The following is a 120,111-nucleotide window of genomic DNA, read 5'->3' as shown; positions in this document are numbered from 1 at the left end:
GAAAAACCAAGGTCCTGGACCCTGATAGAATGATGCAGTGACCAAATTTGGTAATGGATAGAGTTGGGACCTTCCATGTTCTTAACCACCACTGAGGGCAGGTCTGAAGGTTATAAGGGGTTCTGATGAAGCAACCTCTTTAAACTATTACAGTCATTGTAAGTTAGAGAAGCTTTCTGCCTTAAATTACTTACAAGATTCTACTGTCTTCTACTGGCCCTGAAAATGAAAAGAATAGAGCAGTTTTATGCAGTCATTTCTGCTTTTTCCTCTTGGCTCATAGGCAAGTCTTGGAGAAGGATGCCAGCATCAAACACATTTGCAGAGACAAAGGTGCTCTGAAACTCAGCCTTACAGCACCAAGCCTTTCAGGGCCCCCTGCTATGTTCAGGAGCCACAGCCCTGAATTAGGTGTGCAGCAGGGACACTCTGTAGCACCTGGAGAGAGCTGGGCACCTCAGCTGGGGTTCACCAATGTCTACAGCATGAGGAGAAACACACAAGGGCATTCCCAGGCTTCTAGTCTTGGTGGCAAGTCTTTGGCAACAAAACACCCACCTGAGATTACCCTCAGGGTGTCTACTGGTTCTGGCGGGCATTTAATGTATTCAGATATTCTGCAGCTCAGCCTGCAGCTGCAGAGTGGTTTTACGACTCTGGGCTTTTAGGAGCTTATAGCAGCACAGGGCAGCACTTGGGTGCCCAGATCCCTTTGCTGCCCTAACCCATAGTGCCTGTGCCCAGTTCCCTGGGCTGTCAGACACCCACAGTCGGGTGCTGGCTGCAGCTTTGATTTACAAATTGTAAAAAAATTGTAAAAAGTCCCTCTCCAGCCTTCTCGTAGACCCTCTTTAGGTACTGAAAGCTGCTTTAAGGTCCATCCTGAGTCTTCTCTCCAAGCTGAACAAGCTCAGTTCTCTCAGCCTGTCTTCACAGGAGAGGTGCTCCGGTTCCTCTGTACTCGCAGAAACAGCTCCACGTCCCTCTTTTATTGGGGGCCCCAGAGCTGAAAGCAGTGGCATCTCACAGGAGAGGAATAGAGGGCGAGGATCACCTCCCTCGCCTTGCTGCTCACACTCCTTTTGCTGCAGCCCAGGCTCCTTTATCGCAACGCCGCCTTCCTGCTCACAGGCTCCCCCGATACGTGACGGGGATCCTGCGTCCCCTTTACCTCCGAGGGCTGCCCTGGGCCGCTCACCACCCAGCGACCAGCGCTCCCCGCGGCCCGGCTCGGGCACTGCTGCCCCGCACAGCCCGACCCAAGATCCCGCGAGCGGCTGCTGCCACCCGCAGGTCACTCGTGCAGGAAACCTCCTGAATCCGGGCTGAAACAAACCACTAAAGCAAATGCAGACAAGCTGCCGGGAGACAGAATTCCTGCGCCTGATGGCACGCTAGCATTGCTTGCCCTAGGTGAGTCAAGGTCTTTGATCTATGATGCTCTATGCCAGAGCAGGGGACGTGTCAAGGATGCAGGACCGTGAGGATGATGACTAGGTTGCGAGTCCTGTCACACGGCTGGCTCTAGGGTCCAGGAATGAGGCTGCAGCGCAGTGCTGCACCCAGAGAGTAGCACACGGTGCCTCTCTGCCACCCAAAATCCACTTCGGCAACCAGCCAGGCAGCAGCACCCTGCCTGCAGGAGCACAGCTCAAAACAAGCTGCACCTGCCTCGAAGCGCATTACCTGCACGGACTGGAACTGCAAGAGGGAAACAGGAAACCAGAGCAAAAGAAGGAGGTGGGCTGAAGTCACCCTAATTCCCCACTCCCAAACCCCCAGGAAATCCCCGGCCGGATTTAGACACTCACATCCTCACACTCCTCTTTCCCAGCAATAACAGCACATTTGCAGCTAGACCCACAGCTGTGGCCAACGCTGGGAAAGTGTTGCTTCAAGCAGACTTAATTGTTATTTAACAAGTGTTCTGCTTCTATTTACACCACCACACAGCACCTACAGCAGCTTGTACCAGCTGAGGGGCATAGGTCTTGCACAGATGAGATAGCAATGAAGAAAAGGCTTCCAGTGCTGTGAGGCAGGATGTTGCTCTGAAGGCAGTGTCCTTGCTCCCCTCCAGGGCTGCTGCAGGAGAAGGGATGAGCTCAGTGGAGCAAACTTGGCTTCTTCCAGCCCTTTGTAGTCAGGGAGTTGGCTTTTACTGCCCAGCTACTCAAACAAAACCAGATTTGAAGGTGGGCAAAGTCTTCATTTTTATTGTTTTCCTGTTATACCTGTGATCTTTTCACCCCTGCGATACTTGCGTAATTCTCCTAGTGAAAGGAAAAGAAAGTAATTGTCTGGATACCACTTTTATTGGCACATACAAGTGCAGAACTAAATTAGCCACGTTCTGGAGAAATCATCTGTCCTTTCAATAATGTACACTTAAAACTACTGCTGGTGATAAGGACCTTTCTTGGAAGCTTTTTCTGAAGGTGGCTTGCATGCAGAAGTGGGGAGCAAGCAGAAGTAATTTTCTTAATAAGTTTTGTTCAAAAGAGTGTCAAGATCAGCAATATTTTCATCTCCAGCATGTTCTTCCCTCCTAGTATTTTATCTGTTGGAGTCTGAGACCATCATAGCTGCTAGGGAAGAAAAGCTCTAGCAAAGTAATCTCTGGGTTGTCTTTAGCTTTCAAATCAAAGTTGAGATTTCAGAACTTGCAACACTCCAGCAGTTTCTTGAAGAGCTTTTCAGGCCATTAAATCTTGCAACACCTTTGGGTGGGGAGATACAGATTACTATTGCTTTTGAGTTATGTTTTTCTTCATGTACAGCTATGCAAAACAACACACAGAGAGACTCAGTGACTAGGCTGAGTCAAGTCATTGCTAATAGCGGCTTGAGGAAAGCTGGTGCTACAATTCCAAGTGGTTCTCAGGTTTAGGCAACCTTCTACTGTTCATCTACATGGTACAGGCTCCTTGGTTAACACTGGCTTCTGGGAGCTGCCAGCACAGTCAGTAAAAGACCTCTCACAACTCTTTCCAGGCTGCTGATTTCATACTAGTGGTAACAAGTTTCCCTCCATAAAGGTGGATTCCTAGATTCTTTCATCATATCAGATTTCAAAATCTCATTATTTCTCAGCAAATTCTGTTGTTCTACATTCATCACAGACTGTAGATCCCAAGGAGCTTTTGAACATAGCCAGTGACTGTTAGTCACAGTACTTACAGACCTGTACTTTCTCCATACTCCTAACACAGTCCAGGAGATCAGTTTCATTGGAAGAAGCCTTTGGAGGTATCTAGTCCAACCATCTACTCAGAGCCAACTTCAACATTAGATCAGGTTACTCAGGCTTTTGTTCAGTCCAGTTTTGAAAACTGCGAAGAACGGAGCTTCCACAGGCACCTGTGGGAGGGGGAGAGGGGCTTTTTCAGTGTCAGTCTCTTTTGCTGTGTGTTTTTTCCCCATCTTTTCTTTATATCCAGTCAAAGTTGTTCCTGTGCATTTCATAACTATCACCTCTTATCCTTTAGCTGTGCACCTCTGCGAAGAGTTCAGATCCATCTTCTCTCTAAACCCCAGGTCAGATTTCTAATCTTCCCCTTACACATCCAAGTGCAGTACACAATTTGGTTGATTTATCTTCACACCACCGCTATCAGATGAAGAGTTATTAATTGCACTTAATAGCTGCATGGATACTAAAGACAAGAGCTAAAAGTCAGACACATCTGTTAATTTAGAATGCACCATTAAGATAAATGGTACCAGATTTTCATATATGTAAGAAAGCACAAATTCTATTCACATCAGCTGCAACTCAGCTTACCCGCAAATCACTGTCCATCCTCTTAGCTGAATGAAGCAAGGAAAGAGAATAGATGTTGACACAAGACTTCACTCTGATGGATATGTACAAGGCCATTAAATGTCCACAAGACAACGTTAATCCTGATAGCCTGCAGCTTGCAAAACTGTATCTGTATCCTTCAAGAGGTCATGCTGCAGTGAAGGTTGCATTTTCATTTCATTTGGATTATACTTGCAAATTTCCAGTGATTCACAAATCAATAGAAAAGGGAGTTCAGTGACTAAAAGCTTACAGACGTGAGCTGAGAGGAAACAATCACTTTTACCGCTGACTTCATGGGTGTATTTGGTTTGTGTGGCAAGGTTTTGGCAGCAGGGGTGCTGCAGGGGAAGCACAGGGCTTCTGTGAGAAGGTGCTAGGAGATTCCTCTACTGGAAGAATGCCAGACCATGATGGACCTGCTGCTGGCCAAGGCTATGTCAATCAGCAATGGTGGTAGTGCCTCTATGGTCACATATGTAAGAAGGATTAAAAAACTGCTAGACAACAGCAGCTGGAAGACAGGAGTGAGAATATGTGAGAGCAACAGCTCTCCAGACACCAAGGTCAGTGAGCAAGGAGTGGGAGGTGCTTCAAGAGCCAGAGCAGACATTCCCCTGCAGCCTGTGGTGCAGACCATGGTGAGGCAGGCTGTGCTCTGCAGCCCATAGAGGTCCATGGTGGAGCAGATATCCACCCACAGTCCCACACAGGAGCAGGGGGATGCCCGAAGGAGGCTGTGACCCTATGAGAAGCCTGTGCTGGAGCAGGCTCCTAGTAGTACCTGTGGTCCTGTGAAGAGAGGAGCCCATGCTGGAGCAGGTTTGGTGGCAGGACTTGTGTTTCTATGGAAGAGACCCATGCTGGAGCAGTCTGTTCCTGAAGGATGTACCCCGTGGAAGGAACCCAAGCTGCAGCAGTTCATGAAGAATTGTAGCCTGTGGGAAGCACTCACACTGAAGTGTTTTTATGGAGGACTGTTTCCTGTAGGAGGGACCCCACACTGGAGCAGAGGAAGAAAACGAGGAGGAAGAAGTGGCAGAAACAACATCTGATGAACTGACCACAATCCCCATTCCTCATCCCCCTGCACTGCTGGCAGGGAGGAGATAGAGAAGTCAGGAGTGAAGTTGAGCCCAGGAAGGAGGGAGGGATGGAGGGAAGGTGGGTTTAGAATTGGCTTTATTTCTGATTCTCCTACTCTGATTTTTATTGGCAATAAATTAATTTTCCCACATTGAGTCTGTTTTACCTGTAACAGCGATGGTGAGAGAGCTTTTCCTGTCCTTATCTCAACCCATGAGCTTTTAGTTTTATTTTCTCTCCCTTGTCCTGCTGAGGAAGAAGAGTGGTTTGATGGCAGCCAGCAAAGGTCAACCCACCACAACGAGCACTTGCCAAGAGCAGAATGGTGAGATCTGGGAATCACAGGGTCCGTTACAGGATCTGGAGGAAATTGTTCTCCCTCCTTTCACCAACCTCAATGTTTCTTTCTTTCTAGTAGCGGTATCTGGTTCCAACCTTGGTACTTTCACCATCTCATCCCCACACATTCTGCTCACTCAGCAGGACCCCAGCCTTTGTCTACCCTGCCCCCCCTCCTACCTCTCCATCTCTTTGCTCCCCTAGGTCCCTTCCACTTCCTCTTCTTTCTCTGTGACAACCCTGACCTCACTGGTTTCTTTATTCTATACCAGCTTAGGTCTAGTTTTACTGCTCTGACCTGGTGGTTCTTCCTCCTTGAGGTGGATGGGATGTTGATCGGCTGATTTAGCACACAGGGGGTTGGAACTAGATGATCTTAAGGTCCTTTCCAACCCTAACTATTCTATGATTCTATGAGACAGTTCCTTGCTGTCAGCTGCTGCATTTCTGCCCTGCCCAGCAGAGAGCACTTGGAAGGAAGAATCCCTTGAAACAACTAAGGTTGGACTGCATTTAGTCACCCTGTGGAATGTGGTGTACTCAGAGCCTGATCACAGGTAAAAGCTCTGAGGGGATGCAGCTTGGTGAATCTGGTAAAACTTAGCAGTTCTGAGTCTCATACAAGCCTGTGTGGAAGAAATCAGGAGACATTTTAGCTGCTCAGAAGACAGAAGTCTCTAGCATACATATTCCTGCTGCCTTTTTCTTGCAAATGTTTATAAACTGGTGCAGATTCTAAGGGGAATGGTGGAAAACATGCTAATGAAGAAGTCATGTCTTTTCCTCCCATCTCCTCCCACCTCTATTTTAAGTCCTAATCCAAAATATGAAGGCAAGAAGGCATTTCAGCAGAAGGGTTTCCAGTTCTGGAGTAAGGACAGAACAAATTGTTTTCTCCTACCCACCATCTTAGGAATACATCAGCCGTTTTTGCTGAATCGTTTGTCCCAGCACAAATATAAGTCAGCCTGGCAGCAGAAAACTGATGGGGGAAAAAATTAGTCCAAATGGGAGAAGTTTCAAAGTAACAAATGAAGGAGAAAAGTGCTGTGTAGCAGGAAGTGCTGGCCAGCTTTACTGGAAGGAAGCACTGATAAACTCCTCTACATTTGTAGTACATATATCAAATATATTAGCATAAGCAGCCCACAAAGGTTCATCTGCTTAACTAACTCAATGATTTGGGCAGCTAATCCAGATCCCAGGTCTGTAAGGTTTTGGATAAACCTTGATTCCTGCACAGAACTCCGTTGCCTCAATGAAGCTGTGGAGACCTGTGTGTCCAAACCAGCTACAGGACACGACAAAACCCCATCAAAGGCAACACCCTCCAACTGGAGCCAGGAAATTTCAGGCTGAACTTTTATTGTTGAACAAACTCCATCCCCCAGAGGAACCTTGAAAATTCAAGGGTCATGAGGGGACTCACTGTTACATGACATAACTCACACTCTAGAAAACTAAAACCTGGACCAAGGCTGTCATAATGAAGAGAGGGCTAATTGACAGAAAGCACCGAAAAAGCTAGCTTGCAGGGACGCAGGTTTTTGGTTTTGACTCACATTTTATCCATTTGGAAGGAAATTAATTAGAGGAGGATGAAGAGCATGTGTTGTCAAGTGGGTGTAAATCAAACTAAACGAACAAAGCAGCACAGGGAGAATCAAGGCTGAGAGAGAAAAGGCTGCAAGTAGCAACAACCTTAAATGGCTTTAGCTTTAGACAGACGTATTTCCTTCACATCAGCTTAGATGTCCAGCTGTTGTTGAAAAGTCAGGTGAAAGGTAGCAGCAATGAAGGTACCTAACCAGGGAAGTTTCCAGCAGAATACCTGCAAGCTGGCTGCAGTGTTCAGTGTTACTTATCCAGGTCCTGACTCGCAATGCTTGTGCAAACCATGTATTGCCCCTCAAGCGTGGAATGCTGCATCATACGTTATAACTCCTGTAAGTACCTACGTCTACAAAAGAAGTCTCATTTTTGTACTAAGTAATAGCACACAAGGTCTTGTTAAAAACAGATTTTAATTCAGCTTATTCTTCAGTTACTCTATAAAGCCAAAAGTGGTTTTCCTCATTGTTCTTTATAGCCTTCTTGGATCTTCTAGCCACAAACACATCATTTATTTAAGCCACACATAAACAACCATGATTTACGTCACCTTTTCATTCAGCAGAAAGCACATGAAAGAACTACTTTCCTTCTGTGTGTTACTTGCCTGCAAGGGCTGGAGTCTCTCTTTGTAAATTCCTGGTGGTAACCGCAAGCAGTTGTCAAAGCTTGTTCCATACTTGGCATTTTAAGAAATTCCATTACAGAATCATTCAGTCACCATTTGGCATCTGTTTTGCACCAGATAATGAGTCAAAGAACTTTATGATCTCTGAAAGAGGCAGACCTTTAACCGGACCTGATGTCAACCTCCTGTCAGAATGCAAGATATCTCTACTGCAGTTGCCATACAAACTTGTCTGACAATCCCTTGTCTGACAGTAAGTGAATAGAGTTATAATTCATATTTTTATTCTGCAAGTGAATGATAATATAGGGTCACCATCTCAATCACAAGAAAACCTGAGCTAAGATGGTTAAAAGCTGAATCAATAAAAAATAGTCATATGAAACCAGTTTTAAAAAGCCCTTGCTGAAATATACAGAAATAAATAAAACACCACCCCTTCTGCTTTTTAAAATCAGGGTTGGTCTCAGTTGAGAACATGAAGTACGCTTGTCTCTCTGGCAGTATGCCCTACACCAGAAGTAACAGAATTGCTCCAAATCCCCTCCTTCCAGCTAAGAGCTGGCAAGGAACACAATACTGACTGCTGAATCTGAGGACTGGCTGACAACCCTCCCTGCCTAAGTGTGATTCTAAGACCCACAATAACCATTCCAAGATGAGCAGACTAATCCCTAAGAGCATGTGACTTCATGATCTCTCTTCTGGCAGAGTGAGCACACCTCTCTGGGCCCACTGGTGCAAACCAGCTCCAACTAGTGTCATTCAAGGGAGTGCCTTACAACATGCTTCAGCTCAGATGGAGTACACCCCTACTTGATAACCCTCAGCATCTCATACCAGGATGTTTAGCTGGCACTGCACTTTATGCTGGCTGCCTCATGTATACCTCTGTGCTGACATTAGCTGTAGCACTGATGTCAAATACTGGCAACCTTTGCTCAGCATTTGTTGATAAAAATATATGCTTCTTGCCATTGTGCTTACACCTGTAGTTTCTGCTGCTCTTCATGCTGCACTGAAGAAGCCACCATTTGAGACCTACTATTAGGCAGACTTGCCTTATTCTTTAGTGTGGGTCCATGAGAACTACCACTTGATGGATGAACGCTTGCATCCTTCAAAAAGTGGAAAAGACAGCCAAGTACAGTCATCAACACCTTGTATTTCAAGCCTTGCACTAGAACACAGCCATGGTTTCAACAGCCCTTGCCTCCCCCTTTCTGCAGAACAAGTCTTAGATCTAGGAGACTAGGACTGATTGGCTGGACCGCTCAACATAAACTACATTGTGCTTTACAGCTCGCATCACTGGCATTGAATCCAGAAGCCACATCTGAGACCATCTGCTGGGAACTGATACTTGCCTTTCAGCACCAGCCACCTTCCCCATCCTCTAGGGTTTCACAATTGTTAAAAGAAGGGGCAAAGTGACCTTGTAATTCCTTGACATTCCCAATATACTTTATCAGTCAATAGTCATGTTTGATAACATGACACAGGATAAATTCACCACCAGGACTTTTCCTAGTAGATATTTCTTACCTACGGGTGAAGAAATTCACACATCCACATGCTGCACTCTATGAAAATACCGATTATTATACTATGATTATGTGAGCAGCATGGGCTAGTCTCATTTTTCAGGCTGCTGTAGACTACTGAATCACAGATGGCATAATAAATTAGAGACTGTATTCATGCTTCCTATATTTTCCACAACCCATTCTTCCAGTGAGAAATGTGATTTTCCAGGACACATCAAATATCAGAAACAGACTTTCAATCTTCATCATGTGTAATGCCATGTGCAACCCATTATTTGGGTGGTATTTTCTTACCCAAACAACCCAGAAGCACACACACACTTCTCTCATGCTTTGAAGTCATGAAGGGTGTCCTGGGTTCAGCAGCAGCAGTCATTTTTCTCATTCTTGGTAGCTGGTGCAGTACTGTGTTTTGACTTTCGGCCTGGGAACAGAACTGATAACACTCATGTTTTGGTTTGGCCAAGGACTTTGTGAGCCTCATGCTCTGCCAGGGAGGAGGGGAAGCCGGGAGGAAACAGAGACAGGACACCTGACCCAAACTGACCAAAGAGGTATTCCATACCACAGCACGTCATGCCCAGGAGGTAACTGGGAGTGAGCCGGAAGGGCTGGGAGACTGCAGGGTTGGAGGAGGTATCGGTCGGTGCTTGGTCGGGCTGGGGGGGGAGTTATCGGTTGGCTGGCGGTGAGGTGATGTATTCTCTTCCCTTGTTATTTCCTTTATCATTGTTATTATTGGTGGTAGCAGTAGTGATTTGTGTTATACTTTAGTTACTAAACTGTTCTTATCTCAACCTGTGGGAGTTGAATTCTTTTTGATTCTCCTCTCCATGCCTCTGGGAGTAGGGGGAGAGAAAGAAAGGGGGGGGGGGGGGGGGGGAGTGAGTGAACGAGCTGTCTGGCTGGGTTTGAACCACGACAGAGGGTAATGAGGGACATCATTTGGCTGATCAGGTGTACGCTGGAGAAGCTTTCCACTGAGTATCACCACACAGCTGTATAGGCTGCTTTGGGATTCCTAACCTTGATGAACATTACTTGGTGTGACAGCCCATCTGCCAGAAATCCCTCCCAGAACAATGGCCTGAGCCTCGATCACCTTCACACATGCAGCAGTATGTGTCTGGGGGCTCATCTCCTCTGTCCTCCCAAGAGCTCCATGGCGGTCCAGCATCAGCTTTCATTTTATTTATTTAAAATCTGCCAAAATAAAAATACCCTGGAGGCTAAACAATAAAAGGGCTTCTCTGCCAGGCCTGTATTCTGAGAGCATGTGGCTACAGCTGTACTGTGCAGAGTGGTGCATGACAGCAAGTAGGACTATCTGAGGCAGGACTTAACAAGTGAGGCGGCGAGGCAGCTTGCTGAGATACCCTTGAGGGGCTGCCTTAGGCAGAGAAGGTGAAACTTGGCATGGTGTAGATCCTGAAGCAAACTCCTTTCTCTTATATGTCCAGGTTTCCTCAACAGCACTGCCAGTTGGTTTGCTCTAAACCAGAGTGGGCTCATGCGTGTTCAGTGGAGATGACCAGGGTCCCACAAACAAACCAACAACAGAACCAAACTGTGGCAGGGGTTGGAACTGGATGATCTTTAAGGTCCTTTCCAACCCAAACCATTCTGTGATTCTATGATTCTGTTCTTCTGGGCCTTTCAAAGGCTTGCTTAAATCTTACTTAAAAGCTGCAAACTGTTTTCAAATTTTTGTGCCTTCAAAGAAGAAGGAAAATATAGTTACAAAATATATATATATATACTATGAAATATACTCAGAACATCAGAGTCTGGCAAACTGTGTCCTTAAAAGGAGTTAGCTAAATGTAGATAAGCCTGTAGTCTGTACGTCTGAGACATAAAGTTTATTTATTTTCCCAAGTAAAAGCAATAGAAGAATTTGAGAATATTGATTCAGAATATCAAGCTGTGGTCTCGGAATTTTGGACCTCAGTGGCTGTTTGAGTTTCATTAAATTGTAAATTCAAGGGAACAAACACCTACCTTGTTACAAAGCCTCCGTTATACATATACATAACCACTGTCAAAACAAAAATCCAACCAGAGTCTTTTTAACAGCATATACATCTATAAAATCTTATAAAATTTGGCTGGAAAGCCGCCAGCTTTATAAGCAATAAATCATTATGATCAAACAAAAACTATAAAACAAAGTAGACATACACAGGAATGTGCATAAACCCAATCTTACTAATTATTATATCAAAGGAACCGAAGACTGGAAAGCAAAGCTAACTTTAAAAAAAATCTGTGCTATAATTATAGTACGTATTATTAAATTAGTAATAATTGTAACTTTGTATAAACAGCAGGAATCACACTTACCCAGAATCCTTCTCAGAAATACACAAAACAGAACTTGGCAAAAAGAACAACACAATCATGCAATTGCACGTCAGTTGTTTACCTATGAGGAGGAGGATGCCAGTGGTCAGGAAAGACACTTCAGTTTTATTAGGTGGGGGAAGTTGGACTGGTTACGTTCTGGAAAATGAAAGAAACATTCTCTTTTATCCTTTCAAGGAAAGGATCAGCAAGAGTCTGATGTTGCCCAGAGAAATGTTTCCATTGCATCAGTTGTGACATGGAGAGTGGTTTCTTTGAATTAGGCTTCCCATGGTTTTGTCCAAGCTGACAACTTCTGGATACGGAAGGATTTTCTGAGGAAGGATCTGAAAAAAAAAACGAACATAAAGAATGAAAAAAAAAGATGCAGTAAGAAGATGCAGTAGACTAATCAGAAGAAACTAAGAAAATTACAGTCTGAATCAATAAGCCCAATAAGGCAGTTGGTGATAACAGCTGAGAGAAAATAAAACAGTGTATATAATCCTTCTATGTCCACTAAACCCAAACATATGTATCCACAGTAAGAGGGGAAAGGCTGTTTCTTGCTCATTGATTGAGTTTATCAAAATCACCATATGCTAGCATAAAGACAAATCCTTTTACACATGAATGGGAAAGGAAATATCTTATCTGGCAATTTCCTTTATTTCGTCTTTCTAATTCTGCGACAGTTGAGCTGCTCCCATTCTTCAAGTAAATATGAACCTAGAAGTATGTTGCAGCAAAATTCATGCTAGCTTCTATTTCCTCCCAGAGGAGTCATTCCAACCAGCTAAGAACAGTACGAATCGCTATTTCATTGACTCAGCACAATAGAGCTGTGTACTGTGTACATCCAGATTATGCCACGCTGTTCAATACACACAATATCATATACTGTAGATCACAGTAAGGAAAAGACTTGCCGTGAAGCACAAAGAGAGGAATTCACTTTCAACAAAGGATCCTAAAGCCCTAAACAGTACCTGGTCATTGCAGAGTATGCCACATGCTGCTGGCTTCATGATGCATCCGATGCATGTGATAAATGAAGAAATCATTTTGGATGGAAAAAATTGCATCACTGCTGTTATTGGTTTAAAACTTGTCATCAAGTATTTTCATAGCAGTGTCACATACTCCTTAGGAAAGACCAATGATTTAAGCAGCATGAGGACTCGGAGTATTCTTGAGGTTTTTAATATTTGGAGAGCCCATAAAGACTCATACATGCAAGACTTTCCTTTTTGCACATTTGCACTAGACTTGAAACATATTCTTTTTTACTGGCCAGAAGAAAACTTAGAATAGATACATTTCTCAAGTCCTTACAGATTCAGTGCTCCATAAATTACACCATGATCAGGTAAAACGATAGGCTTACAGCTTACAGCTGATCTGAAAGCCAGTAGATTAGCAAGCAACCATCTACATGATCCATGCACAGTTAATTTCTTCCTTTCAAGACTCCTATGGTTCCTAAGGATGGTCCTAGTGTGAATCACAGAATCATAGAATAGTTAGGGTTGGAAAGGACCTTAAGATCATCTAGTTCCAACCCCCCTGCCATGGGCAGGGACACCTCACACTAAACCATGTCGCCCAAGGCTCTGTCCAGCCTGCCCTTGAACACCACCAGGGATGGAACATTTACAACTTCCTTGGGCAGCCCATTCCAGTGCCTCACCACCCTCACAGTAAAGAACTTCCTCCTTATATCCAACCTAAACTTCCCCTGTTTAAGTTTTAACCCATTACCCCTTGTCCTATCACTACAGTCCCTAATGAAGATTCCATCCCCAGCACCCTTATATGCCCCCTTCAGATACTGGAAGGCTGCTATGAGATCTCCACGCAGCCTTCTTCAGGCTGAACAGCCCCAACTTTCTCAGTGGAGTATTGTGTACTCACTTGGAGTATTGTGTACAGTTCTGGTGTCCTCAACATAAAAAGGACATGGAACTGTTGGAACAAGTCCAGAGGAGGGCCATGAGGATTATCAGGGGACTGGAGCACCTCCCGTATGAAGACAGGCTGAGAAAGTTGGGGCTGTTCAGCCTGGAGAAGAGAAGGCTGCATGGAGACCTCATAGCAGCCTTCCAGTATCTGAAGGGGGCCTATAAGGGTGCTGGGGATGGACTATTCATTAGGGACTGTAGTGACAGGACAAGGAGTAATGGGTTAAAACTTAAACAGGGTAAGTTTAGATAGGATATAAGGAGGAAGTTTTTACTGTGAGGGTGGTGAGGCACTGGAATGGGTTGCCCAAGGAAGTTGTGAATGCCCATCCCTGGCGATGTTCAAGGCCAGGATGGACAGAGCCTTGGGTGACAAGGTTTACTGTGAGCTGTCCCTGCCCATGGCAGGGGGGTTGGAACTTCATGATCTTAAGGTCCTTTCCAACCCTAACTATTCTATGATTCTGGGTGATTAAACTGAAGACTATAACTTACAACAATTTGGCTAGGGAACGGATGAACCAGTTTGTCCTCCACTCTTTAGGAAATCAAACCGTCCCCTCACTTTATCATTTCTACCACTTAAGTCTAAGAATGACCTTCAGGTTTTTCCTTAATTTACTGCAAAATGTTCAGTTCACCTGGTCCAAGATATAATTGAGGAAGTTGTCATTACAGGATCCAAGACACCAATACTGTGGTTGAACCAATATGTGTTCAAAGCACAAGATAAGCAGTCAAGAGTGTTAAGACAATTACAAAATGCTAAATAAAATCATATGCACCAGTGTCCATCACAGGAACAATATTAAGCTTTCTCTGGATTTCTGCAGGAGCTTTTCTAGGAGCACTACCTGCCTTACTGCACACAAATGAGAAAATCTGGCTAACATTTAACATTAAAGGTGCCTTTTCCACACAGATCCTGTAATAGTACCTAAGTGGAGGCTGGTCTATTTTAGAACATCACTGACTCATGTGAAAACAGAAGGTCTATTTTTTCGATCGTTAAAGAAATATACAAAAACAGTGACATCAGTATGTGGAGCAAAAATAAAGGAGAAAGTTAAATTCTTGTGGCTACAGAAGCACTGTGCTTTCATCAGCCGAGTCTGCCCCATTCTGGGTAAAATGAGATGAGAAAGGAACACAGCTGGAGATATGCAAACCATCAAGCAAAAGAGTCTCATTGGATTTGTGGCTGATACATCTGAAGACTGTGCTACCATTCAGCAGGACCTTGATAGGAGAAGGAGAATTAGGTGAAGAGAAACCTAATGAGGTTCAACAAGGGCAAGTGTAGAGTACTGCACCTGGGGAGGAAGAATCCAAAGTACCAGTACAGGCTGGTGGCTGACCTACTAGAGAACAATTCAGCTGAGAAGGTCCTGGGAGTATTGGTAGATGGTAAATTGACCATAAGCCAGCAGCATGCCCTTGTGGCCAGGAGTGCCAGTGGTATTCCGGGGTGCACTGGGAAGAGTGTGGCCAGCAGGTCAAGGGAGGTGACCTGGCTCCTTAGTACAAGACAGACAATGAGCTACTGGAGAGGGTCCAGTGAAGAGTGACAAGATGATTAGGGGTCTGGAGCATCTCTCTTATGAGGAGAGATTGTAGGAGCTGGGCCTGTTTAGTCTAGAGAAGAGAAGACTGAGAGGGGATCTCATTAATACGTATAAGTATCTCAAAGGCAGGCACCAAGAAGATGGTGCCAGACTCCTTTCAGTGGTGGCCGGTGTCAGTATGAGGAGCAAACTAAAACACAAGAGGTTTCATGTCAACATGAGGAAGAGCTTCTCTACGTTGAGGGTGGCAGAGGACTGGAACAGGCTGCCCAGGGAGGTTGTGGAGTCTCCATCTCTGGAGACATTCAAAACCCACCTGGATGTGTTCCTGTGTAACCTGCTCTAGGTAACCCTGCCTTGGCAAAGGTCACTTCCAAACCTAATGACTCTGTGAATTACTTAATTTCTTGCCCATGTCTGTTGAGAACAGTCTTGTGCTCATTTGTTTGCTCCTTTTTATTATGGTATCTGTGTGCATTTATAAGATATCAATATTGGTACCTCGCTATCACACCTGTAAATAGTGTACATGAATATTTCATGCCTAAAAGAAAGAAACATACCAAGGCAACAGATATTCTTTCTTTTATGAATTAGATGGGCTATAAAAATTAAAATGGGTAAGATAGAAACATAACTTATGACATTTTTTTTTAATCCTGCTCCTAACTTGCACCTATATACCTGTATGCAGCAAGGTGTTAAAACAATTTTGATATGCCAAAAGAACAAGAGACAGATTCCTATAGAAAGAATAGGTATGAATATATGCAACTTGGCTTTACAACTGTCAGAGGATCTTCTAGTACTTCTCAAACAACTACTTCGATAATCCTGCATCAGCTTTAGTTACTAACTGTGAAACAAAGGCTTATATTCAGAGATCTGGAATACATATTTATCTGGTATAGCTGTCCTGAGATAAACAGCTTTTGAACTAGCCCTTTCCAACTTTTGAACTAGCCCTTTTCCAACTCATTAATGTCCTTGAACATTTAGAAACAAAACACCATATAGAGTTATTTGGTTGTAATGAATCACTATTTGAGCTGTCCATAGCTAATTCAAGAAATTAAGAGGCATGATACATGAATTGGTTTTTAGTGCAAGGAATAAGCCCTTTCTCCTCTTCACCTCGTGAAGGGCTCCTATGGATTAGAAAAATCGGCCAATATCTGGAAGATCTTATAATGAACCTCATTACTTCAATCCCATTTCACTAAGCATGGGAATATTCTCCAGTGGCAGACTATATACCCAGAATAGACAATAGATGTATTTCCTCAGCAATGGCCAGAGATGATGAAAAAGAAACTCACTTTGATGGTCTTTCTTTCCCATACAGTCACACTCAAGCAAGTCATGGGTAACACAGCTGGAATCTTCATGAAGAGTAAAGAGATTTCTAAGCTCCTCAATGGAAAAATGGATGTGTTCAGATGTCTTGGAAAGGTCTACAACTGCTCCAGAAAGGTCTTGTTTGCTGATCTGTCTTTGATAAATCTTTTCTTCTATTGAGCCTGTATTTAAAAAAAATAATAAAATAGATACACTGGGGTGATTTTTGGCCACTACTTGTCGTGAAGAAAAGTAAAATTCCATTTCTAAATATTCATAGGAATATGACTGGTTTAAGTTCCTCAAGCAAAGCCAAATGAATCAACGTAATGCCTCTATTTTAACTGAATTCAGAACAAATATATTTTTAAAGAACTAATGATTTACAAAACCACTCCCTCCCTTTCCTTTAAGGGACAAAATTTCAACAGCTGTCTCAATCTAGGGTATGTTTGAGCACCATCTCTGACCTGTGGTTAGCAGTCTGTAGATATGTACAGTATGTTTCTGACCATCTCTCCACACTCTAGCCATTGCCTGAAGAAACAAAAAGAAGACCATTAACAGAAATATAATTTCCTTACTGCCATTTATACCCCCTTTTCTTTCTGTGTACTATAGTAGGAAAGTAGGGGCTTCAACTCTTTCCTGCTGTAAGTGTCCGTCCCCCCCTCATATCTGTTTTCCAAGCATTAGCAACTGTTTAATATTTCAGGAATACTCATAATTCTCCCCCATCTCCAAAATAGGGTTTTGCCATGATACATCTTTAAAAATTACTTACCCATTTCTATTAAAATGGTACAATTAGAGTTTCACACCCCCTTTAATTCTTAAACAAACAAAATGTAACTGAGTACTGCTATGAGTTTTTTCAAAAATGTAAGGGTTACACCTAAATGTAAGGGTACGAGGACCCACAACACGGTCTGTGGTCTTTGGCAACCCATAGCAATTTTAACTGATTTAGCAGACTGTTTCAACGCAACAAGACAAGCGACCACATGAGGGTACTAGCCCACACTTGGAACAGGAGCAGAGCCAAAAATCAGAGCTTATTTCAGGTATTGAGCACAAGAAGTTTCTCACTGCTTTATAAAAAGGGTTTTTTTTTGTTATTGTTAAGGACTATTTTAACTGAACACTCTTATATCAACTAAATACTCATTCTTTTAATTCTGATCAGAAACTCTCCCTTCTTCTTAGATACTGCAAATCGACAGCAACATTTGCTATGCAGTCTAATCATGTTTTTCTTTTCAGATACACAGCAGCTTTCCAGTTTGAAAGAGGTCATGACCCACTCCTCCAAAGAAACCAGCATTTAATCTTTTCATTTTTTACTGCAAGAGGGCTTCTAATGATCCCAATATATATATAATGGGACAGAGAAATATTTCTTCTTTTCTTCTCAGAAAGGTTTTTCCTTCATTATTGTACTTGTCCAGATGCAGTATGATGATTGGGTAGATAATAAGACATGTAAAGCCAAGTATTTCAAAATCAATCAAGAAATCATTCAATGGCTATTCCAACCCACATGAACAGTTATTATCAGACCTGAATATCTGTAGCTGGATTCCAGTCGATATCATAAAGGATCAAATGAGATGCTCCGACCAGATTCAGTCCTACTCCGCCAGCCTTTGAACTCAGCAAAAAGATAAAAGCTGGACTGAATTTACTATTGAAAGCATCAACAATTTGTTGTCTCTGGGAGACAGGAGTGTGTCCATCAAGTCTAGTATAAGAGTATCCATAATGTTTGCATGTCTCTTGTAATATGTTTAATGTCTGAGTGTAATTGGATACCAGTACGACCCTGTTAAACAATAAAACAAATTTATTTTATCATCTTAGACCTCTGTAAAGCTAAAGTCCAATAATAAATTATTGAAGACATCTAAGGAAGTAAAATTACAAGTCAAGAAAACATTACACATCAACCTGAGTTTCCCCATTTTTCCTCAGAAGTACTTCCTATTAATCTGAAGCACGTACTAGATTTGGATGCATTACACCTACTGTCAAGCATTCAAATGTTAAATAATAGTAGTTTTCCTCTGCCACAGATTTTGGCTTACTGCACAGACTGCACTACTCTATGTATACAAAATAGCTATTGTTAAGGCAGCATTTGCAGAGGGTGTTGTAGCAGCTAATAAATAATATATACATATGACTATTTACTGAAAAAGCTACTGTGAACTTCTATAGACAACCCTGAAAAATTCTAACAAATAAAATCATGGAAGCCAAATACGAAAGCAGTGACTCTCCTGCATTCTGTGACTGAAAAGAATTGGGATGAAGGATAGTGAAAGAATCACAAACAATAGAGTCTGGATTTTTGCTGTTATATTTTTAAGCAAAAACAGTCTGATCCCTTATACTAATGGCCCATAATATGTTAGTGGCTTTTTCTCTGAAATTTTAACTAAATAAGTTTCTGAGATCTGCACATGTAGAATTTCCATCCTCTCAGATATTGAGGCTTATTCTTCTGACTGGACAAATTTTTTTAATTTAAGCCATAACTAAAATAATAAGGACAACTGGAATATTTTCTGATGGATCTTGTTTCAAGGTCTTTTACAAACTAAACTAGTGTAACAAATTCCATCAAAGGCACTCCATTTTTAAAAATAATTTTGATTAAAAAGAAGTACTGAAGAAATAGACAAATAATTTCACAGAAAACCTGATAAATTAACATTTTAAAATTGTTCTAAAGTATTTTTATTATTGCACTTTACAATTGAACTACATTCAAGACTTTTTTACAAAGATTTTGCAGGACTGATTTTTTTTTTTTGTCAAGCAACACCAAATTCACACCTTTGTTTTCACTCAAAAATAGAATATAAACTTCAGAGGAGCATTGGAATTGTGTCTGTATATTGCAAGATCTATTTAGTGCTAATGAGAGCACTGAATTAAAGCAACAAAATTTATAAAGGTATAAAATAATGCCTCAACACCAGATGTAACTCAGCAGCTCCTATAGCACTGATACAGGGGGAAATGTTTTTTCCTGATACCCTTGCTAATTTTGACCTGCAAGGAATAAGGCCACTACCTTAAGATACTTAGCCATCATTGCTTTCAATGGATGCTAGGCATGTAGACTCCAACAAGCTTAGCTTTCTAATTTGTAAAAATTTGTAAAAAGAGAGCACCTTCAAATTCCATTACATCAGGGCTAAGACATCTGCTCTTACTTCCCACTTCTGAATTACAGCATGCCCTATTTAAGCATCAATTTAAATAAAAGTTAAAAGCTAAATACTTTTGGAAAAGCTGGGCTTTTAAGGCATGAGTCCATAAAAAAAGTTATCCTGGGGCTACTTGGCTATGTGAGATTTTTCATGAATAAGCAATTGCCCAGTAACTAACCATGTGCATCCTAGTACCCCATGATAACAGAGGTTTTCATACACGCCAGTGGCATTTACTAGAGAAGATATAAGCAGTTGCTGTGCAAGTATGTTTGTTGAGACTGGCTACCCTGAACAGAAAAGGCAGCAAGCACTGAGCAGTTAAATGTGACTAAAGAGGAAATAAGTTATAATCTAGCAATTAAAAATATTTTAGTGCAAATTAAAATATTTAAGACATTAATACATCTCCTCAAGGAGATACAAAGCATTGGAAAGTCTCTGCAAGTAATGATCACAGAATCATAGAATAGTTAGGGTTGGAAAGGACCTTAAGATCATCTAGTTCCAACCCTCCTGATAATATGTCATAGTACAGGGGCTGTAGCAAACTATTTTACTTGCTGGAACCCAGTATGAAAAATACAAGTATCTTTATCTGGAAAAAATATAATGAGTATCTTTGAAAATAATGTCAGCTGCAAATCCTAGTTTAATAATTTAACAAGGAACAGCCAGGAGTACAATGCATAAATATGCTTGGCACCTCTGCAAACAGTTTCATGCCTTAGTTTTGAATATTATGTGTTCATGCATTTCAAAAGCAGAACAATATCCAGAAGGTCACTTCCACTACCTCCCTTTACCTTTCCTTCACACTTGCCTTTCCGAAGAGTTGAGCTCACGGATTGCTTCCAACAGCTTCACCAGCACCTGTAATTTTCCTGAATCTGTTTCAGAGGGAGTGTCTGAAGTATAATCTTGTGGAAAGACATCTATCACACCTTTGTAGAGGCTGGACTCATCGTGTTCATCAGCCATGGGATCACAGCCCTTTTCCTATAGAAAAAAAAGGGATTCAATTCCATATCCCCTCTAACATGTTTTGGGATTTTTAAAACTTGCTATATTCATATTACAAAGACAAAAGGAGGCACCAAAAGATGCCACAAAGCAGTGCATCATGTGAGCACAACTTCCCAATACTGGATTGAAAGCACATCTTTAAAACACTGGTAGTGTTTATTGTGTTTACATCCTCTAATCTAAGATGATGTTTGCAGCTGAGTAGAAAGTTGAAATACTTAAAACTGAAAAATATGTTTTACTTCTACCTCTCTACTTAAACAACCACGCAGATGTATACCCACAGCAAAGCCCTATCTAAAACTTGGAGGGGTGGTGTATGGTGAAACCAGTACTCTGCTTATTCTTTCTATTGTAGTGACATGGTTTACTGATGGACTTGCCAGTCCTGTGGTAAAGGACTTAAAACTTAAACAGGGGAAGTTTAGACTGGATATAAGGAAGAAGTTCTTTACTGTAAGGGTGGTGAGGTGCTGGAATGGGCTGCCCAGGGAAGTCGTGAATGCTCCATTCCCAGCGGTGTTCAAGGCTAGGCTGAACAGAGCCTTGGGTAACATGGTTTAGTGTGAGGTGTCCCTGCCCATGGCAGGGGGGCTGGAACTAGATGATCCTAAGGTCCTTTCCAACCCTAACTATTCTATGAGTCTATAATCTTAAAGGTCTTTTCAACCTCATTGATTCTACGATTCTACAAGAACAAGGAAATATTCATAAAGCAATAGGAAACTGGTGAGATAGCTTCCCAAAGTACATTCAGATTTCTTAACATTTATGTTTTTGAAAGCAGATCTTCTAAAGCAAGTTATATCTGAGAAGAGAGTATGGAAATGACCTGAAGTAACATGCACATTGACCATAACCTAGTTTTAGTGACCTTTGCCTGCTGAAATGACTAATTGCAGGCACCCATCCCCAAGCAAATAGATACCTTTATAGCTTTAAACAGAAGACACGGATGATTGCAAAGTTTTTTCAAAGCTCCTATACATATTAGATGAGGACTGTTTTCCAGCCTGCCTTGCAGACAGGACCTAATAACTCGAGAACTAAGCAGCTTCCGATACAATTCAAGTTGCAGCGCTGCTGGTCGGCAGAAGATTATGTTTTCCTTTTTGGGGGGCAGAAATTTGTTTATTATCTCCTGTGTTCTCCTTAGAATAAAGAGTCCAGTAAGGCGTGTGAGTTCAGCTGCTCTTTTTTCTCCTAATTTTTTTTCCTCCTAAAAGAAAAAAGCACAAAATTAATGACAATCTTGCTTTTTATCACACTAATTTTTGCTATAATTTTCATTAGGTATTTAAATAATGTTTTAAAAGTAAGACACCACTTTCTTACATGGGTCTGTAATGAGAAATTCTTCTCCAATGAGCACTACTGCATCAGCTTAGTTCTAGGTCTGGTTTCTAAAGTCTTAAAGGAAGATAATGTCTCAGAAGACATTCAAGTCTTGAATTATGTTCTACAATTTCTCATGCAATAAAATCATGCTGATTTTTCAGTACTGTGGAGAAACTAAGAAGGAATAAAGCATCATCACATGGTAATGCACATGGCATTTTTGGGAATGTCAAGTGTTGGAATGACAATTTTTTCTTGCTAATTAACAGGTGATGTTAAATTAAGTGATCTCAACATGCATGTATTCCTCCTGCTCCCTTTGAAGAACAAGTGAATTTGTTTCAAATAGGAAGGTAAAAAGGTTTTGCTACTATTAGTAGTCTTGAGTTTCATTTTATTCCATATAAAGCAAGTTTCACAGTGCTGTCTATGAGTTTTCTTCTACAACTGCATTTTTTTAAATAATTACGTTTGTTGCTGAAGGCTCTCTAGATCTGACAATTGGTTCCTCATATATCTTCCTATATGTGGATAAAGAACCAAGGATTCCTGGATTCACAAACTCTATTAATGCATAAAATTCTTGCAAATCATTTTGGATTGGAGTACCTGGAAAGAGAAGAAAAGAAAAAATTTAGCATTTGGTGACATTTTCTTGAAACTGATGTAGGTACAATTGTTGAATGCAGGGTTTAATGCTCAGAATGCATCTTGAAAACAGACGTCTTGTTTCAATGTGACCTTCTCAGAGTTCTGAATTAATCTCAAACTTTATCATGATTAATAAGCTATTGTCCTCCTAACTAAAGAGACTGCACGTCTAATTGTTTTGACAAAGGGATTAAAAAGTCACGTTCTAAATCAATTTTATTATGTAACTATAAAGGAAAGCAATGAGTGTATGCAAACAGAGTCCCAATTCCCTTGCAGAAGTTTTCAGGCTCCTTTCCTGTTCCTGAAGATAGGCAAATTTTTCATTTATTTAAAAAAAATTGGAAATAACTTGTGTTTACAAGACTCGAGACTTCTACATTTAATATCCATTGCCAAAAATTATACCATGCCTCTGTCATACTTACAGTATTGTTTTCCTTTACACCAACCTAGCAGTATCAACATTGTGAAATATTAAAAGTAAGCAGAGATACAAACCAGTGAGGATAATTCTCCTTTCACAAGACAGACTTGTGAGGACTGTAGTTGTTTTAATAGAGCTATTTTTCAGACGATGTCCTTCATCACAGATTAGGAGGTTAAATTCTATAGCCTGAATTTGATCCAAAGATCGCAGCAGCATCTCATAACTGATTATCATAACTGAATAAAGTGGAGAAGCAATGAATTCTTCTACTTTGTGGTCCTGCAGGCATAAAAGAAAATATACCATAGAACTATTTCTTTGGAGATCACTCATTATATTCCTTAATCATCCAGTGTCTACAGATTTTTTTCTAGCATGACACAAGACATTTACTGTCTCCTTCATGAGTTTGGATTATTGATTCTTCCCTAATTTGCAAAGGAAATATGGGATCTGTTACAGCAGTTTAGCATTTTACCACCTCGTTAAAAGAAAATTTATTATTCTTTTAGGCCTTCAAATCCTCTGAGACAAGTTACTGTGATGGTGAAAAGCACAGGCTCCTTGTAACAGCTTCCCAATCCTGGCATTTACGTAAGCTTCAAATGAGTAATTAAAGCCAAGATAACAAAGAGGCATAAGTAGTTACCTTACACTCATGCTGGGATCTCAATCTGCAAGTTGCAGTGATGTGGTCCATTAGGAAGCTACTACATTCTACCAAAATTCCCCTTGTAGCTTTGAACAGAATGTTTTTGAATATGATACTAATATTATTGAACCTGATGAATAGGTTTTAAGTTTTAAATTTTAGAAAAGCAAACTTCAGCTTGCTCAGAGCTCAGGTGGGAAAGACTCCATGGGGAACTTCCATGGAGGACAAAGGAACTAGCAAGTGCTGGGAGTTTTTGAAGAATGCTCTCCTGGAAGCACAAAACCAATTCATCGCTTTTAAAGGTAAGGGAAGTAGGAAGAGCAAGAGACCCCCTTGCCTTAATTAGGAGCTTCTAAGTTGGCTCAGAGAAGAAAATCAGAGATGGGAAAAGAGACAAAGAGCCATTGAGAACTACAAGGGCTTTGCCAGGGTGCGCAGAGATGCAGTTAGAAAAGCAAAAGCTCAACTGATATGGACCAGATACATCAAAAACTACAAGGAAGGGTTCTTCAGGTATGTAAACAACAAGCAGAAACAGAAGGAAAATACTCGCCTGCTGTTAAACAGGAGAGGGGAGTTAGTCACCAGCAGTGCTGAAAAGGCAGAGGTTCTCAATGCTTTTTTCACCTCTGTCCTTACCCGCACTGTTGGGCCCCAGGCCTTGGGAACAAAAGCTCAGGTTAATGCAAACACAGACCCACTGTCAGTGAAGGAAGAGTTGGTACGTGATCCGCTACAGGAGCATTGCCTCTGCAAATTGATGGGCCCTGATGTCATCCACCTGAGGGTGCTCAGAGAGCTGCTGGCCTTGCTGTGAGGGCACTCTGCACAATCTTTGAGAAGTCCTGGAGATCAGGGGATGTCCCAGAAGACTGGAAGAAGGCTCATGTCATCCCCATTCACAAGAAGATCTTAAAAGGAGGATCCAGGAAATTACAGGCCCATCAGTCTTACTTCAGTCCCTGGGAAGGTCGTGGAACAAATCCTGCTGGGGGCCATCTATCACAGGTCAAAGGAAGCATGTGACTGCAAAAAGCCAGCATGGATTCACCAGGGGCAAATTGTGCTTGACCAACCTGATCACCTTCTGTGACACAGTAACCTGCCACGTTGACGTAGGGTGAGCATTGGACATTGTCTACCTGGATTTCTCCAAGGCTTTCCATACAGTTTCTCACAGCCTCCTCAAGAGAGTGCTCTGTTACGATCCAGTGATCCAGACAATTGGTCTGAGTGGTGCGTGGGGAACTGGCTGACTAGCAGCACCCAGAGGGTGCTAGTGAATAGCTCCTGTTCAAACTGGTGACCTGTCACCAGTGGGGTCCTCAGAGGACCGATGCTGGCCGCAGCACAGTTCAATGTCTTTGTAAATGATCTGGATGATGGGATCAAGTATACCCTGATGAAGTTTCCTGATGATACTAAACTGCGTAGGGAAGTAGACACTTTGGAAAGGAGAGCTACCCCACAGGAATATTTGCATCGGCTAGAAGAGTCATCTAACAAAAACCTTATGAAGTTCAAAAAAGAAAAGTGTCTTGAACCTGGGGAAACATAAATCCAGGAGTACAGCACAGGCTGGGATCTACCGAGCTGTGGCGCAGCTCTGTGGAAAGAGACGTGGGAGTCCTGGTGGAGAACAAGCTCAATATGTGTGAGCAGTGTGCTGCTGTAGCAAACAAAGCCAACAGGATGTTGGGTTACATTAACAAGGGCATCACCAGCAGAGATAAAGAAGTCATTATCCAGCTCTACTGAGCACTTGCCAGACCACACCTGGAACACTGTGTTCAGTTTTGGTCCCCACTATGCAAAAAAGATGGGGACAAGCTGGAGAGGGTGCAGAGGAGGGCCACAAAAGTGATCAAAGGACTGGGAAGCCTGCATATGAGGAAAGGCCAAGAGAAAGAACTGTGTTTGTTCTGCCTTAAAAAAAAGAAGGCTCAGGGGAAATCTTATCACCATGATCCAGTAGTTAAAGAGTGGCTACGAAGAAGATGGAGACTCCTTTTACAAGGAGACACACGGAAAAGATGAAGAATAATGAGCACAAATTACTGCTGGGGAGATTCCAGTGGGACATGGGGACAATTTTTCACAATGAGAACAATCACCCACTGGAAGAATCTCCCCACGGAAGTGGTGGATTCCCCAATATTTTAAGATTCAGCTGGCCAGGGTGCTGAGCCACCTTGTCTAGACTGTGCTTTTGCCAAGAAAGGTTGGACCAGACGATCCTTGAGGTCCCTTCCAACCTGGCATTCTATGATGATTCTAAGATCAACTTTGTTACAAGCCCTTAATACTGATGGGTTGGCCAACAGGTAAGGGCAGCCTGGGACTCAGAAAATAGAGCCCATAACCAGCCCCAGAAAACATGTCTATCTACCGGTAAAGAAATGCAATTGATTTCTAAACCCTGTATTACTCGTCAGAAAATGTCTGTGAGCCCCTCCACTCTTATATAACCTTCAAACCCTTTTCCTTTAACAGTTATCAAGACTTCTGATACCTATTAAAGGAAATAAACACACTGAATAAAAAGACACTGTAATGTGACAAGGAACTTCTTCAAAAAAGGTTTCTTAGTAATAACTACATTTCTGTGCAGACTTGTGAAGGTACCAGGATTGCTATTATGCATAAATCCTGAAAAATCTACTCCAGGCATGTCCCTCACCTTGGTCCCAGACATTAATTCCCTGCATACTCCTATTTCCTAACAGTGTTCACTAACAAAGCAGGTTGTAAGTGCAGTTGACAAGCTGAAGGACCACTTTAATTGTGAAAGCAAATCAACCTAGAGCCTTGGAAGGTATTTTTATTTCCAAACAAGATCAGTTACCAAACACAGACAACTAAGTCTGGAGCAGATGGTGTAATACACTGTAAAAGCAGCACCACTTAATTATCACAACCCTTAGAGCCTCCTAGTAAGTGATTCAGATGAATCTATGGGCCAAATCTGGCACATTAATCTCACAAAGTACCTTGTGGTAGATCAGTCCCCACATGTTCATGAAGAGGCCCAGCAGACGTCAGAGGAAGCAAGGAGTAGTGAGAAACCAAGTAACAAGGGCATGCACCTATTTCCCCAGGTGTCTGGACTGGGGCTGAGCATTCCTGTTGCTTCCCAGACTGTAGTTAAGTGCCTGTTTTCTGGCCATATTTTTTACTGCTGTTTTCAAAATAGGAGCTGGGAATTTCCCGACACAGGAACACAGATACAGAGGAGCGCTGTAGGCAACATCCAGTGTTGTCCCTGCCAGTATTCAGGCTCCACATTGCAGTCTTGAAGACAGAGGCAATGCCTTTCTGACCTTCTCTTGGGATGGTTAAGCAACACAAGCTGCTCAGAAATTATTTTGTCTTCCTACACTTTTGGGCTGTGAGATGAGACTATAGGGAAAGTACCGAGGCACTGGGGAACTGCCTCCAACATCCCTCCTCTGGTAAATCACCAACTCTTCTGGACTGTTTGAACCTGATTAAAAAAATCAGGAGAGTCCTGGTGTATTATAAGCTTCTTGCAGCTAAACATAATATATGCCCTGCTGTATATAACAACAGCAGAGGATGATGGACTAAAAATTAAAATAAATTTACAAGCTAATTTCAAGTAATTAATTCATCCTCTTAGCTTGCTGCAAGATATGTATGTATTATAGCTTCCATTTTCACTATTACCCAAAGTGACTTGACAGGTTTAAGTGAGCTGCCCAGAGCCACATATGGAGCAATTGTCAATCAGTATTAGAGCTCTATAACATCCCAGACTTACTCTTCAAACAGACCTTTCTTTGCGCTAGTCCAAATCCAGTGTAGCTGGTGAAGTGTAAATTAGAGAAAAAAAAAGAGAAGCTGAATCATGAAGCAATGTAAATAATTAATTAATTCTCCAGATATCTTGACTTGGAAACCCAACCAAAACAACCTTGGTAGAAGTGATACTCTGCAAATAGAGAAGTTATTCTCTCAAACACATCTCAAATGCTGATAACATGGATTAACAAGACCTAAATGCAGCCTTTGTGGGGACACCTTCATTTTAAAAGTAATGCCATCTGTGTGACATTTGCGTTTTAACAGAAGTAAACTGTAATCACATTTCAAAAGCAGGTAATGTCCTGTTTTTTCAAAGAGTCCATTACTGAAGGGTTAGGATCAGTTCATGGTGTTTCAGTGTGAAAGTGAGGAAAACATGCCTCACACATTTTTAAAAGTCTGACAGTTCTTTGAATGTATTCCTTACAGCCAAGAATAGAAAAAGCCTTTGAGACAACCTCTTCCTTTTAAGTTATACTGGAGAAATAACAGTATGGTAATTGCTGTTTTTCCAGAGAAGATAGACAGTAAATTATTTTGATATACCTCATTATACCCCAGGCAAGTCATATTGTGTCTCCCTTTTGCATGACAATGTATTCCTTGCTATTTGGGAACACAATCTTAAAAGCTGCTGAGTGTCCTCAATCTAAATGACTCCAACAAGATGAGCAAGAATATTAAAGTTATCTAACTTACAAGAAAATGAAAGCCACTGTCATTTTGGGCATAGCAACTGTCACCAAAATCAGATTTTCCCCTTCCAACACTGTTTGTTAAAACTGCAAGAAAACATTCAATTATTTCTAACTACCTCTTCAGGTAAAAATGTTGCCCTATTATATTTTGCCTTGTATCCATTTCTTTTAGAAATTTCCATATTTCTCATCCTAACCTGATGAGCAACAGCTCCACTACAGGATGGGACAGGGATCAGCATTATCCCACTTCTTTATTAAGATTTACACTTGTCTGCATTCTTCTAGAGATGAGAGATATTTACATATCTAACACTAAGACTCTAGGCTTGTGTCCTGGGTTCAGCAGTAGCAGTCATTTTTCCCCTTCTTGGTAGCTGGTGCAGTGCAGTGTTTTGACTTTCGGCCTGGGAACAGAACTGATAGTAATGTTTTGGTTTGGCCAAGGACTTTGTGAGCCTCATGCTCTGCCAGGGAGGAGGGGAAGCCGGGAGGAAGCAGAGACAGGACACCTGACCCAAACCGACCAAAGAGCTATTCCATACCACAGCACGTCATGCCCAGGAGGTAACTGGGACTCAGCTGGAAGGGCTGGGGGACTGCAGGGTTGGAGGAGGTATCGGTCAGTGCTTGGTCGGGGCTGGGGGGGCAAGTTATCTGTCGGCTGGTGGTGAGGTGTTGTATTCTCTTCCCATGTTATTTCCTTTATCATTATTATTATTGGTGGTAGCAGTAGTGATTTGTGTTATACCTTAGTTACTAAACTGTTCTTATCTCAACCCATGGGAGTTGCATTCTTTTTTGATTCTCCTCTCCGTCCCTCCGGGAGTAGGGGGAGGGAAAGAAGGGGGGGAGTGAGTGAACGAGTTACCTGACTGGTTTTAAACCACGACAATTCTTTTTGGCGCCCAACGTGGGGCTCGAAACCACGACCCTGGCATTATCTCAACCCTTCGTGCGCCACGTTGGATGCCAAAAAGAACTGTCGTGGTTTAAACCCAGTCAGGTAACTCGTTCACTCACTCCCCCTGCTTCTTTTCCTCCCCCTACTCCCAGAGGGACGGAGAGGAGAATCAAAAAAGAATGCAACTCCCACGGGTTGAGATAAGAACAGTTTAGTAACTAAGGTATAACACAAATCACTACTGCTACTACCAATAATAACAATGATAAAGGAAAGAACAAGGGAAGAGAATACAACACCTCACCACCAGCCGACAGATAACTTGCCCCCCCAGCCCTGACCAAGCACCAACCGATACCTCCTCCAACCCTGCAGTCCCCCAGCCGTTCCAGCTGAGTCCCAGTTACCTCCTGGGCATGACGTGCTGTGGTATGGAATAGCTCTTTGGTCGGTTTGGGTCAGGTGTCCTGTCTCTGCTTCCTCTCGGCTTCCCCTCCTCCCTGGCAGAGCATGAGGCTCACAAAGTCCTTGGCCAAACCAAAACATTACTATCAGTTCTGTTCCCAGGCCGAAAGTCAAAACACTGCACTGCACCAGCTACCAAGAAGGGGAAAAATGACTGCTACTGCTGAACCCAGGACAGCTTGGTAACTCATGAGACTTTAAATCATCCCTAGAGAAACCTGATTCTTGACAGGGACAGTAAGGGGAATAACCTTCCAAAGTAACCTGAAACAGACAGCCAAAACAAAGAGGAACAATTTTCAGTACAGAAGAAAAGTGACTACCATAGAAACGGAGTACATGTCAGCCAGGGTAGATGTTCTGGTACAGATAGCAGGGAAGTTGTGCACTTTGATAGTCAACAGAAAGCTCCTTAAACCAAAAAGGCACATCTTTTGTCAATGACACCAAGCTGTGTGGTTCGGTTGATACCCTGGAGGACCATTGCCATCCAGAGGGACCTTGACACACTTGTGAGGTGGGCTAACCATGCCAAGTGCAAGGTCCTACACCTGGGTCGGAGCAATCCCAGGCACAGCTACAGGTTGGGCAGAGAAGAGATTCAGAGCAGCCCTGGGGAGAAGGACTTGGGGATGTTGGTCAATGAGAAAATGAACATGAGCCGGCAGTGTGCGTTCGAAGCCCAGAAAGCCAACTGTATCCTGGGCTGCATCAAAAGGAGCGTGACCAGCAGGTCGAAGGAGGTGATCCTGCCCCTCTACTCTGCTCTCATGAGACCTCACTTGGAGTATTGTGTGCAGTTCTGGTGTCCTCAACATAAAAAGGACATGGAACTGTTGGAACAAGTCCAGAGGAGGGCCATGAGGATGATCAGGGGACTGGAGCACCTCCCGTATGAAGACAGGCTGAGAAAGTTGGGGTTGTTCAGCCTGGAGAAGAGAAGGCTGCGTGGAGACCTCATAGCAGCCTTCCAGTATCTGAAGGGGGCCTATAGGGATGCCGGGGAGGGACTCTTCACTAGGGACTGTAGTGATAGGACAAGGGGTAATGGGTTAAAACTTAAACAGAGGAAGCTTAGATTGGATATAAGGAAGAAGTTCTTTACTGGTGGTGAGGCACTGGAATGGGTTGCCCAAGGAAGTTGTGAATGCTCCATCCCTGACAGTGTCCAAGGCCAGGTTGGACAGAGCCTTGGGTAACATGGTTTAGTGTGAGGTGTCCCTGCCCATGGCAGGGGGATTGGAACTAGATGATCTTAAGGTCCTTTCCAACCCTAACTATTCTATGATCTTCAAACGGGAAGCCTGAGGAAAGGTAAAACAGACATTTGCTACACAGGCAGGTGAGTTTAGATCTGGTTACTGACAGCTAAATGCCCATATGGGTGATAACCTAAACGAGAAATAAAGTATTACAAATAAATATTAATCATGTATTACTAGTTTTGGGCTCTGGCTAAAAGAAAATAACATGGAGGATAAAAAAATCACAAGTCCTGTATTCTAAGCCAAATCTGACCTAAAACCCTTTTGGAAATAAATCTTACCTGATCAACTGTAAAGACTTTGATCCTTTCACTTCCCAACCATTTCTGAAATTCTTTTTTCCAGTTTTTTACCAGACTCCCAGGGGTGACAATTAGCACTCGCTTTAGTACAGGTTTGCATCCATAGACTCCTTGACGCAGAAGAGTCCAGGCAAGCGCAATGCATTGCAATGTTTTTCCTAGGCCCATTTCATCAGCAAGAATAGCTCCAAATCTTCCACTAACTCTGTAAGGTATAATTGAGTGGTGGTAACATTTTAAAAGACATAGCTATAATTATTTACAACTGGTTTAAGGAACTGCTTCTTGTGGTTGTCTTCTGAAGTATAAAGAATCTATTTATACTTAATATGCCTTACTGTAGGTCTTAATTTAGTTATACTGGAAAATCTTAGAGTGAAACTCCTCACTTTCTAGATCAATGCATTAGTACTCCACAACCAGATAGCCCAAATCCGCTTTTAGAATTAAAATTATTATCTAATATTTTTAAAACTTTTTATAACTTCAGGAATCTATGACTTGAGAAAACACTAAATAGTACTTCATTTTTTTCAACAGGTTGGTATAACAGCTTTTTTATTCTAAATACCTGGATTATAAATTATATTAATAATTATGAACTATATGAATTATAAATCCCAGAAAGCAGTGCTCTTTAACATGGGTTAGACTATAACCATGTTTACAAGACTTGGTATTTGCAGTAGACCCGACAGATCTTCTGGTGCACTAGTTTCTCATCACATCTGGGAAAGCTATAGTAAGCAGGATATTACATACAAGTCAGAAAAAACTTGTGCAACCTTTGCTGGGGGGGAGGAATTAGCAAAATTAATTAATTAATTAAACGAATGCTCAAATCTTCCCATTCAAATTGTCTAATTTTGAACACAGGCATGAAAATATTACAGGTATTGAAAGCCAAAAGGATAATTATTGTCTTACCTCATTCCCATTACACATTCATATAGGAATATAATTCCTTCTTTCTGATGTGGTCGGAGATTATTTGCAATGTAAGGATCTACAACTACATCCACCATGGGTAAACCAGCATTATTGAACATCCACTGATGACTTGCATTTGGTCTCGGCATAACTAGAGCATCTTGAAGTTCAAAACATATGCAAGTATTGCCAAAAATGTTATTTTTAGTCTGTTAGCAAAGGGTATTATTTCTCTAACTTAGATACAGAATAAAGTCAATGATCTAATGACTGTTGCAAATACCATTTAATAAACTGACCATTCCCAGGCAGAAAATGTATTTACCAACAAAGCATTTAGCAAAGACTTCTAAACAAAAAATCCTTTTACAGAATTTTTCCAGTTAGTTTGTACTTTTCTCAAAGGAAAGGTGACCAACTGAGAAATCTGGGTTTTTTTATGATTATGTGAAACTACCTACCTAATAAATGTTGCATGATGACTTTGAATGCACAGAGTCAAATGAGAAGTTCTAAAAGGCTTCTGAATTGAAAGTTTAAGAAAAAACATGCAACAATGACCTACATAAATTCTAGACAGTACATTTCAAGAGGATATTCTTGCAGCTGCCCAGAAAAACTTCTCTGCCTGAGAAACAGAGACAAAAAGACAACAATTTGTTTAGAAAAAATAGGAAAGGACTGAGAGTAAGCTGACAAAGGCTGCCACAGCACAGCATTATATTGCATGCATAAATGAAGTTGACAGGTTTGAAGACATACAGAGGCAAAGAGAGCTTGAAGTACTGGGCTACAACTGAATAACAGTTTTGCTTGCTATAATTTGTTTACAAACTAACATCATCATTTTGCTAGACAATGTCAGTCCTGGGTTGCTTATATTGATGCCACACATCTCCACTGAAAATTTGTATTGCCAGAGGACAGAATGAGAAAGAAATTTGTAACTGCTGATATTTTCATGTTACTAGAGTAGATCTATACTGATAATTTACTCATGGGAATAAGTTGGTTGAAGGGCTGTATCATTCAGGGGATTTGGTTTCCTACTGATGAAGGGCTGACTTCTGATGGATTACATCAAATCACACGTATGTGTAGAGATATATACATATATATATATATATGTGTATATATATATATATATATATATAAAAAAGCCAGTGGTGACAGAAAGATAACTTTCCTGACATATTTTCCAGCTATGTCAGAGATGGGGAAGAAATATGGCTTGGATGAGCAATAGACCAAAATCTTAGAAATCATATTTCAAAGATGTGGCTTTACATCTTTGTAATTGTGCTCTGTTCTGCTGAGCACAGGGATAAATGGCTTTCCATGTTGAAGAAGCTGCATTTTATTCAACTATAGTCATAGACCTTAACATAAAAACTTCTGACAGTTCAAATACCAAGATCCTGGTCTTGTAAAATATCTCCATGGCTTCTGAAAGAGGTTACACAAAGAAGCTGTTAAATAAACTATGTGCTTCCCCTGTGTAAGCAACTCAGACTGAGAGTCCAACCTACTGATGTGTTGAGGGCTCTCAATCTCACAGGAAGTATGCAAATTCCCCAGAAGTCAAGACACAGGAGACAGCTAGAACAAAATGTAGCTCTTTAACAGAGAAACAGCAAAGAAGCTAATTTGAGTGTTGAACATATCAGCTTTTTGACAGGTTTCAGGTTAGAAAGCTGATGCAGTACCATCTTGCAATAGCAGGAAGGATGATTCTTTGATACAAAATAATCAGGTTGAATCCAGACCAGAAGCTGCTGTTAATAAAGCTGCTCTACAAAAGGGCCAGTGATATCAGTAATTACCACTTGCTTAAGATTTCACTGTTTATTTACATAGTAGCCAGTTAGCAACTTTGAAAAGTCCCAGTACCCAGTCCTTGTATCCAGATACAAGGTAAGAAGTATGATGGAGGTATAAGTTTAACAATGTAGAACATACTTGTATTCTTTTTAAATATGCATAGTTCAGCTTTGTAACATTTCTTTAAACTCATTTTTACCTTACACCTGAAAGGTAAAGCCACCAGCGGAATATAGTTCCTAAATGGTTTGTAACTGATAGACAAGAGTATTTCTTGTTTACATAAGCAAAGCTACTTCCTGCAGCTATCAAATGTTTACAGGACCCCACTTCTACTACTTAACCAGCCTTTTCTACACAAGTTGTGAACTCTCATAGCTCTTCAGCACATGGTACATCAGCATCATTAACCAAAATGTTTCACGCTGAGATTGGGCAGTGTAGTTACACTCTCTGGCTGTGAAGGATCAGGCACTGTCAGGAGTTCTTTGAATCTGGCTTAACTTCTATAATAAGTTTGAGAGAGAGTTGTGGTGGTTCAGCCTGGAGGAGAAGGCTCCAGGGAGAGTTTATAGTAACCTTCCAGTGCCTAAAGGGGATCTACAAGAAAGCTGGAGAAGGGCTTCTTACAAGAGCATGTAGGGATAGGACAAGAGGGAATGGCCTTAAACTGAGAGGATATATTTTGATTTATTAGATTAGATATTAGAAAGAAATTCTTCACTGAGAGTGGTGAGACACTAGCACAGGTTTCCCAGAGAAACTGTGGATGCCTCAACCCTGGAAGTGTTCAAGGCCAGGCTGGATGGGGTTTTGAGCAACCTGGTCTAGTGAAGATGTCCCTGTCCATGGCAGGGGGTTGGAACCGGATGATCTCTAAGGTCCCTTTCAACCCAAACCATTCTGTGATTCTACGATTATTGATCCTCCACTGTAATTACTTTGTTTTCAGAATATGTCAGTGCTTCACTGACCCCAGTAGGAAGCTGGAACTCATCTAGAACTTCTAGCATGTGTCAGACTATTTCTCTGATCAATAAACTAATTTTTCTTGGCAAAACTCTCAGAAACTACTCTAACTTGCATCTACAGCCATCTGTAAAACTATGAGAAACTTTATGCAGTGCAGAGTATTTAACTTGTTAGAAACACACATGGTAAAATCCTAACATGGTATTGATAGAAACACTAATACTTTCATGTCAGAAACACAATGACTTTCATGTCAGAAATACTTCAGTAGTTCATTGGGGAACATGAAAATTTTGGTTGAGAGCCAGAGGATGCTTAAAGAAACCTAAAAACCTGAATCTTACTTGGAGCATTTGGATCATGGCGAGGTCTGCAGCTTTGAGAATCTTTGAGCGTATTTTCTTTTGTATTGGGTTGACAGACACTTTTGAATGGTTTACAGAATGGTTTCATGCTAGTTTGAGATAAAGCAGTTGGGACTACATCACGAGTTCCTATTCCAGCCTGAAAACATCTGCCGCTGCTGAAATCATCTGCTGAAATAGCACCCATCACTTCAATTTCTTTTCCTCCAACCATCAGTGTTTGACCTTCATCAAGACTGTCTAGGTCTTTAGACTTATATCCAGTACCTAAAAGAACATAAAAACGTATCAATTAGGACAACACTAAGTAAGCCATTACTACTTCCATAACACCAGTACTCATGCACAGGAAGGAGAATCAAAACTATGAACAGGTATTTGATTCTTTAGCATTTGAATTATTACACATACAAACTCACAAAGTCTTTCCCTCCTTCACAGAAGGAAAGCTACATTTGAGTAGATAGCAGAATATATCAGTAAATATTCAGTCATCCTTATCCACAATCAGTTCTACTGAATGTCAAATACCTATTGAAGAGAATTTATAAAACACAGACTCATATCATAAAATCTGGCAGCTCACCTTAGTTTTAAACTGGCTCAAAACTAATGACCATTCTAGGTCCCTTTTGCTCTTTTCATGTCCTAACAAGAACACCACTAGCCCCTCTTGCTATTGACCTACACAGAATATTCTACTTTTAAAATAATTCTGACTTAGCTTTTTATAACTAAGTATTCATATGTAGCTGAAATCTTTATTTCTACACATACTCTGAAACATACACGCTCTGATTATTACCAATCGGCTCAACAGTTTGTTCGTTTGAAAACCTACCAGGGAGGTGATGCATTTTAATATGTCCCCTGAGGGACTCCGTCAGGTGGGCATTCTCAGAGCAATGGAAAAGGAGGTATTTTTCTTCCCCTTCTCTAAATGTATTCAAAAAGCACACAGCAAACCTTGTTTGGTACTTGAAAGAAAAACACTTGCTCTCAGGAAAGAGTTAAAGATGCCCGAACACAAAGGAATGCACATGCCTTTAACCAAAGTGCCTGGAGAGGGTATTTATGACCTCTACTTTGCATTTTTGTTTTCTGTTATTACCTCCACATAGCTTCAGGCTGCACATACTGAATACAGGTATATCCCTGTGCAGGATCTTTCAGATTCTGGTCTGAAGAGTCTAATGGGCTTTAAGAGTAGATGGGAAGTTAAGACAGTTGAAAAGCAAACCTACAAGCTCAAATGTGTTTATGCAGCCACCAGAAATAACTGTTTCTATAACATACAGCAAATTAAAAGAGAGCACTTCCTAAATTTTTGTAATACATTATTAGGGAATTAGGACATTTACAGGAGAGAAAAGCAAGATGTTCTGCTGCCTCAGAAACAAGCTACAGCCTGTGCTTGCTTCAGGTTCCCATGCCCCTCCTTAGATCCAGCCCTGGTATGCCTAAGGGAAAAAAAAAAACAAACTAAAAATCTTCCTTTGCCCTTTCCTTCCCATTTAGAAATAATAATCCCAGATGCTCATTCACATTCACTGTAAACTTCCTGGTATTTAATACAATTTTGGAGGTAAGTACCACTACCAGACTTTCCTTCTCACTCAATGGTCTTGTAGAATAACTGCAGAAATTGAAAACTTACGCTGCTTAAAATGGTCAATTTACAATTTTCTTAGAATCAATGAGTATTGAAAGCAGCTCTGAATGAGCATGTTAGCCCCAATGACATTGGTATCACTGTGCTCCTCGAATACCATCAAACACAGCAAAAGACTTTCATTACTGAAAATCAGAATATTTATTTTTCTATTGTGTTTTGTGCTAATTCAAGAAGACAGGACTTGAAAAAAACACAGGAACAACAGGGTGGTGGCTGATGCATTCCAAGCATTACTCTCTTTCTCTCTGCCTTTTTCAAAAACAAGCAAGTCTGTACATATATTGCTTTGCTATAAATAAATTCAAATTAAGTTCTAAGTCACAGACTCGTTTGCAAATCAAAACTGCCTGGTCCTAACAAGGCCCACAATGTCATGATTGTAATAAAGAGCAAAGAAGCCATTTCAGCCCTAAAATTAATCAAAGTGTGTTTTGCAGCAACATTGTCCAATCCTACTCCCTTACAAAATATCTTTGGCTCAGTTAGCAAAGTTAATTCTTGCTTTGTTTTCAGAAAAAATTACTGCTTCAAGTTCATTGCAGCCTATAGTTTGCAAGTCTTATTTTTAACTCTGATATCAACCCAAACTGTGTCTTACAGCAGCAGCTGCTGCTAAAACTACAAGACTAAAAATTGCTGCACAGTTGACTTCAGCTGGGACAGAAAATGTTGCTGTTTGCTTGTATTTCTGACAAAGATAATATTTTTAGCTATTTGACTGGCTGAAAAGTACAGATCCAACCTCTGACATATCCAGTTGCCATACTACTGACTGACTGGAATATCTACAATGAACATACCTGTGTATTTCCCCCCTAATTTTAACACCTTCTCCAATGCATTATGTGAGCAACCGAAATGAACTACTCAGCCCTCATTTGGCATCCTCACTGAATTAGTACAGCCACTCATTTCCAGATTCTCTCCTTGGACTAGCACTTGGTGTTTCTGTGAATAATGTTATTCAGCCTGCCCCAGCCTCCCCCACGCATCTGCCTTGTATGTAAGAAATACATTTTTTTTGCCATCTTACCCCAAAAAAAACCCTTGCTGTTTTTATATCCTCTGGTCAACAGTGGTATGGAGAACTCTTAAATTATCTAGAGAGCTGTGTCTCTGTTATTCAAAGCACAGTAATTTTAAGCCAGTTGTTCACTTACACAAGTATGCAAATCTACAGTACCTCTTCCAATGTCTTTGCCTTCCATATCTTTCAATATTACTGACTTTCCTTTTGTAATAAGAACAGCATCGCCTTCCCACTTCTTGTGCTTTTTCTTTGATGCCTTACACCACACAACACTGAAATATTTCACAAGGCAGTCAGGTTCTTCCTGAGCTGCTTCTTCCTTTGCTGTCCCTGCTGTTGGCACATAGACTGCATCTAAAAGGGAAATAAAATAACAAAGAGTATCTCAGGTTCTCTTGACAAAGCATACAGTCATTTGCATTTCAAACAAATCAAGGACAATCTATGCATTTCATCTTATATAAACAACCTGGTGTATTTCCCAACCTGGTGTATTTCCTGTCCTGGGCCGCTTGCGGTAGGTTTGGACTGAGACAGAACAGCACATAAGGACTCATCCTGAAATAGGAGCCATTAAATTGTTTTGGAAAGTATGAACTTCCAGGAAAAGCATGTTACTTGGTACATTAGTAAGCAAGCTCCTTACCTGACATAGTACAAGATGATGAGAGTGGAGAAAGAATAAAAGGAAAGGCTGGAAAAAAAACACAAAAGGGCAAAGACCATAGCAGAAAATGAAAACAGTGTCCTGGTGAGACAGTACTGGGCAATGCTCTCGAAGCAAGGCCAGGAACAGAGAACTCAGGAAAGGGAGCAAAGAAGACCAGTAACCAGATCTGGAGCTGAAGCCATTAGTACAAAGTGGCAGAACAACCATAACTGTAATAATGCAAAAGATTATTTTAACTCCTTTCCTCATAGCCTTTAAAAATACGTAATTGTTCAAATCTTGACACAATCTCTTGAGTTTGCAGCAATTCAAATGTTATTACTAGTTTAGATTGATTTAGATTTGTCAGCACTTACCTAATTATAAGTGCCACAAATGTAAATATTAATAGGAAATATTTCTGCTAATAAGGTTAAGAAATCACAACAGGACAGCAGCTGATTAAAGCATTGATTAAAAATAACCACGTACTTCTGAGAGTTAGAAATCTGACATAAGTAATGGTAGATAAGTTCCCAGCATTACCTAAAGGAGTATCTGTAGCATTCCTTTACAGCACATGCACAGCTTCAAAGGGAGAATTGCACTAATTTTCATCAAAATACCCTTGCATGCTGGTTAAAGGCTTAAATCAGCTTGCTCCTTTGATTCCATCTGGGATTCAATGCTATACTAATCAGTTACAAAAGTGTTTATGCCACAGAATAACCTTTCCAAAATTTCCAAGTGCTTGTATTTAAAGTGTCAAGAGAAAACTTTTATTCACAATAACGGTCCAATAAAGAGGCAACTTTATCACTTCTACATCAAGTCTACATATTCTTAAAACTGCAAAACCCTCATAACTGACATGCCTAAAACGAGTGCAGTTTTGCAGACTAGCACTTACTAAAAAGGTATTATCTAAATGAAAAATGATGCATTTATTGAACAGTTTTCTTCCCAAAGCTCTTTGGAAGTTTTCTTGTCTGTATAGAACTCTGTGCTAACACACTACCTAACACAGACAAGATTTTCCATAAGTGGGTGCTTCTTCAGGGCATTAGCCATCATCTGTAGTGTTACATGCAACAGATGCCCCCATCTCTAAGGAGTAACAGAGCAGCTACTGCTGCACTGGCACACTGCAGAAGGATGAGAAAACAGAACAGAGCAGCTCTCTCAGAAATGTAGGGGATTCTTTGTAGCTGAAACCTGGGAAATGAGCCAGAGAACAAGAATAAATCCTTGCAGTTTCGCAAAAAGGTACAAGGGCTCTATTGGATCTTCAGTAATCACAATCACAAGTAATAAGATTTATAGGAGCAAAGGCGATGGGGGGAGAGAAAATACAAACACTGCTAAAAAATACAAAAGACTAATCTGATTCTATACTGAGTTTCTAATTGTAAACAAGATAAATACAGTGTTTTCTCTTTGCTGATTCTCTTCATTTAGCCAGCTATTTCTTTCCTCCTATTAAGATTATAAGTAACTGTTACTGCAAGAACTGGAGGTTTCATTGCAGCACTTTCTTCTTCTCTCCTGAAGGATGGTCATTCCTAAATAAATGACTATCTCCTGATCTCTTCCACTGACCTCCCACATGAGTTTGGTGACCCCTGAGATCTATCCGTTTTATGGTCATTGCTCTTTTACTCGGCTAGTCCTGTGTGGTATCACCGAATCACCAGTAGATTAACTTTCAGGTCAGTAACAATTTTTCCAACTCTTATCCCTACTTCATTTGAAATAATAAAAGAAACAGAGCTGAAAACTGTTAGCATTTTGTAACAGTGACTTTCGCCAAAAAGGATTTCCAAAGCAACCTGCCCCCAGTGAGAAGCGAGCTGGGCACCAGTGGTCCACATAATACTAAAAAATATCTGCAATGCTCAGATTTCTTCCTTCAATTTGCGTTCTGAATTACCATCATTTCTGTTTATAAAAATATCCAAGAATGATTTGTTTCTCTGCTAAAGTATTATCCTTCTAGCTATAATCACAGTGTAGTCTCAGATAAAAGTGCTATTTTTCTTTTTTTTTAATTAGACATTTTTATGCAAAAATAATTACCTCAACATTATCTTCCATAGAATTTCTTTGAATAGAAAACCTAAACCTGTTCACCAATAGTGCTGATTAGGTACTTGCATTCAACCTTCTTTTTATCTTACCAGTTTCGTCTGCATTCAGCATCACACTTGTGTCATTTCAAAGACTCATTTCATTGCAATAGCAAAATATCCAAACTCAATAAATAGAGTTTCAGGAACTTTTCCGGAATTTAAATGAGACTGGAATTTAAATTACACATGGGAACTAAGTTCAGTGTTTGATACAGGGGAACAGAGAGCAACAGTTTCAACAGTAAACCCCCCTTGCTGCTCACTGACTGTAGACAGTATCTTAAATAGAGCTGGGTTTGCCTGAAAGATAAACTGTGTAAATTCTGAGCTCTGCAGTTAATCAGTTGGGACTGAAAATAATAAGTAACAGAAACCTCAAGTACCCCACATATGAGAAAGATCAGGAAATCATGCCTGCTCATTTCTCTCCCAAACAGCAAACTGCCCAGCCTGAGAGTGCAGTTTTCTTAACCATGAAGGAACTCCAGCAAGTGACATGTGGCCAGAATGAAGGGCTTGGGAAATTTAGAGACATGGATAAAAAGGGTTTGAAAAGCTTCCACAAATAAAAAAGCTTTCTCTCTCTGGTTGAGAAAGCAAAGATTTAAGTTTCAAGCTATAAACCATAGCCTAGCTGGTATGAGGAAAAGTTTCAGCAGCCTCAGGAAGGTGATGATTTACAGAAAGTGGGACAGGATCCAGGAGAGGGAACAGGAGCGGGGGGAGAGTGTTCCAAAGGCAAACTAGTTTAACCAGTTTCTGATGAGCAGGATTTAGAGTAAATGCATCGATTAAGTGCATTAGGTTACTCCCAGTGCACTGAGAAAGCAGCTGCATTATGAAAAACTACAAAAGGTAACTCAAACATGCATTTTTAGTAGACTATACACTCCAGCTTGCAGTACTGTAAGTACGCGTTCCAGCAAGGAGTGCAGCACACTCCAGTGAGCAGGGCACTAGACACTGCAGCTTGAGGTATGGTTTAATGGATGGCTTAACCCCATCTGACTGCGGGCTGCTGCCAAAGCCCACGAACTCACCCTTCCTTCCTCCTGCCCCTCTGCTTCTCCTCCACCAGCTGTGGCTAAACCAGCTCAAGGATTCCCATCAGCAACTACAGTCAATAAGAGAAAGGGATATGTGCAGTTTGGAACAAGGAGACCAGAAGGCTGCGCCTTTTTTGTGATAGCTACTGTTAGATTGGGGGGATTCTGAAACCCGGGGACCGGCTGAGTTACCAAGCACCTGCATACCTGAACTTCCATGCTATAAACATACATGGAACAGTGGGGAGTTTCCCGTTAACTGCTCTGAATCTTCTAAATAAAAAGCACTGTCACAATGCAAAACCTACAAATTAAAGAAGAGAACTTTGATTCAAGTTGCATTCTATAGTGATAAGGAATAATTTAAAAAGAGAGGGAGGCAGAGCAACAAATGTAGACTTAGGTAAGAGATTTGGGCTCTCAATGAATCACAGCCATAACCTGATGGAGTGCTCTTCTGCAGCATCTGCAGTCCTCTGTATGGGTGCCATTGATCCATCATTATCTCTGTCTTCTGGGCAGAGGAAGTTCCTAATCAAATTAATTCATAACGCTTAGAGAACAGATGTTTACATAGTAGTTAAATGTCTTGCTCCAAATGAAAGATCTGTATGTTAAACACTCCTAAGATATCCCAGGAATATTTAAAGAAGTATGAGACAGAGATAGCATCATCCTTCATTTACAAAGCAATTTCAGTCTAATGATAAACTTAATATTAAACTAACATATAAATTAATATTAGTGTGCCTCGAAGATGGTAAAATATGTAATAACTCTTCTCACAGCACTTCTGTGAGACTTTTATGAGGAGTGTAACCAGCAAGAGTTGATCTGACTTACCATAAAACCATAGGAATCAATGACAGCTGGGATTACATCTGAGTAGCTGGATCACAACCCACTGCTTTGTACTCCTCTTTCAAACATAAAATGTGTATGTATTCATCTCACACATACGAGCATCATGTCACCTAAAGATTGATATTTCAAGCAGGAATATTTTCTTTGAAAAACACATCATCATTTTACACCCAAAATTAATTAAAAAAAAAAATGCAAATTATCAAAATTTTAAAGTATTTTTAAACATCTGGTTCAAAGTCACTTTATGGGCTTATCTTTCATCTGAAACTCCAATCAAACTAGCCTCTACACTGCTGAATGTGCATTTCGATGAGGATCTCCATTAGTGGATCTTATTTCAAATAGCTAACAACTTTGCCAGGCCTTCACCAATCCATACAACATCTTCCACACTAGCTGTCTCAGTTTCAGTGCACATATTCATACACACGCACCACATCCATAAAAACTTTTAGTGAAAGAAAAACTACTGTTTATGAGAATAAAAGCCACAGATTACTGCAGGTTTAGCCACTATGAACTATGATTCCTTGTAAAAGCTCTAACAACTCAATACTCTGGAGAAGAATCTAAAAATCTGGGGAAAAGATAAAACTGTTTTGTTGGTTTTTTCTTTTGGCTGGGGTAAAACTTTTTTCATTCCTGAAAGCTAAAAGCTCTTGGAAATAAATGTAGCTTGCACATTCTCCACAGCTTAATTTCCTGGGGATTACACACTGGACAACTAAGGCCGAGAATAGCTTTCTCTGTAGTCACAGCTCTCATTGCTCAGACCAAAGCTGGGTCTCTTCCAAGCACAGCAGGAAAGAACTTTTCTTTGTCCCTCTCCTTCAGGGACACCATCTCCCCTCCAGATACCAAACAGGGAAAGATGGCAGAGGAGACAAGGACCAGCTCCAAGAAACAGCAATTTGGGAGAAAAAACCTTAAAAGGAAGACTACTGCTAGAAAAGAAAGCTGATGTTAAACCAGTGGAAAATTGACAACTGGGTAAAAGACTGTTAGCCTGATCTGGAAGCAGGGCACACAAGGAAAGGCTAGAAACCAGGCAAGGGGAAGAAGAGTAGGAAGCAACAGATTGTGTTAGGAAAAGGGATGGGGAGAAGCACTGGGGCACACTGGGACCAGAGTAAAGTATAAGAGTCAAGGAGCAGAGAGAAAGAGTTGGCATTTCTGAGCAGGGGCAAGAAAAAGTTACTGCCCATCTCTAACCCCTAAAATTCAAGGTTTACTAAAAAAAATATGGCTGAAAGCCATCAAGGGAAATCAAGGGAAGACTTGGGAGGAAAAAATGAGCCGATTAGGCAGTGACATGGACAATAAAGTGAAGAAACCAGCTAAGGACAACATGGCATTGCAACATAAAACACGGCCAGCATGTGAGCCTGAAAGGGCACTTGGCTGCACAAAGACATGAAGGGCACTTGGAGCAACTCAACCTCCTGCTAATCAGGACCCACTCCTCTTCCTCCAGCCTTGTAGTTTAACTTTTTCCCTAATGCAATTAGTCTTAAAGGTAGTCAAAACTCCTGTATTGTTACACTGTTCTGTATCATCTTACAGAACCAGATTCAGCTGCTCTCCATTCAGGTAGGGATGCAAGGCAAAATGTAGGTGCCACATAAGAGATGGAAGCAATTAAGCTTTTGAACTGGATCCATTTGACTGATCACACCCTGCAAGACTAACCTAAATCAATTCTGAGCTCATGACTGGTACAGAGCCCAGAATCAAATAAATAATTTCTAGTGGACAAAGTGGCGAAGGCAAAGCAGGAGCTAAAGCTTGGATCATTGTTACATTCTGCTCTTCAACATGAAAAAATTTCAGTCTTTCAGTATTACTGTCAGCAAACACATGCAAAACGCACGGGGAAAAACACTGCAAGTCACTGTATTAATGGTCTACACTGAATTAGGTGACCTCCTAATGCAGTAATTCACTTTATTACCCCAAAAGGGTAAAGTTAAGACTTTCAACCTTGTCTGTCTTATGCAGATGAAAACATAAAATTATATGGAATAATCTGTTTAGAAATGTTAATTTACTCTAAAAGCCAGAAGATTTACATCTACAACCTTGTGGTACAAAACTATGTACTCACCTCCCACACACTTCCCCAAAACCCAGCTTCCATTAAGTGAATAGTTTTAAGGTTGTGAAGTTGAGCTGGAGATGTCAAAAAGATGACTGTTCCAGTGACCTGATCTGCCCCATAGTGCATATGCATTCATGATAGTCTTTACAGAAAACATGCTGTACTACATTGCCATGTGACCTCTTGCTGAGTCAGTGCAGAGAACTGAACTGCTTGGCAGTGGCAAAAGAGGCTGCTGCTGCTTACACGACCCCTGAGCTACAAATGGTGTGTGATGAAGAAGGCCAAGACTGCAAGGACAGAAAGACCACTCTTGTAGTTAGATAAGCTGAATCATAGAATGGTTTAAGTTGGAAGGGACCTGAAAGATCATCTAGTTCGAACCTTCCACTAGGGATGCTGGGTATGGACACTTCATTAGGGACTGTAGTGATAGGACAAGGGGTAATGGGTTAAAACTTAAACAAGGGCAGTTTAGATTGGATATAAGGAAGAAGTTCTTTACTGTGAGGGCGGTGAGGCACTGGAACAGATTGCCCGGAGAGGCTGTGAATGCTCCATCCCTGGTGGTGCTCATGGCCAGCCTGGACAAAGCCTTGGGTGGCATGGTTTAGCTTGAGGTGTCCCTGGCCATGGCAGGGGGGTTGGAACTTGATCTTATGGTCCTTTCCAACCTCAACTATTCTACGATTCTATGACATCTTCCACTAGACCAGGTTACTCCAAGCCCCATCCAACCTGGCCCTGAACACTGCCAGGGATGGGGCAGCCACAGCGTCTCTGGGCAACCTGTGCCAGTGTCTCACCACTCTCACAGCAAAGAATTTTTTCCTAATGTCTAATTTAAATCTCTCCTAGTGCCTTATAAAACCGGATTTTACTTGCATGTCTTCTACAGTTCCTCTGTGGAGTAAGGAAAGTCATTTAACCTCAACTTTCAGCAGTAAACATTTGTCTGAGCACCTGATGTCCGATCCAGTCTCATTTGTAGTAATAGTGAACACTAACAGGTGCAACTGGAAGTTGTGGTTTGGAAAGATTAACTGTACTGAGATAACGCAGTCCTGGTTGATTCAGTCTGCACCTTCTGTAATAACAGGGCTTTTGGGTTTTATTTTCTCTGTGCCTCAACTCCCACTTAAAAGTGAAGATTATACCAACCTCTTACCTCACAAGGATGTTGTGAAACTTAATTACATCTGTGAAGCACTCAGATACTATCATGATGGGCACCAGAGGAAAAAACATTAGCTAATTAATTCAAAATAGTTTGAACAGTGTGCTGAAAACAAAGCATCACTCTATAACTGAACAAGGAGGTAGAAAGAAAATACTGAACAGTGCCTTGCTAAGCAAGCGAAGTCCATTCTGTGGCCTGAGACTGGCAAGGAAGCCTGCAGAAATAAAATCCATGTAATTAATGACTATACGCAAGAGCACAAGAAGGCTGGATTCAGGTTGTGCGTATTTGCAAGGTTTTGGGTACTTGAGTTTGTAACCTCAATTTTCTTTTCAAATAGAAACCTTCTGTATGTAATAATAGAGGGGAGATGTACTTAATTTGAACAAGTAGGAACAATCCTCTCACTGCCATTTAATGAAATTTACCTCTTAAGGGTATCAATGCAGAGAAGGAAGGATGGAGAGCATACTACTTCCAAAATTATAGCTCCATGGTAGAAAACTACTCTTCTTAAACCTCTCAACTGTCTAAAAATCCAACTGACTCCAGCTTCCACAATAAAAATTTAATGAACTAAACTGAAAGCTTCTGTCAAGTCCATAGAAATAGATGTACAAGGCCTATTATCAAAGGGAAAAGCAGCATCATCGAGAATTCTGAAAAGCTGCAGGCATCATTCAGTGCAGTGAGCCAGATCAGCTCAGTAAAACATGGGAACCAGTCCAGTGTCATCCAAGTTGACTGTTTACTACACATCTTCATGTTGCCACCCACAATAGAAGTTGTTTGGATTAATTTGTCAAATAAAGGCACTTTAAAAATAAATGCAAAGTGATGTCAAAAAGCAATATTTATACTTTGGCTCTGTAAATCTTGAATGTTATGCAATAAATGATAGTCTAAATAGGATATAAGTGGGAAAATTCCAAACATTTAAACTATAAAACAATCCAAATTACTAAGAAATAGTTATTAGACTATCAAACAATCAGGTTAATTGTAGCCATCTCAAAATTTTTGAAGCAGCCTGCAGAAATCTAAGTGTGCACCCTTTTGTGTGGAAAGTACGTGGCTAAATCCACATGTGGTGCTTCAAAAATATGTAGTTTGACATTCTCTTAAGCATCTGCCATTAATTTCACTGGTTTTCGTTTATTAAAAATAAAACTATTTTGATGCTGTACAAAACCTCTGTTCCTAAAATGCAAAGACTTTGAGATCTGTAACAAGAAGCAAGCAGGGAGAAAGGGATTTTATTAAGATTACGTATTCATCGTATTAACATCTAGTTTAGCACATATTGGAAGGAAAAACATTTTTAATGTTCTGTTTGTGTTTGTTAATGGCCATCTTTGATTTCCCTGGATTATAATAGAGTCCTTAAAATAAAAATAATCAATAAAACTTATGCCTGCTGTCACAAGCGTGAAACACAATATATTCCTGTCCTAAATTATTTAAACAGGACTGTTTAAAATTTATGACATTACCCTGGAAAGAGGCACACAAAGGATGAGTCATATTTTTGAGAATTTTCATGTGTTCTGCAGCAATGATTACTTGCAGAGTGGCTGACGAAATATTTGGAAAGGGAAAGAGTAATCTTTCCAAACCAAGTTATGTAACTTTGATTTACATAAATGTAATCCATTCAGTAGTCCAAGTAGAAAAGTAGTATTTATGGCCCAAGCACTAAACCTAGAGCTCTAGCTGTAATTCTTACTAGGAAAGCAAAACTAGAACTGGGAAGATGAGGAAGGAAGGAAGAGGAGAAATTCATCCTTGTGGAGGCAAGCAGTGCTTATTGTGCTGCATTTGCTGGCTCTGGATGTAAGAAAATTGAATACAACTTAACCTGCACAGAAATTTCAACGTATATTATTAAGATGATTCCATGCAGAGAGCCATAAATTCAGGATGCCTTTAAACAGAGCTTACTTTGTGTCAACCCTGCCTATTTTTGGTCCTGAGCAGACCACTTACATAAGGAAATGCTAGAAGACATGGAGATGTGGCAGCTTTCCATCAGCAGGCTGGCTCCACTTGCTGTTCCCAAGGGACTGCTTTGACCCTGCATGCTGCCTGAAAGCCTCTGCAGCGTATGCACCTCCTCTTACCAACATACCGTACGTATATCTCATTGTGCGTGTGTGTATGTATGTATGTATCCTCATCAGAGGAGGATAATTAAAAAAAAAGATAAATTTACTTCTGTATTTCATCTGAAATGTCTTGCCAGATGCCCACTGCAGCTTCAGAGCAAAATGATTTGAAACTCAAAATATATTTAACTTCTGGACTGTTGAAAAACATCTATGGTATCACCCTGCAAGTTCACTTAGGGAACAGGGTATTTTCAAAACTGAACTGTACAAATTAGCACAGTTATATAACAAAAACTCTCCTGAAAGGAACAGATTTTATCTAGCAGAAATAATTATAACAAACAACAATGGCTAAATTCCCTAAGCAAGCTTAGCTCAGTCCTTTTCTGCACACTCACTATGCAGCACTCAATCACAGAGCTACAAATTGTATTTTCCAGGCTATTGCTGGTCTTTTTGCAGGAGAGCTGGGCCATTACCTATCCAGCTGTATAGTCCAACAGCTTTGCAACCCTTACTGCCCTCCAGCACTTGCGCTCAAGATCCTTTCTGTCATCTGTCACTCTCTCTGGATCTACACAAAGTGGCTTCCTCACTGAGGCTGTCTGGCCTGTTAGTGGCAAAACTAGGAACACATTTTCTTTCTTTCATTCAAGGCATTCACAGCTGAGAAATCCCTGTTCTGCTTTCAACAGTGCAATATGCCCAGGCTGGGCAGGGTTCCCTATGAATTCAGTTATTAGGGACTACATCCAAAACGTAACAAAACTGTAGTGAAAATGACCAAATTCTGTGTTTGTCAATGACTTATGAATTAGACAAACTTGAACAAGGTTTCATAGGAATGGCCAAAGACCAACCTGATGCCAAATTTCAAGTACTTTTTCAAAAGCACAGGGAAACCAGAACACTGTGAAGGACAGATGATCAAAATCTCTCAGTTTTTGTCAGAGAAAACCTGAGACATAAACAAAAACAAATGCATTTATAGAACACACACATTATAGCCTGAGGTAACCCAGCATAAAGTAGCTTTGCCAAACTGACAACTGATGCTACCAATGTCACCTGGAAGTCCACCATGATGTACAACCTACTGCCAAAGCTTCCTTATAATGCAAAACAATGCACCCCAAAGTGAATTCCATATTACAATGAGGAATGTATCAATAGTAACAGTAATGTTACACAATTTTACCTGTATTTCTGGTACCCGCCACACATAAATGTTTTGACTCCACAAAATAGTATTCTTAATAGTATGACAAGTGGGCTAAATAAAATTTACCTGCAAACTGTAACTGAGTTACGACAAATTACTTTCTTTCACATGACATCTTCAGTGATTAATAATGGATACAGCTCAAGACTACTGCAGTAGTTTTTATCTGGTAACAATAGAGAAGACAAATCATGCTGTAGTGACTTAACCACAGGCAATCCAAAATCCTCCCTCCCCATCTGCAAACTAGATAAACATCTTGTCCTGTTTCACTGCTAAATTAAAGCTAAAAAAGAAAATAATAAAAATCAGCAATTTATAAATTGATTTACTTATTTCAAGCCTGCAGAATGTTTCTGTTTGGAAACTGCATTATTTCGAGAAAGCATTTAGCAATACAGACAAGGATCATATAAAGACATAAAAAGTAAGCAAGTGGCAATACACAGAATACGGTGAACAAAATGACTGAGTCTTAACCAGACTGGGTCCTGACATCAACTGAATATGGAGGGGCACCATCATCAGTGGAATTACTTGTTAAGTTACATTTATGTTAAATTATGCTAATGATGGTGATTATGCCAACTGTAGATGAAAATCAAGAGCCAGGAAGAAATGGCCAGGAAACAGTGACTTCTTTTTTAACAAATTCTATTTGCATACATAAAACACAAAAAAATTAGGTATGATTTTTCAAGTCTGCAGTTTTGCTAAACAACAAATAGAAACCATAAATCATGTGGAGTAACTGCTGATTAAGTATTCAATGAAAATTACAGCATATTCTTCTTGCATGAATAATACCAAGCCAAACAAGGTGGTGTGTTCACTCAGAGATGTTTGGATACCTCAACAAATCATTCCGCATAATCACTAGGATAAAATAGCGTCAAAATCCCACGGCACGGAAGGAAGGCACAAGCAGTGGGGAATGACAACGTCTGCAGACAGCTGAGCCTTCCTTGGCTTCTCTGACCCTCATCCACCTCCCCTCACACATGCATCACAAACAAGGTTTTCAACTACATTAGCAGGGAACTGTAGATTTTACATGGAAAAATTCACACAGACTAATTTTATTAGCTCATGTTCAATAAAACTTCAGGAAATTGTATCTTTCTATGGAGGAAGCTTTGCCCAGACAAACTGGATGCCATTTAAGAGCAACCAACACTACACAGCCAACTCAGGCGACATCAAGGCAAACGCTTTCATTTTCAGCAGTGGTAAAACACAGAAACATAGGTCACAGAACGACTGAAATTTCACCATGTGTTACACACCCAGCTAACAGACTATTATTTTAACTGCTGTAAATGACATCTTAGCCAGCCAGCCTGGGTATCACAATTCCTCATTTGTTCCTCATTTTTTCCTCCCACTTGGAAATAATTCTCTTTTAATTATAAGCAACTTAATGGCTTTGCTTACTGGAAAGCCAGAGGACGCAAAGACTTCCCAAAGAAGATAGTATGCAAGCTCTGTGTATTTTCATTGTATACGGGGAAAAATCCAAGCTGAAAAATGTGAGAAATATATATGAAAGGACGGAATTGAAGATAGTGAGGTGGAAGATATTAGAAAACAGGAGTATGACAAGCAAGAGTAGGTCTAAGTATTCTCTCCTGGTCTTGGAGTACTTCTCTCTCCCACCATTTTTACCCGTTAAGAATTCTGACCAAAGGCAAGCACATCAACTGAGATGATTCCACAGATGTCAAAAGCTTACAGGAGGAAGCAGGGAGGAACAAGAAAAGACAGATAATTAGGGAGCAACTGACAAAATTACAGACTCATCATTACACAATTACTCAGACAGATGAAGTTACACAAGATGCTACAACAATTATCACAGAGTTATCATAGTTACAGTTTTTTAATCCTAGGTATAAGTCTATTAGTTGTTGGGAACTAAATTCCTCCTGAAGCCTGCTTATTTCAGTTATCCTAGTAGAAGGACATGAACATATGGCAGAAATTTGTCCTTGCCTAAAATTACTCTGCTTGTACTATGTACATTATAAATATGCAGATAAGGAATGGCACTGCCAGATGTAGTGAAGGGAATAAGAGGATAAGAACAGGGTGAAAGGAGAGCAGGGCTTCCTACCATCACTTTCACATAGGCTAACAGACTATCATTTGCTGGAACAGTAAAAATTTATAGCACTTTGAGGTCCAGAAAGCCTAGCCACAACTGTGGTGCATGCATCCACATTAAGAATACATGGAAAATAAAAACAGGAACAGGCACTTAGAAGTGAGAAGTCTGACTCAGACAGATAACCTGATACTGTAAAGCAGATGTGGAGCGAGAAAGAAATCCAGATCCACCAGCATGTAAAGGTAGAATATATAGTTAGCACCATATTACACTCATGGAGGAACAGAATGTCACTAAGGCAGAAATATTTCTGTAGTGAAAGGAAATAAACGTCATGTCACTGGTAAAGAAGCAAGCTTCATAGGGACTCAAGAGATGTCTCCCCTTACCCCAAGCTCCCCTAAACCCAAAGGAAACACATGGAGAACAAAGCAAATGAGAAGCATGAACTAGCTCAGATCTCTGAACTAGAGATGCTGCCTGCAGGTTAAGAATGAAAGGCCTTCCACCAACAAGTGAGAAAAAGCCAGAATAAGCAGCTACAGAAGAAAGCCGATTATAAGGAGATATCTCTCACCAGGCTGGTGCATTTTACTTCTTTACTCATTTGCATCCTTCTCCTACCAATATCAAGAATACAAGGGAGACTTTGCTCTAGCCAGAGTCCTATTTTTGCTTCTACTTTCCTGCTAGTTCAGAAAGGACTACAAGCTTTCACAGACTGGGAATTCCTCTGGTTCTAGTCCTCAAAATAAAAATACTATGCCAACAGAAATCCTGGAGGTCACCTCTTCCTCTAGCTCAAGGAGAATTGAGCAGGAAATATTCTAAAGTCTTTAGAGGATTTTGGCAGCCAACAGAAGAGTAGCTATAATACAAAACCACTGCAAGACAATGAGCTACATGGGAATTATTTTCTGAACTATTCAAAACTTGTTCATTTGCTTAATATGTAAGGACAGAAACAATAAATAGCAATTAATTCCTTACCACTGGAGAGCAGAATTCTGGTTTGCAACTGAAAGGATAAGATCAAGCATTTCCCAAATTATAAGACGAGTGCAGAGAATTTAGGTCTGTTTCCCATTTCTGAGAAGTAGAACAAATAAATTCTTATTTATTTATTAAAGCAAATATTTGACTCTCATATACTCAGGGAAGTGAGTATCTCATTGAAGTACTTCCAACTACACAAAAACAGGTCGATGTCTTTGAACTGAAAAATACAGCACAAAGCCAAGGACTGTACAGAAAGAGAGGCCACTTATTCAGTCATCACTCTCAGCACACACAAAAATTTCCCAACAGAACAAACAGCACACTCTTCTCTAGAAAACAACTGTAAATGTACTGCAGAACTCCATACTGACAACATCCATTTTCACTGTCTGTATTTTACTCAGTTTGCAGACAAAAGACTTGCTTTCCTCTACTCTTCCTACCTGGAACCTGTCAAACCTGAGCACCGACAGTCAAGATTATTTCTCTAGTATCACTATCATAAATTTTTAACTACAGTTCTTTAAGCTCCTCTAGCCTCAAACATACACACTTCCAACTTTCAGTTTTTAATAAGCATTTGTCCCTGTGGCTACAAAGTAACCTGATTCAGTCAGAAGACCAACAAGGAGGCTCGAGGCTTGCCCCATTCACAGTCTACTGATGCAGTGTCCCACACTCGCAGGCTGAGGTTCTATGAGAATGGAGAAAGAAGGAAATTTGGGAAAATAGTGATTACAGAAGTGACAGTTACAAGCAGCCACAGGAAGAAATATTCTCCTCCCTATTGCTTTTGCTCTTGCTGCTGTTGGGGCCCTCAAAGATGAAAGGCACAGGAGGAACTACATCTCCTTTGTTCTCTCCTTTTCCCTGTTGCTGTGCTTATTTTCTTGTGCTAAAGGTTAGAGGAAGGAGAAAGCACTTTACAGGGAATAAGGAGACAGAGATCTAACGCAGTTCTGGATCCATTCACAACAGGCAGGAGACTAAGAATTATGAAGAACTCAATCATCTGAGATTTATGCTTTCCAGGTATTTTTCTTACGGTTATCAACGTTGATTGTAACTGCAGAGGAAAAGGCTGCTACTAGGACAGACAAAAGAATCAATATCTTTTTCATTTGGGGCTTTTTATTTGAAACTAATTGAAAGACCAGAACAACAGCATTTCTAAAAGGTACCCAGAATAACACAGAATCCTCTGTTGCTTTCAAGTCACATGTTACTTACATACAGACACTATTTCATTTCAGTAGCTTATAGTCATAGTGATATTGATCAAAGGCACCTGCAATTGTCTTGGTTGCACATGCACTCTAGTAATTATGCATGCAAATGAAGAGATTAGACATATCTGTGGTTGATCACCAGTATAATTACTATAACTGAATATATGATCATGGTAACTGTACACACAAATTACACATGCATGCAGTTAAAAACCAAGCATTGCATTCACTGTCTCTATTCCGATAACATCCTATGGAAACACTCCTCCACTGGAAACAATAAAAAGTAGCAACTTTTAAAAAGATGTGCATTTACTCAACTGTCTACTGAACATTAAAAAAATATAACAATCCAGTAACTTTGTTTTCCAAGCTGATATATCAACAAAAACTCATCACTGTCGAAAGATTTACCAACTTGAAAGGAATAAGACATTTAAGCCTCTTATTCCTCCTTTTTGTATGTATTAACCTGTAACTTCATCGAGTTTGAAAAAATAATGCATATGATCAGAATTTTTAAAAATACCTGAGCTAAATTTGCATTAGCTCATCACAACCCTAATAGAAAGAAGTGGAAAGATTTTTGAAGTCTGGATTTTTATCAACCAAAACACTTAACTGTACAAGATTTAGTTATACTTCAGACCAGAAGAGTTGGTGCATTCAAACCCATATGAGGTATTTTGTAAGGTAATAAACAACAACATGGAAAATATGCTTTTGTCTCTCAAGCCCAGATTTTGATCCATCCATATTAACATCAGGAACAATTCTGCTGGGGCAAAAGCGTTTATTATTAAGTATTTCAAAGAATATGACAGAAGTAATAAAATATTTAGATATTGCTGTATTCTGGCAGATCACGGCGTAGTCGTATTGCCTTCAGCTTCTCTACTTTGATTTTTGTTCGCAAAAGTTCTTCTTCCAGTTGCTGCTTTCTTTTCAAACCATCCCTTTTTTCTTGGACATAAAGACCAATTTTTCTTTGATTTTCTAAAATTATTTGATGCTCTTCTTTCAGCATTTGTAACATCTGTGGGTCATAACCACACATTGGTCTAAAACGTTCCCCAACCTCAAGCCTAAAAAACTCATCTCTTCTTGGTACAGGAGAGGGAGACATCATCACTCTCATATCAACTGAAGATACTGATGTTGAAGGAGACCTTTCCATTATATGCACCAGCTGGTGTTCTTCCCCTTGTTCCAAGTTCTCATTTTGCTGTGAGTCTATAAGCAAAGAAGGAGGAGGTTTGACATCCTCTTCTGATTGCAATTCCATCATGACTGTTGCAGGATGGTGATCCAACATTGCCTGGGGTGAACTGGTACCAGCAATTGTTTCTTTATCGATACTAGCACTAGAACACACAAAATCATATTTAAATAATCCATTAAAAACTATTTTTAAAAGGCCGTAAGTAAGCAACACTTCATTTGAAATACTACTCTGCTATCTATGCTTATGACTATACTTCATTACATGACCATCACCTGTAGCCCTCCTTTTCACTGCACATACACAGCCCTGTCTTATCTGGATTCTATTGCTCTAAAAGCAGTATAGCCAATAAAGTACGCCCTTCTTTCGACACTGGAGAAGCAAAAAGGGCTATTAGTGACAAGTAAGTATAAAAACAAAGCAGCAGCAAATCATGCAAGTGACAGAGAAAAGAGCTAATAACATGTAATGTGATTTTAAAAGGGCATTAATTGAGATTGAGTGAACTTTGGCAGAAACATTTCTATCTCCCAAACTTATTCATCTCCTGTCATAATGTGTTCCCTGTTTCTGATTCACACACCCAAGTACTTATTTGTTGTTTTTTTTTTAATGTAAAACAATCACTGAATAAAATCACACAAAGAGCCCTGGGAGAAGAAACCAGAACCCAAATGACAGTCCTGCCAGTAGATTAGGGAATCAAGCTAATCCTTGCTCCTTCTCCTTGAATCAGTGATGTCAGTGTTCTGAAGCTTCACGAGAAGACACAGAAACGTTTCCATTAAGAACAGCCTACAGTTCTGTGCGTTTCTTTTAGAAAGTACAACACCCACTTGACTCATCTGTCTTTGAGTAAAGCCCTGAGTCAGCAGCACCTCGAATCATGATTTAACATTACATTAGCTTTGATGATAATGATGGCTCAAGCTGCTCCTGCCACTTCTCAGTTCTGTTTGAAAACCTACACTTCTACACATCACTCCTTTATTCGGGTTATGCTTTTTCAAACCAGATCAGCTTCTTGCTCCATGTTACAGCACATACCTACAAAGAATGCTTTCAGCATAACTGAAAAGGCAGTATAGTGTAACATGGGAACAGAAACATGTTGACTTTGTACAGTGCATCATCATGGCCTTGAGAGAGTAACAGAGGCTCTAACTGGTGGTTGAAGATAAAGACACACATTCCCCAGCCACTGAAGAATGAGCTCCTGTGAACAGCTAAAGGCAGCAGGGGGATCCATGATTAATGTAACATTCACTGATGCTTCCAAATCCTGCAGTTGCTTTCTATTCAATTGGGGGGTGGGAGGTTTTTGCTTACGTTTTTTAAACTCATTGTGAGTCCCACTATCCACAAATTGAGAAACACTATCTGATTATTAAAACACTGGTCTGGGTAGCAATAGATGTGGGTTCAAATTCCCAGAAGCAAAGAGAAACTGAAGTTGTACATCCTACTTCTCATTTAAATGCACTAACTCCTTAATCAAAAGGTGGCATGATCATCTCTTCTGCATCTTCCATGGTCTTCAAAACTCTTGGTTTAAAAAAGAAATAAGCAGTCACGGTTGCAGTTTCTGAAGGACCCAGATCTACTCTGCCATTCATTAACATGAAAGTGCATTTTCTAGACTAAAAGTATGAAGGATTCTGAATACTCAACTGCAAAAGCGTTCAACAGGGTCAGAGCAATGTGTTTGCCAAAAATTAACTCTGTCAACCACCCAAACCATTTTAACTGAAGATTAAAAACAAACAACAAAAAAAAAAACACACAACAAAAAAAAAAACACATCACCACAACAACAAAACAAAAAAAAAAGAACAAACCAAAAACAACCCAGAAGTCTATCTGAAGCAAATGTTGAAAGTAGACTTTTCATCTATTCTCCAAAGAAAGTGCTAGGATAATCTTAATTCTGTTGACTGTTACCTGAGCTGCCTATAGAGAATCAATTATATCACCTTACTCCCTCCTCCTGCCACAAAGCTTCACCTTTTCCAATATATTTTTTTCTCACATTCCTTTTACTCCTCTCACTGAGCATCGGAAGTATTAACCTGCACACAAATTTTCACTTGTTCTCTCCAGTGCTGACTGGAATTCTGGTCTAAAACAGCTTCCCTCCTCCTTATTTGCTGGCTCCTGGCCAGCTTCTAGCCTGAGAAAAGTGGAAACAACCAGCAGGAGAAGCAGGTCATTCTGACAAAGGGAAACAGAGAGCAAAAAGAGAAAGTGAGAGAGGTTAAAGAGAAGAAAGATAGGTAAGATTTAGTTGAACATAGACCAGAACCTCCAAACAGTGAAAAATTCATCCCTTAAGGAATAACCCTCACAGAACTAGAAAATTACCAAATCTTCAGGTAACTCTGAGGAAGCTGCCCCCCCCCCCAGTCAGTCTCTTAAGATGAAAACAATTAGACAGCAAAGAGAAAATGAAGGAATTGAGAAACAAAAGAGCCGCCTGTATGGTGGTTACTAATGTTGTTTCTGACAACTTGTCTGAAAGAAAGGCAAACAACAGTTACCACAACTGGGGGATGGTGTTTATAACCCTGCAGGCACTGGTGATTCACCAGGTTTTGTTTAATCACAGGGAGCTAGAAATTGCTTAAAGGTGCGATTAAGAATTTGGATTCAATGTTGTTCAAGTTGTATTCCCCTCCTACAAAACCTGAGCCATATCCTGGTGAGTTAAAACCCAATACAGGGTCTGGAAAATTTAGGTAAAATGCCACTCAGATTTAAAATTAGAACTATCAAACAATGATGCATTTGGGCAAAGAAAAACACAATCTTTTAAATGCTATTCTTTTCCTCAGTGCACAGTGTATTGGCTGTTCCTAGGAAAAAACATTTTGGGTAGGCAGTAATCAAGTCAATGTTCCCAGACCCGTAAGGGACTGCAAAAAATGTTTAAATTATAGGAGACAAACTATGGAGATCATTAGCTCTTAATCATTCACGAAAAGCGTCAGTGCTTTTTATAAGCTGATCCACAAACCAAAGTTCTCACACTGTGGTTTTTTTTCCTCCTTACAAAAGTTGGTAGTCAAGACACTGCAACCTTTATTAGCGCAATTAAAAGCCTCATTTTGTTCCAGAGAATTCTTTGGAACGGTTCCTCCAGGGGCATTCACCAGGAGCTGCAGCACAGCCCAGTTGCTTCAGACTTCTTTACGCAAAGGACGCACAACAGCATATTTTTAGAGCATCTGGTATGTTGGGATTTAGACAATTGTTACCATTCAGTTCAACCAGTGGCACCGTGAATTCAATTCAGCCTGTGTGCGCATGCCAGCTTTTCTTAGAGCATTACACTGCTGCACTGATTATCACTATATCTGGTTAAAATACGGAAAGTTTGCTTCCCATTAATCTGCTTGGGAAAATAAGAAAAATCAAAGCTTTCTTAAGGTTGCTGGGGAGTTATCTGTCTTCCTCTTTTCCTCTTCCCCAGCTTAGTTTTGTATCTGGAGGAATCAAAACCTGACCCAGGCATTTTTTGATCCCTCAAGGACCAATACAGAACCAGCAGAGTGTTGCAAGTCAGATATGAGGGGTATTAGCCAGCTGTGCGAGAAAGCCTGCATGCTGCCTGCCTGTATTATGTCTGGCTCAAATCTAGACAGTGTGTCTCACTTTACTGAGCAGCAGGGAAAAAAACACCTACAAAAAAAGAAAACTTCTAGTACTGCACCTCTCAGTTGCTTTCTGTATTTACCTATCCAACGATACAGAACTGTTTGGAGTTTAGACTGCAGTTAGCTTTGCTCCAGTTCCAGGAAACCACCGTCCATGCAAGAAAAGTATAATGTAAAAAAACCAAAACATTTGTACTCACAAAGGCACTAGTGGTGTGGGGAGGGAATTTTATTGTTTTTTAAAAAGGAATGGGATTAGTTAAAACATAACATGCAAACATAGTAAATGAGAGACAAAAGGTGTAAAGCCAAGGTTTCTTAGCCCTGTGAACTAACTTTATTAACAATTCTCTATAAACTGGTAAGTTTCATATGTTGCAAAATGACTGCAGTATTACCTTAAATGGAGGAGAACTGCCATCACTTTGCCCATGTTTGAATAATCTGCCTATTAAAAGGTAGGGGAGGGGTCGAGGTTGGAACTACTATTTCTCTTTGCTTCTCTCTTAACCCTCACTTCCCAGAGTATGACAAAGACTCTGAAACAGGCTTTGAAAGAGAGCTGAAAAAAAAATGAATGCAGTGCTAAGTCACCATAAAGCTTCCCATAAAACAAAAGCACTATTATTTTGTCATTGTTCCCCACTGGGGGCTTTTCTCAGCTACACACTGCCTTTAGGAGCCTGACCACAAGCAAAGAGTTACAGAGTAGATAGGAGGCGCCATACTTTTCATTCAGTAACAAAATAAAAAGAATCATCTCACCTTTGAACACCGCTCCTGTCTCTTAAACACACATTGGAAATCTGTGGAATCATCTCCACAACTTTCTTGGTTGGCTCGGAAATGCTGCTTTTACAATCTGAGTGAGTCTCCTTTTGCTGCAATAGCTCCTGTTTGGCATATTCTTTGAGCCTCTTGTACAGCGTGCGCAGGCCCTGTGCGGTGCGAGGAGGGCGATCTACTCCGATGGCATTGTAGTTATCAGCTATGATATCCCAGCATTTGTTTTTTTCCACTATTACAGAATGCTTATTAGTATGTTCCTCGAGAATTTTAACGTACGGCTTCACGAGTTTTAGCAAATCAAGCTTTTCAGATAAGGTAAAATTAGAAGATCTGGCCTTCCCAACCATTGTTATCTTTGAATTAAGGAAGCCGTTTCTGAAGCCACCATGCAGTCCCTAGCTCTGCTCAGCTCTTTTTCACAAACAGAAAAAGATCAGGCTTAACTAGGCTAGTCTCATTTAGGCCCACGCCTACAAGGGAGGGTTTATTAAAATTCCTTCAGCTTAAGCTGACGCAGGTTCAGGAAATCTGCTTAAGCCAAGCCTGACCTACATAAGGCTTCAGACTGAAGACGACGAGAAGAAACAAGCAAAATACACTTTTGTATGAAGAGACCAGGCATACGCAGGATTTAGAAACATAAAGGTTTAAAGATTAGCACATTACCCAGCTAAAAATTACCTAATTTACCCTGAGAAACAAGCTCTGACACATCTCCCTAGCTCTCTCGCACGTATCTCAAACTGAAACCGCGCTCGAGATGATTTTACATGTAACGACATCCCCAAAAAAGCAACAATTGCTTTGTGGAACGCGGAGCGCGTTCCGGGGCGCGGGGGTACCGAGCTCGGCGGGAGAGCCCCCGGCCGCGCCGCCGCCATTTGCATAGCTCTGGTCCCGCTGTCAATCAGGGCGCGGAGCCTGCAGCCGGGTTGGTTACACTCGGGCGCGGGCTCCGCTGTAAAGCTGAGCTTCTCCGGCACTCGGCGCCCGCCGCCGACACGGCACGGGGGCTTCTTAAAGAGCCCGCTCCCTCCGCGGCGGGGGAGAGCCACAGAACACCGGGCAGTGAGCGGCGGGCGCTCCGAACCGCCGTGTTATCGCTACTTGGGCCCGCGGCCGTGACGCCGCTCTCGGGCGCGCCGCGGCCGGGAACGAAGCAGCAGACCCGGGTTGCAGGCGGCACAGGCCACCTGCGGTCAGTCGCGACAGATTTACTGGAGGCATTACAGCGTGTGGATGGTGGGATTTTCATTACATCCACCTACATTAAACAACCTACTATTATAGAACGCCTGGAAGTGTGGTTATCGGGATAAACCCTTGATCCTCATTAACACGCTGTGCATGCTGTGTGCGTGCATGCCTAATGTCTGCTCGAAAACACTGCACCTTAAGCCAAGTCTTCACGTAAAAATGGACGCAAGGCTTTCCTGTAGTCTAAACTACATTAGCAAATGGGAGAAAGAAAAACCTGCAGCTGTAAGGAAAGGTGCTCTCAAACACAGAAACCAAAAACTAAGTTTTAAAAACGACATAGGCGACTGCAGGAGTCGGGTGAGAGCAAACACCATCTGAGATAGTGGCAACGCTTCCCAAGCTTAACATGTTCAGCCTTGAAAACAAGGGAGCCAAGGAGGGGGGTGAAGAGGAGTAATTACAGTTTGAAATATCTTAAGGCTATAAAGATCTAGGTATAAACTTGTTTGCTCTGAGGGAAAAAAACCCAAAGCAGGCACAAGCCGTATTCAAAACAACAAACTCAAACTAAACAAAGGGACACTTTTAACTGTTAAAAAATCAATTAGCATTTAGAGTAACAAGCCCATTTGAAACCATTTCTGAGACACAGCTTGTCAGTACCACCTAACCAAATTGTGAGCAGTCCACTTTGCTGGAATTGCTTTCAAGACAAATTTAAATAAAGCATTTTATAGTCTGAAGCCCATCACGCTCGTATTTAAGAAACAAAATACTCATGTAGTGAGAAGCACTGTATGAAAGCCATCCCTCTTAAACACCTAACCCTTCCCTATTTCACCACACTTAACTCTGAACTAATATTAAGAGGCTGTAACCCTCGGCTGTTGAAGCAGTTGCGCAGTGCCCAGTCTCTTGACTTTTTAGTGGCAAAAAGAAAGTAGTGAGCATTACATTGTGTGATTAAAGACTCCTCCCCACAGACACAAAGAGCACAGATGAACAGCATTAGGCAGAGGAATCCCAATAACCCAAATAAGAAACTGAGCCCTCGGCCCAGCTGCTCCCAGGGCTGTCCGAATACGGCAGCCCAGCATGCCAGGGCGATTCCCAGGCAGTGGGGGAGCCCAGAGGAGAGGCTCTCTCTAGATCACCCTCCAGACTGAAGGAGGCGGTTACAGGGTATAGGGCTCATTATGACATGGCAGGAACATTCTGGGATTGCAGAAGGCATAAAATACATTTAGAGGAAAAACCTAATGCAAGAAAAGGGAGGGATGCTGCATGGGTACCTGTGTCAGTGGGTGATCTCTGGCAAACACCAAGCTGCACTAGCTGGCAAGTAGAGATGAGGCTTGGGAGCCAAGGAACCATGAGTCCAGGCCAGCTTTGGAGAGACCAGAAGGTCTGAGATTTGGCTACTGGAGGGACCAATACACCTGGGGACTGGGCACTGGTAAGGACAAATCCAGACCAGGTGCCAGAGAGACCCAGTACAGTCTGTGGGACACCTGGAAGACCAGGGAATTGAGGGACCAGCTATAGAGCAGAATAAGAGACTAAGGCCACTTGCTGAAAAGATCAATCCTGTGTATGTGTGTATTTTCCATAAACAGGCCTTCATCCCAGTCAGCCAGTGAAGGGAAAAGATGAGGCCATTGATGCTGGTTGTGTTTGCCTGCATGCTGCATTTTCTACATGGCCAGCTACAGCAGTCTCCTCTATACTGTGCTACCAGATGTAGCAACTCCTAATATGGACCTATCTAAACTTGTATTACTCTATCACCTTACTACTTAATGTTGCTGGAGAGACCAAGTTTCCACACTAATGCAATTAGAGCAAAACACCGTTACAAAGATTTCTTTTGAGCAACTGCCTGAAGGAATCAGTCTGAATTACACATTATTCTGCAAGAGTGTAAAATAACCCTCATAAAAATGAACCTGGCTGCCAACCAAATTTTTGCCTTCTTTTTTTTTTTTCCCCTTTTTAAAATAGCTCTGCTCATCAACCTAAGGTCACATCAGTACTTGGATGAGAAATCACAGAAGGTGAGAAGCCAGGATATTAATGTTAAATACAGACTTCTTTGAGCTAAAACAATAGGTGTAGTTCCAAGGCAATTACAAAAGAAGGAATGGTGCTGCAGTCTGTCCTTCATCCTGCACCTTCCACCAACATTTGCACTTATGCAACACAGTGCACAAACAGTTCAGGGAGATGATCCAGCTACAAACTAATAAATTCCTTTGTTTTGGCAAGCATAGAGTTTAATAACTGGTTTAAGTCAACCTGTGTGGGACATTGCCAAAATAGGAATTTCTGCCTCCTCCCGAGCCCTGTCATGTTCCTGACCCTCCACTGTGCTGATATTGAGTGCTCAGAACTCTTTGGAGCAAATCAGATCAGGGAACTGATTTGTCTGCAAATTAATCATTTTTTTCTGATCTAGGTCAGTTCTAACCAGCAGCAGTTCCTGATCCAGAGGATTAAAGTAGCCAAATGACTATGAATTGCTTAAAAACTCAATAGGCCCAAGTTTTACAAGTGACAGATTTGTATCACAGCCACTAACTGCATCAAGTGGCCCATGTAAATTTAGGCATATTATGAGACAGAATACTCTGAGAAGGGAAATGCCTTAAAATCAGGGAGCATCTTGGAGGGAGAGGAAGGACCCTGTGTCACACAGAACAAAAGAAGAATATCTCCATGACAGAGGGGGGAAAAAAAAAAAAAAATCAATATAAGGTACATGATTCAAATACAAAATCATCTGGGAGAATTAAGGATGACATAAGAATGAACATATCTTGAAAGATGTGGTTTGGATCAGACAGCAAACTTGAATGTTGAAGAGAATGACACAGGCTTAAATGATTCAGGCTGGGACCTTCTAGTGAAAAAAAAATAATAAAAAAATCAAATCACCGAATAAAGGATTGCTGAACTCTGAAGGTGCTCTGACCGTAAAGTCAGCCCCAGAATGAGACTGAAGGACATCTGTTCTTATTAAATAACGTGCAAGCAAACTGGCTCTGCAGAGACCTGGGTTTAGCATCTGCCGTCACCCAGGAGCCTGAAAAGCTTAAGAACAACAGAGCAACTGCAAGATTTGAATTAAAGCTGAAGTGAAACCCTGGTGCCCCTGTGCTTATGAGAAACTGTAAAAAGATTCAGCAGCTAGGATGGGGTACGTTACACATCACTGAATAGACTGGCAGCAGAAACATTTGGCAAGTACTGAGGCAGTTGCTCACTCTTGCAAATGGATTTGGCAGCTGCATAAGATGACTTGAGAGCGTCTATAGGTAGTAATGGCAGCAAAAGTTCCATTAGGTCATCATATAGTCCTCTTTACTGACATGACAGCAAGACAGTGCCAAGTCATTTGATCTGCCTGTCTTAAGAGCCTGCTGAGGCAAAGAGTGAGTGAGAAAGTTTTAAACTCCAAAGGTCTCTCATAGGGACGCTTGTTTCATGGGTAATTCCCAAAACTAAGAGTTGCAGGCATTATTAATTAAGGAGAGGATTGAAGATGACAAAGTTTCATGAGCCAAAAGCTGCAAGACAATTTCACCTGGAAGTTACAGGGATTATACCTGTTCTCAGCAGAGTATAATATATACAAAGTATATAATACTCAAAGTATTTTTAGAAATACTTTTAGATAATTTGTTTCAAATGGCTTTCTCATTTCACTTGATTTTTTTTTTTCCCCTCATCTTCATCAACACTTTCACCATCAATTTTACACTTTCTTGCTTTTATCCTTGCTGTACCCAAATCTCAGACCCCTCCTTTCCTTTGTCCTGCACAATCATTTCTAAACATTCCTAAACCTCTGTCCTGCTTTGGGGGCGGGGAGGACAAGGGAAAGCTGAGACAAAGAGGCACAAAAGCACAAAATGTAATCAGTTCTAAGTAACGTTAATGTTTGATGGCTTTGTAATGGAAAATAAATGAGGTGCTTGAAGGTAGCTGACATAGTTTAAGTCCTTAGGACCTTAGTACAAAAAGTGTAAGAAAAACAAAACAGAAAAACGGGACCTGGGGATGGGGAGTATCTGGGACTACCATATGTCCAGGATGGGCACAGTTAAACTAAGTAAGTAGAAGGACAGGAGGATTGCTATGTTTGTGGTGTTAATGAACCCATTAAGCTGGTGTAAACATCTACTGGGGAGTATCGGGGACTAGCAAATGTCCAGGATGGGAGCAGTTAAACTAACTGGTAAATCGAAGGACAGGATGATTGCTATGTCTGTAATGTTAATTAAGCCGGTGCTTCAAAGACTGCCAGAAGTGAGGAAGATTCTTGGAAGAAGTAAACGACCCTTGAAGACCACCATCACATTTTTGTATGCATGCGGGAAACTTTCTGGAAAATTATGTAATTCATGCATAGCTCCATGAATATGCATGTATGCCCAGTGACTATATAAGGACGGCTTGTGTAGCAGTACGGGGATACACGTTAGGAGGAGCAATCTGCGTGTCCCGGAGCCACAATAGAGAATACCTGCTTGTCAACTTGAAAACTGCTGGCGAGTTTGTTCCAGGAGTTTTCTCCGAATCTATTCCCTGCATTTGACAGAGGAGCAGCTATCTCCATTCTTCTAATTTTGCTCAGTGGATATGTGAAGACAGTGAGATAACCATCTTATCATTATCGTGTTGATTTTAGGAAAGTCATATAGTAACAGAGCTTCTGTTTCAGGGGAAAACTTGAGGCCCAAGGCCAAAAGCTGGGACTGAAGTCTAGTTGTGCTGTCATGATGTGAGAGCCTGGAAATTGAACTTCTCTCAGATAACATTTGCATTCGAGCACGGGAGGCCTTGCAGGAATTACCGCAAACGAAATGAACAAGGATGTTGGCTCTTGACACTGTATGCAGGATCACTCAGGCCCCTTGTTCAAAGCTGATAAGCCTCCCCAGAACTGTGAAAAATGCTGACTCAAAGGCTGGGGCACAATATGAGGGACAGCCACCACCCAAAGGACCCTCTCAGAACCCCAACTGTGGAACTGCACATGTGCTCACTAAAACACATCCCTCATTATCATGGTAACACCTCTTTATGCTTCACATGCAAATTATGGATAACACCCCAAAGAACATGGACACAAAAGGTCAGGACTCAGGGCAGAGCATGAGCTCCCACCACAGGCAATAAGCTGTGTGAAAAGGGTCAACCAGACGTCACTGAATGTTTTACATCTAATATAACTCTGGTTTTCTTTCTTTTCTGACCACGTAATAACCTTCTGATTTCTGGTTTCCTTCCCCTTTCCTTCATTACCTCATTAGTTCAAATACATGTATCAGAGCACACTGAACTAGGAAAAATGGAAGGTATATCTCACTGTCAATTCACTGCACTTTTCTCAAGCGTGTGAATAACCTGGTTATATTATCTGTCATTACATAAAGCCTGGTTATTCACATGACAGTGAGATATGATCATATCAAATTATAAATTCTGTTGTACTAACTGTGGAAATACCACACCAGAACTACACAAGTCTGGATTTGCTTTACAACAGCCTATTATACTGCATTGCAGATGGCTACACTATCCAAGAAAGCAGCATTGCAGTCATGGCACATTACACCATATGTTGCCTTTGGTGGTGAAGCTGGTTTAAGTTCCTTCTTCTCATCTCACTCTTGATTGCTAATTCTACTACCACAAGGTATCTTACTGCTCAGCTGGTGGGCAGCCCAAATTGAAGACAACCAATACTCATTAGAGATAGGAACTTCTCCAACAGGCTGGTGTGTCACTTTTGCTTGCTTTCAGTCTATGAAAACTGACTGCACATCTGACTATTGCTACAAGCCAATAATGGCTTTTCCACTGATAGACTTTAAAGCTAAAGAACTAGGGAATTCATGGCTGCTGCATTTGGTGCTTTTGAGCACAGAAGATCCTGAGCACAGTGTTCTGCTTGGTACGTAGTTCTGGTCATCACTACAGAGAAAGTGATGAATCTATAGGAAGAGGAAGGCAAAAACCAACTCAACCAACCCCCAAACCCCTGAGGAGTCAAGAGAACAAGCAATGTCAGACTAAAGAGCCTCTCATTTTGTTTTGGTTTTTTAAAGTCCTGAGAGCTTTGAACACTTTAAGATTACAGTAGTAAAGTTACTTCACTGAAATGCTGTTCCCTGCTTTGCTATCTTACCATCTCCATCTATAACTGTAAACAATGCATGAGCACAGCTGAGGGAACCTCTGAGTGTGTATAACCAGCTGAGGAAAGGCTAGGGAAGGTCTTATGCCAGCAGCAGAGTAGAAGACATCATCTCGCATCCCAAGAAAGAGCAAGCAAAGGTGTTGTCCTCAGGAGATGTCAAAAAGTCCTAAAGCTGCAGAGCAGAAAACACAAGCCATCTAGAACTAAATAACCACATAAGTCTAAGTGAGAAGACTACTCACAGCACATTGACTGCTGGGCAGGGAGAAGGAGGTCACTTTAAATCACAGAGGTAGCAAAGGAATTTTTGAGTAGTTTGAGTAAGTATAACAAAATTTACAAACTTAAAACAATGCAGTAATAAATTACTTGCACTAAGGCATCCAATAACACCACAGTCATACTAAGGTGCACTTCGTAATTAAGAGCCACAGATGGTAACATTTACTCAAAGACTCAACTGCTTTACCAACTGTTTCCAAAAACATTTTAAGGGCCCACTGACCTGCAGCTATACATGCAGCTCCACCACTACAATAGACAGGTAGTATAATACACCTGATTGGAATATCTTACACAGGTCCATCTGTGAAGTGCAATAATAGAAATGCCTGCAATAACAAAAATTACAACAAATACTTCTACTTTTACACATGTCCAATTCTAGCAGTAATCCGTTTCATTATGAGATGTCAGGCCTGAATGTTTTCAACTGTGTTATCTAGAAACCAAAAGTAGGCAGTTAGACTAAAATTGGACAGTGGCAAATTCTGAAAACAACATTTTTTACTCCTATGATTAAAAGTGATGGGCAATTGGTTGCAACTGTCATAACTGAATGAAAAGTGGTTTTCCTCTTACAATAAATTAATTGATTAAGAGAGGTTTTATTCATATTGAGTGACAAGAGGTATCAGACTAACAGGCAACAATGTTCTAGAGAGCTAAAGCAGCCAACAAACATTCCTATTATGAAAATGAAGTTGACTTAAATGAGCATAATCTAAACCTTATAGACCAATGAATTCAGTAAACATTAACATTCTGGAGAAGTTGGAGAAAATATATTCAAATAATAAATACAGTTAGTAATACGGGCATGGAAAACATCAAAAACATATGGTGAAAAGCATAGGGTGAACACACAAACCCTGCTGTGAAATACAATCTGTCTTGATTGTTAGCTCAAAGATAGTGTTTAACTTCTGAACAAAGATCTTCTTGGAAGATGCATTAACAGGTATTAGTGACGAATGAAAGCCAGAGTACTCCTGAACCAAAAAGCAGGTGAGCTTAAACATAGTAAAACTCTATATCCGGCATTTCTGTTCACCTACATTAGATTCAAACAATGAAATCTCAGTCCAACTAGAATACTGTGTCTAAGTATGCAGGTGAAAAAGCTATTCATTTCCACACAGAATATGTGTAGAAACCCTCACATTAAAGAGCTTCTTCCTTACATCTAACCTGAACTTCCTCTGTTTCAGTTTTAACCCATTACCCCTTGTCCTAGCACTACAGTCCCTAATGAAGAGTCCCTCTCTGGCATCCTTGTAGGCCCCCTTCAAATACTGGAAGGCTGCTATGAGGTCACCAAGCAGCCTTCTCTTCTCCAGGCAGAACAGCCCAAACTTTCTCATACAGGAGGTGCTCCAGACCCCTTATCTTCCTTGTGGCCCTCCTCTGGACTTGATCCAACAGTTCCATGTCCTCTTTATGTTGAGGACACCAGAACTGTACACAATACTCCAAGTGAGGTCTCACGAGAGCAGAGGGGCAGGATCACCTCCCTCAAGCTGCTGGTCATGCTCCTTTTGATGCAGCCCAGGATACAGTTGGCTTTCTGGGCTGCGAGCGCACACTGCCAGCTCATGTTAAGTTTCTTATCAACCAGTCGTTGGGAACTTCACCTGACTGCCATGATTTTTCAAATATGATGGACAGTGGCTTAGCTACTTCATTCACCAGCTCCTTCAAGACCCACAGATGAATTTCATCAGGTCCTGTGGACTTGTGCATATTCAAGTTCATAAGATGATCGCAAACCTGATCCTCTCCTACATTGGGCCTAAGGTCTTCATCCTCCCAGTCTATAACCTTCCATTCCAACACTTCAGTCATAGAAGCCATCCCACCATGTTTCTCTGATGCCAAGATACTAAGTATAGTTCAGTGATCTGCCTGTCCACTGTTTCTTCAAATTCAAATCATTTGTAATTTTTTGTTATTGCTTATAGGTCTTCAGAATGTAATGAGGTAAAATAGAAACCAAGCACTTTGAAAAGCTGCAATAATATCCTTCCAAACACATTTATAATTCTGTTTTCAGTTACTGTTAAATAGTTTTGAAATGTTAAAGTAACTTTCATTTTTAAAGAGCATACAGACTTACCTGATAGAATTCTCTGGAAGCATGTGAGAAAAAGTACTAATGACAATGTCAAGTAGATTACCTCCCCTCCATACATCTGTAGTCAGCGTCAACAGCTACTGTATTCTGAATACAAAACAAAGATAGCAAAGAGACTTCTGTGCTCTTTGCCCCTTAGGTTCAAAAAGCAGTCGTAAAGTTAATTTTCCTACAAAGATGTGTATTTATGGAAAAACATCATTTTCCAGTATTAACAACTTAGAATCATGATTAGCAAATTGCCTGTGGAACAGTGTGTTCAGTATCTTACAGTTCAAAATGTCTTAAAATTACAACACATAGGTAAGTTTCATTTAACAACTCAACTCTTGTAGAATTTCAGTCCCTCACACTGTACTGTTATTAATGACATTTTAGAAAAGTTTATTTTGAAAAGAAGCCTGGAAAAGCAAGTATTTTTGTTGAGATACACTATAACTTTTAGATTGATGCTATCTGATCAAAACTTTACTTGTCTGTTCCAGGAAATGGACACTGTGTGTCAGATAACAAGGTTTTTTTGAAAGAATGCACAGCATTTGCAGGGCTGGGTTTCAGAAAGATTAGCTCTGGGAACAGTGCAGTTGTCCAATGGTCCACAGGTGTTTCACAAGAATATCAATGGAAACAGGGGGATTTATTTACACATTCCACTGCTGCACTGGAAATCCAAACACAGCAGCTTTGAGAATGGTATAAAGCTAACAGTTTATCATCTGCATTAAATGATATTGATACAATAAACCATAATAATGTGTACACACAGACTTTTTCGATCTTTATTTTAATGCCCTTTATTTTAATGCCCCTTTAACACAGAAGTCTTCTTTGGCTGCAGAGTCTGGCAGTCAGATATAATTCCATTACAGTATTAATAATTATTAAAAAACCCCAAACTGACTCTGGCTTTCATAACTGGTTTCCATTACTTCTGAATTTTATACCAAAACCAGCTCTGACAAAACAATTTCATTTCACACTACAAAGAAGGTTATGCTTTACACAATGTACGTAATTGCTACTTTAGCTGTAATGAATAGCAGACAAACATGACGTAAAGGGCAGAAGTTGTCTTGGAAAATTTCAGTTATTAAGAAATTACTTAAGATGCAGCAGAGCCTGATGGACAGTTGCATTACCCGTGAACCTGATGACCATACTAACATTGACATTAGATACCCTTATTTTATACCACATTTCATCGCAGCTTTCAAAGATTTGCAGGGTTAGCCCCATTCTACAACATAGAAAGGCTTTGCACAAAATGGCTTGCTCAGTCACTCAGAAAGGCAGCAGCACATCAATAGAAACACCAAGTCTCACTCCATAACTTTTTGGTTATTTTTCTAAAGCAATCACAGAAAGCCCATACCAGCTGCACCCAGAATTCATGAGACTGAAAAAGCATTTAGTATCTTTTCCACTTCACAATGTTTTTTGTTGCAAAAAAAAAGCCCGTTTCCCAGATTATTTTGGAAATTACTCCTCTAGTTATCTTTCAAGTTCACTGTTAAGACAGAACCATCAGGCACAAATTTTTCAGATGTACCTATAGGGAAGCAGGACCACTCAAACAACTTATCCTATATACACAGAAAATTTTCTGTAAGTATGAGCTTCAATCAGAACTGGAAGTTACAGCATGCAGCAGATAAACAGACACCCTTAAGACAGACAATTCCAACCATTATGGAATCAAGGTGATAAGTAGTCATGAAATGCTCTGTTAAAACTCCATACTTACACAAAGTATTACCAATTAAGTGAACCCTAAACCAAAGAGAAGGATCGTTTTCTATGTAATTAATTACAAGGAAACAACAGTGAATTAACTGTAAAGACTGATGTTGAAATGCCTGAGCTGGCTCCAAGAGGAATGATTTTCATCCAGCATGGTTAGCAACTCAGTTCAAGTGCAACACTTTCAAGATGCACTAAGTTCCTGAGGTCATACACCTGCACTCACACAACACAGAACATCCCTGCACTGTTATCTGTGGTCAGGGCACGTGAAAAGTGAGAAATGAAGACACTTAACCCCCCAGAGTCACTCAGGTCCATCAACACCAAGACAGACAAGGAGGCTGAATTTTCTAGATCTACAAACAGCGCATAAACTCTGGGTCACAACATGATAACGTCAGCCTCCTCTCACAGGATGAGCAGGGGACCAATAAGCCCATTTTCTGGGGGTGAAACCCAAAAGAAGAGTCAATGCGAAGGACTCTCCAGAGAACCTTACAGAATGAAGGGAGTTGCTGCCTAGTGGAGCCTGGAACTCATAAGATGCTAGAAAGGGCATCTGGAGATTGCACAAAGCTTCTAATGAGATTTTTGAAGGAAAAAGAACAAGGAAAAGGGACAGACAGAAGGTGGTTCAGGGAGAAACAAACATAGGAAAATAAAAGGAAAAAAGCAGACACCTTTTAACAGGTGACTGGTCAATATGCTTGTCCGGCAATGCACTGCACTCTACTGCCATAAGCTGTTCCATCTTCTTATAAAACTACATTTCTAAATATTTTGCTGGATGAAGGGACTCTATTCTGTGCATCTAAGTGTATTCTGTGCATGGAAGTGTAATGTCAGCAGCTAGAACTGGACCACCACACAGGACCTAGGTACCTGATGTGCCAGTAAGTGGAGAGGTTGGAGCCCATGTATACTGCCTGGGTCCATCAAAATGCATTTGCTAGTTTAGAAACTTCAGTATTTTTGTAGTGCTTACTACCTAGCTTTTTAGAGTAATGCTTATTACTGGGAGTAACAAATGAGTAAGTGCACACACATGAAGAGACAGACCCCTTTCTGCTCTGATGCTAGACTAGAGTTAGCAGCCTATGCTTGGAACCTCAAGTGTCCACTGAAGACACTGAAGAAAATAGCTCAGACTTTGCGCTGAAGAGAAACCCTAATGAATTCTGAAAAACCCCATGAATGCACTCTGAATGGTAAGCATCCTCTGTGTGAGGCCAGCAAAGTCTCCAAATTACACTTTTCCACTACTTAAGGTATCCCGACTCTCCTCTCAATAATACTGTAAATTACAGCGAAATGGCCATAGCATTCTTCTGGAAGACGCACACCTGAATACCACTGCAACCAGCTGGCTTCTAAAACATCAACATTTTTCCTTTTCTATTAAAAAAAAATAATAATTTATTTCTTTCACTCTCTACCCAGTAGAACACCAAATAATTTCACCATTGCAAAACCCTTATATTAGCAGTTCGTAAAAGCTTACTAAGTAGTGTAGCATTCATCAGCTTTAAAATTCTCTCACAATAGATGGCAGTAAATAAGAAAGAGCATCTTACCAGCTTTGGGCGTATTTGGTGTTTTCATTTCAACCATGCTACTCTTATTAACAATGAAACATGCTTTGGTAGTCGTTCCTTTTCCAGCTGACTCCACAGACTGTATAAAATTTACATTTTGATTCTGGTCCTCATTTCTCTTCTGCAGATAGATAAGAAAAAGTTCACAATAGCATTTTCTTCATGCAGTTGAAGAGAAATGAAGAAAAATGAGAAGGGATGTCAATAGATACTAATCCTCCTTATCAAACTATTGACATACATACATAACAATACTACATAAATATATGCGTTCCAGTGCTCACAACAAAAATCACTTGCACACGATACCAAACAGCATTTGTATATGTAGTTTATGAACTGAATTTAATAGAAGTCTTCTGTAGATTAAATCAATAAGAATTGTGATGGGTTTTTTTTGGGTCATTTTAAAGGTTTTAAGAGAAACTTCCTTGCAGCAAACTGCAACTTCATGTACTGAAATTTCATTACTGAGTATCTTTGGTTTTTAACTGCTTTTGCCAAAGCATTTCAAACATTTGATACCAACAAAGGCCAGGCCAAGATGCAATCCCTACCCCAGCTACACTGAGAACTGCATTTGTGCTCATTACTGATTATTTTAATTTACTTGAAAAACATTCTACATCCACTTTACGGAGTGACAGAAATCTACCCAAGAAGCAAGATCAAATATAGTAAAAGCAAAGGTATCAAAATCTACTCCAAACAGACTCATTTAAACAGAGATTATTCATAATGAACTTGAATGCTGTCTTTTAGTAAAAACACTGTACAAACAAATACACTTTTCAGTGCACTGTTCAGTTTACCTCCTTCAATTTAATTTCTTGGTCCATCTCCTTAGTTTCATTCTTGAGACAAACTGTGCTATTTTTTCCTGGTGGTATGAACCTTGGCTTTTTGGATAAATTTCCTAGCACTTGACTTGGAGCTGCTGATCGCCTCATATTTAGTTGTATTGCTCTAGAGGGTGGAGAGGAAGGAAGGAAGCAGATAAAGACAACTGTAGTCAGAATAGGCTTTACATAAAAATGCATCCATAGATAACAATATAAGCACTATTTTAAAACAAAATAAAAGACAGCATAAAAGATTTTCAAATAATCTTAACTCATAAGCATAGTACAACTTTATATAAAGTAGCATTATTGCAATGAATTGTTTTAGTACTAGGAGAGATTGACTACAGCAAATTCTGCAGTTGAACATTTCCCTTTTAATTTGAAAAACCAATAATGAGGTTTGCAATAGCAAGAAATCCTCTGGAGATGTGTAACATAGGACTGCTTAACAAAGTTACACCAGGTTATAAAAAGGACTGGTGTACTTGAAACATAACTGATCACCTAAACACTTAAAATGCAAATTTGAAAAGCCCATTATTAGCACACAATGAACAACAAATTCATGCATGAAGCAGTCAGGGTGCTCCTGCACTTTTTTGACGCTACCCCGCACTCCAGTGGCTTACTGGGGCACAGCAACCTTTCTTTCCAAGATGTGCACAGTAGTGGTACTGTCAAGATGCTTTGCGAACAGGCAGACACTAGCGTGAGTACTGCTATCTCCTTCATATCCGAACAATTAGCATATATATGATGCTGTTACTAGACATAAACCACGGCAAAATGGCCTGAACTGTTGTCACTTCCATCGTGGCTGTTATTAAAAAAACAACGAAAGAGGTCTTTGTCTGTGTCAACAGCAATTCACATAAATGAGGACTACATGACAGCAGTGTTAGCATATGAACTTTAGTTAACCCTATTCAATAAGGGAGTAGCTTGGCTGTTATAATAGGAGCAGACCTGTAGTATAAGCAACAGATAGTCACTGTGAAAGCTACAAAGTTGTCAAGAGCCATCCAGAGGAGCAGACTGCAAGTGCCGGGGCTGATCACAGCCAGCTTCAGAAGCTATACGAATTTGAACAAGTTCTTTATCCCACCCAATCCTGTAATGCATGGTGACACTTGGGAAGACAACCCAGGTGTCACCCCACAACTCCACATGAGGACTGCTTAGCGTGCCTGAAGAGCTACACTAACACTACCCCCTTAACTTCTAAAGCTTGTCACATCTCCGTTGGAACAGTGGAGTTGTGCAACTCAAAAACTGCATGTATCTGTCATTAAAGTGTTTTTGTTTCCGAATCCAGTTGGACTTTGAACTGTCATTTGGTCTTAAACCACAAAAATAGACACACTAGGTGGTTTGCAAATCAGTAAGAAATTTAAAGCTATGACCCTAGAGAATTCAGCAACTTCACTCCCATTAAATTTAAAAAGAATATTACCAGTATTACCTAACTGCAACTACAAAAAGCCATTAAGGTTTTGTGGTTTTTAAAACGTAATATTACTTCCAGCCATACATTGCTCTTTGACCTCAAAATATAAGCTTTTAAAAAAATAAAAAAAATAAAGGCTTATTTTTTTTGTATCTTTACAGTACTATACAGGAAAGGGGCCATTATAGATGTGCAACAAATGATTGACAATAGGTCTTTTAGATAGGATCAGAGTAGGTGTAGGAAGGGCAAGGAGTGCCTCCACATTACAAGTAGATCAGCTGACAAGCAAATACACCTTTTCCAGACACTGATCTGTTGAATCACCCTGTACTCGCAGTACCATTAGGTATGGTTGCAGGAAAGCAGCTGAAAGTATCATGAGAAAAGTGCTGTTCCTGCCTTTATTAGCAACCTGGCTTGCCTAAATTAAGTGTACCATGAAACCACAGCCTACAACATCTCATGAATGCATCTGCTTTTGCAAGCGTTGCATTCGGCAGTATTTTTCTCCTTAAAGGCATCTGAACAGCTGCATCAAAATGAAATACATATACAAAGAGCTTTAAAAAGTTTTATACACTGGATTCAATACTGCATGCACCGAGTCCTGTTAAAGGCAGTTATGCGACCTATCTTGGCGCACATTTAACATATATTTAAGAATGCTCTCTTAGACACTTGAAGAGACATTCTCGGCACAGATTATAAGGCTAGATGGAGTTTTTGTAAGCAACTACAAAGATGCGACACAAGGTTAACTGCAGTTAAACTGCAGACGGTGAGCGCATCGCTTTGAATATCAGTATTAGCGAAAAATCTCTTTAAATTAGTAGTAATCGTAAAGATTTGGAGCAGGGTGCAAATGCAAAAGCTATTCAAATTGCTGTTATCCCCACAGCGCGCCTCAACCAACCGGTAACAGCCGGGAAGTGTCAGGAAGGAATAGTCTCCCTGAGAGCAAGCACAGGGACTGGGGGCGCCCAGCCGGCTTTTCCGCCCGCCGGCCCTGCCAGGAGAAGCCGAGGGCCCCTCCATCCGGTCTCCCACCCTCTGCCGTACCTCAGCCACCAGCCCCGCCGCAACCTCAGCACTCAATTGTCCCGCCGTCGGCTCCCGTCAGCCGCTGCCCACCCCGCGCATGCGCTGTGAGCAACGCCGTGCTCCCGTGGCCGGCCGCGAGGATTACTTCAGCGGCGCACGCCCTGCAGCTCCCATCGGGAAGATGTCGCGGTGCGCATGCGCGGGGTTGACCTGTGGGGCGGGGTTGGGCTTTCGTGCCGCACACAGCATGGCGCGAGGCTGCCCTCTGCGGTGGGCTGTGCGGCCGTCAAGCGGGAGCGGCCGCAAAACGAACCTCGATTTTGCGACAGCGAACGGCGGCGGCGGCAGCAGCGGCGGCAGGAGTGAGTGTGGAGAGCTGGTGACTGCGGCCGAGAAAATCAGCCGCGGGCCGTCGTGGTGAGCGGCTGTCCCGGGGCGGACTGCGGGCAGAGGCATTGCGCGGGGACCTTGTCAGGGGTCGTGGTGGCTTTGCCATCCTGCTGAGAAGATGGTGGTAAGTGTGCGTTAGTTGTTTGAGCCCCATTAGGCGCGGCCGCTTGTCGCTACGTTGCTGCTCCTATGGTTTCCAGGCCAGTTTTGTTCTCTGTGCCCAAGAGCGTTGGCCATTCCCGAGGAGTCTTCCTTCGACCTCTGCACAGTCCTTCACGAGAGCTTCTGAGCAGAGCTGTCCTGCCTCCTGTCTTGTCTCTGCGGCAGAGTCCAGCCCTTTAAAACCCGAAAGGGAACTGTGAAGCGTGTATCTTGAACTGTCTTGAAGTACCTATTTCGAGTAGGTTTTGTAGCGGGAAGGCAAGTGGAAGCGTTGTGTAAAAATGGTCTTTGTCAAAGTATCTCCAGTTTCTTAAGTAGTTCCTGGGAGAGGCCTTAAATTAATTTTGTATCTTGTACTGGTTATTATAGACGCTTTTGTTGCTTAAGTCAGTTTTTTACATCAGTGTAAGCTGGTATTGCTGTACGTTTGTTCTTATCCCTTCTGGTCCCTTTCTCTTAACAGATGTTTGTGAGACTCCACAATGTAGCAGCTTGAGGAGCTGTGCTGAGGGAGGAGCTGTCTGGCAGACTCGGTAACAAATGCAGCTGCTGTCTGTCTTTCAGCCCTGGCTGGGGTCCCTCATCTCCTCTTTTGCCTCTCTTCGACAGTCAATAGAGCTTTTTCTGAGCCGTTTACAAGAAAATCTGGCCTAGCAAATCAGTGAGTAGGTGTCTGAGCCAGTTCAGGAAAGAGCCAAATTAAATATTCAAACTGATTCGGGGGAGGCTATGAATTGGCAGATAGGTTGGCTTGGGCTGCTGCAGGACAGCTGCCAATGTTAAACCTTTTCTTTTTTTTTTTTTTTTGCCCCAGTTCAGCCTGAAAACAGGCCAGTTACCCAGTGTGATAAATCAAGTGACTGTAGAAACAGCTTGTACTGTCACAGCTGAAGGGGTGAGTCTGCATCTATGGGCATTAATAGTGGCCTGAAGCAGCTTACATTGCTTGTGGCAGAGTGCTACAAGACACCTTAAAACGTTGCTTCTCTACAGAAGGATTTAAAGCACAGTATATCTTTGTGAAATGGAAGCTCAAGCAATATGATGTTTTAATGTCACCTCATCCCTAAGCCCTGCAAAGATTGTCTGTTCTTCCAGTCACACATACTTCTGAAAAAGCAGTCTTAGTGTTGCACATCTGTAGTTCTGTCATGATTCACTCCGGCTCTTTGAACAGTTTGGTTTTGTGTTGTCACAGAGAAAAAAAACAGGTTTTAAAAATCAGAAGCTACTGTAGATAAAAAGTGCAAGTTATTAATCCCATCTCAGTGTCCTGCTTTTTACAAAGATTAGTGCTAAACAGCAGGCTATGTGATTGTGTTCCTGGGAACTACACCATATCTGTATTCTCCCTATTATTTTATCCACACAAAATCACTGTTTGAAGGTGTAGTTCAAAGCTATAGGTGCACATCTGCCTGGAAAACTGCATGGGATGAGAGCTACTAAAAATGAATATCTGTGAAGTCTGGAGGATATTTTTGCTTGTCAAAAAATATTGGAGGAAATAATAATAAAAGTGAAACAATAGAAATTTAAATAGCATGTAGTAGTTCTTGGGCTTTCTGCCTTCCAGACTGGGCACCTTCAAATTCCAGGTATCCTCATGGGCAGTGTCACTGGTAATGGCCAGGTGATGTGTAAAATTCTGGACCAGAGAAATCAAAGGCTGAGGAAGGTTTGGAAATATTAGTGGAGTGTGGGAAGGCAGTGATAAATAATGCAGTTTATAGGTGCAGACAAAAAAGGAGTATGACAACTGGTGAATTGTAGTGGAAATAGAAGAGGAGGTTTTGAGGCAAAGTCAAGAAAAGGGAAGTTTCTGAGGAAGAGTAGAAGTACAGAGTAGAGTCATCTGCACTGGTAGAACACATGCCATTCATTTGGTGCTCTCCCTCTGCTTATCTGTTGACTAAAGTGCTTCTCTTTAAGTTAGCAGAAGATAAAATATCTCTGGTTCTCAGGAAATTTCTACTGGAAGAAATTTGGGACAGTGACAGCTGTTGTCGTAGGTCTCAGACTCAAAGCCACAAGGATTCTGGCATTGTGTGGGATGGTGCCGGTCCAACATCAGTCTTGAAAACGTACTGAAATTCTTCTCTTTAGAACCCCTTTTGATTGTAGTTTTTGCCTCAGAGTTCTCATCCACTCTCCATTTGAACTCCGGTTTTGGCTGGGGCTTTATATATGTATTTGTTGTGCTTTATTTTTTGTCAGGCACAAAGGTGGTTTTCCCCCACTTACAAAAATTCTCTTTCCTGCATTCTGATAGACTTCAAACGTGATAAAATATGCCAAAGAGTGTCTTGAAGACTTAGTACTCAGGGGTCAGCATCGTATATGCAAAATGTAGCTTGCAGTAGAACCGAAACACTGGGACAGCAAAAATACAGTTTTGTTGACATATTATATACCCCTATGAAAGTTTTCTAAAAGCTGAATCCTCTGGGATCCTCTAAGTCAAATCAAAGTTTTTAGGCTCACAGTTCAAGTTACAGAATGCATATATGCTGTTTACAGTCCTCCAGCATAAACATACTAAATGTTTCAATGCCTTTCATTAATATTAGAAACTAGTATTTGACTTCACATTCTGCTACTGATAATGAATGTTGGTTTCTGCTTTTTAAGCTTTCCAGTGTGGTCCTTGCTGTCCTTACAGTCCCAGCTTTGTGCTGACACAGTGCTTGTTTTGTTCATGCAGCACTAGTGAAGTCCTGAATTTCCTGTCTTTGCAGAACTGTAAAAACTTATAAGGGAACAACAGCATTAAAAAGAATTGTTTTCTTGAGCAAACTGCTGTAAGTCATAAATTGTCCTTGCTGTGACTGAAGGAATAGCATATCCTAGACACCTGTAAATTTAGTTTACCTGCAGTGTTGTAGCCACAGCAGCAAAGAGCCAGATGCAGTCTGTGAAATCTGCCTGGGACCTTGTCAGGAGTCCATGTGGATTGCTCTCCCTGCTGCTGTGGCAGTGCTGTCACTAGGTCAGTGAACTAGTACGTGTCCCAACTAATCTAAATCTGGCTGAAGCATGTCTGCAGGCCCTGGCATTGGCTGTGGGATAAACATGCCGGGAGAAAACTAAACAATATGTAAACTGTGTAGCAGGTAATGTTTTGGTACCCAACAAAATGATCACACACTAGCCCTAGAACATGCTCTTTATTAAACAAGTACAATAAAGCAAACAAGCACACAAAGCTCAGTCAGGTATATAGCTATATATGTAGTAAACAAGCACAATAAAGGGAATAAGGTGTATATATATGTATATGTATAGCACAGAGGAAAATTAGCAGTGCATCAGATCATTAGAGAGAATAGTGATTAAGAAGAAATGCATCACCAGTTACCACCTAATCGTCATCATCTGGGCCACACTTCAAGCTGGGACGCCCTGTTGCAGCCAATGCTGGGAGTCCCAGGTAACTTGGAAAATTCCTGTGTGGTGCATCCACCCATAGGTGAGGCTTCACATTCGGCTACAGGAGGGTCCTGCTTTTATACCCTTAGAAACACAGCTGGCTTTATGCCATTCCTGTAATTGTTTATTGGTGTGGCCATGCAGTTTCTCATGATCTCACTGCTGGCTATGCCAAGAATGGGGCCAGGTGCCCCAGTGTGGCCAAATACGAAGATCATAGAACAGCTGCACGCTTATGTTTTCCTACTTCTTTCCAACAAATAGTAATAATGAATATAAATATATATACTTCATGTAATACACTTTGTCAAAAACATACTTTGATATGTCTCTCACAGTCGTGAGCGAGGATCACGGCTCTTAGTTAAGTTTCCATCCGTTACACATTCCACAATTGCAGAACATTTCATGACGGGGAATTGCAAAGTTCTTTTCTCCCTTCAGAGCAAAATTTGTCATTAGTCCTTAGAGATCCTTAAGATTGTTACATGGTTCTAATTCAGATTGAGATTCTCTTTGAATGTCACATTGCAATTGCTAGATTGCAGGGATTCAAGTGATGACGTCCTTTGTGTTTTGTTTTTTTTTTGTTGTAAGTGAACAGTCTTAATTCTGCTGCACATTGGAGCAGTATCATTTGTCAATACAATGTACTTGACTGTGATACTTCTGTTTCAAAAATGAACTGCCTAACACGCCCAGATAAAACTGGGTTAGATAAGAAACTTTCATCTTTCTAAGGAGTATAGTTTTACTATATTTCAAGTTGCTACTTTCCAATAATACTGAATTGTGTTGTCTTCAGTCTTACAAACAAAACCGTAAGGCTTCAAAATTAAATGGCAGCACATGCTCAGTTTTGTCGTAAGTATTTGCGTCATTAATAACTGAAAGACTGATTATTGTTTTTCTCCCCCAGTCTAGTCAGATCTCTTGTCTTACTTGTTTTTTTTACAGTGGCTTGTTTTGGAAAGCTTTGTTTCAGTGGGCTGTCAGGACGGGGTCTATTCAGCAGCTGGCTGGTTGGACATAGGACTTGGTAACTTAGGAAACGGTACTGAGCCTTTCTCATTTTTCTCATAGGCATAATAAAGCAGTGAAGAGGAACTGGGGGAAGTGTTACATGTCTTACTAATCAGAAAACTGCCTCTGAAATATTTGGACAAACTACATATATATGTAGTTAAATCTGAAAAGGTAGGATATCTTCCTTTTCTGTTTTATTCAGAAAACCTCATAACTAATAAAAACCTCTCTCGCAAGTCTCAGTGGGGTTACAAAAGTAATTTTATATGTGAAGTAGGAATGTGAAGCCTAAAACATACTCTTTTATGTGACTTCTTTGGGATCTTACTGAACTATAGGCTTTTCATGATGGGATTCTGATGAATGCAGGTTGCTGGTTAGTTCTTTACAAAGCTTTCAAATCCATTTAATCTACTCAGTTTTATAAAATAGACTATGTGAGAGAAGACAGTAGCTCTTCACGATTTCAGAATAAGCTGCAGTTTTGGCTTCTTTTTCTTCCTGTATATTAAGTACTACTCTAGGCATGTGGAGATTTCATGCTGTTCTCTCTGGAATAGAAGGCTACAATGAATAGAGAATCTTAGCCTTTTCAGTATGAAAGCAACATGTTAAGTGACGTGCAGTTCATAAATACAAATTCTGCTAGCTGGAAGTGCCCAGCTATTGTCTGTAAGGATACTTTTTTCTAAGTTGGTTAGGCATGATACAGAAGGCTTTAAAATGGAAAGCAAACATTTGCATTTGAGCTTCTACGATGTTTCTGCTTCAGGTAGAATTCAAGTAAGTAGAAAATCCATGTTTCACAGTGGCTGCTAGAACTGTGTTCTGTAACAGAATTCTGAGCAAGCATGGCTCAATTGCCTGTCTTTGCTTTCAGAATTCGGAGGAATGGGGATTCTGACATCCAGCAGTACAATCCTCAAATTCTTATTTAAATCTTAAAGTCTCTGAAGTATGTAAGTTTTTGCATTCTCACTGTGAAGTTCTTTATTCACATTAAGTTCTCAGTGTTTCTAGGGTTGCTTCCAGGCCTTTTGGTGGATCTGGCCATACAGATTCAGGACAAAGACTGCTTTATTTTTCTGTGTTTTAATAGGCTGAAAGTGTGCGGAGAGCATGGGTTATGATATTGAGCGTTTTGTTGGCTACGTCAATGAAGGGCTATTATGCTCCATCTGCCGTGATGTGCTAGAAGATCCGTTACAGGCTCCTTGTGAACATGCTTTCTGTACTGCTTGTATACATGGGTGGCTTGTTCACCACAGTAACTGCCCTGAAGACAGACAGATGATTGACGTGTCTTTGCTACGGCCTCTCTACAGGTATACAGTAATATTGCTGTATGTTGAAATCACATGAATTTAGGATTTCTCAGTTCCGCTTGCACAGCTTTATCTCTTGTCGTTTGCTGTCACTCATATTGTCTTTATCCAGTGTGACTGTGGCAGAAACTGATCACTTGCATGAAAGCATTAGCATTTTCTATTTATTATAACTAACTTTCAAGGTATTAAGATTTCAAACACTTATTTTGTTTTCCACTTTTTTAAATCTTTAATCCTGTTTCTAGACATCTCTCTGAATATTATTCTGAATGTCTTCTACAGCACCAAAGCGTTCAAATACTTTTTTAGAGAAATCAGGCAAAGCAACTGTTGACAACAGTCACTAAACACTGTATATCTTTTTTCTTTTCAGCCTTACTTAGATACTGTAGTTGGGTTTATAATGAATAATTTCTGTAGATATAAATCCAACTTCTCACCTTTAAATCCTTTTTTAAAAATGTCTTTATCCATAAGAATATCTGTCTTGAACCACTTTGTCATGTAAAGCAGGCTGATTTCACAAGTGTCTTCCATAACTGGTCAGGCAGTTGGGCTAAATGATTGTTGTAGGTCCATTCCAAGTGAACTATGCTATTCCCAGCGCACAGAGTTTCATCAGTAGACAGCGCTTGCTGATTAACCCATGCATTGTCTAATCTGCTCAGATTAACAGTTACATTGTGTTTAAAACCTTCAGCCACAGATGATAAATTTACTCCATTTGTATTCTCAGTACTTTTGTCAATAATGAGATTTTCTGCCTGGAAAGTTGACATACAGTGTAGACAGAACCCTTGAGTTTAATTTACAGGTTGTTTGGTGTGTACTCACTGTGGTCAGTTTGGTTTGGCATGTTTAGAAACACAAAATTTAAAATGATGACTGAGTAGCCCTTTTGATTGTTATCGGTAACATCTACTGAGCAGTGAAATAAAATTAAAATAAAGATTTCATTTGCACATTTAATTTTGGAGACTGAATTTTCCATTTACGCTGTTTCTTTTAAGCCTGTTCTTTTGCAATATGGAAAACAAAATATTGAACTGATTACTCACACTTTTTCGTAATGGAGATTAGAGTTTTGCTTTCTTTCCCCGAAGTTGAAAATACAAATTTCTCAGTAATGTTCCCAGATATTAGAACTCTTTTTTTTTTTTTTTTTTTTAATGTAGATACATGAGAAATGATTTAAACCGTCTTCAGCTACATTGCAAAAACAGGGAGTATGGCTGTCAAATGGTTTGTTCTCTGGAGTCTATAGACAGGCATGAAAGGGAGTGTGAATACAGTCAGATACCTTGCTCCAATGCCGGTGAGTAACATTTAAATAAATTGAATCCTTTATATTCAGAAAACATGTTTTCGTCATCTTTCTGTCAACATAATGGCAGTAATGGCCATTATTTCCAAACAGAAATTCAAAGCTTTGGCATAATTTGCTGTTTACAGCAGTGGTTTGGGACAAAATGTATTACTGATCTATGGCAGGCGTGATGGTTAGCAACAGTTTCTTACCCAAGAGCTGACCAAAATGAATGAGTATGATGGACTTCAAATTTACAAAGATATAGTAGTGCATTCGCTTTGCTTTCTGTCTTTCAGTGAGGTTGTCTTTCAATTTTGACTGCTTGTTCTGATGTCTGAATGAAGGTAACAGCACCTACACAATGTTTACGAATCACAATTTACTTATAAAGCATTTGGTTGCCTGGTGCATGTGCAGCTGCTCACTGTCTCCTGATTTTAACAGAAACCTATCATGGAAATAAGAATTGGTTTAATCTAAATTCTGTCTAGAATTGTTGAGATCATGGTAAGGTTTTTATTTAAAACAACCTACACCTCTCGAGGAAGAAACATACTGCTAAAAAGGATCATAGTGTTAAAATTTTATTCAAAATGTCATATATTTCTAGACAAAATTAATATCTAATTCCTGATGCTAAAAGAACAGCTAAGTCAGTTGTTGTAATTAATTATAAGAAGATTGCTCCACTGGAAGTTATAATTTCTCTCAGCAGTGACTCCTGCAGACGCTTCAGATTCACCTGGTTTACTTTCTACAGAAACAGTAGCATTTATAAAGTTCCCACAACTTATCTTTGGTGTCTGGTGTTCAGGACATGAGAGCTTTTGCATCTCTTGAACTCTTACTGTAGAATACAGTGGACTGTATTTTGAGTACCTCAATTACAAATCATTTATCAGTAAAGCTCCTCTAGAGGGCTGATGTTCATAGTTTTCTGGGGTTTTTGTTGACAAGTTTCATTGGTTCTGTTTTCTTACATGGATTTTACCTTAAAATTAAATGCAAGTGTGTATTACAGCAAACAGTCCTCTAAATATTAAGACTGCAAACTTCAAATTTAGTGTTACATGCAGCAATAATTTATATAGTGTTCGTTTTCAGTTCTCTACATTTTAGTTTTTAATCACTACAGGTTTGTAAAGTTTGTACCCTAGCATTTCTGTGGAAACTTTCCTATTTTTGAATAATTTATTAAATGTTCATAAATAAATGTTGTTGTTTATTTATGTTGTCTGGTATGTTATACACAAGACCAACCACCTGTGAGAAAAACAAGGTTACATCCCATCTCACCCACGTTTCTCTGACTAGGTCTTTGAACTTTTTTCCTAGATTTGATAAGGTAAGGGTTTTTTTTTTTAACTCATGGGCATTCTTCAATTTTAGTCAGTGTAATCTGGTGAAGCACAAGCCAGCTGCCACTGCCTTAGCTTGGCATCAGCACTGTCATTACTGAATTTGCTTTAATGCCAGACAAGCAGTAGAAGACTTCATAAAAAACAGGATCATAGAATGGTTTGGGTTAGAAAGGACCTTAAGATCATCACGTTCCAATTCCCTGCCATGGGCAAAGATGACTTGCGCTAGACCATGTCACCCAAGGCTCTGTCCAACCTGGCCTTGAACACTGCCAGGGATGGAGCATTTACCACTTCTTCAGGCAACTTGTTCCAGTTTTTCACCACTCTCACAGTAAAGAACTTCTTCCTTATATCTAACCTGAACTTCCCTTGTTTAAATTTAAACCTACTGCCCCTTGTCCTATCACTACAGTCCCTGACAGTCTGTCTCCAGCATCCTTGTAGGCGCTACTATCAGTTTTCCAGTGTTTTCAGCTAATGAAGTATCTTACTTAAAGAGTGTTTTATTACAAGTTATGTGTGTTATAACCATCATATTCACATTCTAAAGAAATTACTTTTTTCATTGCTTTAACAGAGTGACAGTTGTTTAGCTCAGGACATTGCAGCTTGCTTGCGCTTTTGTTAGTTGTTAACAACTGGCTTGTTTTACTGTTCCCTGTTCAGGCTGTACAGTTCAAGTTGAACGTCGTAACTTAGACAGTCACCTGGCAGTGTGTGAATATCGGAGCCGTGAATGCCCCAATGGCTGTGGCTACACCATTCTCAGTGTGGAAGACACACAGCACAATTGTGTGGCAGAGCTAAGAACCGAGCTAGAACTACTTCGGTACAAAACTTCTCTTCCTTTAATGTTTGCATTAGCTTGGGTTTAAAATCACTGCCCAAAGCATGTCAAATACTAACTCTGGATTCTGGTATGCATTATGCAGTCTATTAATTGCTTGATACTTATGGGCCAGCATATTGTTATGGGTCAGCATAGACTTGAAATTCTTACTCTTTTGATTATTTTGTTGTTACTTTGTTTTTGTCCAAGTTATTATAAATCCCAAAATGTCATTGCTTGCAGTGGAATAAGGCTGTGAGCTGACAATATACAATTACAAAATACCTAAGAAAGCTGGACAAAAGTTGGCAATTTCATTTTTCCATTAGACTATTACAGACCCAAAGTCACATTATTTAATAATTACATTTAGTTTATATTTGTACAGATCCAGAAAATAAAAACCTGTAATTATTTTGGCAGGTACGGACTGGTAGATTAAACCTCTGAGGATCTAATTTTCAATTTTTATTAAAACCCTGGCAGATTAATAACAAGTCAGTGAATGTGACTCTTCTTACCAGCATCCTTACAGATGTTTCTGTAGCTTTCCCTTTCCATGATATTCCAGTTTGATTTGTTTTTTTCCTATGCTCCTTCCCATTTCTGTCTTTCAACTCGCTAAGTCTTGTGCTCATTATCATTGCTGTGAAGTCAGGCTCAGATCTGATACAAAAGCATTGAGACACAAGGGATTCCACTGCCTGGTTTCTGAACTCAAAAGGTTAATGTAGTAACAGCTAGTTTGGGGCTGTGAAGCTGTGTGAATGATAAGTTTATAATAGTTTACTTCATATTATTGTTTAACGTCCACCATAAAAGTAACAAGATATTTAACAATACTATATTATTCAGACTTTTTATCTTGACTGCATGTGTTTAGTAATACTAAGCAAGCAGATACTCTAGGTAAAAGGCAGTAAATCATTTAAAATCAGTAAATCATTTAAAAACTCGTAGAATTACTTCAGGAATATGATACAGTTGTCCCCTATGTAGACTCTGTGAATGGTCACATAGTGCCCCCTTGCTAGTTTTATTTCAATTACAAAGCAGTACTGTCATGCCTCTGGAGGTGTGTCCTGCAGAATGTGATAGGAATCACATTGGGTTGTTTGGCTTCCAGAAGGCTTTCTGGAATTTGAAAATCACTGTCTTCCATGCCTACAACACTTAACAAGGTGAAATAAACTTTTTAGGTCAGAAATGATCTGCAGAGTGGAGGAGGCAAAGCATGAGATGGAGTCAAGGTTAGATTCACAGAGGAGGCATATGGTCCAAAAAGAGAGTATTCTGCAAAATGAAATTGAAGAACTGAAGGTAAATAGGATCATTTTATTTTCTGTTTTCCCCCTCTCCTAACAGTCCAATGCTTTGTTTTTCCCAATAATAGTCTCTTACTCTGTAAATGTAGTCTCATACAGATGAGAATTCCATTAAGTATGGGAAGCAAAACAGGTGTTAGCACAATGCTTTGCAAGTTAATCTTCTCTGGGGAGAAGCAGACTGAGTGCTCTATTTGTGTGGTTTATCTACTTCAAATTCATTTGGCGCTAACCTTGGTACCTCTGTACAAGGACAGCATTGTTCTGTATGTAAGATGCTGGCAAATCAGACTGAAACTCATTTTCAGTGTCTAAACACATGTGTGTCTACATCACAAATCAGATGTAATTAAATATCCAGCTCCTTTATTAGTGCTATGCAAAGTGACTTAATCCAGGGCTGGCTGACACGGAGCCCTGCTGCAGACAGTGGTATTTATGCTTTGGTTCAGCTGTGCTCAGAGGGTCGGAAAGTTGAACTGTAAACCTAATCAAGTAATGAGCAAGGCCATCTTACCTTTTCATTCATCCAGTTCTTATTATATCACAAAGTAATAACTTTTTAAAGCCCAGAGCAAGTACTTTATAGTTTACATTTTTATTTTTATTGGCTGTAATGTTAAATCCTTGAAGAATATACCTGAACATAACCAAACCCTTACTTTGGTCAGGGTCTTGAAATAGAAAATGTAAGCAGCAGCTGGGTAAATCCACTGTGTCTTATTACGTTTTGTAAGAAACCTTTTGCACTTTAAGGAAAACTGTTTTGGAATCTTAGAAATGAGATTATCTGAGAGAGTGAATGCAGGACTGTGTCTCAAGTTGTTTACATTTATTCTGCTATCAAAAAGTTATTTCAGTGTTGCTTATTCTTTATAATCCCTCACCGTACATGCGTGGGAAATTCAACTTCATACCACCATCACTAGAACAGAGTTTGTTTCTTGCGGTAAATCCAAGTTGCATTTCAGAGTCAGATGTCACGAATGATGTCAGATGTTCGCTCCCTGATGTCTGCAGAGAGGCAGCACCGTCAGGAGCTGGAGCAGGCAGAGCTGGAAAAACGGGAATTAATGGAGCTGCTGAGGGGGCTGCAGAAGGACTGTCGGTTAACCACTGCAGAAGGAAGCAGGAAGCCGACAAACTTCCGCCCTCTAACACGACTAGAAAGCGTGAAACGAAAACCTAGGGAAGTTACAGTTATCTAAACAGAAGTAAGCTCAAAAAGCACTTTCTTCTATTTTCCCATCCAGCTAACTTTTCTACTTTGGATGAATGACTGGTAAACTTTACTTGGTGTCTTTTAAGATCTATATTACTCTATTTTCTCTTGGGGCATATAAACAAATGGAAGAATTTTCTCTTAGGGAACATTGGGCATTAAAGCCACTAGCTAACAAATACATTTTTAGCTAATGTTTTTATAAAAAGGGAGAAAGAGACTTGATTTAGCATCTCTTCAGTGTGTCATTTGCAGGAGTCTTTCAAGCCCTTGAAAGTCAAAGATAAATAAAGGTTGTTACCTTCCTGGTCCATTGTAGTTTGCCTAAGTAGTTTATGCTTATGCTTGAAACGGAAAGAAAATGTAATCATCACTAATGACATTTGGGATGTCCTTCATTGTGGGAAAAGTCAGTAATAGAATTAGTAAGTCAGTAATAGAAATTAATAGATCTTTGTTTATAGTCTGTAGAAGGTGGAAAGAAAGCACTTTAGATTGTAATTCTCCTGCTATGTAATAGCTTCAGGTAAGGTTGACTTTTACTTTAGAGCTTCTCTAATTTCCCAGGCTGATACACACTGAAGAGACTAATACCAAAGCCTGAAGTAATAAAGTCACCCAGAACCTTTTAAATACTTGTGTAAGTAACTTGGAGTTTGTGGGAGGAGGTCTGTGTTTGATTTCAAAATTTGAAGTTTTTGTATGTGCAAGTATCAGCTATTTCTACAGGGTCCTTAAAGCTGAAGACCAGCCTGTTTGGTACTCAGTATCTTTAAAGCCTGTATAAATAGGAGTATCCTTAATTTTCTTCTAGCAGGTTTAAGGCTACTTGAACATTAGTGTCCACAACAGACAAACATTTGTACAGTCACTTGGACTTCAGGTGTCTTTATTAGTACTCAAGTTTGCAGTTGTGTAAGACCCATGAATACTGAATCACAGGGGCATTTATCTGTAAGGACTGCATGAGAAATCTGTATAGTTCATTGACTTTTCTCTAAACTTCTCACCCAACCTGTTCACATGGGTTTCACTGATATAACTAAGCCGTAGTCTGTCCGTTGCAGCTCTCCAGTGGAGTCACTAGGGAAGAACCTGGCTGCTGTTTACTGAATGTGTGAAATTAGCTTTGAACTGTCAGGATAATGTGTGCAGGTGCAGCAATCTGAATAAGCTGATTTTATGGTTTAGAAAGCAAATAAACAACTGTTCATGCCTTGCTGTCACTCAGAGCAATGCTTTTATGGCTAACAGCATACCCAAAGAGAGAGGCAACAGTCTTCTGTAGCACATACGCTACATTATGAAGACTTGCGGTCACAGCTGTCTGATTTCAGGCATCAATAAATCCTTCTAACTTGCTGTCTCTTTAGTACCACTGAAGCAGATGTGCACATGTTCAGATCTTGTGCATTTAAAAACTGACAGAAATAACTCTTCTGTAAATGTTTTGGGTTTCTTCTTCTGAAAGAGAACATTCATAGCAAGAGTTATGTCCAAATATTTACTTGTTTTCAGTCCTTATATTGTAGATGAAATTACATTCATTGCCAGTATTTAGATCACTATAGCAGTCTCACTAACTCGTGACATGGCACATCTCTTAAGCAACCATATTAACAATCTGAACCAGTAAAACAATAGCTGTAATTTCGGAAGACTTACATTCACACTAAACATTCAGTGGTCATTTCATTCACATCAGTGTGCATATTAAAGCTGTAGGGGGAAAGTAAGAATGAGTTTATTACCTTGTGTTCTAAATAAGTTAGCTGTTGGTGTCTGGTGTCTATGTGGCTCTATTTCAGCATTCACTCTTAATTTTGAAGCTTCTTGGCAACACCAGATTTCAATGCTGTTAGAATCAGTGCTTTTTTTTTTTTTCTGTAACTGTGTGGTTCTATCATGTGAATTTATCTCCTTTGCTTAACATAAAAGAAAAAAAAATACTTCAAAATCCTGTAGAATTCAGATTAACTGGATCATCTTTCCCAAGTTTGAGGGCAGTAACCCAATCTTTCTGTTCTGACCACACGAAAAAGCAAGTTATTAGCTCTGCGCTTTCTCCATAACTAGATCTCTGCATTTGTCTGTTTTAGGTGTTTCACCCACTTCTTAGTGTGAGGTGTCCCTGCCCATGGCAGGGGGGTTGGAACTAGATGATTTAAGGTCCTTTCCAACCCTAACTATTCTGTGATTCTGTGATTCTATCACTAAACTCCTCCTAGTACAGGAAATAGGGTTTATTTAATATTTACTTAGCATATGGTGTGCTGTCTGTCCCCTACATGACAGATGAAACTGCATGAGAAAACACAGCCTAGGTGGTAAGGAAGGACTTTAATCTGCACAGTCTGTTTAGCTTCTAGATGCCAGTTCTGAACTTCCAGTGCTCAAATGTGGCAATACTTTGGACCCACCTGCTGCTGGAATGACCCATCAGCTTAGGTTCCCTTTAGCAGCAAAGAAGCACTTGCAGAGATATGTTAAATAGTTGTGCTAGTAGTTGATAGCATCAGATCCCTCCAGTTACTTTAAGCTTAATCCCATTCCTCTGTGTTGGTAACTGTTCTGCACTTAAGACTTTCCTCTGCTGATGAACTACACACAGGATGGAATGTGCTGAAGTGTGGTCATCATTTTACCTGTTCTGTAATTGCCTAGGCTGAAATTAAATAGCCCATTGTATTTTCTCTACTTTTAGCTTTCCCAGTCTCATGTATTACACAGCTCTCCACAGCAGCTGGCAGAAGCAAGGGATTTTTTTCTTTCAAATAGTCTGTTAATTCTTTTCATAAAAACTAAGGGTCTAAATTTAGACTAATAAATTCTTCACTGTGAGGGTGGTGAGGCATTGGCACAGGATTACAGGAGAGACATTGCTGAAAGTGCATTACAGGAGGGCTGCAGCACTGAGTTAGTGGTTGTAGTATTCTCATGCTAAATCACGGAGAGAGAGCAGACTGTGGAGCCAGGTGAGTGGAGGGAAAGAGTATATGCACTCCAGCTGTCTTCCCTGAGCCCGAGGGCAATGATGTGGCTGCCTGTGCCACCAGGTTTCTCACCAGGGTAGACTGCTAGCCTGTGGCATTACAAATAACCTAGCATTAGAATTAAAAGGAGATTAAATCTTTATCCCCAGGTAAGTGGGTACAAAATATCACAGTACCAAACCTGGGAGTTTCACAAACAAAACTCATAGAGCATGCTGTTTAATAAAGTATGTGAGACTACAGGGTATTACAAGGAGGATTGGCTGAGGGAACTGGGGTTGTTTAGCCTGGAGAAGGCTCAGGGGGGGACCTTACCATTCTCTACAACTACCTGAAAAGAGATTATAGTGAGGAGGTGGTTGGTCTCTTCTCAAAAGTAACAAGAAGTAACCCCAGCTGTAAGGTAATGGTTAGACTTAAATGATTTTAAAGGTCTTTTCCTACTTAGTTGGTTATGATTAAACTGGGTGAGAAAGAGGATGCATTCAACGAAATGAGTATTTTAAAGAAAGTGGTTATCTTTGACAGGAAATCAACATTTACATCATCATTCTGAGGACCCAAGAGGACAGTTACAAATATAGGTCAACTGTTTCCCTTCAACTGACTTCTCCCCTAGAGAGGTCAAATTACAGACAAAATATAGTTTCCTCAGTTTCCTTCAGCGTTAAAGCTGTGTTCCCTGTTCTGCTGTGCTCCTCCCAGGCAAAAACTGCTGGGATTACTTGAGCTGGAGTGGGAACAGTGATTTTGGGGAGGCTTAGCTGAGTTTCAACAAAAGGCCTGGAACTGAGAACCGCACATTGGAGGGCCGAGGAAGAATTTTGCTCACCTCCCAGTTAGGGTGGCAGTTTGTGCTTAGTACGATTCTAGTACTACATCAACAGTCTCATGTGAGAGAAACTCATTTAAGTAGCAAGCAAGAGTTTGTTGTTTTTTGTCAGCACAGAAAGGAATGGAATTACACATATAACATACCTAATAGAGTGAAGTATTTTTAACTGGACAAGTGATTTTATATCAAATGCTGTTAGTGTTTTTAAGAAGTCTGATCAATCCCATGTGACAAACAGTTCCTAAGACATACAGAATTTGTAGCCTTGCAAGTTAACTTTTCCACGTGTTGTCCTCTTGGACGTTTCTGGCATGGTGCTTTTCTACAGCCATTTCACCTAGGAGTGGGGGGTGGCATTCAAAAGGAGCAGTACAAGCCTTGCCTTTCTCCATGCCGTTTGTCAGGTGAAGGATGGTCAGTCAGGGAGATTTTACCACATAGGTAGATGCCTTTATAAAGACCTACAATTCTATGCAACTTTCTATTAACAGATAAATACTGAACTGTCTTCCAGCATTATGGTTCACTGCCAGTCTATGTACATTTTCTACCTTTATATACACAAGAATAAAATGGTGCTTAACAGATCTTAATCTCTAGTCTGTATGAGACAGTAAACACTCTTTGTATCGCTTTGAAGTATGCTTTGCATAAAAGTTGAACTAATAAAGGCTCTACACCATGATTACTGCAGTTTGGTTTGCTTCTTTCTGCTGCACAAGTTTGAGTATTCTTTATCAAGTGAAGCAGCATGTAATTCAGGTGTGCTGGCTGCACAGCACAGGGTCAGTGCACTGGAATGGATGAGGTTATGTTTTGCCAAGAGAGGCAGTATATAGCAATAAACAAGGTTGTGTCCCTTTTCAAGGACTTCTTTCCTGCCTCACTGGTGGGAGTTTTGCATGGGATGAGCAGCTGCTTTGAAGGTGAAGAGCTACCCAAAGTTGAAAACTCCAGGACTACACAAGTGTGACACTCCAATTCTGAACAGAGGAGGAAACACTGACAAGAAGAGGAGAATTAATTCCCTCAACTGAAGGGATCTTGTTCCCAATGTAGGTTTTTCACAGCCACTACAGACACATCACATGGAGGATATGAACATGTAGGAACAGGAAAACAAGTTGTTCACAAGGTGTGATCTAGGGATGCATCTGCTTAAACACGAACAGTCAGCACAGAGCACTGTAGAGCATTTGCTGTGTGCAGTGCTCTGCATTAACTGCCTTGAGCATATTCTCCTGCCTGAGAGTAGGAGTTACTCAGTGGTTTAAAAAAGGCTGAAAGCTTGCACAGCACAGCTATAGCGTGCAGATAACCTGGTACCTGCTTACACCTATCCATCCATCCACCCACTTCCAGTGTTCTGGGGCTCCAGTCAGGACACAAAACTTGAACATTTCTTTTTGGGCAGAGTATAAAAAGCAAAATTTAATACTTAAACTGTTAATCACTCATGGTAGGAATCCAGTTTAAAAGAAGAAACCAAGTACCTCTAAGTTTTAAACAGCATTATTTCAAGTTGAATTTATCCAAGAAAGTAACTGCTTTGCATTGAAGGGTCACAGATCTAAATTCATTTTAAAAAACCCCAAACAAAACATGATACATGTATACTTCAAGTCTAGCTAAATTTACAGAGCTTGCATACATCAAACAATTCAACCAACCCTTTTATTTCCTCCTAGACTGAAAATGACTGGTAGACATGCCATGTGTTTTGAACGTTCAATAACCAAGACTGAGTATTTACATATTTATTCCATGCTTGACACTTTTCATTTCAAATCCCCTGACAGAAAACAAGTGCTCGGTGTCCCTGTGAGCTTCCAACACCCAGAAGGCTCAAAAAAAAATAAAACCACCTTAAACACATGGTGTAAAGGAACTACTCAGCTTTGAAAATACCCGCGCAGCACTCCTTAAAAAAATAGCATCAATGCCTTGGTGAGAGCTCCACCCATTGTAGTCATTGCAATTGCATTATTAGTAACATTACAGCTTCCTGTTATTTCACCATTCAGTAAATTGCCTGGCTGCCAATCCAGATCGTTGTGTTATTTCAAACCTTTGCGACCTGACAAAACCCCGCTGAACTGCACCCAGCCAGTGGACAGGAGTTTGTGTCAATTGACTTTGTACCAACCAATCACCTCTCAAAGAGTGGGATGCTGTCCCAGCCTCCTCACAGCAAAAGGACACATAACAGGGGCCTTCTGTGGTTCAGATAAAACCCCACTTCATTTAGCTGTGTAGCATACAGCCAAAATCGATTTGAAGTACTATCAAACTTTAGAAACACTTAAAATTGGGTGGTAAAACTCACAAGTCTGGTCAGACAAGCTGCCCAATGTAAGCTTACATAGAACAAGAACATTACAACTGGGCCTTACTTAAGTAGATGAAGACCCCTTTAGAGCACTTTTCGTAATGCCAGGAGACCAAAAATGGACAGAAAAATCAGGCTCAGCCAAGTCTGAGAGCGGAGCTCATCTGTCAAATGATACATGTACCTCATCCCACCCAAAAATGCAATAAAAGACTACCAAGAACCAGTTAATTCTATGGAATCCCATGAAGCCCAAAGGAATGCAAACACGTACAAAGCTTACTTCGACCACCGAGTTAAATACAAAATAAATTTAGGGTAGAATCCAGTGGTAACATTTCTTTACCAGTTCCTACTTCTCAAAGTTTCTTTTTGCACTACGTCTCAGCCGAACACCAGGAACCAAAATCCCAACCATCTATAGTCAAAGGGAAGGTTTAGCATTGCTGCTTCACTGTGTGATTCTACAGTTCAGACATGTCTCTACGCCTTCTCAACTATGTAAGTGGGCAGAGAGGCAGGCAACAAGTAACTCCAGGCTCTCTCGGGGTACAGGCACCTTGCCTTTGAATTTCAAAGCATACTCTGTTGTCCAGTGAAGTAACTTGTGCTCCAAATGCATGAGCCGGAGTAGTAAATGCTAGAAAAATCACTTTATTCTCCCTTAAGTCAATGACGGATTTCCTACTGATCTTAGCAGGTGTGCAATCTTATTTAAGTGTCTACTCACATTACCAGATGTACAATAAACCCTACACAAATCACATTTACATTTGTACTCTTTCACAGATCATTTTCAGTCAATCTTCTGTCACCTGCTACTTCAGCTGCTGCCAGATGGACCTCATTCATTAATAATTCAGATTGGTTAAAGACCAAAAAAGGGGCTAATGGCTCTAAACCTGAGAGAAAGAAAACTAAAACTGCCTTACATATACATATATATATTTGATCTTCTTGCGGTAGTAAGTCACACACAAAACGCCTGTACCTTTCTTTTGGCACAATGAGTATTTTAGAAGTCCTTCAAGTCTCAACTCAAAGAGGTTCTTTACTGAGCATTGTCTACTGAAGTCCACAAAAAAATTAAAACATTCTTTCAAAAGGAACAAAAAAATTTACAATTGTACACAAAAAGTCTTGACTTTTATTGAAATTTCAAGTCTTGTATCAAACAAAAACTTTTCTTCAGGCAAAAATATTCTCTTGGTGTCCTTCAGAGAGCAGTAACTCTGAATTGGTCCTTTAGTGCCGCTCTTTTCTTTGTCATCTTCACACAAGTCCATATGGTTGGGCTGTTCCATTTTATCGTGTGAAGGAACGTACATGACGACCTCTTCCACTGCCTCCACTAACAAACTTCCCTCTTGAGCCACCACTGCTACTACTATTAGCACTTGTCCAAGATGGTCCGATTCCTCCCCGGCCTCTGGAAGCACGATCCCGAGGGCTCGGTCGGTAGCCTTAAAGCAAAGAAAAGTATACTCAGTTGGAAAAAACAAAAAAAAAAAGGCCCTAGGCGTAGTAGCTGCTGGGAAAGCGCAAGGACAACATCAGGATGAGACACAAACCGCATCTGGATTCTCCTCTTAATGCTCACTGTTCTTTTAGGCAAGTATTTTTGTTTTGATGGGCTCTATAGTTACCATGTAGGTACGAAGAGAACCGAACTGCAAAAGTCTCAATGCAAAATTAAGGTTCTGCGATCAAGCGTTCAATTCAGCAAGTTCTATGGATTACAGGGCAGTTGGTAGGAAAGTTGGGCTGGATTGGACAGTCTCAGTGACAACTGTTCATATATGCTTAAAACATTTGCTGAATTTCAAGGTGTCTGCAGCATCCTTGCATGGTTTCATTTGTAAAGCAAAAATGAAATTCAAAGAATTTTCTATAGTTCGATGCCCATATGAATACCATGTACCTGCTGAACTTAATGGTCTCAGTGGTGGCAGTGGACCCCTGTTAAAATTGCTTTGACCACCTCTACTGTCATTGTAGGTTCCCCTGGGTGTACTCTGTGCGCTCCAGCTTGAGCCTCGAGCACCTTCACGACGACTGTAATTTCCTGGACAGGGAGAGAAAAACCCACATGCTGCTGAGCAAACATCACTTTCTGGTTTCCATTTCAAGCCTCACAATACTCAGGGTAAGAAATACATCATTTACATCATTCAAATAGATAAAGTTACTCTGCATCAACATACCCGCAAGTATTCTACCTCAAAGTCTGAAAGTTACTGTATTATACACAGAATTGGGGAAAATACCTATTTTACAGACATGAACTCAAGATTAAAAGAATTCACATTATCTAGTGTAGGAAGACAGACTCCTATACTTCAAGGTTTTGTAATAAATCCTAGTATTTATGACTTTACTAAATGGAAGTATTTTCTGTTTCTGCTATGCAAAGACTTGCCCTAATTACAAAATGGAAAGGAATGCAACCTTGTCTGTGTATGGAAGAAACTTCACACTGTGTAGGCTAGAATCTCCAGATTCACTGAAAACTGCATCTTATTATTGTCAGGTTCTGCCATCCTTTTATTCAAAAGCCTCATTTAAAGCCAGAGATGCATTGTGATGCTTGATTTCAGGAACTACCATGTCACAAATGGTAGAGAATGCTTTTTATTTTTATGACTGCATCTCTGAAGCACTCCAACCATTGCTAAAAGAAAACAGCTAACTTCTTTTGTAAAAGAGGAAGAGAAAAGGCAACTCACAGCCTTGTTTTAATTCCACAGCACTTGAGAGAACCTTTTCTAGTGCTAAACAACTTACTTCAACAACACTGCTTCAGGAGCATCTCACACCACGGATGATTAACTGCTAGTAAATTGGTTAGTATTCCTGAAGCATTTTTAGCATTCATTTACTCCAATTCTGATACAGGAAACAACATACCTTTTGAAGCAGGTGGTGTAAAGAACCTATTCTGACTGTGAAAAGCTCCTCGTCCTCCTCGATTCCCTGAGAACCCACCACGTGAAGAAATCTTCTGTGACACTTTTGGTGGCCTTTTGGCTGGTGGTATCCCGTCTGGAGCAACAACTTCTTTGCTCTCTGCAGCAACAAAGTCATCCACATGCATGGAGGGTGGCCTGCTCGTGTTCTGTTTCCTCTGACGGAAGATATCATGTGGTCGAATCCCTTGTCCAAATCCTCCTCTGCCTCTTCCTCTTGGTGGTGGTACAACATGAGCTCTCTTTGCAGGCTCTATGTACTCAGATTTTCCACTGTCACAACAAAGCATAATTTATTTAATGTAAAAATATATTCATATTGAAGGTCAGGCATTCTCCACATTGGAGATGTAATTTGAAAGGTTTGAGAATATACAAGTCAGTGCTGAACACATTATTTACTCTTTACACCCATCTTACCTCGAAGTTATGAAGGTCTCGTGCTTGTGCTTGCCAAGTTTGAACCCTTTTGTAGTTTTTGTGCGTCCAGGAGATGATGGCTCTGACAAAAATGACCTCTCTAATTCAGCTTGCAAGTCAAAGTCACTGCAGCCCTTCTCTGACAGTTCAATCAAGTCAACTTTTACCTGAAATGATAATTTTATTACAACAATCACTAGCTCCTCTGAAGAAGAAAACATGCTGCACGAGGATGGATGATCTTCAGCAAAGGTCCTTCTATCACAGCAAAAAAGCACCTTTTCATGCAGTTGTGTGGCTCAAAAAAAGCAGCAGTATTGTTACTAAGTAACAAAGGAGCAGCAGAGCTGCAGCAAAATTGTCTTGCTGGTTCTGGATCTCAGCAAAGCAAGAGCATAGCTTTTATGTACAAACACTTGTCACTAAATGACCTACAGTGAGGCATTCTTCTGCTGAAGCTACAGTCCTACATGTTTATTAATGCTGCTTTTATACAGGAAACAACAGTTTAGGTTTTGCTTAAGAAATTAAAACATTAACACCTCTGTATGTTCATTAAAAAGAGCACATCTAAAAAAGAATGAAGGCAAGCAGTCAAGAGGCACTGATTATTTCTCACGTAAATTAAGACACTGCCAACTGCTCAGTTTAAAAAAAAAAAAGGAATGTTACTTCTGTTTCAAAATGACATTTGAAGTTTAATTACACAAATTGAGGTTCAACTCCTGTGACAAGTTTTTGTGCAGGAAGTTTCATTTCCTAGAGCCATTTTTTCCACTTTTGTCGCATCAGAGCAAAGATTTCTTTAACGAAGTATAGCTCGTGGGCTCTCTGGGTATTGCAGTGACAGAGATAAGCAAGGAAAGGAAAAGAAGTCACCTTCTTCGTCTATATTTAACACAAACTGCTGTAAAGGCCCAGTAGCAATACAGGAGCAGGTCAAGACTGACACAACTGTTCCTCTAAAGAGGACTTCTACATTAGAGTGCTGCAGAAGGTGCCAAGTTTGTTGCTGCTTCCAAGTAAACTTGAAGGCATTTGGTAACAACCTGTAACAAATGCCAACCCTGGTATCTGGGTCAGTTTACCCGGGTGAGTTCAGGAAAACAAACCCTTTGGCCATATGAATTCCTGATGCTACTACCTCAGGCTGACCCTCATTTTTATATCCACTTCAGGCAGGTTAATGAAGCCTTTTACCATGTCCAGATCAGTGTCTATTTCTTCAGCCTGAAAGGGTGAGAACCACATGGACTTCAGCTGGTCATCCATCACGTCTGCCAACACATATGTAGTCCTGCAATAAAACGATGCCAAATATTTATAGATAGATAGATAGATAGATAGATAGATAGATAGATAGATAGATAGATAGATAGATAGATAGATAAACTCTTTGGTTATGAATGACAACCAATTGCAAGTACATGCAGCATTACAGAACCTGGGGTGAATGTTGCTGCTTTACCCTTGATACTCAACATGAAATTAAATACACCAGGACTAGTAGGTAGTAGTGATAATGGTGTTTAGATTCAACCATTTTACCTGTTGTTAAACAAATTCTGAAGAGAGTCTGGTGCACAAAGAATAGGCTCTACATCTTGGTCACTCAGTGGACAAGAATCACCTGCAGATTCCAACATCTGCCTCACTCCAACGATGTTGTCCAGTAAGGATTCAAGGCCATCATCTTCCTTTGAACGATCCTAAGGCGACACATCACAAGTCAGAATTTTTTCCCCTCCTCAGAGAAGACAATACGGTTTTGTTAATTAAAGGGGTGGAGGGAGATACTACACAAAATGGTCTATCTATCCCCATATATTGAAACAAAGACACCCGAGTACACAAACAACAGCAGGGGAGCCCCTCAATATGCTGTAAACCAAACCTTGTCATCACATGCCCACAGCCACCTTGAGCAACCTGTTCCAGCGTTACACTTCTCTCAGTGATTTCCTCCCCCCTCCTCCTAACATCAACCTGAACCTCTGAAGCTACAATCTGGAGCCACTGCCCCTTGTTTTATCATCTGGAATTTCCAAGACGAGTTTGATTGTACCACCTCTGTTACTATCTCCCAAACAGCTTTAAGTTGTACCACCTCTGTTACTATCTTCTAAACAGCTCTACGTAGCTCTCAGATAGCTCCTTAGCCCTCTTCACCAAGCTGAACAAGCCTGGTTTCCTCATCCTCTCCTGACAGCACATGTGCTCTAGGTCCCTGACCACCTGGGTAGAACACTCTTCAGTTTCCCTAGAAGTCTCTGGAACTGGTTAGAAGGCAAAGCTGGCCTAGAGGCAAATGCAGCTCTCCACAGGAGAGCACACCAGCATCCCATGGAAGGAGACAGTACGGTTCCTTGATTTGCTGACTGTGCTCCATCCAAGACAGCTCAGAGCAGTCTGCCTTGTTTGTAGTGACCATATGCTGTTGGTCCAGGTTCAACCTAATATCCACCATAATCACCTGGCCCTTTTCAGTCCAGCCCACATCAAGGCGTGAGGTTATCCTGCTCTCACTACATAACTTTGATCTTTCATAATGAACCACACAAGCTTTCAGCTACATCAAAGCTACAAGGTTTATTGAAGTCTCTCTGGATTGAGGCTTTCCTGTTGGTCACTTCAGTCACTCCCACAGCTTACTGTCATTCACAAATTTGCTGAAGATGTATCCACCATTCAGGTTTCTGATAAAAACATGCAACTGTATCAGCCCCAGTATTGACTTCTGGGTACTCCACTTGTTACTGGTTACCAGTAACATCAAGCCACTGCTAAGCAGTGGTTCCTGTTGCTTATTACATTAACAATCTGCTTCAGCATATCCAATGCTCTCTGCTGTATGCATTCACTGACTTTCAACACACAGTTAATTGCCTGTTCTCTTACAGTGTGCCTGTTCTCTTAGCACAAGGGGATACCAACCCTGACACTCCTTACCATTACCACAAGGCAAATAATTAAGTCAGAATCCATCCTGCACAGAAGAGGTGATTTTGGACATCAGTTTTAAAACAGTGGCAACAACTATTACCAGTTCCACAAGGTGTGCCACAGAGTTGTGCACCCTTCCCACCAAGGAGGGGTAGTCTATACTGTTTTAAAAGCATGTTTGGATACAAGACTCCAACATCAACTTGCTCATTTAAATCCTTTTACCATAACATGCTTCTCCAGATCAAGCAGCAGGTTTTCTGGGGTTTCTTCTTTGTTCTGCAGTAGATATTTTAACTCTGCAGTAGTCAGACCCAGCGTTCTGCCTGGATGAGATCCATCTGTTTCCATAAGGCTTCCATCATCTCCGCAACATCCCTAAAACATTTGGCAAGTGAGAAATAATCACACATAAATATTCGTTTTATTTCTGGACTGCAAATCCCTCAGAATTCAAACATACATTAGAGCAAATGTAGCAAAACAAGAGTAATCTCTTGATTTAAAAACATTTAATACAAAGTATTTTAATAAAGTCCACTTTACTAGGCAAGTTTAGATGCTGCATCAAGATGAAAGCAATCCTCTCCTAGACAAGCTGAGGTCTGTATCACAGAATTAACAAACATTTTAGATTCCTTTCTATATATAGTACATATCAATACAGCAACTGTCTAACAGGATGCCACAAATCTTAAACCTGGAAACAACAGCATGCTATTCACTTAAGACATCAGAATGAACCACTGTGGTGTTCTGCCTACTGAAATACCTTCTTATTTACTAAACATCTGTTCTGCCCAGCTTTCATTAAAAACTAAAGATGGCACGAACACTACTGATGGAAAAGACTTACACAGCAATCTGCAGTCTACTGCTTTCTGAGATAACTTCCTCAACATGCCTCACACTGCAGATGTCAGAGAAATGCAGCTGAGTTTCTCTAAGTATCCAACACACATTCACTTACCAGCGTATCGGAGTTCAGAATCTGTCGCGTGAAATCCAGAAATGAAGAGGCCAGTTCACCTGTGTCTTTGCTAAAACTAGTTACTACTCGCTTTAATACAGTGTAGAGAGCACTGCTGTGTTTTCTTAGGGAGCTGTTTTCATAATGAAAAGAGAGAAAATACTTGATTAGTGCATACATTCTAACACACTACAGTGAAATAGACACAGGAAAATAAGCTGTATGAAACCAAATCTGTTAAATTTTACAATTATCAAGTTGCCCATTATCAAGATTAGAAGCTGGACCTTCCTTATTTTCACTGTAGTAGACTGTTGTTCTCAGCAGTGCTGTCTACAGATATCTCACTCTGCATATACACAGCTATAAGTACTACAGTGACATCTCTAAAACCTGCAAGAAATTACATTTTCATCTTTGGTGGCAAAGGGATAGGAGTACAGAAATATCTGCTTGCAAAGGACCTTATGTATAAAGCAGGATCATGATGTTACAATTTTACTGCATCCCAAGCTGCCTAACTGCAGAAACAAACCAGGAAGGTAATCATCAACACAAAAATAGCAAGGCTGTGCACTGAAGCTGACAGCCAGACATACAGAATCATAGAAACAACAGCATCTTATCTGCTTATTTTCAATTTGTGGGTTGTATAGCTTCTTGCAGCCTGAGCAGCACAGGTCTGTAGCACTGCTCAGAAGTGTGCTTTGAACAACCTTTTATTGACAAAGCCCCAGGTACTACCTTTTTCAGTTTGGGAACCTCACAAATTTCTTGCCTCTCTGCACCTCACCTTCAATGGACAGGGAGAGGCATTAAGTGTCAAACAACACCATACTGTCCCATGCATGCAGATATTCTGCTCAGAAGGGACTGGAGTCAACATTAAGTAGTTATACAAAAAACCCAAAACCCTCATTTCTAAAGCCTTAACTGCCTGGAGGTCAGGACACTGTGGGGAAGTACAAACTGAATCCCCTCAAAATAGAGGGAATGTCAGACAGCTCTTCAGTGTCCCAGATGAGTGCTCTAACTACTGAGTGACTCAAAAGGGAAGGACACAAACACCATATCTGATTCCAGTCCTCCAGCCTTGAAGTGACAAAATGGAGTACATAAACCTTTTTTTACTTCTCTGTTTCTTGAAACAAAGTGCTCCTGTATAAATACTGCAGAAATGGTTGAGGCAAAATCTCGAGTAAAGACCAAAATACTGGGTAAAATACTGAAGCCCCAAAGAGAAATAAAAGTTCAGGTGCCCTATCCTAAACATTTCTACTAGAGGCGAAGGAAATGGTTTCACACTGCAGAAGCTTTTAAATTATTTTAAGTAGTCAGTGACATATTAGAACACCATACCTCTTTAAGTGATAGAAGCCATAATCATGCTCGGTCAGGAACATCATTGTTCGGATACACTGCAGCAGACAATTGTAACTGCTCTCAGAATTAGTTAATGTTTCCATCAGACAGTCACAAATGAAGGGCATCAGCTCTTTGCTTGGTAAAGAGTTGGAAAGCTGCTCTGATTCAGACACACAGCCTTCTGATGAACTTGGTAAAATGAGTGCAATATCCTATAAAAAATGATTATACACATAGTAAAAAATGCATTCTGTATACCAGCAGCAAGTACAAGCCATACCAGGTTCTTTCACTAATCCTTTACCATCTTGTTCCAGTATTTCAGTTATTACTGACCAGTAAAATACTAATCTAGATATCCTTTTTATTTTGATTCTGTTCAGGGTTACAATTTTTAAAAACATAAAAGCTCTAAAGGGTGAAATGTGACAGCAGAACCACAGGTGAAAGCCAAACAGTCACTGGATAATATGCCTACAGTTTCTCGCCTAGGTAGTCAAACTGTCCCTTAATCTATGTCCCTTAAGGTATGAGGAGTAGGTGAGGTCACTTGGCTTGTTCAGCTTGGGGAAGAGAAGGCTGAGGGGTGGCCTCATCCCAGTCTCCAACCTCCTCACAGGAAGGAGGCAGAGGAGAGGCAAGTGATGCTCTCCTCTCTAGTGATCAGAGACAGGACCCAGGAAATGGAATGAAGGTGCATCAGGGGAAGTTCAGATTAGACATTAGAAGGCTCTTCACTGAGAAGGTGGTTGGTCCCTGGAACAGGCTCCCCAGGGAAGCACGGCACCAAGCCTGTCAGAGTTCAGGAAGCATCTGGACAAAGCTCTTAAGTCATACAGTGTAGTTTTAGGTAGTCCTGCGAGGTGCAGGGACTGGACTCCATGATCCTTATGGGTCATTTCCAATTTGAGATATTCTATGATTCTGTGGTTCTATGAAAATTTAGAGGTTAAGACACTGCCTAGCGATCTACTGCCCCCTCCACATTTTACATCAAATAAAACAAGACTGACTTTAACAATAAATTTGCATGGGCAAAGATACAAATACTGTTGTGTATATGAAAAAAGGCTGATTAATTTCTACTGCCCAGAAATGCCCAAATGTCTTTTGTGTAAGTGGGTAAGCACTAAAGCAAATAAATATATGCAACTGGTAATGAAAATAATGACATGCAAATCTATGCACACAACTAATGAGAAACTACCTGGGCCGGTCTACGAATCAGTTTCCAGGTAACATTTCTCACCTTGCTCTAGTAACCTGTGCTTTATTTTTTAATGGTGGAGTTTTATGGTAGCAGCACATCATATATATCTTTGGAATACTTTTTTACGACATTTCAGTTACACAGCTAAGGGATATGTATTCATTCAATGTAAGAGGTGAATTGTGACAACTCAAGTTTTGCCAGCAACCCACATCTGAGGGGACAGTCAATCTTTGTGCCATACAGGTTTTGTTCTCTAATAAGCTACAGAATAGTGCATATAATGAAAAAGAGATATCATAAACCAAAAGGATTTATATTCAGCAGCACCAAGACAGAAAATCTGCAAAAGCAGCAACCATGCTCTTTTTTCTCTTTTTGTATTTCAACAATGCTGGTTTTTTTTTTTATTTCTTTTGGAAAACAGCAGGCATCTAAAAAATAACCTCATTTGTCCCCTACAATTATCAACACGTTTTGCAATAAATATAGGAAATACCTGATCACAGAGGGACTGCAAAAGGGAAGTTACATATTCAGCGCACTGTTGATGAGTGACATTGTCCCCAGCTGACCGCATCAAAGCCAAAAGCTCCTGGAAAACCTCTGCATACTTTTCATCACCTTTAGAAGTGCCATTGATAAGATGCAAGATAGCCAATTTACAAGCTTTATGTGAAGCCAGGGCATCCAATAAAGCAAGCAATCGAGTGGTCTGTCCAGTGTACTGTTTCTCTTTATCTTCTGTGTTGCTGAAAGGATATCAATACACTTTGAGAAATCTGTTTTAAAGTGATCTAAAAAACTATAAAAGCAGCCATTAGTCCTATAATCTGCATTTAAAAAAACCCACCTAGTCTACAGACGTAAACTTACCATTTCATTTACTTTTTGAGAACTGCTCAATTTTCACTAAATGACTTCTGGTTGCATCAAAACTTAACTAATTAATTAATCTAATTTATGCAAGCTATAGTACGCATTTAATATACTATACTCGTTGTTTCAGACCATCTGAATTTGTAGTATTAAACTTACTCGAGCTTACAAATATCTACACATTTCCCTGTTAGCGTGCAAATTCCAGTATAGGGAATTTTATTGGCCTACTTTTCTTATTTGTATCAGCTAGGTCCTTTAGAAGTACTTCACAGGTGAGATAAGGCTTTGTAGAGACAGCCTGAAGAAAATCTTCCTAAAACACTTACCATAAACAAAGAATGTGAAACTACATCAAAACTTAGAAGTATCAGATGGTCCCTTAGCAACATTAAGCATTCTCAGGACACAGTATATAGCACTGGACTGAGAATTCACTTAGTTCATAATGGATAAGTAATATTTCTGAAAGTATTTTCTTCCTACTAGATCTACTGCACAGAACCAAGGTGAATTTAACAGTTCATTAAAGAAATGTTTGCAATAGGAAACAAAGATACCTTTGTAGGTCTTCTACAATTAGGTCCAATACAGTCCTCATGATAAGAAGAGCAGTAGGTGAAGCCAAGTCACACAACTGAACACAAATACGTCTCAACATATGCTGAATAGGCTGGCAAGATGAACCAGAGAAAGATCGAACTATTTCTTGTATCAGTTTGGCCTGGACATGAAGATGCATACTCCACAGCTTCCTGGTGTTGAGTGCCACTGAAATATCATGTGGTTCAATTACCTGCAGGAACAAAAGGACAGGAGGGAGGTTTCTCCTTTCGTGAGAAAACCTGAATTCTATCAGAAGATAAAGACTGAGTAGTAATACTGTCCTCATCAAAAACATGGAATGCCATTTTCATTATTATCATTGAATGACAGGGCATGATTCCAGCAAATTGGGTATTCCTTCAGGAGCTTTGGTTGTCACACACTTTTTACACTTACTTATTAAAGATCACGGATTCAAGATCCATGCCAAAACAACAAAGAACCTTAATGTATTGAGAGCTTGGCATTCAAGGTTAAATTCAACTGTCTTATAGTTAATTATTTAAGTAATAGAATGGAGTCTAGGTAATTTCACAAGGGACAAAAGAACAACACAGGACTGCTGATTTTAAAAGATGCTCAAATAATACCCATTTTGTTTCTGATGAAAAAGATGTATCTTCAAAGAATCTATATGAACACAAATGCTTTAAATAAGCTTTAATTCACCCATTCATGTATCTGTTTTTTTCCACAACTGTGAAAATGGTCTAAGGATTACATATAATTAAAATCCTTTAAAAACTAAATATACCTAAACCATACCTGCGTCGTCTGCATGGGCAGTGGAAGAGGCAACAGCTCTGAAAGCAGTATAAGTCCAGAGAAAAAGCCTTCGGGAATTCTCAAAATTGAAGAGAGAACTTCCTTCAGCATTAAAGACCAAGTATTATTTGCCAAAGTTTCTTCAGAAATGGTAAGTTTTTCGTTAACTCCTTGTGTAAAAGTCAGTAAGATATCAACAATATCATTCTGAATTTTTTGCTCATCACTATCTAAGCGACCCGAGAGAGGAATAGAACACATGAGCATGTGTAAAGAAACCAGTGCTGATGGAACACGCATGTCTTTGAATTCAAAAGATCCACCCCTCAGGAGTTCTGTTAGCATCGTTTTAAGAAGAGTAAGTGTACAGCGGGCCATGGAAATAGTAGTAACTCTGTGAAGCGTGGTGCCCATGTTGACATGGAGTCGCCAAGGCTGAATAAGTATGCTGTTCAGCTTCTGTAACACCCGGATGAAGGTGTCCATTCCCTCAGAAGAAAAAAGTTGAATAACTGCAAGATTCCATTTAAGGTCTTTCTGTTGACCTATACAGAAAAGAAATAACATCTCTGTATGTCGAATTTCTCACAGGCAATCACAATTACAGCTCAGACTGTTCAAGTAGAAGACTCAAAAAACTAAGATTTCTATGTGAAGCAGTACAAACATACCAACCTTCTACCATTGGTGGTGGACATGCAACATGACAAAGAACACGAAGTGCAGTAGGAAGACCAACTCCATCTGGGGTCATCGAACTGTCAATATTCTTTCAGGTAAAAAAAAAAAAAAAAAGAACCAGTATTATAAAGAAGGTCTTTACAACAAGTATATCACTAGCTTGCTATTCAAATCCTGTATTTAGTTACTGTAAATATTCCACACAATTCGTTTAAGTTCAGTTATTCCACCTTTTGGAAAGCAGTCACAAATATGGCAGAAGAACAGGAGGGCCAACATTTGTGTTGTGGTTTATGGGAAGCTGAAAGACTTAAATAGTTGGATCTTTGCATCATGTAGTTACCTTAGATTTCCTTTCAATAAGTATCACTGAGTGCAAGAACTGGCCTAAATCATAAGCTTCAATGAAAACATCTACTTTGGATAATAGTATGTATTTTTTAATATTATATTAATTAGTACATACCTGAGATACAATATCAAACTACAAAAGCTCTAAGCTTATAGAGCACAACTACAAGGAAGCACCTATCTGTATTTTACTAACCTGCTTGATATATTCAATGAGATTTGGAATACAATTTATTTCAAATCTAAGATTTTTCAAAGGTTCAAGCCACTTGCTGAGCTCTGGGGGGAAAAGAAAAAACAAAAACTTAAAGAGTTAATCAAGTCAGTGCATTTATGAACATAAAATTTGTTTTCAATAAAAATGTACTTGGTTTACACAACAGATACTAAGGTCAAGTATGAAATCTGTGAGGCATACTATGTAGCTGTAGCCAGCTGAAAACCATCAACAAAAATAAGATTTCAGAACAGGCAATATACCCCACATACATGGACAAAAGTTTGCATAAATTAACCCAAGCACTCATAACTGTCATTTATCATAGCTATTATTTTTAATTAAATGTATTTTACAGAAGATACTTAGGGTCCCACTGTCAGTTAAAGAAAATTCATCAAGAGCAAGGACCAAAGCATGTTCCCCTTAACCTACATAACAGGTTACTACAAACAGAATACAAAGCTCCTATTAAATGCCCAAATGGAGCCAGTCTCTGCACCAGTAACATATACTCACTCTGGAAGTTCTTATAAATTAACAGTCTTTTAGTCCAGAGTTACCTGAAAGTCGCAATTTCTGGGGGCAAGAGATTTAAAGTTTTAAAACCTATTGTTCCTGGAAGGATTTAAAAAAATGCGAAGGTTCAATGGTCAACTGTGTATGAACTGACAGCTACTCTCAGACCGATTTATGATTTGGTTTGACAAACTGGCCCTGCTTCTCACAAAACTGATGATCAGGTGAGGAGCAAAGAAATAAAAGCATGGCAGAGGAGGGAATTCAGAATGCAAATTTCTTTCAGTTTGGAAAGAAAGTTTTAAGTTTTGGAAGAAATTACTGGTATGCCCAAACAAGACAGTTAAGCAGTGCAGAGCACAACTCTGGACATCAGAGTTTCAATATTCAGCTGTCAGAATAGTCCCCATCTAGCTTTGTCCAAAAGACCTGGGCCTGATACGTGACACAATACAAGCCAGGGAACACACCAAGACAGTCTGGATCAAAACATCTAGCAGCAGAGTAGCATGCATTATTCTATGCCAGTTGGCCTAGGTGCCAGAAAACAGTCCCAGGATTATTTATGAGTATATAAACACCCTATAAGGTTACATCGCTAAAGGGAACAACAAAAATAAGAGTCAGCTCACTGACTAGTTAGTCCATTTCCACCAAAATTTCCTCTCTTATTTTGAACACAGAAACATTTTCAAACTTCCTGTAGTTACCAAAGTTAATTGTAGTTAATGTTACTTGAAAAATAATCTAACTAGAAACAATTTCCTCCTTAAACCTCAGTAACAAAAAAAAAAAAACCAAAAACAAAAACCCTACACATTATCTCAGTGACTTAACTAATCAGGTGCAGCTGGAAAAGGGTTTCATTTTATACATTATCCAAAACAGATGATCGTGAAGCACCAATTACCCACATATGAAAGGTCTCTTCTATAGATTCAAACAATCCCACTGATAATGACACATACCATACCTTGCAATTTGGTGTTATTTTCATCTGCTTTACAAAGCTTCAGCAAAGGCACCGAGTGCTGTTCCAGCATTTGGACATCACTTGAAGATTGAACCACCAGCAGAACAAGGATGCAGGCATAATTATATGCAACAGACTTCTTAGACTTTGAGTCTCTGAAACAACAATAAGGGGTTTCTTTAGATGTTATCTATTAAAATTGCATTTCTGTTAGATTTTCATTCTTTGACCACCAAAAATCTTTTACCTTCAGTACGGACTGCCCCATATAATTATCAACAAAAAAGCCCAAACCCTTATCCTTCCATGCTTTTTGAAAAGTGAAAGCTTTCTTTAAATTGACTTCATATTTACTTCAGCTTCCACAAAAGATGAGAGCAAGTTGAGCAGCACACAGATGTTTTTCTATAACTCTGTGGTTTGCAAATCTTGCTTTAAAAGTACTGCTACCTAAAGTAGTAGCACTGCCTGTCCAGAGAAAATAATCACAGAATCACAGACTGGTTTGGGTTGGAAGGGACCTCAAAGATCATTTAGTTCCAGCCCCCTGCCATGGGCAGGGACACCTTCCACTAGACCAGGTTCCTCAAAGCCCCATCCAACATGGCCTTGAACAAATAGTGACTCTTTTTAACACTTGTAAGAACTTGGAACTTGAGAGATTCCCATGCCAGATAAGTGTACAGTGTCCAGTTTCCCCAGTCAAATCTTTTACTTGTTTCACAGTCAAATTCTATGTTTAAATGAAAACTGCCTACTTACTGACTTTTTTCACATAGCCAGAAGCCTGACCTATGTTACACCACCTTGGTGGATGACCTACACAGGTTCTGGGTATTAACTAGTTGGTTACAAATGACAGACCTGATTTTCTATCAGGTTCTTCTACATACAGGCTGTTCAGTTTTTAAATAAAAACATCATGATCTAAAAGAAAACATATTTTAGACTCACTGAATTATTTACAAAAGATACTTTTGAAACATAAAAACCTAAAGGATATAAATAAATGCATAAATTACCCTAAAGCTTCTTTGGAATAATATTCCATTAAAGTAATAAGACTTTGGAGATTTTTCTCCAGACTGAACACATGAGCCACAGCAGATCTTCCCACAGGGTTAAAGGTGATCAAGTAAAGGTTGTGAAGTGTTCCCAGCAGATCTGAATGGTCAGTCTCCTCACTGGCTGTGCACCGCTGAAAGTGGCAGAATAATTCTGAAATGCACTGTAACGTCTGTGTTGAATGCAGGAGCCACAGGGCAAAAGTATCCTCATTGGCACCATCTGACTGGAGACCTTCCTCCTGATCCGGATCAGAAAACTGACAAAGTGCTCTAATCAACAAGTTTGTTGCTTCATACTCAGAAATAAAGAAAAGAAGCCCCTTCTGTGACTGTGCCAGGAAGCGCAATATATCTCGTATAGCTTGCAGCACGCCTGGATGTGCGCCTGTCACTGGCATAGACAGTAGCAAAGTAATGCATTCCAAGAAATGGTGACTATGAAGATACCTGGGAAACAAAAAAGAACAGGAAAATTATCAGTAATATTACAATCATCTCATAACACTGCATAATAACATTATATAAAATGACATGACTCCTAGCTTCAGAACTTAAGTGATCTGTGGACTACAAGAAATAATAACTGATTATGAAGTGATACAAAAATGTAACCTTATAAAACATAATTGCTATAATATTTACAGGAAGTAAATACATGAATATAAAATGCTGATCTTCAAAACCACCCCCCCAAAAAACCCAACCCCCATCTTACCTACAACCAAAATAATACTTTATATTTTATTAAATCTGCTCTATCTGAATAATCATCAATGGTTTGTTAAGTATGCTAAGAAATCAATCAGTACAGCATACATATAAGGTGATTTGAAGACTCTTTGCATGTAGATACTTGTATTCAGCCATGACCTACACCACTACTATCAAAGCAACCTGTTAGCATTTAGAGAAATACTTTCTAGACAGAAACTTGCTATCAGAGAAATAACCCATGGGATGCTTTAAATGGCTGAAGTCAGGCAAGCCTCAGCTCCTCTGGCTGTGCTGTGAAACACTGAGCTACGCTGACACGACTGCACAAATTCTAACTGTGGCTGGAGTGCATCTTGCCGTTTTGCCACACAGAGAGGTATTCCAGACTTGTGTTATCCACACACACAGTGTTCCAAGATAACAAAGGAAAACCACTTTCCAAACATGCACTGCAACAGCACCTAGCACAACTGAATGCGACTGAAGTGCTAGCATGACACTAGTAATAGCAAAGAGGTTGTCTTCTTGTTACATGAATACTAGGTTGACTGAAAGCCAGCAAAATAACAAATACATTAACTATCAAACTCTCCCAGACTTTATGATAAAGCACAAAATGAAACATCTAGAAAAGCATTAGTCAACAAGGTCACTTGTTGCTAAAAAACACCTATAGCAAGTTGGAGGAAATACGCTCTAGAAAGTGAATTTGCAATTGCCATACCTGAACAGGACAGGGTAAGGATCATCCCTTTCTGGAGGGCCTGTAATACGTGCCATAGTTGGGAAAGATTTCACAGGTGGCTGAATCATTGTATGAGGAGCAGTTTCCATCAAATGGAAGATTTCTTCAAGAAGACTAATAAGTTTTTCCATCTCTCCTTCACTTATATTAGAAGATTCCAAAAGATGATCCATGTCCATAGGAGCTTCCACATCATTCTCATATTCTTGGTTGGTTCTTTCAAGTCCTGCCAAATCCTGGTCCTGTTCTGATTCAGTGTGATTAGGAAGAGGAGGAGTGTTCTCTGCTAACTGATCAACCACCTTTTTAATGTCTAACAAAATCTCATAGAAGTGACATTTCTGCAGAATTGCAGAACCAGCAGTAACTACCCTCACAGTCTGATCTAACAGTATGAGTTCCACGAGTTTCTGATAACCACTTTTTTCATGTACATCTACACCACCTCTGAGAAACATTTCCATTCCCTCAGTCATACTAATAACACTATCCAAAGCTTTAAAAGCATTAAGTTTAAGGGAAGATGATACATGATCTGCAAACAACAGGTCAAATAATACATTAATAACTCCTGCCTGCAAGAGTGCTGTTATTCCTTGAGTCCCACATTCTCCTAACGATGATACCAATTTTGTCCCAGCTTTCAGTTGTCGAACATTCAAAGCAATGGGCTGTTTGAGAGCTACCTGAAGGTTTAAAGCTTGCAGGGTCCAGTCTACTAGCTGGGTAATATAGTCTTGCTTTGTGTCTTTCACCTGCAGGTAGCTCAATCCTTTTACTATTAAACTTGGAATTTCTTCTAATGCAGTGACCCACTTCGCACCCCTTTCCTCCTGATATAATTCCAACAGTTCAGTTAACTTAACTGAGGCTTCCACTGCCCCTGAATTTTCTTTCTCTGGGTCTTGGTCCTTTATTTTACCAACTTCATTTTCAAACACAGTCTTGTAAGGGCAGCTGAAGTACAAAAGAGGTCCAAGCTCCTTTTCAAAAGGTTCATATGTCACAGGAGGCACGGATGCCAGATCCTCAGGAGTATATTCAATATCAAAGCTCGGATACTTAAATGTTTCACGTTCCAGATCAGCAATTCCATCTTCATCACTTGATATCTGCTCATATCCATCATCTCCTAAAAACAAAAATATTCAGTTACAAAATAAAATTCATTATGAATAAAACAATTTTTAACTGCAGAGAATCTTCTCAAAAAGTAACAATTTATTTAATGCAAATATTATTGCTCAGAGAACAATCTAACATACAAAAAGCTTTCTCTCTCCAGACACACGTGAAAGCCCCAGTTGACAGATTTTTAATGTAGTTAACAGAGACATTTAAAATAATGTATAAAGCAAAAAGTTTAACTGGGTGTCCTGGATTCAGCAGTAGCAGTCATTTTTCTCCATCTTAGTAGCTGGTGCAGTGCTGTGGTTTTGACTTTCAGCCTGGGAACAGCACTGATAACACCAATGTTTTTAGTTGTTGCTCAGTAATGTTTACTCTGACCAAGGACTTTCCGAGTCTCGTGCTCTGCCAGGGAGGAGGGGAAGCCGGGAGGAAGCAGATACAGGACACCTGACCCAAACTAGCCAAACAAGTATCCCATACGACAGCAAGTCATGCCCAGTATATAAACTGGGGGCAGTTACCCCAAGGGCTAGATCACTGCTAGGGTCGGGCTGGGTATCAGTCAGTGGATGGGGAGCGGTTGTATTCTCTCCCCTTGTTATTTCCCTTTTTATTATTATTGGTGGCAGCAGTAGTGGTTTGTGTTATACCTTAGTTACTGGGTTTTTGCTCTCAGCCCGGCTTCCCCTCCTCCCTGGCAGAGCATGAGCCTCACAAAGTCCTTGGTCAGGGTAAACATCACTTAGCAACAACCAAAAACATCAGTATCACCAGCACTGTTCCCAAACTGGAAGTCAAAATACAGCACTGCACCAGCTACCAAGGAGAAAAATGACTGCTACTGCTGAACCCAGGACACTGGGCTGTTCTGATCTCAACCCATGGGAGTTACATTCTTTCAGTTCTCCTCCCCATCCCTCCGGGAGCAGGGGGAGGAAGGTGTAGGGAGGGAGGGAGCGGCTGTGTGGTTCTGGGTTGCCGGCTGGGCTTAAACCACAACACTGGGGTACACATTGACAAAATAGAATGTTCATTCTTACCTATACAAGCTGTACCTGTTTTCCTCTATTTATACAAAGTAACAGGAAGATTTACTATAAAGGAATAAATATTCCACAGCAAAATACTGTTCTCGAGAGATGATAGAACCATAAATGAGGCAGGCAATGGTGCAATGACCAAGTGAAGATCCAGTTCTCGTCACACCTCGTAATCATAACGGTACTGCCATCAACATTTCATAAACCTTTCTTTTTCCTTTTTTACAACTTCACTTACCTTCACCTTCTTCCTCCTCTTCACCCTCTTCATCATCCTCATCTTCCTCCTCCTCCTCCTCCTCTTCCTCATCAGCAATACTCTCTACTGTATGCCCATCATCATCATCGTCATCATCATCCTCATCCTCCTCATCCTCAACATCCACATCATCTTCATCATCTCCTTCTTCTTGTTGATCTTCCTCCACTTCTCCATCGTCAGAATACTGGCTTTCTTGATGAATGGATGTTCGATCAGGAGAAATGGGCTCAAAGTAATCTTCCCTATGGTCCACATCATCTTCTTTTTCCCCAACCACTAAAAATATATACAAAATTTAAGGAATGAACACAAAATAACTTCTCTGAAATGTAATGCTGAATTATACAGGATCATAGCATTGCTATCTACTAACTTTTAAACTGATACAATTTAACATATTGAACAGATTTTCTTTCAAATCCCTTTCTTAAAACTGAATCTGTCCAGCAGAAAGCTACAGCAGATGGGAAACTTCACATTGGGCAGGAACACAGAATCCTGCCTCCACTAAACAGTGAGTGCAGCAGATAAAAGAGACTGTTCTCATTTTACCTGACACAGGCATAGGTTCATCATCATCATCATCAGGAGGAGGAGGGCCTGGAGGTGTCCTTGGTCCCCTAGGTTGTGGTCTTGGAGGACTGCCATTGAACTGGTCTTCTTTCTCTCCATCAACTATATTTATTGTGAAAATACAAGCTTGTATTTAATGGAATCACAAGAATAGAAGCAGGAAATTTCAGTTTTTCAGTGCTACTTTTGACTAGGGAACACCTTGATTTCCCAGCTATGTAATCTGTAATCTGCAATCAGCAATCTGCACCCGCAATATGGGAGGCAGTTTTCTGAAATCACTTCTGATATAAACAAGAACTGCACCAATAAGCAAGCATATTAACACCACTGATTTTTTTTTTTTTAACATCACACTGTGTTCAAATTAACATGGGTAATTGCCATTTTTGTTTTCGGAACTACCAATACTTTAACTCTATCAATAATAACTGAGTTAAATTAAAAAAAAAACAACAAAAAAAACAAACAAAAAAAAAACCACAATTTAATCAACTGGATTTTACAGTTTATAATAGTTATTACTACACAGAGTATTCAAATTTTTCAGCTCAAAAGCTGTACCCTGAACAAGACAGTTCTAATTTTAAGTCTAAAACAAACACTGAACAAGAAACTTGATCCTGGATTCTATTCATGGCCATTCTAACACCAATGCAAAGCAAACACTCTTCTCTAAGTTACTTTCCATACCCAAAAGGGAAGTTAATAATGAATGTGAAGTTTTCTTGTTAGGATTTTTTTAATACTGTTCTAATAATTTTTTTGTGGTATCAAACATCCAAATTTTAAGGAGTCCACACAAACTAAACTGTATTTAGACCATATTAAGTAATTAACAATAGATCAAGTAACCCACTCTCAAAAAGGCACTAGACAAAAACCTACTTAAAAACTTTCAATATAAATATAAAGATAAAAAATGTAGAAAACTTAAGGACAAAGACAAAGCTAGAAAAACAAAGCCACTGAAATATAAAATATGAAAGAACTGATTTATGGGTTTGGTTATTTTTTTTTCAGATGGGGTACCATAATGTTTACTTTTTAAAAATAAAATCCCTGTCTTCTTATAAGGCTTACCATGTTTCGGGTTTCTTTTCAAACCAGGCTGTTGCTGGGGAGGTGGTGGTGGAGGTGGGGGTGGAGGAGGTGACTCTCTCTCATGACTTACTACCCTGTCGACTGAGCCATATATTGCCAAAGTCAGACAGTTGTACCACCCTCTTAGAACCAATCCATCCGTGTTGACCTGTTGGTTTTTTTAATGAAAAAGCACTTAAAAACTACACAAGACAACTTCAGAAGTTATTTTACTCTATCAGTATCTGCATAAAAGCAAGAAAGGAGAACAGAACAATAAAATGCCTCTTTACACCACATTTTGAAAACTGAGAAAACTTTAAATATATTAATCTTTACAACAAATAAATACTGTTTCTCTAAAGTAATTCAGTTCCTTGCAATATACTGCCTAATCTACTATGGCCTATTAATGACAAAAAAAACATAAATAAATAAATCACCAGGGGCCATAGCCTGATCTGAATAAAATAAACCCAAACAAAACTGAAAATTATGTGCTTAGCTGTGGCCTGCAGCCACAACATTCTTATTTATCTTTGCTCCTAAGTAATGGATAGTTCTGTTACTAATCTCCATAGGAATTGTCAAGCAACCAAATGTTCTACAACTCATGCCATTATAGATGCAGACTCAAAAGTGATGAGTATCTGAACTACAGGCAAATTTCAGAATAAGATCTTAAACAGTAAATGCTTTACACAGTGCTAACGCACCACAGGCAACCATATTTATACCTAAATGATAGCCGGTTAGGAAAGGAGATTTAAATCACATTCCATTACCTTTGCATTGGGTCTGAATATAATTGAAGTGTTTTCATCATATTCGAGGCTGTTAAATAAAATGTACGAAGTTATTTTCCATTAACATAAACCATGTTTAAAGACATGAAGCACAGAGTATTAAACACATATGCTAATAGCAAAACACTGAACAAATACATGCTCTTAAAGATGAGTGCAAAATCACTTATTTCTACAAAATAATTTTCATTTATTTATATGGGGTCTGTAAGTTTACAAACATTAGAACTTTTCTTCTTTTAAGCATGAACCTCTGTCCTCCCACATGGACTGAAGTGCAAAAGCACAAACTAGCAAAAACCAGACCAAACATGAAACTCAGAGGAGATACAGATTTTCTACTGTGCACTTTCTGCACTAAAAAATTCTAAGGAAGAAAAGACAGATAATGAAGCCATCCTAAAGGCACTTACCTCCCTAGCCTATCAAAAACAGGGGCACTTGGCTTGCTGACATTGTTGAAAAACAAGTCCAGTTGAAATGTATGTGGAGATGTCTCTCTGGAAACAGAGCAAAGGTAAAAATCAACTCAGTTGAGCTCCTTATCAGGAGTAAGTAGGACTAAAAAAAAAAAAAAGGGGGCGGGGGGGGCTTTAAATTATACTGTTTAAGTAATTCTCCAAAACAATTACATGTTCAGCAGAGACACAAATGCATTTTACACTTTTATACTGGAGGTTTTATTAAGATACACAAGTTCAAGAAAAAATAACAGCAAGGTGTCCCTGCATCGGATACCTGCTACCTTTCACTTACCCATAAGCCCTATTGTCGGGCAAACTCGTGTGAGCTCTCACTCCTGGAGGAATGACACGTACTTCATTTATGTAAACCACACATGGAAAACGAACTACATCTATATTGGTACTTTGCTACAAAACAAAGAATAAAGAAAGTCTAAGAAATGTAAAATTCAAACAACATGATGCAGTTAAAGAATTTTACTGACCAACTTAAAGTTGTAATCCTAATAAAACCCAAAATTCAATTCCGTAAAATGCTGAACACTGTTAAACACTGTTACACAGAAAAGGTTTTTATATAATCTTCTAGTACTTTTTTATATTTAACACTTTTTTACAGAAAGTGTTACTGATTTATTTCCATAACTCGCTCCCTTTATTTGTAAGAATCTTAAACAGTAATAGGGTTTTTTCTAACAAAGTATGCTGGTAAACGTAAAAACTGGAACTTAAATTATTAAGTGTTTAAATTATTAAATGTTTACTAAAACATTTCAATTTTATAATTAAAGAGAAAATAAAATGTGTGGTTTAATTTCAAGCATTAGCAAACATTATATTACAAATGTAATACTACAAATGATACTATAAATCTGTTCTACTAGACCTGTACAAGAATTCTGTAGACTTATTTCTCCAATTTTGCAGCATCATCTGAAAACCTTTTGCAAGTAACATTTCTGTTTACCACAAAGGAATAGCAAGTATAATGAATTCTAATGCTTCAGCATTCCTAAAAGATGTCTGTGCAAACTAGGAAGCAATCATAAAGACACAGCAACTTCCCACGCAGCAGCCACCAAACGATTAATGCTGAAGGTCTTCTCTCACTCAATTCACTACATTAGGTATTTTTTTTTATATTTATACATCAGTTCTATCATGTATACACTCACAAAATAGTACATATGTATCAACTATATGTCCACCTGTAAGTATACAGACATTCTTAAACTGAAGCTGTCCTGGTTTCGGCTGAGATACAGTTAATTTTCTTCCTAGCAGCGGGTGCAGCGCTGTGGTTTGGCTTTACTCACACTGATGTTTTTAGCTGTTGCTAAGTAGTGCTTAACATGATCAAGGACTTTTCAAGTCTCTCATGCTCTGCCAGTGAGGAGGGGCACAAGACGCCTGGAGGAAGCAGAGACAGGACACCTGACCCAAACTAGCCAAAGGGGTACTGCATACCACAGCATGTATATACAACATAGAGCATGCCCAGTATATAAACTAGGGGAGAAGTTGGCTGGGGGGGCATTTGCTGCTTAGGGACAGGCTGGTACCATCCTATGATCCTATGAAGGACCACAACCTCTAAAGCAAGACTTATGGACCATTTATCTGAATAATTAGTATGACATAAAGAAGGCTTTTCTGCAACATGTAATATGCATTTTGTTTTTTTCTTTAATAAAAATTCAATATGATTTAGGCAAGAATTAAAGTGCCAGAAAACATTATACACAATTTAAAATGTTCAAGAAGAGACCACACTGCCCTTGAGGGGAATAGGAGTGGCTATTGTTTCCTACCCAGGGGAACTGAAGTGGTGAGCGTTTCCCACCCAATGCTGTCTTAAATAGTAGAATTAAAAACACACGTGGGTCTCCCTAGTCATGGTAGTCAGAAATTACTCCAGAATAACTTCCCATTTGTTTTAAATTGCAGTATCAGCTCAAAATACTTAATTTTCTTCCCCTGATACCTGTCCACAAACATAGTTCAGAAATTCTATAATTCTGTAACATCTTACTTGTGTTACACAACACTTTTTGTTTTCCCTTATGGTCCCTATCTTCCTCCCTGAAGAGCACAATGGGCTCTGGACAAATCTGCTGTAACACAAGCAGCTTCAAGGATGCTCAGGATCCCAACAGCCTCAAAGTGGAATATCTGCATGATTTCCCACTGCTTAAGCAAGCCTGAAATACTCATTTTGTTCACGATGCACGTGGGCTGCATAAACCTAAGGGAGTATCTCCCATACACACAAATACTTCTGCTCATTAGCTACAGAAAAGCGCCAGGTATCTGACAGACCTTCCCCCTTGTCTTCCTCCCTTACGGACTTCCCAAATCAGTATAATCCTCTATTTCCCACTCGCCTCTCCTACCCGTTACCTCTACGTCTCCGCTCCCTTCCCACCGCCGCGCCTTCCCTCAGTCCTTGCCAACGGCACCCCCGGCTGCCGGGACAGCGCGGGGATGGGCGCACCACGGGGGCTTCAGCTGCACGGGGGGAGAAGGCGGGGATCCCCCTCAGCGGGCTCCCTCCCGCCCGGCCACCCGCTGAGGCGAGAGCCACCAACGGGGCCTACCCCAGCGGCGCTCTGTGCCCTACAGCCGCCGCGGCACCGCCATGAGCAGGAGAGCGCAGCAGCAGCCGGGAATAAGAAAGAGGAAAACAGCGACCGCCGCCGCCACATTACCTCCGCACTCTGGTGCTTGAACGTGTCTAAAAACAGCAGCTCAGTCGCGGTGTCCACCGCCATCTTGACTCGGACTAAGGTGAAGGGCTTCCGGGCGCCGGACAGAGCGCTTCCGGGCCGGAGCCACAGAGGCGGGCGGGGCGGGGCGAGGCGGGGCTGAGCTGGGGTGGGAGGTGCTGCTCCGCGCCTGAGTGTCCACCTCTCTGAGCGCCGTGAGGAGAGGGGAAGGGAGCCGGGGCCTGGGTCGTGTTCCGCAAAGGGCTGCCGGTGGGCGAGGCTGCGGACCTACTGCGACCCCCCCCGGCCCGGGAGAGGTGCGGGGTCACTCGCGGCGCTCCCACTGCACCGGACGAGAGCGGATGGGTGGCGCCGGCTTTTTCCTCAGCTGTCCCCGCCCGCTGGAGGCAGAGGCGGAAGAGCTGTGGGCCCGCGGCGGAGCGGGGCCGCTGCCGCTGCCCTCGTGCTGCAGGATGAGCGTGTGAGCAGCGGGTGGTGCCCCGGCGTTCTGGAGACCCCACTGCAGCGT

At 40.4% G+C, this 120,111-nt stretch overlaps 4 protein-coding genes across 8 annotated transcripts; 1 reads left to right on the top strand and 3 right to left on the bottom strand.

The window, feature by feature from the left end:
* Positions 1–11,465: 11,465 nt before the first annotated feature.
* On the bottom strand, positions 11,466–75,538 carry RAD54B (RAD54 homolog B). 2 transcript variants are annotated; one of them, XM_061448098.1, is made up of 15 exons: positions 75,459–75,538; positions 73,063–73,216; positions 72,230–72,371; positions 37,947–38,147; positions 35,068–35,355; positions 31,928–32,090; positions 30,980–31,205; positions 22,958–23,165; positions 22,275–22,414; positions 21,396–21,686; positions 20,265–20,440; positions 17,784–18,045; positions 16,694–16,760; positions 16,205–16,405; positions 11,466–11,706 (listed from the first exon to the last, which is right to left on the bottom strand). In XM_061448098.1, the coding sequence occupies exons 2-15, from the start codon at positions 73,198–73,200 to the stop codon at positions 11,489–11,491; spliced, it is 2,721 nt and encodes a 906-aa protein (XP_061304082.1). In that variant the 5' UTR covers positions 73,201–73,216; positions 75,459–75,538; the 3' UTR covers positions 11,466–11,488. The 2 variants fall into 2 exon arrangements, with proteins under 2 accessions (XP_061304082.1, XP_061304084.1); XM_061448100.1 differs by lacking the exons at positions 72,230–72,371; positions 73,063–73,216; positions 75,459–75,538 and adding an exon at positions 38,263–38,283.
* FSBP (fibrinogen silencer binding protein) lies at positions 53,310–60,251 on the bottom strand. Its single transcript, XM_061448110.1, has 2 exons — positions 59,071–60,251; positions 53,310–54,791 (listed from the first exon to the last, which is right to left on the bottom strand). The coding sequence occupies exons 1-2, from the start codon at positions 59,439–59,441 to the stop codon at positions 54,266–54,268; spliced, it is 897 nt and encodes a 298-aa protein (XP_061304094.1). The 5' UTR covers positions 59,442–60,251; the 3' UTR covers positions 53,310–54,265.
* Positions 75,539–80,650: 5,112 nt separating the features above from the next.
* Positions 80,651–89,228, top strand: LOC133266663 (RING finger protein 151-like). Of its 4 annotated transcripts, XR_009742470.1 has the most exons (8): positions 80,651–80,764; positions 81,693–81,918; positions 83,097–83,236; positions 85,261–85,423; positions 86,623–86,743; positions 87,720–87,962; positions 88,538–88,610; positions 89,038–89,228. XR_009742470.1 is itself a non-coding variant. In XM_061448115.1 (7 exons), exons 2-6 carry the CDS (start codon positions 81,713–81,715, stop codon positions 87,954–87,956), a joined length of 867 nt encoding a protein of 288 aa, XP_061304099.1. In that variant the 5' UTR covers positions 80,651–80,764; positions 81,693–81,712; the 3' UTR covers positions 87,957–87,962; positions 89,038–89,228. The 4 variants fall into 4 exon arrangements, 3 of the variants coding, with proteins under 3 accessions (XP_061304099.1, XP_061304098.1, XP_061304097.1); XM_061448115.1 differs by lacking the exon at positions 88,538–88,610; XM_061448114.1 differs by having other exon boundaries at positions 88,538–89,228.
* Positions 89,229–95,250: 6,022 nt separating this feature from the next.
* VIRMA (vir like m6A methyltransferase associated) lies at positions 95,251–119,709 on the bottom strand. Its single transcript, XM_061448090.1, has 24 exons — positions 119,586–119,709; positions 117,170–117,285; positions 116,827–116,913; positions 116,393–116,441; positions 115,608–115,776; positions 114,504–114,626; positions 113,928–114,227; positions 111,498–112,650; positions 110,015–110,506; positions 108,993–109,147; positions 107,480–107,562; positions 106,927–107,020; positions 106,252–106,796; positions 105,441–105,676; positions 104,501–104,753; positions 102,786–103,003; positions 101,427–101,559; positions 100,682–100,834; positions 99,062–99,222; positions 98,714–98,810; positions 97,514–97,680; positions 97,035–97,366; positions 96,049–96,192; positions 95,251–95,590 (listed from the first exon to the last, which is right to left on the bottom strand). Exons 1-24 carry the CDS (start codon positions 119,646–119,648, stop codon positions 95,433–95,435), a joined length of 5,481 nt encoding a protein of 1,826 aa, XP_061304074.1. The 5' UTR covers positions 119,649–119,709; the 3' UTR covers positions 95,251–95,432.
* Positions 119,710–120,111: the final 402 nt, after the last annotated feature.

This window comes from Pezoporus flaviventris, unplaced genomic scaffold (genome assembly GCF_033815535.1).
Source record: "Pezoporus flaviventris isolate CSIRO_AGI_PZ_B2104156 unplaced genomic scaffold, CSIRO_AGI_Pfla_v1 ptg000007l, whole genome shotgun sequence".
Taxonomy (NCBI): domain Eukaryota; kingdom Metazoa; phylum Chordata; class Aves; order Psittaciformes; family Psittacidae; genus Pezoporus; species Pezoporus flaviventris.
The sequence above is the reverse complement of the archived record's forward strand: the minus strand, read 5'-3'. Positions and strand labels throughout refer to the sequence as shown.

Coding starts and splice junctions, on each gene's coding strand:
- FSBP (XM_061448110.1), bottom strand. CDS start 59,441: ATGGTTGGGAAGGCCAGATCTTCTAATTTTACCTTATCTGAAAAGCTT. Junction 54,792..59,070: donor GACAGGAGCGGTGTTCAAAG/GTGAGATGATTC, acceptor TGTGTGTTCTAG/TGCTAGTATCGATAAAGAAA.
- RAD54B (XM_061448098.1), bottom strand. CDS start 73,200: ATGAGGCGATCAGCAGCTCCAAGTCAAGTGCTAGGAAATTTATCCAAA. Junction 35,356..37,946: donor AGGCAAAGACATTGGAAGAG/GTACTGTAGATT, acceptor ATGTTCTTTTAG/GTACTGGATATAAGTCTAAA. Junction 16,761..17,783: donor ATCCAGCTACAGATATTCAG/GTCTGATAATAA, acceptor TTGTTTCTTCAG/GCAATGGCTAGAGTGTGGAG.
- VIRMA (XM_061448090.1), bottom strand. CDS start 119,648: ATGGCGGTGGACACCGCGACTGAGCTGCTGTTTTTAGACACGTTCAAG. Junction 114,627..115,607: donor GAAAAGAAACCCGAAACATG/GTAAGCCTTATA, acceptor CAATAAATATAG/TTGATGGAGAGAAAGAAGAC. Junction 107,021..107,479: donor TCATTGAATATATCAAGCAG/GTTAGTAAAATA, acceptor TTTACCTGAAAG/AATATTGACAGTTCGATGAC.
- LOC133266663 (XM_061448115.1), top strand. CDS start 81,713: ATGGGTTATGATATTGAGCGTTTTGTTGGCTACGTCAATGAAGGGCTA. Junction 83,237..85,260: donor GATACCTTGCTCCAATGCCG/GTGAGTAACATT, acceptor TTCCCTGTTCAG/GCTGTACAGTTCAAGTTGAA. Junction 85,424..86,622: donor ACCGAGCTAGAACTACTTCG/GTACAAAACTTC, acceptor TAAACTTTTTAG/GTCAGAAATGATCTGCAGAG.